The following is a 119,646-nucleotide window of genomic DNA, read 5'->3' on the forward strand; positions in this document are numbered from 1 at the left end:
ATGGACTGTTACTTCCCACTTTGCAGTGGAACAATACTGTGTGTACATCTACATAACGGCACCTGAATAATGTAAATAGTGATAGCTATCATTTAGGCAACAAATAAATTTGTAGGAGATAATCAGTAGCATCAAGTGGCTCAGATCATCTGCAAATATACTGAACTTGCTCATATTGCAACTCTATATCCTGTTAATCCTGTGGTGGTAAAATGGGAATCAGCTAGATGTATGTTAAATCTGTGACAACATCAGTTGATCTGACAACAGGAGAAAGTTTGGCATGGTTTTCAGATATGCCTGTTTCTTTGCCCCTTTCTTTATTAGGTCAACTGTGTGAGACTCCAGCTGTTGTGAGGAGTCAAGATGACTCCTCACAGTTAAGAATACAGACTGGGTAGTCAGTTAAGAATACAGATTGGGATTAACACATAAGTGAAGAATAAAAGAGGCTTTTCAGGCAGCAATGACAGTCACTGGCTAAGTGAGACCTTTAGCTGCTGGTGGGTTTATCTTGCTGTCCGTCCCATCGATGATCCCAGCCACAGTTATAAAATCCGGGTCAGATGACTTGGAATTTCTCACCATTCATATTATAATCAGTTCAGATGCTAAGTCAGTAGCCACAATGTATCTTTTCCCAAAAATACTAATATGGACTCCTGATTATAAATAGAACAATTAATATCTAAAGCTAACACAAAAATGTTTCTGATGACGCTTTTTTTTCTGCTTTAAGATAATAATTTGAGTATATTTCTATAAGACAAAAATTATTCTACAAAAAATTATTAGCATTTCAGAAAGGTATGACCCTTTTGCACACATAGGCAAGTAGTTACTCACCTCAGTAATCCTAGCCTGGTCTCAACAAGTTTGAGGTTTAATTTTTCCTCTTTTGCAAATGTATCTAGAGCATCAGCCCATGGGAACATAATTCAGTCATTTGATTTCAAGTGCTTCTTTCCTGTATGGCGACTTCTTTGCACAGTTTTCTTTCTTCCAATATGCCTGGTGTCATCTCTCATTTGGCCCTGAGGATAAAGAGCTGAATGCAACAAGGATGACTCATACGGAGCACCAATCAAGTTGAAGAAGTATGAATAAATAGAAACCCTTGAAATGGGAAACCTGAAAATAAATCTGGATGTGTATATGCATCCATGTATACACATATAGCAGTGTGTATGTCTGCTGCCTTAGGTGATAGCTGGAAAGGGGATGGGGATCCCTTAAATACACTCATAGCGATAGTCAGGACATGAAGCCTAAGGCAAAGAACTAAATGATTTAGCTCAGACAGCATATAGTCAGGGAAGCCAAGCAACCTACATTGTAGGCCATCTGAATCAAAACGCTGGGCCTCAGATCTCTCCGAAACAGTTGGTGTCTCTGACATAAAACAGCACTCACTGCCCAAGGCATCTAAGTCCTTACAAAATAGCTCTAGGACTTCTCCCTTCTGCTCTCCCCTCTGTCCTTGTTAGCAAAGAGCAAGGACAGGACCTAATCCAAACATGGAGTGCACACCCTGTTGTTGACTGTGGGTCTTCAAGTGTCATTGGAAGAGGGTCCTGTTGCATGGAAACTGATGAGCGGCAAGTGCCAAGTATAATCCTGGCACAGTATTGGGAATTCCAGATAATTTCAGTCCTGAAACCCCAAGGTACCTGCCAGCTATGCCAACTGTAAGGGGCAAGAGAGAAGGAAACAGCGTGTGTCATTTCTTCCTACTGCAACACTTTGGTTTTTATTACCAGACTTTACTGTTAAAATTAATGCAGGAATAAGTAGAAAGGTCTTTCAAACATTTAAAAGCTCTCTTTAAAAATCTTTCCTCCTTTCTTTTTATTTGATTTTTTTTTTCTAAGTAAAACAAGGTGTCCTGTATTTACAGTATTTTTACTGGGGATCTAAATATGTTTTTCTGAAACCTAGCTTATTTAGTCTCAATATATCTTTCTAAAATAAACAAGAATTGTGTTACAAATAATAAAACTGAAGCACATAAAGGTTCAGTGACCTATTCAGACAGAGAAGTGCCTGTCAGGGCCATGAAGAGGATCCTTCCTGATTTCTAGTATTCTGTCCTAATCAGAACAGCGCTCCTTTCTGCATCACACAAAAAAACCGACAGATTTGTTTTAGCTGAAAATGTGCTTCTATCCACAGAGACCAGGCACTATTTTTCACTGTGTTTGACTGATCAAACTATATATTACACATGTGCTGTCTCTTCTTTTTTCTTCTGATAGATTTCACAGGAGAGGCAAAAAACAAATATGTTAAACATAGAAGGCTTTAGAGCAACATTGTCCTGTTTCTTGTGGGAATATTCTGTAACAATCATACATACTGGCAGAATCCTTTGTATATCTTAAAAGCCGGCAATGAAAAATCCTTAGTTCTTGAAAGTTTTTCAGGTTTTTTACTGAAAAAAAAGAAAGGAAAAAGGAAAAAAGAGAAAGAATATTACTGAGGTAAAACCAGCTACACATGTGTGACTCACCCACTCACCGTCACATCTGTATTCACACTCAGTACTGTCCCTGAAAGGCTTCCTGAGCAGAGGTCATACATTTGAGTACCATAGCTGCTAATCAAACTGATCCTACACAGAGAAGCCAGTTTACTAATTTTACTGCGATAACATGAAAAATATGAGTCTTTTGGCTAGAAATATTAGAAATATTAGAACACAGATATAGTTGAAGTACAATTAAAGTGTTTTCAGTAGAATAACACTTCACTGGAACTGCCTGTTTCAGTTGTTCCATTGCTACAGTAAAAACTGGGACAATTCATTCCCTCTATATATAACCGAATTTTCTACTGCCTTGGTATTGCTAAATCAATAAGAGAGAGAATTTATTCCTGGAACTGCTACAGATATTTCTGAATGATAATTTAATTCCATTTGGGAGAAAGCAGAAAGCACCAAATTTCAGGTATTTCCAGTAACTCTGCTGGGACAGGACACCTCAGGAACTGAACAGAGGAGCAAAATGCATTTTTTTTTGACTCCACTCTTTTTTTGTTTGCAACAAAACCCATATGCAGAACAACACCTCTGATTTCATTAGATATTATATTCTTACGTGAGTAACATAGTTCATGAGAATTAATTGCACACTCTGCTGAAGTTCTCAGAGGCTTACCACTGGGGTTCCTATGTGTTGGCAGCACAGCAAGACTAAAGCCATCACACCCCAGCCCAAGCTCACTATTCTCTGAGCCCTACCATCCTCAGGCCCATTTGATTTCCCCATTTCTTCCACTTAAATGGGAGGGAGATGGAATTACAGCTGCTCATAGCTCAAAATGGCAGCTGAAACAAATCCTTCTGGGCGTGTGTGTCGGGCAAGGCATAATGTGTGGCATTAAAAGGTAGCATTTTGGCATTCGCCTTCTTCCAGCACATCTTGGAGCTCAGATTGAGATGCACCAACTTTAAGTTTCTCATTAGATACCACACTGCTGCTGTTGTATTTGGGCTTACAATATGACAGAGAAAACATGTTTGATTTTTTTTTTTCTTAATAAAGTCTGTACCTGCAATATTTAACAGATTCTTTTCACAACAGTCATCCAAAGGGAGCAGCTAGTGGCAGCTAGTGTGTAAAATTTAAAGGTGGCTATAAGCTCAGGAGATCAGAAGTGAGTCAATCTGAGCTGGAGGATTTTTGTGGGGGATTTTGGCTTGCATCAATCTGTGATTTCTAAATAAACTTTGTATCTAATAGCACATCAGTAATAAGTATCATCAGTACTTATTTCTCTGTAAAGCATGCCACAGCCATTCAGCTATATGCTGGCCTCCTACATGTGGCTGTTTCAGAGAACTTTTTCTCAATTACACTGTCAATGCATCAAATTTTGAATGGAGTATATACAATAAGCATTTTATATCAGGCTGATGTAACTTTTTTGTGCTGTGGCATGTTTCAAGGTAAATAACAAAAAGTGGGTGGAAAAGCAGAATCCCACAGTTTTATTAAGCATGAATGACACTAAGTGTTGGCGTAAACTACAGGGTGAGTCAGTGCTGTTAACTGCGATGCATTATGTCCATCTCGTAGTCATATGATAGAGAAGGAATGCTGCTTGCAGCACACAGAGAAATGACTTGTCTTGGCAGCACCAGCAAACGCACAGCCCCAAGACATTACTGTGTAATAATTTCCCTAGCAAAGGAACAAAAAGTATGACTGAAGCTTTCCCTGACCTTAGAAGTCGAGTCAGTTGGTTATGTTGACCTACTTTGGACTTCTATTTTCAACTTCTTTGACAAATAGAGTTTTTGTTCTGTGACACTGTACTTTTGTTTGGTTTGTGGGTTGTATTCCTTTTTCTTTTGATCTAGGAAAGAGCAGTAGATCAAGGATAAGGTTTTCAAGCACAGAGGGATATAAGTGGAGAAGAAATCTCCCTTGCAGATTACATGTTTTCCTATAGCATGCTTATTTGCTAGGGAATTTATCCTAAAGCTGGCAGGCAACACATTTCCTTTATTACCCATTATGTACTTTGGCAAATCATAGTATCTATGAGTGAATCCTTAAGTAAAGAAGAAAACAGAATTGCCACAATGATTTGTGTTATCGTAGAATGACTTAGTCATGGCATAATACAAACTCCAGGAATTATACAAACTCTGAAGTACTAATTTTTATTATTTGCTCCTACAGACTTTAAACTTGCTGGAAAGGAATGGGAATGTTAGTATCTACTCTTTGCAAAAGATAAGACTTAGGGTTGTTTACTCTGTACAGTACAAACTAGTTACCCACATTATTTTCTAACTACCCAAAGCAGCTGCAGGCAGGCAGCTTAGCTACAACAGGGGTTTCAATAGAGCTATTAAACTCCTTCTCTGGCTAGAGACAGAAGACAGAGTTGCATTTCTCAACTGTATGGGTGGAACCTCTCCAATTATTTAATGGAATTTCCACACAACACTACTGTTTGGCCTTTGGAAAAATGAAGCCTTATGCTTTGGGTATAAGACTCACTCACTAGCTTTTGGCTTCCCACATGTCCACCCTGGGACTTCACCTGTCATGCTGTCATGGGCAGGTAGTCAGCAGCCCTCTTACCAGCTGCACATGAAGGTGAAGGGCACTGTGGTGGTGTGTTATATAGTGACCAAGGAGCAACTTTCCTAGTAACTTTGGTGTAGCAAGGAACCTTTCTAAAGGGAATGTCCTTCAGCCACAGTCTCATGTCAATTAAACTCTCTTATTAAAAAAATTACTGGTTTTCCCAACTGACTTAATCAACTGTGATTATTTTTCTTTCCCATCCTTCCTCCCTAGTTTGTGGTAATCAGAAGGCACTCCAGAAATTTAGATGTATTTATGAGCTTAATACATCCTGCTGTATAGCAGCGATCAGATTTTCCCAAACACAGAGGCAGAGCCAGATATAAAACCCAACACCTACTTACTACCATAAATTTGGACAAATACTGTTTGGTCTAGTGGAAGGAGATTATTATATATTTTGTATAATGAGGCTGGCATCTGAGTATGAAAATTGTGTAGATTGCCAAAATATGGGAAGGGCTGTCATCTAGCACAAGAACAGAAACACTATGAAAATGAGCAACACGTCTCCTTCTTATGGTTATCTGAGTTACCTTGAGCAATGCTGGAAGACACTACGTAAATATTTCTATTTGCAGTATACTTCATGTGGGCTAGAAGTCTGAGAAGGATTTGGACCCTGGCCATCCGTTCAGAAACTGTGCCAGAAGTGGAGCAAAAGCAACATTAAGGATGCAGAGAAACTATCATTTGGCTAGTTAAGCTAGTTAAGACCCTTGCAAGTGCTGGCAGGGAGACAAGTACCTTATTGGGTGCTATTAACAGCTCAAGGTAGAACAATCACAAGAACCAAGTGTACCAACTTTCCTCAAGGCTGGGTTTCTACAAAAGATAGTAAATCTACTTCTATTCATAGCAAGCTGGAGTAGGCACAGACCACCTAGGTTAATGCTTCTGGTCCGGAAGACATGTTTATTTTGTCATAACTATACATTATACTACTATTTTGGGTATCTGGGCCAGACACTGACACCTTCAACAGAACTACAAACATCGAGTTTTCAGAGAGGTATGGAAAGAGATCTTATGGGGTTGATTTAGAAACATTTTGTTTCTAATGTTTCCTTTGCAAGGATGGAAAATATTGTAAAGAGAAGGGTGTAATGCTTTTCTTTCCAAAATATGATTTTTGGCTGGTTTCTGCTTTATTTAGGATGGATACCATGTCAAATATCCACCAGAAGACACCAAAGGAGCATTCACCATGCTAGCAGAGACTGGTTTGTTCTGCTGTTTCTGTTCTAGAAAGAACTGAAATCTTTCCAAAGGAAGAGCTGTTCTACAACTGAATTAATTTCTGGATTTAGATAAAAGATGCGTCTTCTTACTTTCTGTATTATCACCAATCTCACTGATTCTGAAGACCTAATCCCTCATCCAATTTCGTAGGGATTTTAGATTTATAAACAAATAATGGTTTCACTGTTCCATCTAAGTTCTTTCTGTCCTATGCAGGCTGCAGCATTTTATGTCCCAAGTTTCCTCAGTCTTCACTCCTATGGCTCATGACATCAGTGATGTTCATCAAATTAATAAGCCTTTGTGTACCCCTGAGTCATCTTTAATCTTTTGTACCCTATATCTAGCAAATGAAATGATAAAAACTAGAAAGTAACAGAATATAGTTTTAGTGTCTGCAAATAATTATTTGAATACATGAAAAAGACCGCTATGGTTTCTCTTCTGGCCTCTTAGGCACACCTCTCCACTGCATATACATAATTTATTTCTTAAGATACAACTTTATTATAACTCTGTCTAGAAATAGACAAATATTGGTACATTCAGAATAACTTCTTTGAATCCATGGAATAAATTATACTCTTGTTTAATTAATTCAGCAATTTACTTCAGTGTTGCAGAGTTCAGAATTTGAGAATTTGATTTTTTGTCACTCTAAGAATTAATATAGGCTAATGTATTAATATAGATTCTAGATTAAGCTAGTAAATAAAAATCTGTATAGAATATAAATTTCATTCAAAGCCTGGTGTTAAGTAATACATTTAAAAAAATGTATCTGTAAGTTACAACATTTTGTATCTCAGCAATTATCAAACCTGTTATTCAGACAAAGCTGGTTTTCTGTGTTTTCGTGTGCAGCCTAGCTTTGAAAGAAAATAAGGGTTGTGTGATTATGATATGTATCATCTCCTTATAACCTTTAATTTCTTTTAGCCAATTTCAACCTGATTCAATTGCATAGAGGAGACACACACTAGTGGTGCAAATACAGACGGGAATGCATCAACGAGACTCCATTGTTTATGCGAAAACATAGTAATTTAGGTTGGGAAAGACCCCTGGAGATCACTCGTGAAACTCCTTTCTCAAAAATGAGCAGTTAGGTTTGCTTAGGATCTTGTCCAGTCAGGAGCTCAACATCTCTATGGACTGACAGACACTTCACAGCTTCTCCGGGCAATCTGTTCCAGGGTTTCACCATTGTCCCTGTGGAAACATTTTTCCAGTAAGGCAAAGGATGTATATGAACTTTTTAAGTATTAAAATATCTACAGTAGAAATGGGAGAGCTTCATTATGAATAACCCTACCACAGAAAAAGCCTAGAGCTTGTTGGATCCCTGAAGCTGCAGTTGCACAACCCTTCACAAATCAAGCTTTGCTAATTTTACTGCTCCCAGATAAACTTGGGGGTTTTAAGGATTCTGGATTTTAGCAGCAGCATTCTCCCACAGCTTATAAAAGTCCTTGAGCAAGAACAACAGGACTTAATAATTTAAAATAAGACATATGAGAGAATCCTGCCTAGAAAAGTATTCCCTAATACCCTGGAAGTGCTGATACACAGTAACTTAATGAGGACAGAGAGGGTACCAGCTATCCCAAAGTTCCTTAGCACTCTTCACAACACAGTACAACAGGAGACTCTGATCCCACTGACTCATTACATATTCTCCTCATGCAGGCAGGCAGGAGCAGGCAGATATAGATTTAGGCTGGAGAAAGCTCTGCCAGAACGCCAGCCAGCATATCTTTGGAGTTTTGCATAGAGGTGCTTACCCTTTTTCTGAACTGCTCAGGAGTTGGAAGGGGTTTTCCGAGTGGAGCACAACAGTATGTTTCTTCTTGCCCTGAACTGCTCTGAGAGTCCTACTGCATATATATTGTGTACTCTCCCCAGCTGGCAGGTCCAAGCTTATGCTGCAGTCATGTCCTAACTGTGTAGGTTGAGACCACATTTCTTATTCTCCTTTCAGGTTTGGGCTGGCGGAAATGAAAGCACAGTATGTGGCCTGCAACTGGGGTAAAGGCACTTACTAGCTTGTTCCCAGTGTAGCAAACTGGGACAAGCATGCCTTCCATTCCACTTAGATGTCACCTGTGTAACCCTAAGCATATACCAGCTCACTCTGACAACAAGCAATTCCTGTGCATTTCACCAATCATTTACACTTCATTTAAACATTCTTTTCCTTTTCCCACGGAAACACATACGTGTATGTATAAAAGGAAATGAAAATGTAAACAGAATCTTCATGCAACATTACAGGGATGCAGGGGTACAAAATAAAGTATGTAAAACTCAGTGCTACATTATAAAACTCAAAAAAGTATTTTTTTAACTCTGAAAAAATAATTCAGCTACTTACTTTAGCTCTATTCAGTACTGTTTACACTTCCTTCCAATGCCAAATATAAATCTTAATGTATTATTGTACAGTAACCTTAAAACAGATATTTGGTGTGGATGATATAACGGGATTGGAAAAAAATTCCCTTTTCAGATCTTCTAACCAGCAAGTGTGTGACCTTACATGTCCTATTTTACACCAACACTAATTTTTTGCCTGCGAGAATCACATTTTCAGATACGCTGTATAGGGACTGACAAGTAATACTTTGTTTTAGGTTTTCAGCAACAAGTACTTTCTTTATTACCAAAGGCCATTTCACAGAGTCACTTCACAGAATGCAAATGAAATCACAGAGTAAACGTCTTTCATCTTACTTCATGTCGGAGGAGAAGTGCAGTCTTTCTAGAAAATATTCTATTTTGGCATCATTTGAAAAGAAAGCTTTAATTAATAGTACGTTCAGTTTTCTGATGTTGAGTACTATTCAGAAATGTGGGCATCTGCAGCCAGCTAGAGGCCATTAAACATGCTTTTGCACTCTGTCGACAGGGTTTTGCTTCAGTACAAAAAAAGCTCCAACAAAAGTCTCTCCAGTAGCTACAGAAAAGTGAAAGAGTAGGAGCAGACTAGGAAAGCATGTTAATATACCAGGTAATGCACACAAGACAGAAAATGAAATTGTGAATCTGTATATACATGGAATTAAAGATTTATGTGAAATGGGAGCTGAGTAACTCATTTCTTGGTTTGCTGAATGAACAACAAGTTTGCTCCAAAATAAATGTTACAGGGTTGTTATATGGGGGATGGAAAGGCAGAAAGCAAAATGGAAACCTAAAAAAATACACCTTGTCTTTTGGGCCAACTGAAATTGCTGATGTACAACAGCATTTTTCTGAAAACACAGTATCTGGAGAAAATTAAAAAAGCGTATACTTCTACATTACAGTTAATTCAATCCCTGCTGACGTTTTGGACTGTCCACCATCAAAATGGGAATACTAAATATACTGTGAGCCTGATCTGTAAGGTCCTATTGTCCCTAAATTTGAAGTGACCCACTTAATCCATTAGAGCAGTGAGAATATTCTGAGCACCTGCTGCAGGCTGTTGTACAGTTGCATAAGCCTCAGGAATGGAATCTTGAACGGAAGGGAAAAATCTCTATGCTACTATCCACAAATGTAATTTCCAGTTTTGTTTTGTTTTTTAAAAATTGCAGTCCTGCAAATAGCTTCACACTCAACCTTGGTTATCCCAATTTGCTCAGTGTTTTGCTGTCTTCCAGTGGAACGCTTTATGCACCAGCTACTGGAAAACTCCCCTGCAGGTTTGATTGATCTGTTAATGCTTATGCATTTGCACGGTGAAGGGCTGGCACACAGTTGCTAGGACGCCTTAGCAGAGATTCAGTAGCAGCCGGGGATGCATTCACAGGACAGCTGACTGCGTTGCTATGCCTGCCAACTAGTGGACAGATGAACAGTGAGCCCCTTAATTAGCAGAATACATGTTAAGAGTACCTTTCCTGAATCTTCTTTCTGCATATGCCTCGGGTTGATACAATACTGGTTAAAAGTTTATTTTCTTTTTATTTTTTATCTTGAAGTTGCTGCCTGTTGCTTGCTAAGTGTCTTCTATTGAAATTGATGGGAGCTTCAAGGGCTTAATGATCTAAAAAAGTGTCCATTTATTTAAGTGTCTAAAGGTAGTTTTAAGAGTCTAATTTGGAATACCAATATATATTTTAATGTTTTTGTTTTAAATTTATATAGCACAGAATTCACATATTGTGCAAGATCTAAGCTTAGAAATAAATCCAAGGCCTTCTGATCTTCAGAGCAATGGTAAAAAATTAAAGTGGATCATATGTAATAACATCAGTCAGGATGACAGAGTGACTTGGGATGTCCTATAGTAGTTCTGCCTGTGCCATCCATTCTTCAGAGAATACTTTTTTGAGAGCACTGAGGCAGGCATGGCTCTTCAGTAACACAGGGGTCAGAACTGAGACCAAATTAGTTCCAGCTGAATCCAGAAATGCTGGTTTATCAGTGTGCCAGCAATGCTGGGGTTGTTGATATATGTGTTGTGGACATCTGGCACAGTGTGCAGAATCACCTGTGCAACTCACGGGGTTTGCTAAATCTGCAAAGACATGCAAACATGGCTGCAATGACCATCCCTGGGAACAGAAGAGGTTGCCTCTCTACTGGAGCCTCAAAGCTTCCTCCTTTTCAAGTCCAATCACAGCTTTTAGTACACATGAAGTAAAAGAAAAAACATAAGGCTGAGTATTTGTCACAGTGAACATTACTGAAGAGGAGTACCTAAGTTTGCCACGCATACCCCATGGAAGTCATCACCTAGATCATCGCTTTTTGAGTGTAGATAATGGCACTGAAAACCATTTAGAAATATTAATTCAAGTAATTCAACCAATACACATAGACATGCATGCGTCCTGAGGAGCAATTTAAAAGCACCAAGCTTGCTAACACTGCATGCCATCCCTTCACGTGGAGCAGAGACAGGTACTAACCTGACTCCCTGCACTTCTGACAGTTCAAAGCAGTTGAGAGCAGAAGGCTATTTTTGCCTTTCTTCTCCACAGAGAGTCACTGCTGGCTGCTGGCATGTAGCACACACCTGTGCCATTCCAGGGGATGGTAAAAAAAACCCCAACTCTAGGAAGTGCAGAGCAAATCCACCATGGCCAACAGTGATGAAATTCTGATCTATCACCACACCTGTTTGGGATAGTTGAAGGATGTGAAAGAGGCGTTTAGGACAGTTTTACGAGTGTTTCTGACTGTGTGAAAACTGAGAAAGTGGCCAGATAAGTACGAACGAGGTGACTTATTTGAAATGTAGAATGAGAAGTGGTCACATCAGACAACAACTGGCTACATTGGAGGCTAGGCTACCTAACAAACACCAGATGATGACTTTTTGAGGATGTTATGCCTTTTATGGTACATATCTACTGTCTAATTGTTCAAGATCCTCACTAAAAGATCAGTGGGTTTCTTTTTCTGTTTGAGAGGATACATGGGATGATCAGAGACCATAATGCCTTGCCAGGGATATTGCATTAGAGTGTGAGTACCAAGTCTCTAGAAATATTAATTACAAGTTAACCATTAAAATTGTTTGAAAAATGATCCAACCCATGTGATGTAAAAAGAAATATTCTTTGAGAAAACCACTAGAATTAGATGTCTATTGCAGATCACTTGTGATTAATTTTGTGACTGCAACAAAATCACTTCAGTTAATGCAGGACCATCCATTTTGTTTGTATCACATCCATCAATATTTGTTTTCTCTCCTGTGGACAAAAGATCATCACCTAAACATATTGGACACTTTTGCTCACAGTAACTGTATTTCATAAACTAATACCTATTTTCTTGGATCCATTCTAGGCAGCACTCCATTCAAATAAGTGATGAATGCCCCTAACCAGGGAAAGTGTCAGAAATCTCTTCTTGTAATCATACCTTCATTTTCTTTGGACAACTAACCCCTGAGGCCCCTATTTGAAGTCTACAGGAATTTTCCTTGAAAAAAAAGAAAAAAAAATTTAGCCCAAAGCAATTTTGCTTTTTAATACAGAAAGTTCCCAAAAATCCAATAAGAAGCCCAGTCTTTATTCAAGCAAAATATTTAGCTACATTACAAGAGAACTTCAAAGCCATGCAAAGAACAACTGTAAAAATAGGAAAACTGACTTACCACAAAGGTAGCTATCTACCACATGAATTAAAGGAAGCTAAACATGCCATACCTGATAACATAGACAACACAGTACTTTCTCATTAAATATTCTTTTCATGGATCTGCTAGTGGGTGCAGGTGAAGACGGATCTCTACAGGTATTTCAAATATTTGCAAAAAAGCTCAAGAGATAAATACAAAGAATTTGGGGAAGGGCATAACTATGAGAATACATATAGCTGTGGGGTTCCACTGCTGATCTGCACTTACAGCGGCTTAAAGTTGTTTCTGTAGCCAGAAAAAACAGTGCCTTCACATGTTTTATTTGAGGAAGTATAAAGCACTCTTGAATGGTCTCATCTCAGTGCACAGAGGACCCTATACTCACACTGAGATGGAGGTACACTACCAAACACACACACATACCATCTTTTTCTAACAGAATTTTGGATAGAATTTCATTGTGATAAGCTGAGATTTACGCCAATGTAAATTACACATGCAAATCTTCCATATGTTAAGATGGGAAAATTTACCACTTATATTTTGTACTTCATATTTCTTTTTTCTGACTAAAGTAATTTTATCAACATAATACAGGCAGCAGGGCAACACTTCATAAGCCAGATGTTTATTGACCTATGTGACCCTCCAAGTGTTTTCCCCCTGATTATTTGTGGTAGGAACATAACAGATAACATCTGAAGTAATGTGGGAAAATGGGTTTATAAACCTAGTCATTTTTTATTTTTGTTTCAGATTATTTTTTATTTCATTGAATTTTGTTTTCTGAAGGTAAGAACCTAAAGCAAAAGACACCAAGAGAACAACTGATCTGGCTCTCAGAAATCTCCTGTGTTCACTGTTGAATGCTCTAAGAAGGCACTGCAAATACGATGAAATGAGAAAAACGTCAGTAAGCAGTAATTTGATTATACAAGAGAACTTACACATCAAAATAGATGCTGTGCATTGTATAACTAACATTTTAGTACTAACTATGAAGGGCAATGTATTGGCATAGTCATTAAAAATATTATATGAAAATAACTGTTCTGAATTAAACAAGCTGGAATGCTACTGCATCTGAAGTGAAAGCTATTATAAAAGAATTTCAGTTACATTGAAGGTTAAAGATATGCAAACAATCAGGATAACTCTTTGGAGTGCATTATGCCAAACAGTAATCAGCAGTGACCAGAAAATTGTGTTTCTTTCTGCATGGCATTTGAAGCCTTGAAGCTGCCTTATATTACACAAACCCAGCAGAAAGCACAATGAAGAGAAAGGAAACAGGAAGATCAGTCTCATGTGCTTTTTCTAAATGAGTGGTATGTAGCCTTTGGCTAGGGGGTTCCCAGTTGTGAAAAAAAGCAATTGTACAAATAACTGCAGCAACCACTCCTCTTCCTCTATCCCTAGATATTTTAATGACCCTCTGATAGGAAACTATTGGCCCTACAGCTGATTCAGTGAAACAATCTGTGTGTGCTCCTCATTCTGTTCAGTGCCATGTCACCTGGGTGCCATGAACTATCATCAGCTAGGATTTAGAACAGTCCAGCTGGTTCTGTCCTAAAATGTTCAAGGTAACGATTTCCCAGACCTGATTCATCTGGCTCAGCTGAGGAGGAAGTAATCAGGAACAGAGAGATGATGAGACACAAACATTTCCAATCATGCTATATTTTTCTGAATTTGGCATGGCACCACTCGTCTTTCTCTCAAGAAGAGAGGAAGAGGCTGTGGAAAATTTAATGTTACTTGAGTGGTGGTTGCAGGACAGAAGTGTCCAATGAAATTACCCCTCTGCTCTTTTCTCCTACTTCTATTTAGAGAAAATGAACTTCTGCATAATTTTTCAATGCACAAATTAGACTCATTAAATAACTAAATAAAGACCACAAAGCTCTGAATTTTGCTACTACTTAGCAAAAGGAGACTACCTAGATATCCCAGAACCAGAATACTTGATCATCATTGCAACCAACTGCCCTCGGACACTACTATTTTTCATCAACAGAGAAGTGAGATTAGGCTGAACTATTTAGTTTGCCCCAGGTCTCATGGAAGTATTGTAAAGTGATGTTGAACAAATTGTTCTGAAGTGAAGATGTAGATGACTTAACTTCAAACTGTATTTGAAAAATACCACATTTACAAAAGTGGATTCCAAGATAGGATTCACTAAATCTAGCACTTTACCTTTCTTTGAATGCCACAGATACTATGGTTGAACTCCAGTCCTTCATTAAAGACAGTGTTAATGATTGTGGTTCCATTAGACATTTTGACTGGTAGTAGGATTTGCTGAGAACTGATTTTTCAGTTCATCATCAGAATAGATTACTGGGCTCATTAAACTGTCAGAGCAGAAACTGCCCACTTTTAGCCAGTAGCTCAGGGCCCACATACAGAATGTGATACTGTGTTTGACACAATGTGGTTCCAACAGCACACAAGAGCCGTTCTGGTGCAAGTGGGCATTTAAATAGGCTACGCAAGATGAAGCAGGGAAAACGAGGTACCAAAGGACGAATCATCCTCAAGCAGCCTGAGTACTGATGCTTTGGAGGACTGTGCAAGAGACAGATGATCCAGACCAAGGAATGTTCAGCGGTTTATACAAAGAAGAGCTGATTACAATGAATGGACAGACATCATTGGCTCCTCCACCCTTGCGCACTGAAAACTTCGGGGTTATGGTATAGTCTGGATAGATCAGACTTGAAATGACGTAAACTCAACCTCATTTTTAATGATTGTTTCTTATTTCCTCTTCAAATGCTTCAGACATATTACCAGTGTTTCAGTCTTTGATACCTAAATTGGATATAAAGAAGCTGTATTAAAAGAGCAACAATTTGTCTCAGTTAATTTTCACAGATCACAGTTACTAATGTTTCTTACATGAAGCATTAGAGAACTTTGCCTGGGGTATGCTATTTATAAACTTCTTTAGGCAATAAAGCTAGAATTGAGAAAGCTTTAAGTGTATAAATAGAAGTAGTAGTTGGAAGTCTTATTTTAGCATTAACATGTTTGAAATTAGATTATAGATAACATGTGGAGGAGGATAAACACAAAGCATTTCTGTGGCTCTGTGTGTATGTAAGAAAGCACGATGGCCTCTCACAGGCTACACCGCACCCCAGCAGTGCAGTGGCAAAGCATAGTTGCAACAGGGGTCTGAAAATGCCAGATGGACTCCAGAAAACTGATCTTAAAGAGGATTTAAGTAGCATGTGGGGGAGGGGTAGTGTGTAGTGGACAATAACATGGTATTGGACAAAGCATTAGCCAGCTCAGGTATCCAAATGTTGGATGCAGTCTGCAAGTAAGAGACAAACAATAATTGTATTCATGTAGAAAATGCAAAACACTACTGTGGTTCTTCATGTAGGGAAAAAACCCTTTTCTACAACCTCTTTCATGTTTCAGCTTGGAGTCAATTGTTTTGAACAACAAAAGGGAAAGGAATCAAAATTTGGACAAAAGCCCATAACATTTGCTGAAATGTATATATAGGAAAGTACCAAGGATGCCATACGGGAAGGTTTTGACTATGCATTAACAAAGCTACAACGACAGAAACTGAAAAGAACAAAGAACTAAAAAGAGCATCTTTTGATTTCCTTCAAAAATTCATTAAAATGTGATGGGATTTAGATGTCCGTATGACATATATATTATTTATCTGAGTGACAAAAAACCCCTTATTTACATTCTGCTTGGATATTTGGTTTGGAAGAAGAATATAAAATATTATTGAATGGTGATATGCAAAGTATATAAACAAGTAATTAAGTATTCATTTGTACAAGCTGGAATGATGGTGACAAATTAAGTATTTGTGGATTCCCATCTGTGTGTGTATTTACTATAAGATTCCTGAAAGGGGGAAATAATATTTTGTCTGTCCCACAAAAAATCTACTAAAATGTTTGTCTTCAAGAAACCTCAGAGGACTGAACTCAGCTCTGATACAATTCTAGTCTTTTCAAGAGACTTACATCTGTTATACGAGGTCTGCATGTGAGATACTCTTCTGAAACTCCTGGCTTTTTTTTCTTTGCCCTGTACTGCTTCCTTTGTTACAGCACTGTGTATGCAGTGTTCAGTTTTATCCTTGATACGGTTTTCCTCATTTGTTTAGGAAAAAAACTTTGAGAAGAATGGTAACAAAATCAGCAAGTTACCTCATTTTTATTTTCTTTTTCAAACTGTAGCAATGAGATGTAATTTAAACAGATGTAAATAAGGTAAAGTTTTAGGGTGCCTGGTTGCCTTAGCTCTTTTCCTACAGTTTCCTTTAATGGGACATTCCTAATGCAGATGAAAGAAAGCAGCTTGCCTCAGGCCACATTTTTTATTTGCCTTTATTTTACTCAGTTTGGCCAGTTTCAGATGTCATGTATATACCTTTGCGGCATCCTAGATTGCACACAGCATTTATGGGCATTATTTTAGTCCACTGCCTATATTCAATCCACATTTGCTTAGTATCTCTATCATCAAGTCTGTCTCACACACCTGAGGTTCACAGGTTGCTTGAAGAAGACCCTTATGTGTTTCATTATGCAGCTTAAATGTATACTTCATACTCTTTCTCTCCTGAATAATGTAAAGAATTCCCAAAATTTCTGTAAGTAAATTTACCTATTTTGCAAATAGCAGAAATGCCACGCTCCCCTTCCACTGATATCTAAACTCGGTCATGGTTTTGACCTCTAAGCTCCTTTGCATGTACAAAAAGAAAATGACAGCTCCATTCTTTTAGATGCAGGGCAGCCTGTAGTACTTCACTCTTCTAGCCCATCAGATCAAGGTGTTCAGAAAGTCTGTTGTAGTGGCCAACTGCTGGGTGGTGATACAAGTAACGCTGAGCAAAGTGCTGTGAAATTCATCTTGAGTCCAGACTCAATTTGCTTGAAATGCTTCTTGTGGGTATGATACGACCATTACTCTTTAAGTAAAATGAACAGATTTCTAAAAGCAATTTGTCTCTTTGTGTATTCAAAAAATGTGCATTCTACTTTAAACAAGGTTCTCTTTTCCCACAACTTTTCAGGCAAGATTTACCCTCCCCCCCATTAAAAGGAACTATATTTAGACTGTCTGCTGCTACAGATTTTTACTTTTATATGTCTATTTTCATACTAATACATTTAACTTCATCTGTGCTCCCTCTCTATGCATTGTATTTTTAATCAAACCATATATTTCATTACTATTAATCATGTTTTCCCCTGTAATTGCATCAAATATGCCAATAGCAATTACATTTGATTCACCTCCAGTTTATAGTTATTTAACAAAATAAGAGTCCTCAACTGTTTCTGTTAAGATCCTTAAAGTGAAGAGCATTTATGAATTGCTTACTCAAGAGGCTGAACATCAACTCGGTGTAAAGATATTATCTCATGTTTTAACATTTTTGGCTAAACATTTACAATTGCGTCAAATTTTCAACAAACACCCCTTTTGTATGTTCCCCATTCATGTTTACTGTGGGCTTCACTTGTCACAGTTATTTATTTCCCTAGGTTTATTTCTTTAATTTACAGTTATTTATTCTCTACAGTTTTCTTGCATTGACCTAAACAGGCATATAAAACCAACATACATAAAATGAGTTGTATCTTACAGAACAGGATGCATGGTGGTCCTTATAGTTATTCAGCATGTGAGAATCTTTTAGTAGGAGAATACAACTAACTCCATGTTCCTTACATCTGTCTTTTTAACAAATTTTTGTCATAAAAACCTTTTTTCAAACTCTTTGGTTAGGGCTAAAAGTTATCTGGTATCTTCACTGGGGCCTCAGAGTCTTTTTAAAGTTTACAGTGTCTTGCAGGCTATTTCTCTCAAGCACATTTTACAGCTTAATCTATGCTGTTACTCATTAGTTCTTTGCTTTAAGCATTTTGGCTTATTTCTCCAGTTTGGATATCAGTTTAGTATTAGGAAAACTGTGCCCATTACATTCATTCACTGATGGAGAACTTATTCAGAAAACTGCATGATGTTGCTGAGTTAGAGAATCCCAGAACAGTTGAGGTGGGAAGAGACCTCACTTCAACCATCCCTTGCCCCCAGAGGAGGGGCAACTAGAACAGGTTATTTAGGACCTTGTCCAGCTGGCTTTTGAGTATGTTGAAATAGAACTCCGCAGCCTCTCTGGAAAATCTCTTCCAAAGTTCAACTACCCTCACAGTAAAAAAGATTTTCTTATGTTCAAGTGAATTTTCCTGTATTTCATCTTGTCCCTTGCCTTCTGTCTTTTCACTAGGCACTACTGAGAAGCACCTAGCTCCATATTCTTTACTCATCAGATATTTACACACATGGATGTAATCCCCCCTGAACCTTGTCTTCTCCAGGCTAAACAGTCCCAGCTCTCTCAGCCTCTCCTTCTTTGTCACATGCTCCAACCCCTTAACCATCATTGTAGCCCTTACCTGCAACTCACTCCTGCATGTCCATGTCTCTCTGTACTGAGGAGCCTGGGACTGGACACAGGACTTCAAATGTGTTCTCACTGCTGCTCAGTAGAAGAAATGATCAGTCCTCTTGACCTGCTGGCAATGCTCTTCTTAATGCATTCCAGGATGCTGCTGGTCTTCTTTGCTGCACAAGCGCTTTGCTGGCTCATGGTTGATTTTTCCACCAGCATCCCCAGGTCCTGCTCTGAAAAGCTGTTTTCCAGGCTGTCAGCTCCCAGCAGGTACTCGTGCATGGGTTATTTTTCCCGAAGGACAGGACTTTGCATTTCCCTTTCCTGAACTTCATAAGGCTCCTGTTGTCCGAGTTCCCCAGCCCCTCCCAAGGTTCCCCTGGTCTATCAGCCCCTACTCTCACTTCTGTCAACTTGCTGAACATGCGCTCTGTTCAGCCATGCAGGTTAATAATGAAGAACATTAATGAACTGGCCCCAGTATTTCAACACCACACACTAATGATTAGTCTTGAGGCAGATCTTGTTCCACAGATCACAACCCTTTTGAGACCAGCAGTTCAGCTGGTTTTCAATCCACCTCACTGTTTCATTTAGCCTAGTCCATACTTCATCAGCTTGCCTACAAGGAAGTTATGCAAGACAACATCAAAAGCCTTACTAAAGTCAAGACAAACTACATCAACTGCTCCTCTCTTCCACCAAGCCAGTCATCTCATCATGAAAGGCTCTCAGGTCAGTTAAGCATGATTTCCCCTCCATAAATCCCTGCAGACTACTCCAAATAACTTCTTGTCCTTCGTGTGTTTGGAAATGCTTTCCAGGATTATTTGTTCCACCACCTTCTCAGGGATCAAAGTAAGACTGATTTGCTTGTAGCTCCCTGGATCTTCCAATTTGTCTTTCTTGTCTTTCTTGAAGACAAGAGTGATATTTGCTTTCTTCCAGTCCTTGGGAACCTCTCCCAAATTGTCATAACCCTTCCAAGATTATTGAGAGTGCCCTTGCAATGACAGGTCAGTAAGTCCTTGTGTTAAGCCTGTTGGACAGTCCTTTTCCTGGCTTACCGCTTGCTGATCCATCCATATAAATTATTTTGTGTTTGCTGTATGTTTTCTCTTGCTGAGGTATCTTTTCAGCATTCAGCTGAGTTTTGGATTATTTTTTTTTCTTCTCTCTTGATTCTTTTATTGGATATTTTGTTAGAAGTATGAACTACAGTAAAAGACAATATCAGGTACTTCACTAAGCAGTAAGTCTTTCTTCCTGACATTAATGAATAAAGATACCCTTAATTAATTTTCTCCATTCCTGTACTTGATAAAAGCATAAAGTAGCATGAAATCATTTGCAAAGACTGCTATTTATCGCAATACTAACTTGACAATATGGTAGGATATGGGTGGTGAGGGTGTGTCAACTCTCTGTTTAATCAGGAACTTCTTACATATGAGTGGTACTTTTATCAGCTATAAAATAATCATTGCTTTGGCATGATAGCATCACTACAGTATCTTCTGCCTGGAAGCTTTTATTACAAGTATCTACACTCAGCAGCATGAAATTTTATTTTAGAAGGTTTCAAATCCTGGACTTACTGTGACCATGACTAATTATAGAATCATAGAATAGTTAGGGTTGGAAAGGACCTTAAGATCATCTAGTTCCAACCCCCCTGCCATGGGCAGGGACACACTAAACCATGTCACTCCATTTTGTGCATCGTATTTGCAGGGTGCTGATAAAAACTAAAAAATGTTTTCAGCAAAAAGCAATGCTGGACAAAAATGGAATGCAGCTAAATACTGAGCTAAAGGTATGCTAGCATTGGCGGACACAAGCTATACAGAACGTATGCCCTGTCAGAACAGATATAGGTCAATCTTGCTCTAACTTTCGCTGTAAACTAAATAATTACAAACAGTAGTCAAAATCTCAAAAGGTCATCATTTTATGTTTGCCTCTGTCAGTGACTTCAAGAAATGATTATATGGTCTGTTCAATGCAGAGAATTAATGAGTGAAATGTAACAAAATACTAATTTGAAGTCATAAGGCTTTGATCTGCCAAGAAAATACCGTGGGGTAATGAATTGCTATGTGTTAGCTCCTGTGAGGTAACTATCCATACACACACATTCTTCCTCTCCTGAAAATGCAATATAATCATAGGTAGTTTTCCTTGCAATCAAAGAAGGACAGGCTACTTCACTTCTACTTGAAGTAAGAGAATGCCTTATGCCAAATCCATCTAGACCAATGACAGAAGGTTAAAATGGTTGCTTAGGGAGACTGCATCAGAAACAAGTCAAGCGTAGAACAATCTTTTGCAGGAATATTCTCCATATTTCCAGGTGGAGCCTGCATCAGAGTCCTATTTGGAGCTACTGTATTGAAAATCTCAATTGACCTATCCTTCTTAAGTTTGTCCAGTACCTTTTATTTAACTCACTCATCCTCGCTGCCAAATACTCAACTATTGTTACAGCTCATGCAAGAAAGCGCAGCAGCTGTAGAGCTGGTATGCTTACCATGTAATCCACTAAGCTAGTTAGATAGCATTCATACAAATGGGGCATGAATGGGTGCTTTACCAGAAGCAGAAGCTTCAGCTTCTGCTTAGCTTTACTTAGGACTAGGCTAAGTTATTCCAATGCAAATATGAGCACAATAAACAACAGATCACAGATCAGCTTTTAAATGCAGAATTTTATTACTTTGGATGCTGAGAATAGATGCTTTCTCCAATTTATAGACAAGCAAAATCAAAAGGGCAATAGAACCTAGCTTTTCAACAGACTAACTGGAAGGAGCAAGTAAGGGCCCCTTTGGGGAGTGGTAACTAAGTAACTAACTAAATAGGTTGCAATTCAAGAAGATGAGAGAGATGGAGAAGGTCCCCAGAGTGCTGGGAGACTGATTACCGATGCATACATATGAGAGTAGTAGAAACCCAGAAGAAAGCTAGAGATGTCAAGGGCATACCTATGTGATCAAGCCATGAAGGATTATTTGGAGCAAATTATTTTGCAGGATTATTTTGAAACAAAGAAGCTGCCTTACTGTGATTATTGCAACTATAGCATAGCAAACAGGATGCTGCATACCTTCTTTAAATTACCAGGATTGTCGCTATTGGGCTACCCTCCATTTCTCTTCCTAATGCATAGAGGCTCTAAATATTGGCTAACCACTCTCACCAAAGGCAATTAATTCCTTTCTTACATGCAAAACAGAGAAATGTACCTTCCAAGCTTTTGCAGAACTACAGTAACAGTAATATTTTGCATATTTGACAGCTCAATAAAACAGATTTTTTGTCATGAGGTGCCAAAGTGTGATGTGACATATGAGATTTATGTAAGATGCTAAATCCTTAAGGTTCGCTGTTTGCGTTTTATTAATAAATGAACCATAGTTCATTTTTTCCAGAGCACTGTTTAAAAATCAATGACACAAGTATATGTGTAAGGTGAGAAAAGGTCATGATAATATGACTATATATTAACAGTTTCAACTGTGATAAATAGCTTCCTTTTGTAATAATTTTAATTCTGTTTTTTAAGAGTGTCATGCTAACTACTTTTAGGAAAAGTTGGCCCCAGCTTTGATACCTTTGGGCATTTCACCCAAATTGGTTAACACTGTCTGAAAAGTGGCTGATAATCTGATTAGCTTTTCCCCCACACAATTTTCTTTGGAAAGTGACAACTACACTGCGACTGAGCCAGACATGGAGAAGTTCTCACCCTCCTTCCAGTGAAAACAAGGATGGCTGTAAGCCCATCTTGCCTACTCCCTTTCAGGACTAAAACTAAACAGAAAATCTTGGTTTGCTCTTTTCTTGTTGTTTTAAGACGAAAACCAACCAGTTTGAAGGAGGCAGTGTCATATTTATGTCTATATTTTACCTCTATCTCTAACATTATTTATATTTCTATCAATAAAATGGATCTGGAAATGCCAAAAAGCTTTATTTCAATTCCCTGTTGTGTTACACTAAGCCCAGAGTTCTATTATCTGAACAGAACAGTATCATTTGAAAAGCAGTTGTCTTTTCCCTCCCCCTCCATTACTTCTGCTGAGATACAGCTCCAAAATAACACCCCTCCAATAGTCAGATCCTGATTCTAAATTCACATCTTAAAAATTTTATTATGGTCAATTCACAGGTATTTGTTATCCTGCCAGCACTGTCCCTTTGCTGAACAGCTCTTTAGTCCCTCTCATGTTTTTCTCCCCCCCCCCTGCCTCCCCCATGTGTGTATGTGACAGTGGCTAGGTAAAACACCAGTACTAGGGTAGAACCCCTCAGTGACTGTATTTCTGATCAATATTTGACATTATTTTTCTTTAACAGCCATGACACAAGCAGCATGAAATGTGCTGATGTCACATATTTGGGAAGCACCAATAATGCAAACCAGGACTGCAATATTGTGTAGACCTATAATTTTAAGCAGTGGAAAATACCCATCAAATGAAATGTAACAGTTTAAAATGCAAGATGCTGTGCTTAAAGACTAAAAGAAGAAACTTTTGCTATGAGAACTTTTGCTGTTTGCACTTGCGGTTGGAATCAAGTTTTTGCACATATTGATCACACATGAAACAATAGGCAAAGGGAAGCCAGAATACACTGGGAAAGGCCCTGCAGAAATACTGAATATCTCTGCCAGCCCATAGCAGCACTCAGATGCTTCAAAACTGAAAGGAGTGCAGAGAAGGACTAGGAGATAAGGTAATGAAGAACCCATTGTCTAAGACATTTATTTGTTTTACCTCAGTCTGTGTTTTGTTTTGCAATTCCCTTTCAATTACAGTATTACAGTAAAGTCTTAAATACTTTAAATCTACTGAAAATTGAATGGAAGGATATTGGATGAAGATGTTGTGGTTTAATTTTAATTCTTCTAACTAATACCGATTTTATTTTAGTCATTTTTTTCTTCCTTGCTACTCTTGCCAAGTGTGGAAATTAACATGAATCTCCATGTCAGTCTTCCCCTGCTGTGCAAGCAATTTCTAAACATCAGGTTGAACTGCATAAGCAAACCAACCCTTGTGCTCCACACTGCTGCAGCCAGGCTGCTTCCAAGATGTAAAGTAATTTACGTATAGCTACACTACATTTTAAACAGCTCTGTAAATATGAGAATAGCTTTAAGCTTGTATTTTAAAACTCTTCTTAGCTGGGCAGAAAACAGCTGTAGTGGAGTCCATTTTCAGAGATTCCTCTTCTCATAAAAAACTCTCAGTGCCTGTGACTGAGCCCTTGTAACCAAAACTTTCCTCCAAAACCAGTCTTTAGTGCCTGTTTGACTGTTGTTGCTTTCACACACCACTGCCTTTTCTCTCAAAAGATCTGAGTGATTTCCCTCTGTCCCTGTAGTGATGAAGGCTAACCACATCTTGTGGTGTATTGGGAAAAGCGTAGCCAGCAAGTTAAATGATGTGGTTTTTCTCCTGTATTTTGTAATTACGAGACCACATCTGATGTACCGTGTGCAGTTTAGGGCTTCCCAGTATAAGAACATGGACATACCGGAACGAATCCACTGGAGGGCCACTAAAATGACTAGTAGGGTGGAATACATCATACATGAGGAGCTGATAGAAGGGCTCTGTTTGTTCATCCTGTACAAGGGAAGTCTAGTGGGGGCTCTTCTGCTATTATAAGATGACATAGACAAATTCTTCTCGGGGCACAGTGAAAAAGTGAAAGGCAATGGTCCTAAATGGCATCAACAGAAATTTTGGTTGAATTGGAGAAAAAATGCTGTCACACAGAGAGTAGTCAAACACTGAAACAGACTGTCCATTAAAGTCGTGGAATCTCCATTCCTGAATTTATTCAAACCTTGACTGGATAAGGCCCTGAGAAACTTGATCTAACTTCCAAGTTAGATCTGACTTCAAAGTTGGCCCTGCTTTGAGCACAGTACAGACCAGATGACCTCCACAGGTCACTTCCAATCCAAACTAGCCTGTGGTTCTGAGACATTATAAGTTTGCACTTCTACCTTGTCTTTGTAACCCTTTGGAAATGTATGAAAGTGAATCCCAGTGTTATTTGTTCTAAAAGAGGATGGAGAGATTCTTCCCTCAGAGTGTCTTGCCTCCTTCCTCTTGCGGAATGGCTGTTTTTCCCCAGGCCTGGTTGTGTGACTCTTGTGTGTTAAAAAGGAAGCTTCGCTCATGTCAACCTGCCTTTCCCTGGTGTTAGCATCAATTTTCATCCCTTTCCTTACAGATTCTAAGTCACTCTCTAATATGCCATCTGTGATGCCAAGTTGCCCACACAGAAGAGACAACAGTAAGCTCTCATCATAAATAAGACAAATAGCATACTGGGCTATATTAGCAGGTGAGTGGCTAGAAGTTAAAAGCAAGTTGTTATTCCCCTTCAGATGGTGATAGTGAGGCCGTACCCGGAATATAGTGTCCTGAATCTCCCATTGCCTAGCTCAGAAACAATGTTGAAAATCTCCAGCAAAGTGGCATGAAGATGGAAATGAGTCATGGTCATAGTTTCTCGCATATGTGGGGAGAAATTTTGTGGTTTGGTGAAGAAGAAAATATGGTGTGAGCTAAGACTGGCCTGCAACTATCTGAAGGGGAAGTATAGAGATGAGAGAATCTTTTTGTGACAGTTGAAGATAGGTTTGCAAGAGGCAACAGCAGTGACATGCAGTGTAAGAACTTCCAAGTGAACATTAGGAAAAACGTTTCAGCTAAGAGTGTGGTGCAGCACTGGAACAAAGAGATTGAATCCATCCTTGGAGGTTTTAAAAACTCAGCTAGACAAAGCCATTGCTGACTTGATCAGCTGTTGAAAAGTCCTCCTGCAATTAGGCAGGTGGACTGGGAGATTTTCTAAGGTCCTTCCAATCACCATGTTCCTACTGTGAGGGTGGTGAGGCACTGGATTGGGTTGCCCACGGAAGCTGCAAATGCTCCATCCCTAGCAGTGTTCAAAGCCAGGTTGGACAGAGCCTTGGGTGACACGGTTTAGTGTGAGGTGTCCCTGCCCATGGCAAGGGGGTTGGAACTAGATGATCTTAAGATCCTTTCCAACCCTAACTATTCCATGATTCTATGATTTCTGTAATTCAGTCTCCTATATCATATCCTGTATCATATCCTATATCAAATCATTATCTCTACTGCTGTGACCTTGGCTACCTCCATTGTCCCTTTCTAGACAAGTAACTCCTGTTCTTTCCAGAAAACAAGTTTTCTGTGTGTTCTTTGCCCATGATTTTCAATAATTTAAACCTGGTTTTCAGCTCTGCTTCTCCACGAGTGATGTCTTTCTCCACTTTGACCTGTTGGCGTACATTTTTTTTTGTGTCATCCAACTAATTCAAGCATCTCTTCTCTATGTCAACTCATTTAATAGGTGAAAATTTCAAAGGCCTGCGCAGTCTCCTCTCTCCCTTCCTTTGCCCTCTATTCTCATATCGCTCTTTCACCAGGCCTCCAGTTGCAGCGCTAATCCTCGAATCTTTTCTGTCTGGCAACACTTCATTATTAGGTTATTTCCATCAGGTACCTAGTCAAGATTAAAAAATATCCTACAGGTTCTGCATCAAGTCCTTTGCATGCCTGTTCCATCTGTAGTCAGATTTTATGCATTAAAGAAACTATTTCTCTGTCCCTTGCCTGTTTTTAATAGACTGTGGAAGTTTTTTTGGATATGTCATACTGAGTGAACAACAACCTGCGCGGACATTAAAATATTCAGTAACTTATGAAGATTATCAAGTCTGTGAAAGATGATTTTGCCTGACCTTTTAAAGACGTGTTGTTTAAATTAGTTCTGTAAGAGATCAATTCAGATCAAATTTCCCTAAAGAGAAAATTGTATTTCCTTCATCTCACCCTACGAAGAAATTTTTTTAATACTCTTTATTTCTTCGATTTTATAGCCCCTGGACTTTCCTCAATGTTGGCTACTTCTATTGTTAAATCTCAGCAGCTAACTGTCCATCAGCTGTGATTACAAGCAGAAAGCTTTGGCTGGCTCAGCTGTATGCTATCTGTGTTACTCAGCTCTCCTGGAGGAGACTGTAAAGTACAAATTGCAGTAAACCACAAATCCCACATACTCTAACCAAGCCAACTACCAGCAACCTTTGCAGCCTTGTCTTTGGTTTGAAATTAAGTGGGAAACTGGGAGAACATGCCACAGAGTTTAGTATTAGCTGAAATTCCCCAAACTGAGGAGATTTAATGCGACCAGGTAGCTAGAACTGATACAGCTGGTTTGAGATGTGACAACAGATGAGTAAGTAAAACAAATTTCCAGTGATGTGAATTTGTTGCTGTGTCATGATTTTCATGGTATGTGGTGATTTGCTTTAATATACCATTTCCCAGAGTCACAAGACTTTAAGAAAGCACCAGACTTCACAGAGTTTACACATTGAGGTCACAGACTGCAGTCTTCTGCTCCTGGTGTAGTTTAAACAAATACACTTTCCTTGAGTCACTCCCAGTCCTGAAGATCTATTAATTGAAGTGCTTTCCTCATGAAAACTGGAAATCATAATATTTGATTTATGCACAATATATTTATCACAATAAAATAAAATAGAAAAGTTCATGCATCACATTGTCCCAACCCATATTTGTGGATTTGTATTTTTCAATAGGTGGTTCAACAATCCTTCAGATCTAGATAAAACATCTAAAAATGGAATCTTCTAACAATCATTCCTAGGATTTTTTCCTACATAATTTTATGTCTCATTTCATTCCCTTTGTATTAATAGTCATGAAAACTTTTAGAATAGCACTGGAATATCATGTCACAACATGGAGACTGTTATTAGTAGAGGCAGAAAGGATTTAGATGAATTAGTGATGCTGAAACAGAGCAGAAGGAAGAGTTTTCATTTCAGCTGGTGAAAGATTCTACATAGCATAACTGAAGAATTATGTGTTTTATTGCTTGGTTATTTAGCTTCACTTTTCTTCAATAATGAATGAATTAATTAATTCATTATATTAATGAATCTAATAACCTAATTAATTAATTAATATTTATTCCATTCTTTTTGTGAGTTAGTAAATGCAACCCTGCACAAAGACACCATCTGATCTAATGGTGCAGATCTGTTCCAACAGTTGGATACCAAAAGGCCTTTTAAGAATATGCTGTAATAAAAGCTCCTGTTTTCTTTCTGTTCTGGCTTCTTCATGTTGCTTTACCACGGTTTAATGTGATAATTTTCTGTAAATCTTAGTCTTTGAAATATGCAAACATAATTTAATCACAAAGAAGTAAGACAATATCCTATAATATATCAACTATGGGATCCTCAGAGTGATCCTCTTAGGGCCTTGCTCTTTTATCCTCATGATTTGAAAAAACTTCCATAAAAATACAAAGTGACTCACGAAGGGCATTAGGGTTGTGACAGAAGCTTTTGTCTGACCTTTTGTGGGCTCAGAAGATTCAAATTAGTTCTCTAAGTAGAGAGCAATTCAGACAGAAATACTTGAATGAATAAATAACTTGGAGAAAAAGGAAGCCATTTTATTCAGGTTAAAGCTGAATTCTTTATGCTGCATTGATTTCCTTTTCCAAGAGAAAAGAATATGAGATGGGGTAGAAACCCCACCTTTTTTCTCTCATACAAGATCTGCAATCAAATGACTGCAAAAATTAAGAAGTTAAATTCAATGTAAAGGCTAATCAGTTATTTTTCATGTGTTAGGTGCTTACAAACAGATTTTTAAATTTATGGGGGATTATCTGTTCCTTTTTAGCTAATTTAACATAGAGCATGACAAATCTATTGAGCAGTATGAAGTAGGAATTATAACATTTAAAACTATGATACTTAGCAAATTAAAATAATTGAAATTGGCAATCTCTGTTCTCACCTAATTATTGCCTCAGTTTTTCTGTATCATGTTATAATCTCACTCAATTCCTATACAAAAAGCACAGTTAATTGCACTAGAAAACTAAGCAATGTTATACAAAACCTGGAAGTCTTTCAAAGTTATTTGTTTTCTGGGATTATCTGCCAGCCTAGAGTCATTACATAACCAAATCATGATTTTTAGCTACAGGTATTAATGACAGATGTAGATAGTATAGCATCCATGGCCAAAATTAAGCCCCTCTAATGGTACTTTAAAATCATAACATCTTCTAATTAAGTAACTGGTATCAAAGACAACAACAGGCTGGAGAAAACTCGGCACAGAAGACTGCTTCTGTATATTTAGAATGATACAAAGAACTTTAAATTCATTCATCTACTCCTAAATTTGTCCAAAAGGTCACAGAATCAATTTTATGTTACTGTAAGTCACTAAAAGGTTGGCTGATAAATACAACAAGATAAATACTACAAGACCAGAAACCCAAACCCAAACTATAAATTTGTATCTCTCAAGAGCAAAAAGTTCACAACAAAACAGGTACTTGAGACAGGATTTAATTTTAAATGCTTCCTCACTAATAATCACCCTTTTTTATCACCTTTGAGTTGTTGAAAAGAGTTAGTGGAATACATCAGTGAACCTAAGGCTATGTCTATGGTAGTGAATTAAACAGTGCCTGTGAGCATTCCCAGACACTGGAATATGACTGCTCTGAAATTATTAGAGCTGTCTCTGGCATGCTTTTGGCCTGTACCAACTAGCAGTCTCCCTAGCAATTTCCAGGCACTGTCTGGGAGTTAGAACATCCAACAGACCGTTACCACCCAAGGATTTGCATCCAGCCACCTTGTTCTGGAGTGTTTGTTTACTGCTGCACTTGTGAGTCAGTCCATGCCAGTTGGCTTCCATGCCTGGAAATAGTCTTAGGAACAGTTTTATTTGCTAGTATAGACATACTCCTATCCCTTTCCCATAAGTGCTGAGGACAAGCAGGAAGCTTCAGGGAAGTAAGGAATGAATCATTAATGTTTCATTCAGTTGGAATCACTTTTGATGGTCAAATCCATAAGGCTGGTTTTTCTTTTTTTTCCATTTTTTTAAGAAGCCACCTTCCCCTGCTATTTTAATTGCCCTGCAATAGGGGCAACACAGCATTCAGCTAAAGTCAGAAACAGTTTGAGGTGCAGCTTGTTTTTTCTGCATCTTCATTAATCCCATGCAGTATTAAGGGAATTAATAAAAAAAAAGGAAAAAAAGGCTGGAGTTACATTTAAAGACAGAATATGTCAACATTCAGAAATGAGTGCTTGCCACCTCAGGTACTGTCATGGAAGCCAAGACGCCAGAGCATTAATTCTTGCACCTACAGAGAGTTGTTCTGGGCAAACTGTTTCCAGCTCAGTCCATAATGTCTAAACTGTTAGGCTACAGGATTACACTTACTCTCTCTGCCTCCAATACAATCCATTTAAGCATGCAATAAGATGACAACACCTCAAAGCAGATCACCAAATACCCTAATAGTTAAGGCAGCCCTAAAGAAAAGCGGATTTTAAATTCTTCCAGCTGAAGAGATACAAAATGGAAGAGACAGTGTCTCCCATTTACAGCCACTTCCCATGGCTGGATGCTGTAGCCATTAGGACAGAAGGTAAAGTACAATCAAAGTTTACTTGCTCCCTTCCCTTCCTACTTGTAAATACTTACTCTCAAACAAAATCTAGATTCTTACTCTGCAGTTGTGTTATAGATACGCAAGTCGCAAACAGAATGAGGTTTCAGGCAAATGTTATTACCAGTACTTTAGGGACAATTTTAAGTGGCTCCTCAGAACACAATGGGTTTGGGTTATCTCAACTTTGTCTAGTCCCCAAATTCTGGGCTTTGTATTCCACTCACAAATCCCAATCTCATAAAATTTAGCTGTGCTGTGCTGAAATGATGGACACCTAATTGCTGCAATAGCTCTGGCTTTCAGATCTCTGCTGTATTTACACTGTCATGTTATTTTGGTTCACAGTCAAAGTCCCCTGGGGACTGTCTGCACATTGACTATTACTTTGACTCTCATCTGGAAAATCAAGGTGCAGGACTGGCTCTTACCTGAGCTCCAGCTCCTCCAGGCCATACAGACATAGCTCAAGCCATTTGGCTCTTTGAATTCAAACACAACTTCAAAATCAGTAGAAAGAAAGCACTGCCTTAATTCCTCATGCATAATATGGGGAGTAGCAGAACTTTTCTGCCTTACAGGGATAGGAAAGGTAATATATTCCCATGTTGGGGTCACTCATACTATATACCATGGGAGCCATACACAGCCAAAAAGATGAAAACATCTTTGGTGGTGCAGAAGGGGGTGAATGATGGAGGCAGTCACAGATTACTCATTCACAGGACAGACTCATACTGTCCTAAATCCTGGTAAAAGCTTCTTTCCACACACCCACCGAGTATAGCTGAAGGCAAGGCACTTGCAACTCTGTGGCACGGAGTGGAGCAGGGCAGGGGCCAGTGAAGCAGGCTGGGTGCCAGCTGAGTCCCCCAGTGCCAGGGGAATTCTCAGCTGGGAGAAGCTGGCTGCCTTGCAGCCTTGCTCCTCTGCAGATATAGATATATATATATATATACACACACATATACATGTATAGCAGAAATTTTCAAGGAATAATCATCCTCCATATGTCTTCTAGTTTAAGATTTTTATCTCATATCTAGTATAGTATAAACCTGCAGCTGCCTTACCTGTGATTACCCCCAGCTTTCAACATAAACCTGATTGCTAAGCACTCACAGTGACCAACAATTTCTATGCTTCTCTTCTCAGAAAAAGAAGAAAACTAAATATCCCAAGAAGTGTACTGGCCAGAATACCTGTACCGGAGAAGAAATACAGGTAGGCACTCCAAACATCTGCAACAACAGAAAATACCTTTTCACACCTAGCACAGAAATACGTGGGTGAAAGTACTGGCTAAAACGAGGAGGGAAGAGGGAATACTTAAATGGATTTCAAGAAAATAGTAAGTCTTCATTTCTTCCACCCTACTTTTAAAAAACCCCTACTTTAGTAGTTACCAGGTGTTTCTAATTTAATTCATTTCATTAACTTCTTACAACTTGTTCAGCCAGCTCTGCAGACAATTGATTTTTATTACCACATGCCTCAGTGACTTTCTACACTAGATCTTTTTCTTTCCACTGGCTGTACGGCTCTTCAAATCTCTTCAAAATCATCTTTTCTTTTCTTTCAGGCTTTTCAGAGTTTAGTCTGTCTTTTCAATCAACCTTATCACTAATTTAGCACATTATTTTATAAAGCAAATATAATAGACATATAACATAAAAAAATTTACATATATGGTCACTGCTTTCTGAGGTGTGATTTCAAAGTTTTCATTATGGGCTGCTGCTAGTGAGCATTGCTGACAAGACAGAAGAATAGCCAGATTATGATATTGTAACTATTTGATATATATTGCAATGTGAAACAACAATATTTGGAAAGTGCTTTTGAATAATAAAGGAGCTTTTAAGAGCCACAACTGAAGACACCATGTGATGGTGCTGAAACTTCTTAATCAGATTATTTTCATTCTTAATTACACAGGAAGAGTTTACACTGACACCTGCTGTTAAGATTGCCTCACTTTTCCCATTATAAGACCATTTTCAATTTCATTGCCCATTTAACAGTGTGGGCTGATCTTTTCTCGGATAAATGTAATTTTCAGATTTAAATCAAAGGCAAAAAGATAAGACTCGGTGCTTCAGATGAAATGTTTTTGTGATTGTCAAGAATTACACGGGGTTAACAGCTCACTTATTTCATTGAGACTCTCAGTTACTGCATTTTAAAAAATCAGTTATCTACATCATTTGAAACAAGAACTTGAAAATCAGCAGACTTCCACTTGCTGAAGTTCCCTAGAAATGCATTCATACTTGGCCAAGCTATGAGCCCCAGAAAAATCAGACAATACACACTGATGTCAGTGGAAGGGTATTACAATTTTGTATCCAACATCTTTGAAGATTCCACTTGCTTTTACCTCTGACAAATTGCCAGGAGTAGTGAAAAAAGACAGCTGGGGAAAGCAAACACTGACAAAATAGGTAGGATGATGCAGACAGAGGTGTAGCAATGGGGTGTATGAAACAGAAGAATAAATAATTCTGGTAAGACATGTAATGCCAGTGAGCACTGGAAACAAGAATAAATATTAACAAGGAAAAAAGAAGGAAATACTAGGGAGGAGGATAGGAAGCACCAGGCATTTAAATTATGAAGTATTTAAATAATGACTCCAAAGTCTTGACACTTCTCTGCTCTTTAGTAAATGATTTTGAAGCAAACTGCTGTAGTTTTCCACGTCTTTCTATTCATGTGTCCACAAAACCAATAACCCACTTTTTTTACTACTTTGGCAATAAAATAATGATGAAGTTCTGTGCCAATGACCTAAACAGCCCAGGCAGATAACTCACATGGAAGATGCAGTTATCCTAACCTCCCCCAAGGAAAATCAGCATCAGGTTTCTGTGCAGTTTTCTGCATATCTAGAAACGGAGTTTAGACATATGCTGTTAAAAAAATCATTTGTTCTCCTCATAAAAGGGATACTATGCGACTCATGTTACATAGGGACTGAGACAACATTTGTAAAAGAAATAAGGTGTGAAATTACTGTCATCTCTAAATTTGTTTTTGGTAAGTGCTCATCTGCTAAGATCTACATCTGAAATTGTCGCTTGTTTTTCAATCAGGATGATTTTACACTTATTCTTCTTCTCATCCCCTCTCAGAAAATTTGGACTCAGGAAGTTTGGGGTTTTAGCTATGAGTTTGACCCTAGCTTTCTGTATGACTTTTGAAAATACAGAAAGCCCACCTGCCTTTGCTGTCTACAATGCCTAGAAAATAGATATATGTGATCTACCAGCAACTTTCAGAGCATTCCACATACACACTGGCAACTGCATTCTGGCCCAGGCCAGCAGATGCTGAATGTAACAAAGACTACACTTAACATCAGTAAAGGGCAATCCTCAGTGTCTTTGATGTAACACAGCTTAGCATTCATGCTTTCCTTCTCCAGTACTGAGGACTGGCAGGACCCCAACCTTTTATGGTCATCTGCCACCTAACTAACACTTTGTTAAGTAGAACACCTGCAGTGATATTAACTACAGCCCACAGTAGTTTAGCCACTAATGGTCTACATCAGACCAGCAGTCATAAACTGGTTGGAAACTATCCAGTTGTCCCAGCCCTTGGGTTTTTAAGACAGAAAATAGATTAACCTTATTTAAATAAGGACGAATACTAAAAGATTTGTTATGATGTTGACTGGTGTATTTTTAGGCTGGTATATTCTTCAAATACTAATAAATACTATAAAGAAAAACTGATTAAACTAGATGTCCTCCTGACATCAACTGGAACTTATTACATATTTTGGTTAGAGTCCCTGAAGGTCATCCAAAAGCTTTACGCAGAATTGGACTATACATTAAAAGATATGTGATTACAATTTGCATTTCAACAAAATAGTTAAAAGATAGAGAAAAAACAGCATACAGCAGCTGAAAAATTGCAAATATAAATGAGTATCAAATTGGATTTGGTTAAAATAAAATATTCAGTCCAGTATTTTGTTGTGATCACGTGTTGAAATGTGTCTGTGCACAGAACTGCTGGGCTGCATTTGCCAAATCACTGGATGCCCTCAGGGACCAAGGGATGTTGTTAAGAGGTATTCTGCTTAGTATCTTTGTATCTCCATTTCCCTATATTTACACCTTTTACCCTTTTGACTTTTCCTTCAACTCTCCTTTTTTAATTATGATTACTATTATTTGTACTTCTTAATGATAATTTAGTTTCTTCCTGATTCTTTTTTCTGTAGCTTGCCCCTTGCCACTAAAAACATCTCCTTTTGGCCTATACAGTTGTAGCTTAACTACTTTCTCATATGGAAGTTGTTACAAATCTTTGATCATCCTTGGTGACCTTGACCAGTTCTTCTTCAGTCCTTTGTATTCTTTTTTGAGGTCGTGGGGAAGGAGAAGGCCAGACTGCACAAAATGTGTGGTGAAACCACAGATTTACATAATGGCAGAGTGACTTTCTCTCTTTTGTTCTTCATTATTCTCCTAATGGCTCCTAATACTTGATTTACTCTTTTGATCACTACTGAACACTGAGTGATGTTTCTCTGTGACTATCTATCATAACTCCCAACTCTCACTGCAGTCAGCTCAGAGCTCATGTAAGTGAAATTAGGATTTTTCCCTGTTATATACATCAGTGTACATTTACCTACAATGAATTTCACCTGTCATTTTATTGCTCAGTCACTAAGTTTTAGTACCCTGAATAATTTCATATTATCAAACTTGATTACCTCACCACTAACGTGCTTTTTAAAGTCATTTATGAGCATGTTGAATAGCAAAGGCCTAGCATAGATCTTATGGAAAGTCATCTGTCATCATGTTCCACTGTGAAAACCATTTATGCCTGCCTTCTAACCACTTAACCATACAAGGATCTTGCCTCTCATGATGTGGTGCTAGGTTTCCCTAAAAGCCTCTAATAAGACACTTCTCAAAAGCCTTTTGGAAAAACCAAGTGAGCCATGTCAACCTCATCACAGTTATCCATGCAACTGTTGGTAAGACTTCAGAAAAGCCAACATGGTGTTTCTCAAAAGGATCATTTTATCAAGATACTGAACAACTCTTTTTCTGCTAGTTAATCTGCCTGGTACAGATGTCATGCTGAAAAGCTTTGTAGTTACCCAGGTCTCTTCTCAAAACTTTTTAAAATAAAAATTGCCCCGATTTTCAACTGTCCTTGGGTACCAAGGCAGCTTAGTGCAAGAAGTTAGCACTGTCATCTTTGAGGAGCCATTCAGTTATCTTAGACTTGAATTCCTTTTGAACTCTCTGGTGTCCACCACCTTGTCCTGGCTTTGAGCTTTCTGTTTGCTTCATGTGTTGGTTCTATAATCACTAATCTCTGTGTAGGTCCTCTGAAGAGTCTCACAAAGAAGACTTTAGATCAGAACCTGCCCTGTTTCTTGAGCAGCAAGCACTGGTACAAGTAACCGATTTAGCTCTTCTGCAATGACCTCAGCCTCTCCTGAGTGCTCTCTTTATACTGTGATTATTATCCTGGCCCTTCACAGTCTGGTTTACTTCCTGCTTTAGATATATACGAAGAAAGATTTGTAACTTGTGAGCCCTTCTATATGCCCCTCTAAATTCTTGTTTTGCCTAAATGTGCTTTTATATGTTACCTGCCAGAATTTATGCTTTCTTTTTTAATATAGACATGTTTTTTTGAGGAGTGACTCCTTGCTTTCATGATGCTTGTCACTTGCTCCTTAGCTATGTGTGCTTTCCTTTGCCTTTTCCTGCTCTCTTCTTCATACACAGGGTGTGTTGGCCCTGTGTTTCTAACGTTTTGGTGACCTAAATAAATCCTAGGTGAACTAAGGGGATTCCATTCTCTTAGCTGACCTTTTCAGACAAAGTGCTTCTTTTATACAGTTGCCCTTTTTGAGAGAACCCAACTGCTGAAGCCGAGTGTGCTACAGCAGCCATGGCAGAGCAAACCTTCAACTCTGCAGCTCTGAGGCAGCCCCTGGGTGCTGCTCTGAACTACCTCAGACACTGAAAACCCTCCAGGGCTCTCCCTAACTAGCCGCCCCATGACACAGCTACTGATGGGGATCTCTGTGTTAGTTTAATGTAGTATTTGCTCCAGCAGCCACCAAATATTTCACAATGTGCAGCTACATCCCCGGAAGCACTCTGCATATAGTAATGCTCCTTCACGTGGATTAACACCACAGAACCACAAAACAAGTTATTGCATGGCATTGTTTGCTATTACACAAGTTTTCAAAATTACTAGACTATGAACATGAATATTCAGATATTTACACTGACCTAGAAAAGGTCAAGCTTAAGTTTAAAACAGAAATATTTTTATCAGATTTTTCCAATAAATGAAATGCATTTCTGGTGGTCAAGGAAGTATAACTGCTTCCTTCCTTACTCTCACCTTCCCTGCAAGCACATATTAACTTCTTTTTGTGCTTTCTCTATGTGGGCTCATTTATATGACTAAATACCTGTGTGTGTGATACAGTATGAAAGACTCCCACCAACGAGAAGGAAAAATACATGCTTGTGAAATTAAAAAAACTGTTTAGCTATTTAAATAAAATATAGACTAGCACAGGTTACAGCAGCTCAGATCCCCACCATTCCTCACTGAAGCTGGAAAACTTTGTATTTTCTACCTCAGGATCAAAGTATTTAGTGTAAATTCCTATCTCAGGGTAACTCCTATGCATAGCCTGGCTCTCAATTCTGTAAGTTTGTTTCCATTGAACATTTTTTGGGAAAAAAAGAATTCCTGTGCACTTGAATTGTCAAGCCTCTATGGTCTATGCAGCATCCAGATATCAAGCTTCAGCAGTGTGTCCACATACAAGCAAATGCAATACATTCAAATACAATAAATACAAGTAGTGATCCAAGTCTAAGGATGTTTTTTTCTTTTTCTACTATAAAAACCCTTCACATGAAAAGACCAATTTTCCAAACATAGTCTTCATAGTGAAAAAAAAAAAAAAAAAGGTAATTTCTATGATCAGAAAACCTTTCTGAACTTCAGGAAAGATCTTTATATGCAGAGGGCAGAATGAAGTCCTGAGCCTGTACTCTTTCTTTCAGTATTTGAAACATGCTCGTCTTCAATATACGTGAAATCACGAACTCACTGTAGGCACAAAGAGGATATATAGTAACTGGGTATTCTTTACAACAAAATGGATGTAGGAATGCATTTGAAATGGCGTATCTTGGTCATTACTTGTAAAGACTACTACATATTCCAACAGCATCTGAATACACCAAGAGAAGACCAGAAAAGTTCATGCTTTGAGGATTTTACATTTTCTCAAGAATTAATGAAAGGGTTTTATTTAAAAAACTGTGATCAAGAATGTGGGGAAGCAACAGACCAGTACATTTCTGAATTACGTATGATAGCTGAATTCTCCAAATGTCAGATAAAATTCTTCATAAATTAAAAACAGAAATGCAGCTTCAGAAGATTGTATGAAAATATAAAAAAGCTCCATGTTAACATTATGAAGAGATACTGAAAAGTGCAATATAGACAGCAACTCCTCAACAGAGTGGTCTCAAATACAATTTGCATGTAATATAGGAAAAGAACAGAAACACAGCAAAAAAAAAGCCTGCCCAAGAACCCAACCCAACATTATAAAACATCAAAAAGCAATACAGAGCAGAGAAGACAAGCAAATTACAGTATCACATAAGACTGCTCATGGTGTACTATGAAGAAAAATAGCATGATGGACAGACCTTCTCTTTGGGGTCATATACTTGTAGCAGAAGAAATTATTATGCCAAAACTTGTAGACAAGAGAAAATGAAAAAGGAGAAGGAAGAGGAGAAGAAGACGGGAATAAAAAGGCAACATAAACCAGAAAACATAAACCTCCGTCTATCATAAGATACCAAGACGAGGCAGCATACAAACAGGAAATTAAGTGCCAAGTACACAGTAAGGCATCAGTGAAAGTAGTAGATTATGAAGACTCCTATATTATTACTTGAGACTAAAGAGCAAAATTTGAACCACAAATAGACAGATTAAAATTATACAATGCATGGTCAGAAACCCACAATGATCATGTAATTACCCCAAAGAAGAGATACACAAAAAAAACATATGGAGAAAGCTTAGAGGCTGCAATTTCAGACAGTACAGACAACACATGAAGTTCAGCTGGTGGAGCACCTGCACCACAGGATATACATTACATAAACAGAATGGGAGAATGAAATGCAATAGAAAAGACACAGCTCTAGTCACAGAGCCTCAGACTGATCAATGTGGTAGCAGTAACTGTACATTTAGGAAAGCTGCACTAGAAAATTGTGATGTCTGTGGTCGTTTTCAATGTGGAATGAGCCTTTAAATCCCAGTGTAAGAGCCAACCTAGATAACACTGTTTTGTAGGAAAACATAGCAATCCAATTAGAACTCCAACACCAATAACAAATGCAATTTCTATCCTTCAGAAGATCAGTCTGAGTTAGTGTCGAGGTGGCAGCAGCTAAAAGTCACACAGATGTAAGATATCTAAATTTAGCACCATGTATTAAAAGAAGCTGTTAAGACTCAGTGTTGTTCTTATTGGATTAGTGGTCCTGGTGTCAAGATACGCTGATTTCACCTTTAACACAGCTGTACTATCTCAATACACTATAGTATCACAATATACTAACTCACTATGTTGAACCTTCTCTTTAAATACTGAACTGTACATGCAGCCTTATGGCTGCCAATGAGAATTTTATGGATATTATTCAAGCGGCTAAAAGTGTATTAATTTACCTTTTCAATCTTCATTAACCATTTTTTTTGTAGTAAGTCTAAATATTATAAAATATTAGTTTTTCATCAAAATAATACTTTCCACTGGTAGAGCACTTATAATAAGTAAGTTAGTTGACTGTGATGGAAACCCAAGTCCTTCAGCCACACAAAAGCAAATGAAGAAAGAGTAGGAAGCACCCTTTCTTTAACATATGAACAAACCAACACAGCAAAACAGAAAATATTTTTATTTCCTTGGAAATTAATATGTTAACATTGGAAATCCTTTAGTGAAATCCTTCAAGCAAAATGTATACTGCAGTTCCTCCAGTGTATAATTTTACCAATTACTTACATGCTAAATATATACCAAATCTATTTTAGCTTTTGCTCTTACAGTAATATGAGACATGACTGCTGCTTTTATTGACATTTCCACATTACCGCAGGTTCTAGTTCACGTTATGTCCTATAAGCATGCAGTTGCTCTTTCTGGTAAAGCTTGTTTCTGTTTGGCAACAGGTGTAAATCAGTCCTAAGTGTATTTACTGGTTTGGGTGTACAATAGGCAAATGTGGTGGTATAGCTATTTGAAACGCCCTTCTACAGAGGCCCAGCTATACTGTGTACTTCAGCTATTGCAATGGCCTTTATTTCTCTCACCTCTGGCTCAACACGTACCTACTTCAGCGTATCAGGATTTCCATCATGCCGAGAAAATTGTGATTTTTTTTCTTAAAATGTCATTGCCTAAAGTCAAACCACGACACAAAATTACGATCATTAGAAGCACACTTCTTTCTACTTCACAAGCATTCAGACATGCAGAAGCTAAAATATGAGAATTCAAAAGGTGCTGTACTTAAGTTAAATGTCATAAATTTAAGCAAATTGCGGTGGGATTTGCTAAACTGAAGTACTACACCCCTACAGCTTTAACTGAGGGAAAGCAACATCCTGCTCCCGTTTGGAAAAAACGGACAAAGAGCTGTTACATGACCCAGTTCCTTAAAATTAAATATATAATAAGATATAAGATATAATATATATAAAGAGGATAAATTTGAACCATTATTGGAGAGAGTAATGGACTCATACTGACTTGTATTTCATGGTAGCATCAAAATTTTCAATCACTAGTTTCACTGGTGAGTACAGCAAATTATTTTATATGCCCCTTTAAAATGAAAAAAACCCACACCCCAGGTTGAAAGAGACGCAATCTGCTCAAATCAAGCAAACCCAAACTGAAGTTAGACAGCTGGCATGGGAACTTTAGTCTGAACAGTTCAAGTGTGGCAAAGCCATAAGTAACTGAAAATAGTATCTTACAATGCTAAGGGTCTGACAACTGTAACAGTAAATAGTACCCTACTTAGTAAGCAGCTCTTCTGAAATGGTTCAATGGATTTCATTAGTTTGCCTTAAAATTTAGTAGCAGATCTAGTACTACTAGTTGGTAGTAAAACCCAGAATTCAATTTGCTCTGGGGCCTTGTGCTAACCTTACTCTCTATGATGCTATATCATTCTTCTGTAGATAAAACCCAACCATAACTTTTAATGTTGCATATTTTATGGGCTGACACCATAGCTGCTTTTCTTCCTAGAAATTACTAATATCAGATAAAATTAATTATAGAAAGAGCTAAAAGCCAATCATCTAGCAGTCTCTGTATTACCTTACAGATTCCATCTCAGGAACAGACCCATGTTTCCTTTGCACGGGCAGAAGAGCATAAGTAATGGCCTGCTAGGCTCCCACCTGAGAAGGCACTGGCTTAAAATGCTAGGTCATACCCCCAAACTGAGAATTTTCCTGCGCAGAACTTCCAGAGTAATGCCAGAGACTTCAGAAAAAGACTGGAAAAGGTTATTTTATTATGTACAAAACACAACATATTTAAAATATATTGAAATATTGGCATCTCTGCAAATGTATACAGTAAATTCACAAGCAAGTAGAGCAACAGCTTTAGCTATGTGTGTGCTGCCTTTCCTCCAGGAGTTGCAAAGTGCAGGTGGAAAATATTGTCAATCACGTAGACAAAGACAGAAAATTATACAGAGATTAAACAGTTTCAACAGACTGAAAATGGCTGTAAAATTAAAGCAAATATTGTAAGCACATGATTTACCACTGGAATTCCTTATTAATAAAAAGTCACTTTCAGATGTTCTTCAACATCTATTCCCTATAATCTTCATAAACTGTTGTCTCCCATGACTAAAGGCTCCTTGAGGATCCGAAGTAAAACCTGGTATCTTTTCTACTTTTATGTAGAGCTAGTGTTGTACAGAAAGAGAGTGATGCAGAAGCATTTGAACACCGATAGGCAAAAACAAACTAAAGTTGGAACAGATGATACATAGACTTCTGCAGTAAAAAATTAACCACGATTGTGCATCCTGCTGCTAAACACTGAAAGACATGCAGGAAACAATCACCTTGAAAAGCTAAAACACAAAGTTGACTTTTGCATTAGACTTGAAAAATGAAGCACAATTTCAGTCAGTACAGACAGAAGTTGCATGCACATACAATCCTACTTACATTGCTGTAAAGTCTACATCAGTTCTTTTTAAAATGAAACAAACCTCAAGATTCAAGGTTCTTAACCCTAAAGCAGAACAAACACCTCAGCAAAAAATACAGATAATCCTGATTACAAAGTTAGAACAAAAATTGGGGTAAGTAGTTGAAATGATGAGCTTGTGCAAAGTTCTTCTAGACACCGATTTGGTTGAGGTTCTTTGAGTCCTTTCCCTAGGGTCTCACTGAAATCACATAAACAGCTGTCACATTCTCTCATGTACTTGGTTGCAGTTCACTGCTGAAAAGTTAATTTTCAGCACAGAACTAGCTCCATAACCACCAGAGGCCACTGCTGTTCTTTGCCTTTTCCCTGCCTGTAGCTGGGCTGGAGCCAGTAGTCAGCACACAGCAGCCCCAAGCAAAGGTCACACCAACTTCAGTTCTTTCTATATTTATGCCCCAGCACTGCACTTCTGCAGAGAAAATTAAATACGGTACACTCTCCACTAGCAGACAGAACAAGAAATTATCTAAATATTGCTTACCCAACCTTAGCCTTCAGGAAGAAATGAAACCTTGAATTCCAAAAAAAATGATTTCATTCTTAGATATATTTGGTAGCTAAAGGCAAGTTTTTAGACTTAATTTAATTAGGTATCTGAAAGGCATTTAGCTTACAACTGAGGACAAAAATAGCTCCACACATTTGCAACAGAATAAATGAATTAACAAAGTAATAATTAACATTCAACGAGAATGAGAAAACTATTAAGTAGTGCTTTGCTATTAGTGTTTACAGGTATCAGTGCCCAGCTGGCCCTATTTTTCAATCACTGATCAGAAGTAACTGATTAATACTATTTCCAGAGACTACAGAAAGGGACATTAAAGTAACACATGTAGTAAATGAGGACAGGGTCATCCAGCTGGCTTAACTACACCCACATCATATTAAATGTGTTTTAATGCAGGATACTGAAACATAATAGCTTGAAATAAACTGGCCAGGTGCTGGCCATATGGGATGGGGGGAGGAAAAAAGGAGTATCCTGGAAAGCAGTGAGAATATGAGCACCAGTAATCTGGTTCAGTGGGGAGTGAGTTTTGAATTAATCTTTGGTGAAAAACTGTGGAAGGCCAAAAAATGAAAAGCAGACTTATCACTCCCTGTAGGCGGCATTCTCATAGCAGTTCCCTTTGCACAGAAATACAGCCTTTTAAAAAAGGTATTTGAAAATTAAATAAAAAAAATAATTAAAGGTACAGAAAGAACATGCAACTCAGAAAGCTTTAGAATCTTAACTAGGTCAAACTATTGAGATAACGAAAAAAATCACACACCAAAACCAAGAATTTCATATGAAAAGGTTTATTTAGCAAGAAAGAGATGTTAACAAAACTCTCATTTATAAACTAAAGCCCTATGAATTTAAAAGTGACATACAGCAGTGTCTTTGGAGGCAACAAAAGCCACGAAGAGCTGGAAAAAAAGCTATGGATAGAACATCCCCCTCTTCACATGCCCACTTTCCAGAGAGCACACCACCACTGCACGCATTACAGGTGACAGAAATAAACATGAGGATTTATGATACTCCAAAATTGCTATAAAATAATCCAGTGAGATTTTTAAGATCCTTCCTCCCCCAGAATCCCCTCATGCAGCACTCAGTTCAGGCAGCAGAGCTCAGGACAAGCTGCAAACCAAACGGTGTTTAAGCAGAAAACCTCACCAGGCCATGGGGGGATGCGTTCTAGCCGATTAACGCATTTCCGGGGCCAGGTCGAGCCCCGTGCCCGCCGTGCCCACGTTACGCACCTCTTAAGCTAACACCAAACTTGAGAGTGCAAAGGAACAGGCAGCGAACCGTCCCCCCGCTGCTGTGCCCGGAAAGGAAAGCCTCACCCCTCTCGCTGAGGCGGCCCCGGAAACCCCACAGCCCACTCCCCAGAGAGCCACACTCCACCAAGACCCAGTGGGCCCTAACGGAGCCCTACACCCCCTCACTGCCGCAGCTCCGCGCATGCACCAACACACCCGAATGCGCCAATCCCCGACCTCAGCTACACGAAACCCCGCTCAGGGCGCATGCGCACCACTCTCCCTACCACCCCTCAGCCTCTTTGGCACCGCCGAGCTCCCCCCCCCCTCCCCCGGCGTGGAGGCGCGGTCAGTGCGCCTGCGCCGCCCGCTCTTGTGTGCCCGTGAGTTCTTCTCCCGCTCGCTCTTCTCCCCCCAACCCCATACACTTCCCCGCCGCCACGGTGAGCCCGTGTGCGCCTGCGCCAGCCCCCCGCCGGGCGCGATCCCACAACGCCGGGCCCCCGGCGGCCCGTGTATGGGGCCGGGTTCGCCCTGTCGTCCCCGCCCCCTTCGTCCCCCTTCACCAACCGCCGCTTCCTCCGTCGTTGCCAAGTGTGTGTGCTGAAAAAGGGGGGGAGGGCCAGGGGGGTGGGGGGAAGGAGGGAGGGGGCAGCCATGCCGAGGGGGCGGCCTCCTAAACCCAGCAGGGAGACTAGCAAGGCCGGCAGCGAGTCAGGTAAAACAGCGCGGCCGGGCTAGAGCGATACGCGCCCGGGGCGGGGGGCGGCGGTGGTAGTGAAAGCGCGGGCGCTGCGAAAAGGAAAGAAGCCTCCGCGGGCTCCGCATATAGTCCCCGGATATGGGGGAGGAAGGCCGGGTCTATTGTGCGAGGGTATAGGCGAGAGGGCGGAGGGAAGGGGAAGCGGCCGGGTCCGGCCCTGCGGAATGATACCGAGCGGGCAGCTCCCGTCGCCCCATACGGTGCGGTCGCACCAGGGTTGCTTGCCCAGCTAAGTATCGCGGCCGGACCGTAGCCTTCTCGGGCAGCGGCGGTATCTGTAATGGCCTCTCACCCGCAGAGGGCGTGGGGGGGAGCTGCTAGCGGCGCGGTCGCTGCCTTCGTTGTCTGACTCGTCGTAGGGCGGCGGCGACGCTGGCGCTGGAGGGTTGCTCGGCCTAGGTCAGCGGCTTTGCCTTCTTCACGGCTGCGGGAGCCGGTCCCGGTGCTGGTTTGGCTGGAGCTGGGGAGGGCCGGAGGAAGAGCCCTGGCTGGCCAGCGACAGGCAGAACAGGACAGAACAGAACAGGAAGGCTCCGAGTCCTTCCGCTGTTGCTTTTCCCTTCCCACTGCTTCCCTTCCCTGCGGGCCAGATTAATGAGAGCTTCGAATAAAGGATGATAAACCAGTGAAAATAAAGTGGAACGCTTCTATCTCTCTTGCTTTAAAGAAGGGGGGCTTTTTTGCTGTTTTAGGCTTTAAAACTCGTCTTTGTAGTCGTGTTCTTTGTATGTATAAAAACTACTTTCTTCCCCAAACGTGTTGGTTTGTATCGCACTCCAGTTTCAAATTTCTGCCTGCATACCAGTGTCGTTGATGAGAATACGTGAGGGCACGATTTGTTTGATGGGCTTGTTTTGGGTGTTTTTTATTTTTTCTTGTCAGCAGTTTGTATCTTCGTGGCTCTTTTATGTAGTTCGTTGCTGCTGATGTTAGCAGAGATCTGTGACTAGTATCTGAGTAAAGCCCATAAACGTCTAACATACTGTGCTTCAGGTAGATTGAATGCTCATCAGTGACTTCCCTTTGGTGGAAGCACATAGCAGTAGATTTTTTTAGTTATTTTTTTCCTACTACACAGAATGGGGAGGGAGTTCATAAACCATTCAAATGCTATGGTTATTTCAGTCATGAAAAGTCAACTAATGAATATTTTTTGTACACGTTTAGAATGTCTGGTTTGCTGAATGCTTACAGATGAGCTCTGACTCTTCGAGAGGAGTGTGTAGGTGATCCTTCTGTGGAATACGTTTTGTAGGCTTGAAATATGCTGGCAGGCAAAAAGAAAAAAAAGGTGCTGTACTGTTACATGAGTATTGGGAAGTTGGGTAAAATATTTTCTCCAGTAGGGAAAGCCAGATGGGCCACACGTTTTTACCACAGGTTTTGATTATGTCCTATTTTTTTGTTGAAGTCACTGATCTCAGCTATGAAACACTAAATACATAAAGAAGGACCCAAAGAGCTTTGACTGTCACCAGTTTTGGAAGCTGAGTGGATTTTTTTTAAGCTTATTTTAACTAAAATGTCTCCTGAATTCTCTGATAGCTTTTGCAAGGGTACATGTGTATCATATGCATGTAAGCTCCTGCAATAAAAGCATGATGTATGGTTTAGAAAAAGATCAAAACTGAGGCAGTCTGTCCAGAAAAACTGCCTAGCAGCTATATTCCTTTGGCTTATAGCTGGACCTTGGTCTTAGATCCTTCCTATGGTAAGAGGCTGACAGGACTTAGTTTGAGTGTGATCATAGATTGTATTTTTCACGTATTGCTTTATTTAGAAATAAACTAGTAATTTATTAATGATTTTTTTTCATAGAGATAGTTTGCTGAAAACAGTTTAGAATTACAGGGTCTAGGCTACCACAGGTATTCAGAGACTACAGCAGTCTGCAACTGCAAGGGCTCTGCCCTGTGTAGGCAAATACTGTGGGTTCTGGAGTCTTCGGTTGGTGAAATTTCAGCAGTTTGAGAAAACAGACAAGTCATTGTTGACAAGCATCTAGTATTTTTCCACGCTTACATGTGGCTAAAGGAAGGTCATGAATGAAGAAGCTCTGGATGAGCAGGACAGCTTGTGTCTGGGAGATCTGTGTTCTCAGGATATTTGGCTGTTCATCCCATTCACATGCAGGCTGACATGCTTTGAAAACTGGTTGTGAATTCCATAAGTTTCATTTTTAAGCAGGAGGAATTTTATTTATCAAATCGCTTCTTACAAAAATAGATTTCATATCTCTTGCTCAGGAAATTGCACATTTTTAGGTTTTGTTGGTTTTAGTGTGGTGCTCAGAATTCCTACAACCCTGGTACACTAACGGGAGAGAAGCGTTGCTCTCTGTAGTTGTACAGTCTGTATATTTATGATAATACAGCTTTGTTTGGAAGAAAATAAAGGTGCGTAAGTAATGTGTTATGCAGCCTCCTCAGACTGCTTTAGCCACCCTACATGTCAAATACTAGAGCATATTGTTTGTTCTAGGAAAATTAACTATGTTAAATAAAAAAAAAATGAACTCTAGGCAGTAATAGTTAAAACATTATCTTGGCCTCAGTGGCTGTTATTCAGAGAGTGTTTTTACTGCATTGGAGTGTTTCCCCAAAACCATCTTGCAATTACCTCTTTCTTAACTGTCAACCTCTCCGTTAGGCACAAACTGAAGCACAGGAGGTTATATCTGAGCATGAGGAAGCACTTTGTACTGTGAGGGTGACCGAGCACTGGTGTTGGTTACACAAAATGTCGAGTCTCCTTCCATAGAGGTATTCAAACACCATCTATGTGCAGTCCTATGAAACTGGCTTTAGGTGCCATCCTTGAGTGCAGGGATTGGACAAAATGACTTCCAGAGGTCTTTTCCAACCTTAACCATTCTGTGGTTCTCTTTGAGGGGGATGAAGTATAGGGTATGATTATCAAGAAGCTTAAAAGAGCTAATGTTCTGTTATTTGGGGTTTTGCTGCTCCTTGGTTCTTGCTCTGGCTGCTTAGCAGTGATTGTATAGCAGATCTTTTTACAGAGATGTGGTGTTCCTTTTCTCTTGCCTTTCTGAAAATTTAAGGATGAGACCTTGAGTATATATGAAGCAAGAATGCATTAGAAAAACTGCTACTCTATGCAGGTGTTTTTGAAGAAGGAAAGGGACAAGCACTTTTTAACATTTAGCAGGTGTTAACATAGCATTAAAATAGCATTTAGGTTCTGGTGACATAGCCTCTAACATGAGAAGGAAGTTAAAAAAGAATTATTCATGTGTGTGGCCTCCAGTTTCCAGTGTGACTGCTGTGATTCTGAGTAACCCACATTGCAGTGTTTGAACTGTCAAGAGTTTTAGGCCATGCAAATTTTCTGTGGTCTGTTCTGCATCTTTGCCAACATTCGAGAACCACTGGCTGAGAGGCAGTTCTGTGTACTCTGTTCCCTTAGGAGTCTCTATTAGGCACTAGAAAGTGATTCCTAATGCTATTGTGCAGCTCAGGTAGCACAAAGAAAACACAAAGGAAAGTTTTATTGTGTTTTACTTGTATTGATATAAGTTCTATCATGCGTCTTTCTAAATATAATTATTTCTCTGATTTAAGCATGGATATCTTAACAACACTTTCTTAGTAATATCCTTCAAACTGTTACCTTTGCTTTTAGTTTTACTAACTGACTTTGCATAAAATATTCTTTCTTTCCTTTTTTTTAAGATACTAGCATAGTGGCAGATGCTAATTTTAATTATTTTTGGAACTTGGGAGAAGTGCCTGAAATTGAAAAGAAAAAGCCTTGAAACACACAAGCATTTTGGAAGGTGCAATATATAATTTTGCTTTGACATAAGTTTTTAAGAATATGGTAGGCCTCATATTGTGAGGATGTTATTTTGGAAAATCTTACTCAGTGCTTTGCTTTAATTAGAATTTAGCAATGAAGAGCTGCTGTTAAGCTGCAATTGAAATAAATACCAGGCTTTTACTGTTCAGTTAGATAGCTAATGAAATTAGTGTTTGAAGACATACTTCTTGTAGATCCAGAGTAATATTTTGGATGCTTACAGTTATTAGCTACTCTACAAGGTTTTTCTGTAGGTCCTGTGAAAGCTTAGGTGAAAACTTGAGACTTCATCACTGCTTCTTTCTGCTAATTTTGTCCCAGTGAATGCGTAGTTGTTACCATGAGTTGGTAGTCAGTCCTTCTTTATTACTGTTGTTATTTCAGATGTGCAAGAAGGATTTTTCCTGCACCCTTGACTGTCTTTTCTTCCCCATAGAGAATGCCCTTTCTGTGTCTACCAGTGCTGCATGTCGCTGAATGGCAGCAACACGAAATAAGCTTTTGACTTTTGACAATAAGTTTTGCCTTTTACAAGTGTCTGATCACTTTCAAATAGCAGACAAGGAATTCTTTGAAAGTAAAGTGAAATGTGAGTGGAGTTTAAACTGAATATTTTGTGCCTTCAGAGGGTGTGAATTTTAATGGAATTTACATATGAAGAGGGGAAAATATTAAATACACAAAGATAAGAAACACAGAGAAGGCGATGTAGCTTTAAGTCTGCCTCTGCAGAGCTGACAGCATTTTGTGTGCTGTCAGCCCTCTAGTATCACTTAGGTTGTGGGCACATTGAACCAGGGGAAGTCAGTTCTGAGGCTTTACATTCGAATTTTGTGTTATTGAGGAAAAGTGCAACTTGAATTCCCTGGATAAGTCTTCCCTGAATTTATATTATGTAGATTATTATTATGTAGTTGTGCACTAGGATTTTAGGTGGTGACTTCTGACTGATCTGAATTAGGTGAGTGATGTACAGGCAAGAATGAAGAGGTTGTGGTACTGCATCTGTGATGTAGGCTAAGTCTTCTAAATATGATGGGTTTGGGTAATTCCTTTTTAAAACGCATCAGAGGAGCAACTACTTAAACTTTTGGCTTAGAAAAGATAATCATTAGGCTTTAACAGTGATAATCTTATTTGGCCATCTCACTGTTCTGCAGTTCATATATAAATCAAGGTTCATATATGAGGGGTATGGTGGGTCTTAGTGAGAAGATAGATTTCAATTACACTGGTGTATTTTAATTCTACATTATTTTCTCACTATACTGGAAATAAGTCTACGCCTTTTCACCGGTAATCTCTGCAGTTAAGTAACTTGGGTTTAAGTGTGATAACTTAAGCCCTTGTTCTGTACCTTCTCCACCGCTTTCTGCCAATTGCAATGGCTGGTCATCATTATTTTATTCCCTGTTGCAGCTGTGCTCATAACTTCATACCTCATTTCTATGCATTAAGTGTTTCCAAATATAACTGAATTTCTGTTTGAGCCCTCTTTTGTCTTTTGAGTTTTTCTGCTGTAGTTGGGATGTGTTCACTCTTGGGGAGAGGCAGGGATACCTTCCACTAGACCAGGTTGCTCAAAAGTCCCATCCAACCTGGCCTTGAACACTTCCAGGAATGGGGCAGCCACAATTTCTCTGGGCAACCTGTTCCAGTGCCTCGCCACCCTTATAGTGAATATTTTTTTTTCCTAAGGTCTAATCTAAATCTACCCTCTGTCAGTTTAAAGCAGTTCCCCCTTATCCCATCACTGGTAAAAAGTGTGAAAAAGTTCTTCTGTAGCTTTCTGGTAGGTAGGCCCACTTTAGGTATTGGAAGGCTGCTATAAGGTTTTCCTGGATAAATGGCAGGGGGGTTGTAACGATGTGATCTTTAAGGTCCCTTCTAGCCCAAACCATTCTGTGATCATCTAGCAATTTGATTAGGTAATTCTGAAGTTTCTGTTAACGGTGTAGTGGCTGGGTGCAGGTAAAGGTCAAGGTCTCAAGCGTGAGACATTCAAATCATGTAGAAACAGCTGGAAAACACTAGCTTGGTGTATTCATAGGTAGCTGTCAAAAAAGTGTAACTGCTGTTTTAGAATATTTACCAATAAGTATAGTAGTATTTACCTGAATGTGAGATGAAGCTGTATCAAGAGTTGGTTAAGGAAATGCCAATTTTCAGTTATCTGTAATAGTTCAGGATGATGTGGATGGTGTATCTATGTAGTAGGTTGACCCTAGGCAGCAGTTAAGCACTCTACAGCTACTTGCTTGCTTCCTCCTGCAGTAGGACAGGAGAGTTGATAAAAAAACCCAACCAGACAAAAAACCAACACAGCCCCAACCAAGTGGTGCAAAGGCAACATACATCACCCCTTGCAAGCAGACTGATGTAAAGTCAGTCTCTGAGCAAAGACTAACCCCAAAGTTTGTATTGCTCAGCATGATGTTCCATGACATGGATTATCCCTGTGGTTATCTTGTCAGCTGTCCCCTCCAACCTCTCTCCCGCCCTCAGTCAACTTACTGTGGTGGCAGACTTCCTGTGGTGGCAGAGTGAGAAACAGAGGTGGCCTTCACACTGTACAAGCACTGTTCAGCAGCAGCTAAAACACTGATGTATCATCATCATTGGTTTAGTCTCAGGTGTAGCAGAGCACCAATATGGGCTGCTATGAAGCAGGTTCACTTCATCTGAGCCAGACCCCGTACATCTGCTTAGCATCTAATTAGGCATTAATTCTGTGTCATGTCAAGGTTCTCTGCTGCCCGCAGTGCATCAGGGTGGCTATGCAGTGTCTGGATTCTTCTGTGATCCTGAAAAGAGTGTAGCTGCTTTGTGTTGGCAAATGCTGAGCAATTGGCACCTGGATGTCCATTTCAGCAGAGTGTTCCTTGAAGTTAAATGTCTGGAGTGGTACTCCTGTAAATTCCGTATTGAGTATTGACCAAAATGTAATAAAACTACCTTGTGTTACATGAGCAAATCTTGATTGTTTTCTGGTTTTGGGTTTGTTGTTTTTTTTTCTGATACACGGACTGAGAGTTGAGTCCCCTGCCCTTCCTGTTAGAAGTCATGAGGAATGACTGTTAGCTGTTTTTAAGTGTGATGACCTAGGTTTAAACTAAGCTGATGCTTTTATGATTGCAGAGCTAAAAAAATGGTTTAATGATTTGTTATCATTTGTGTTCTATGACTTTAAGTGTCGTATGAGGAAACATCAATATTGCTATCCCTGTTTTGTTCTCATAGTGTACAGTTCTGGTGTTCTCAACGTAAAAAGGACATGGAACTGTTGGAACAAGTCCAGAGGAGGGCCACGAGGATGATCAGGGGTCTGGAGCACCTCCCATATGAAGATAGGCTAAGAAAAGCTGAGGCTGTTCAGCCTGGAGAAGAGAAGCCACAGGGAGAACTCAGAGCAGCCTTCTAGTATCTGAAGGGGGCTATAAGGATGCTTGGGAGGGACTCTCCGTTAGGGACTGTAGTGACAGGACAAGGGGTAATGGGTGAAAACTTAAACAGGGGAAGTTTAGATTGAATATAAGGAAGAAGTTCTTTACTGAGAGGGTGGTGAGGCACTGGAATGGGTTGCCCAGGGAGGTTGTGAATGCTCCATCCCTGGCGGTGTTCAAGGCCAGGTTGGACAGAGCCTTGGGTGAGATGGTTTAGTGGGAGATGTCCCTGCCCATGGCAGGGGAGTTGGAACTAGATGATCTTAAGGTCCTTTCCAATCCTAACTATTCTATGGTTCTGTGTCCTACCGCTTACTTTCTGCTCATACATTAGTAAATAGGTTTTGATAGGGTCAGACCCTTTCATCTGTAGAGTTGACAGCTGCCTTTTAACTTCAGTGACAAGTTTTCATCCATGAATTCTGCAAGCTTGACTGTTGTATTTGCAATGCCCTGCAATGTGAGTAGGCTATTAGAGATCTAATAAGGCTGTCCTGCATTTACAGCTGGATGAGTCCATCTGTGCCTTGTAGAGAGTACTGCAGGCTGCTGCGAGGCATAACGCTGCTTATGTAAGGAAGGAATGGTTTGGGAGTGCTCTCATTCTGTCTTCCTCCTTCCACATTGAGTTGTCATCAGTGGCTTATAGCAGAGAGAGCACCTGCTTGCTGGCTGAAGGCCTGAGGTCGAGTTTTCATGGAGGTTCTATCACAGAAATCTGTAGCTGAGTTGACCTGAAGCTTGGCTGCTGCTGCTCTGTGAGGGAGAATTAATTCGAAAAGATGTTGAAGGTTGTAACATTAAGAATATTTAAATAAGTTCAACTTTAAACTGAAAGTTTATTATCATTGATAGTTACTTTGCAAATCTGATTCTGGTGTTTTTAGGCACTTTGCACAAACTCTTAAGAATACAGACAAAATGTATGTTTGATGGTGCATAATGAGCTAAGTGCTCCCTGTTTAGTTTGATTGTATTGATACTGGACCATCTCTCTCAAACTGTGATAGAATAGGGTTGCTTTATGTTGCAATTAGCCACACATGGCTGGTTGCAACATGAACAAAAATAACATTAAAAAAAGGAGACAGTAGCCTTTGCACTGTTTTCATGGGGTTAATATATGGCAGTGTTTTAAACTTTGCAGCTGTTCAGCGAGGTTTATAATTTGTTTTAATGTGCAGACCTGAAAGAATCACTTGTATTTCAGGGCATTTATATCAGTTACTCTGATACTAATTTTGTGTTTTCTGTGTATGTTTGTTTATGGATGTCAGTAAGTAGCTTCTCTTTAATAAGAATATGACAGTTTTTCCAAGTTTTTTTGTTAACATTTTATCAATTAATCATTTAATGTATTCTCTAACTAAAACCTTAAACCTCTAATTTTCTGTTGTTGACTTGAATGGCATTCTGTTAGTTTATTAACAGTAAATGACAGTAAACTTGTGTTTTCATCTGGCCAGCGTATATCTGACAATAGATTGCTTAATCTGTGTACCTAGTATTTATATTTTTGTGAGAGTATAGGCACCATGTTAGCTATTTATGGTAGGGTTGCTAGTCTGATAAATGATGAATTATGACCATTGAAAGCAATGTCACATATGTCAGTATTTTTATTTTGTTTCCTTTAGGTACACAAGGAATGTTTAGAGTTGATTTTTTAATTAACAAATTTTTCAGTGCATTTAAAAGTGCATGATCCATAGCCCACTGCCAACCTCTTGAACTGGCATCACGTGCATGATTTTGGGGATTTAAAAATATTGGCCCTTAAGATAGGTTCAGCATTTTGCAGTGTTTGGCTTGTTTCATGTTCCAAGCCGATACATCTAAAAGCATTTTTTCTCTGATAAATGATTGTGCAACTGCGTTTTATTGCTGATTTCCCTGAAATAGGGTAATGCACGTTATTACCTTGACTTGTTATGATATAGAAGTATCAGTGTAAATAATATCTTCATCCAGTTATTAAGTCTTCTAACAAAAAGCTTTGTCAAACTGATACTTCATTTTTACATTAAAATGAAGATAGACCCAGTGCAAACTTCGTGAGTCTGTGACATCTGTTTGAAGTCACAATACAGCTCACTTTCTACTTTTTAAATTGACAATGTCTTTCCTGTTTTTCTGTCCTCCCAATTCCAAACACAAGGTAACAGTTTAGTGCTTGCTGGTATCCAATTGCTTGATTTCAGTAGGGATATTATTCTGAATACTTTCATTGTTACTAGACGAATAAAATAATAAGTCATTTCCTGCATCTGTCTAATAAAAAGGAGCTGTGCAACTCACAGAAATACCCAGTATTTAGCTGGTAATAGAGGATCGGAGTATTTTAGTGAGAATACAAGTGAAAAAAGATTATAGTCTCATCTTTCACTTAAGCTATTTCAGACACAGCGTTAATGAGTAAATTAATTCATGTTTTATTTTAATCTGCATTAGATCTCAATCCTACTCTCTGAATGAAGCAGCTGAACTTTCAGAATTGTTAAAAATCCAAACTGGATGTGGTTTTCTATTCATACTGGCTGTAACTACTTGGAACAGTCTTCAGCCTGATCTTTCAATACTTGAGTTTTTGAAGATTTCTGAAATTAACCTAAACTGATTTGTTGTGCTTTATCCTTAAGGATTTCTGTAGTAGGAGTCCTCTGCCAGGTCAAGCTGGACCTTAAGAGTCCAGTTGATTCTAGGGTCCAGTTGCAACTCCCACACATCTATCTTTTGCTCTTAAACAGTATGAAAGATAGGAACAAAAAAGTGTAAGTTTTGGCTTTGGAGATAGTTACGAAGACTTTGAAAGAATAATGCTTAAGATGTTACAGATGTAAGCAATGAATTTTATGAGTGTGTGCTTTCTTCAGAGGCCTTCAGGGAGGCGGAAGGTCTTCAGGCAGCTCAGGGATTATGATCACATATGAGCTAGTCTTGAGAAACTCCTGACACTTCAGTATGGGATGTGGTGTGCTCAGCTCCTCATTGCTCAAAGTTTAGGCTAATTTTTATGTTCTTTCCAATGAGATATTTTAAGATTATGCTTTTGTTACCCCTTTCTGTTTATTTTAGTGGTGATCATTTTCTTCTATTTAAAGAAAAACTGAAATACCTTCTTGCTTCATATCTCTGCATCAGGTGGTATGATTTCATACACTTAGTCAACAAATTCTGTTTAATGTCACAAGGATGTTTGTTTTTTTCATTAACATATTGGTAATTTAAACTTTTTGAACTGCAGAAGAAAAATCATAGCCTGTAGATTAATTAGTATTGCAGTTGATGCAGATATGATGCACATTTTAATAAAAATGATATATATAGAAATATTACTGAACTAAAAAGCAACTTGGTAATATTATTCAGACACTAGTGAGCATGTGGCTTTTTCTGTTTCCATATGTAGAAAAGTTAGCACCTTCGATTATTTCAAAGTTACTCTTCTGCTACTTCATTTGCTTAGTTTTTGGTTTTGTTTTTTTTTTTTTTAATATTGTCTTGTGTCTTTGATCTCGAGGGTGAATATTTAAAGATGATAATCGCTTTGGTGCATGGAGAAGGCTTAAAGACCATTCTAAAGTCATGGATTGGATCGTTCTTCAGTTGTCACTTTAAAGTGAGAGGTCAGGCGTTCATGGGGTTGAACAATTACTCCTTTTACTAGGGGATAGGAAAGCTCCTTGCAGTACATTTTCATATAGCCTGAGTACTGGGGTGTATTTTTCTTTTGTTTCTCTTTTTCTTGTCATGGCAGTATTTACAGAAACTGATTTTACACCCTTTATTTGGGTTAATTTGTCATAAAGATGCTTAAAGGGCAGTGTCTTGTAAGTAAAGCTGTGCTTCTCAGCTTTTGAAGAGATGTGACCACTTCAGGGATGTGATGTTAGTGTCTGCATGTATTGTCAATTTACAACTGAGAGTCCTATAATGCATCCTAAAGGATGGAGTAGGTTCAGTTTATACATATTAAAGATCTGTGATGTTTATGCAAAGTATTTTGATCTAACAGAAAGATGTATAACTACACTTTGCAAAGCAGAAGTTGTGGTCAGGACACAACATACTGACTTTATTTTTTTTTTTTTTTCCTTGTAAATTATGTATTGAATGAAACAGGACTTTGAGGTAGGTGCAGTACTGAACAGAAATACTATATGAATCATAATCTTTGGTTTCCCTTGAGGAAATGTAAGCAGGATGCTGTGAACTTCTAGTGTTGTTACTTCCTATGCCTAATTCTTACATACATGCTGAGGAGTACTGACTTTCTTAAAGGGAAACATCAGGCTATCTAGAAACCAGGTTTATAAATATTAAAATCAGCATTCCCTTTTTTTGAATCCTTTCGCATTCTGTTGATGCACTTGTTGAGTTGCGGCAGTGTTTGAATGCTGTGCGTTTTTTCTCTTTAGTGTCTTTAATGTGAAGCACAAGTCAATCATTTTTTGTTTTAATTCTGTTCACACTGCTTTGAATGATCTTACCTATTTTAACCCCTCCTGCCAACTGCTTTTCTTAAGGTTTGTCTTAAATGAACATTAATTCCGTAGTAATACAGTATCTTCTCCAAGTGTAAAATCTGTTTATTTTTATTAATGTTTTCCTAATATCCTAAATATTTATAGGACTGAGTTCAGCCATTTGAGCAAGAGGGTAATACAAGCTTGCAACTTGTATATCAGAAGTTGTGTGATACTGTAGGAATTCAAAGCAAGAAAACTATATGGGCTTAGACTGGGTCTATTAAAAAAACCCTTTTTCTGCACTGAATTCGTGTTTATGCAATTTTGACTTGCAGTTTATTGCATCTCAGTTATTTGAAACAGTGGTGTTGGTTTTACAACTGTAAAGGCAACTTATAAGTTTTTACATTGCCAGAAGTAGAAGAGAGAAAAAATGTGAATATTTTTCTTGAAGAAAAAGAGAGAAAGGAGCAAGAGAGGGCAGAAAACCGCTGGCAGTATCTTACTCATACCTACTGTATTTGGCAGCATTTTATTTTGTTGCGTAAACACTTGATGGGTGTTTATGAAGCACAAGAATTACTTTCAAATTACTAGGAAAAGGTGATTATATATCTTCTTACTGACTGGCAGTTAAAGGGATAGATATATTCTGTTGATTCTGTGTCAGTGGAAGCAGTATTGTTTATGTTTGGGATTTTCAGGGTCCCGTGAAGTTAGAATCTTGTGTAAGTTAGAATCTTACAGGAGTTTGAATAGTTTCTGCTTCAAAGAATTCCTTTTTTTTTCCGCAGTAAATTATAAGTAAATGAAATGTGAGTTAATGCAAATGCTTTGATGCTTGTTTTGTAGATGATGTTCTGACACCGAATACAGAGAACAGTAATTTTCCCTACCAAGTATCTAATTTCCATAAGTGTGAGATTTGTTTGTTGTCTTTTCAAAAAGAGACCCAGTTCCAGCGCCATATGAGGGATCATGAGCAAAATGACAAGGTATGAATTTTAGTAGATGCTAACTTAGAAAATAGTATATATTGGTATTCTCATATACTGACAAGTAAAGCTAACACAAGACATTATTTCCAGATGTTTTTAATCACAATCACTAATAATTATTACTTGGGGACCTCAGAGTTTTACATTTTATGAAGTTTCTTTGTCATGTTTCCTTTGAGGCAGGACCTTACTTTCATACCATTTAGTTATACTGTTGTCTCCTGTTCAGTAATTTTTAATTATAGCAGTTTTCTTTGATTTGTAAAATATTCAGGTAGATGGGAAAATGCATGAGTTTCTTTTATTGAATTTGCAAACTGATTCTACACATTAGCAATAGAAAGAAAATAATGCTTATATTGGTTAGCTGGACCCTGTTAGTCTCTTACAGATGTTCTCAGTTATGTCAAGCAACCTAATCTAGGGTGTATGAATTAGTAGATTAATGTCATCAGTTTAGTTGCTTAAAAATCAAATTTGGGAATGACTAGACTGACTTTGTAAATGAAGCTTTTTGCCACAGGTCTTATCTGTAATCAGAAGCATTTAATTTCTGTTTTTTGCTTTCTATTTCACAAACCTATAACTACATGTGAAGAAAAAACAATTTTATTGCTGTTTGAGGTAGCTGTAGATACAGATTAATTTTTCCTACGCGTACGACTTTTAGATGATAGTTTATGTATACAAAGAACTAGTTACACAAGTTTCAGTGTTGTAAAGTTGATACATGAACAATGGAAGTTGATATTGTTAAAATCATGCTATTGCACACTTGTCTAAGACCCTTCATATCTAAAAGCAAAGGAGCTCTTAAAGAATGGAAACTGCGGATAGCAACTTGAGAGCAGTCAATCCTAGCATAAACTAAGCTCTTTGCTGGTTTGATTATTAGTTTTGCTTAAGAAGAGTTCATGATCTCAGTTAAAATAGGAAAATTTATTTCTGTCTCTTGCTCATTCTTCTCTCCTGCTAACTGCAGTCTCCTCAGACAGTCTCAGTTTTGAGTCTCTGCTTTCTTTAATACCCCTGCCTTCTTTCCCCATATGCTCTTGATATGCTGTGTTTGCATTTCCAGTACAAATGCAAAGAAGATAAACTAATTCTGGTATTATTAGGGATCATAATCATATGTGGATACTTGATTTTGCTCTTCTTTTATTTTAAATATTTTGATTTCTGTGGTTTTATGTGTCATCTAGGGTATATGTAACTGATGGGAATACTAAATTTTTTCTTAATTTTTGTTGTTTTAACAGCCTCACCGATGTGACCAATGTCCAATGTCATTTAATGTTGAATTCAACTTGACACTTCATAAATGTACTCACAATGGTGAAGATCCTACGTGTCCTGTATGCAACAAGAAGTTCTCCAGGGTAGCCAGTCTGAAAGCTCATATAATGCTGCATGAGAAAGAAGAGGTAATTCATTAAAGGTCATAATTTAAATTTTGAAAAGATATGTCATATAGGTAAAGGATAAAGTACAACCATTATGCTTTAGATTGGAGGATTGAATAAATGGTCTTATTTAGAAAAAATAAAAACTTAGTGGGAAGTCTGTTTTAATAATAGAAGCAGAAATTAATATACTGAATGTAAGCAAGTGTTCCCATCCAGTTTTTACTAAGGAAGAGATTCTGTGCACATGTGATAGATGTATCACACATGAACGTTAACTAATTAATTACAGATACTTTTAAAGCAATTTCTGTGACATGATGTACTGCGTGTAATAGTCTGGGTAATTATTTTTAATGGCAGATTTCATGGTGAGGCACTCTCACCATCTATTTCTTGCATCATGAAGCTGGTTCCCTCATCTAGAACTCCCACCCCTTTTTTTGAGTGGTTGTTTTGCTTGAGAAGACTTCTTGTTCCTTTCCCTCTCATGATTCATTTTCAGTTTTTACAAGGCATTGGTTAAATTCTTAGCTGTTAATGCATACTAGTATTTTGCACACTTTGTATTCATTACTGCATTATTGTAGTTGCCAGAGTTGATTGTACCGCCAAAAATACCAAGCTTTCAATCAGGTAATTACCTCTTCCTCCTGTGAAAGCTTTCTTAAAATTGCACTTTGCGTTGGTGAACTGGAGCCAAGTCAAGTATGCGCTTTCATTGCCAGACTTTAATCATAACAATTTTATGTTCCTCCATACCAACTGGAGACAGCTTGCAGCAGTTTTGACCATTAGGTTTGGGATGATAGGCCTGCTTGCATTTTTCCCTGAACCAGGCAGGAAATGCCATTTGTAGAGAATATATTCCTTCTTTAGTCTTGCTACCAGTTTACCTTCTGTCACATAATAACAACCGAGATGAGATGAGGACTTGAGTACAGTTTTGTTGCATTTTAATTTATTTATAATGATGCATAGCTCAATGGGTGTTTATTGAGGAAACTTGATTTATGAGTTGCTAAAAACATGATAATAAGGAAACTGAGCATCAAGAAGGATGCCCAAGAGTGATTTTTTAGTATACATTTCTATGACCGAGTGTTTTTTTTTCACCCACTTCAGCAGGTATGATTTTGATAGTGCCGATGTCAAGGATAGGTTGTATGATGCATTCCAGTGTAAAATTGAGTCTGCAGCTTTAAAATGTAATTTATAAAAATATGAACAATTTCAACTGCTAATGAACCTGTTCTTATAATGCCCTGTATTTCTGTGATAAACCAGAGGTGAATGTAGCAATTCACAGTGAACTGCAGGGATGACTTTCCCCCTACGTAGGCACAGGCAGAACTGAAATTTGAACCTGAAGGAGAGTGTCTTGACAGCAGCAGTTGCTGTCATTCAGGAATGTTTTTTATAATGTGCAGGATAAGTAGTTGGTTATCAATGGAGTACGTTCTGCCTCCTGTTCACTATTCTTACTTTTGCTGTTAGAAGGTTAAAAATTTGAAAATAAAGATACATACTCACCTGGGGAACACACATAGCGGTTGAGGAGATTGCTGCACAAAACTGACGTTTGGATAACTTTAGACTTGTTTTGGGTTGCATCAGCCAGGTTTATGTACAGATGATTGCAGAAGGGCAGTAACAATAAACTAGGTGGATTGGCTTCTTAGAGCTATCCAGTTAGATTTGGAAAAGTATGCCTGTCTGTTGAAATGCAGGTTTTTGTGATTGATTACTTCTGTGAGAGGTTCTAGAAGGAATTTTTCTGGGCTATTGAAATCAAGCTTGCAAGAGACTTCTCCTCATGTTCTGGTAATTTGTGATAAACTGCTGTAACAAAAAAATACCACATTTGAAACTCCTAACTTTAAGCAGTCATGAAAACCGTACCTTGTTTAAATATGCCCAACCTGGTAGATGATTCTTGATTTTGTCCATTTCCTCCATGAAAACAGACAGTGGTATCCGCTGCTGCTTTTTGGCCTAGTGAGGCAGGAATGCTTAATAAAACTGAAAAAAAAAAAAATTAATTGATTGCACTGAAACTGCTAATATGTCTTCTTTCTCCATGAGCATGAGGTTTTCTTGGGCTTTGTGAAAACCTTGACACGTTGAAAAAGGTAAAACTGATGTTTGGTTGATATAAAGTGAAATTTCCATTACTATAAAATCCTGTTGGGAGGGGCTTTTTGTTTTGTTGTTTGCTTTTTTTAAGAATGTTCACTGTGTATGATTTCTGCTGTCTTACAATTCAGGAGCAATGGTATTAAAGTGCAAATAAAAATCTTTCACAGATGGTAGGAGTCATTGATACTAAACAGGTGAAGATGGTGGGTTCCAAAGTGTTCTTTTAGATACTGCATTTAGTAAGATAAAAATAGTTAATACAGGCAGAATTAGTATTTCTGAGTTTGGGAATTTTAAGTATTATACAACAATATATCAGCCCATTTTTTTAATGTTGGAATGTGGGTTTAATTATAGTGAGGTTAACAGTGTGCAGTTACTTGTTCTGTGTGTGGTGGTGGATATTTTATTTGCTTGCTTGAGGCCAAAAAAATCTGATACTGCCTATTCTAGAGAGCAGCTATTGTGCTTGATATATTGCTGTGTTTTGGTACTTTTTTTGTTTTTGTTTTATTATGACCCTGCTTTCCCACAGCAAATTCCACAGTAACAAATAAAAATACATGGACTTCCGTTGTCTGAAATACTTCTTGGGCTATTCTTCCTTTGTGGAAGTAGCTTAGTAGAATGGAATAGCAACTTAATGTCATAGATATGTGTGTCTGAAAAATGCTGAGAAGCGATTGACAAACTCTCAGTTTTGTTGTCCGTGAGCTTGGTGTAGTATGTGTTGATACTTTTTCACCACTTGCACAAAAAGATTGTCATAAACCAGATTTGTTGTACAAGAACAATATTTTTCAATAAGAAGTGTTCTTACTCAGATTTAAATGTAGATCCCTGAAAAGAAAGTAATATTCATTTATAGTCCCGCACTGTAACGAGTCCAGTAATAATGATCTCTAGGTTAGATCAAGCGAGCAATTTTTGGGGTAGTGTTTCATTTCATTGGAGTACCTCAGATGTTTTGTCTGGCGATATTGCAGGATTTTTGTTTCTTTCAGACTTACGGAACAAAATCATTGTCAAAGCATTTCAACAATATTGCCACATATCTTGGGTCCTCTTGATTAAAATATTCTTGTCAGTATCTTTATTCCAATTAACACTTTGGCATTCTTTTTCCTCTCATCAAGGAGGAAAAAAATGGGGGGAGGATAAAAAATTTGCAGTGATAATCACAGTTACTGAAAAATCAACAGAAATGAAAAGCGTCTGAAGTAACTTACACACACCAGTAAGGAACACGTAACAAATGCATTGCCAAAGAGGTGGTGAATATTTTTAGACATTTAATCTTGACTTTTTGTTTAGTTTTTTTAAAAATAAAGATACACTGAGAAGTAAAACTAATGGTTTTGAAAAGCAAAGTGAAGTAAAATAATTGCAGAACTTTGTTTTCATTGGAACGATATCTGACTTTGATTCTTCCTCTGATTTTCAGAGGAATAGAAATGCTTTTGCATCAAACATTTTAAGTGTCGCTTCCATTCTAAATGGCATGGAATACTAATTTAACTGCAAAGTGATACATTTAACGCTGCTGTAAAATTAATGGGTTGAAGAGATATCTGTCAAAAACATTATGTGTCCCTATTTATTTCTGTCATCTTTTCTGTGAAGGTAGTTCAAGAAAACACAGTATTAACTCTGGTGGGATTACTGTTAAAAAGTGACAATCTGTATAATGTAACCAGGAAAGTGTAAAATGTCTGAATCTACAGTTTAGCTAGTTTTGTTTAGAAAGTAGTATTTTTTGCAAATGTTTGTCGACCACAGTGTAATGGCATTGAGATAATTTACTGTGAGTATCTTGAACTAGCCTTCCAAAGAAATAGGGAATAGTGATTATTGTAGTGAACTACTTGTTTCTGAACTTTTTCAGAATTCAGTTTCTGTGGAGCTTCTTAAAATATGAAATGTTACCATCAGCTTGTACTGATTATTGTTCGTGATTTATATTATGGGGCTGGAAAGTTGTTTGTTTTTTTTTTTTTCCTTGTATACTTCTGTTGCTGCTTGCTTCTAGCTGCCAGTGTCCATAGAAGGATACATTCACCTACTTGAGCAAAGCTTGTGTGTGCATACTGCTATTTGAGAATCTTTTGAAAAAATCTGTCTCTCTTACCTTTCAGAACCTTATCTGTTCAGAGTGTGGAGATGAATTTACTTTACAGAGTCAGCTTTCCATACACATGGAAGAACACCGTCAAGAATTGGCAGGCAGTAGGATCCACAGCTGCAAGTCTTGCAAAAAGGAATTTGAAACCTCCTCACAGTTAAAGGAGCATATGAAAACTCACTATAAAATCAGGTGAAAATCATGGGATTGTAACAAAATGAGCAGATGTTTTTTGTTTGGGTTTTATTTATGATGATAGCTGGGAAAGGCTGGAGTAGCATTTCCAGTCAGCCAAGTGCCATGATCTATGCAGATTGCTTCTTTTCTTTGGTGTGCTGTTATGAAATGGCATTTGTTTTTCAAAACCTTGCTAAAAGTAGGTGCTATTTTTTAGAGGCCTTTTTTTTTGTTGTTTTTCTTCCCTTCTGTTTTTGTATTTAGGCACCCATACTAAGCATAATTCCATCTGCTACCTCTCTGTAAACACAGGTTAAGTTTTTCTGATCCAAAGTGATACCTAAGTATGTTTGTGATTTTAAAGGCTCTTGGCAGTATGTTGAAGCAAACGTATATTAATTTTGCATACCACTTATTGTAATTGCAAAAGTCCTTGCTTACCTTCTGCAGAAAAATAAGTCATTCCGTGTAGTTTAATCATCTTTTGCAAGTGGTACTCATCACAATGTGCCATGAGTTTCTTGTAAACCTGGAAAAGCAAAAAACGGAGGGGGAAAAAAAGAGGCCTAATAAATGCTGTTCTTCTTTTTTGTGAATGTTTGTTGTGTCCTTTCAGCTTTCTCGTTTACTTTTAGGAAGGTGAAATTTACTTCAAGTTAAAAAAAACAAAACTTCTATTGCTATTGGTTGAGTTTATACATTAAGAAAGGCTAAAGTTTTGGCAGGTGGTCTCTCTTTTAATCTTTACTCTGTTTCTGTAAAAACAGATGTGAAAAATATGTATTTAAAAAATGAAAAACATTGGCTCTTCCCAATTCCTCCTATTAGCAGATGATACAGGTTGTAAGATCTTAAGAATTGTGTTCCAGAAGGTTTAAAAATACGTTGGTGTAGATTTCCATTTACAAACCAGACACTGAGGGTTTGAAGTACCAAGTTATGTTTGTATTGAGTTATATAAATGTGTAATATTACACACAAAAAACATTCATGTTGTGAACATCTGTGTAAGCTAGAATGAATAGATAAAGAATGGAGGAGTGACTATAATATGGTATGATGGCTGTGATTTTGAGAGAGTATTATCATAGAATGGTTTGATTTGAAAGGAACGTTAAAGCTCATCTAGTTCCAGCCCTCTGCCATGGGCAGGAGCACCTTTCACTAGACCGGCTTGCTCAAAGCTCCATCCAGCCTGGCCTTGCATGCATTCCACATTTTGACATAAATGTGATCTATGTGCTCCGTGATCATTTGTTTATTTTTCTAAACATGGATTATTTCTGTATTCAGAGCTTCCTTATATGAGATTCACCTTATTCATCAGTTCAGATGTAGAAACATGTTGCATTTGTATTCAATAAACTATTGTCCATAATGGTGCTTTGCTGTCCATTTGCCAGCAATACCAGTACAACCCATGTATGTGACCCAAGTTAATGAATTGTGCAAGTGTTCCTGCTCCACTTCATCACGAAGCTGATGTAGATCAGACCTTCAGTGTTTCAGCAGAAATTATTTTGAAAGGAAAAATACGGAAATTCTGATTATTTTTTTTGACACTTTTGTTACTGCTGAATGTGGAAAGATGAATTGATGAATTATGAAAAGTTAATGTTTGCTCTAACTTGTTTGACTGTATATAGTAAAGTTAAGAGACATAAATCAATTTGGTTCCTGCTTTTTGGTGTACAATAAGCTTTAGAAACTTTTTCGTATTTCAAATTATGAAGTGTTGTTCCCTTAGGGTGTTTTTCACAGAGTGGTTGCCCTTCCTAAAAAGGTATTTTTTTCTGCCTCTGAATCATTTGAATGGAAAACTATTATGAAGTTATAATTTAAATTTAATATCTACCTTTTGCTAAAAAGAAAATGGTCATTATAACTCTTAAGTGATGAAATACTTGAGAAGGTGATCTGATCTTCAAGGGCTGTCTCTACAATGGCCTAAACTGGGTATTATTTCCTTTAATAAAGTGCCTCAGCTGTAGTTGAAACATACGTTGTTGCTCATTGAAGAGTGTTCTGACAATCAAGCTGATCTAGATCTGTCCTGAGGTGGCAAGAATAGGTTGTAACATCTGTGCTGTTCTGTATCTCCTTTTCTTCAATCTTCAGTCGACTTTAGTCTTTATACTTCTGTAAATTTTAGTAGTTACAATTAATATGTAAAAGTAAAATACATTAATCGCACTCTGTGCTCATTCTGCTAAAGAAGTTTAAAAATTCATGTATTATTTGAAGTAATTCGAAGGGGAAATGAGCTTTCCTTTAAACATACACTGAATATCGATGTTCTCTTAGTGTAGAAATATGCTTCATTTGAGCAGAAGTTTAATGATTTACTGTTATGCGCAGACTGTTGCTTCCCTGTTATTTTTTATGCTGTTATGCCAACTTGTGTTTCAAGGTGGTGATGTAGTTTGCTCATCTGCTCAACATTAGCTAATTCTTTCAGTTGTTCAGAAAAACACCAAGTATTAAATTTGTGTAATTTCAGTTAGTTTTAAGCAGTACTGACAAGCTGGATTACTGTGTAGGTGTAGATACTTGGACACTGTGGAAAATGTGGAGTGCTCTAGATACCATATTGGCTTGCCCACTGCCTTCTGGTTTCTGCTTGTTTAGCTGAGTTGTGATGATTTGCAGCTTTTTTTAAATCCTTTTTTCAGGCATCAAATCAGTTGTTGTTTTTCCCCATAGCTGTTGATGTTTTTCATCAGACATTTGAACTGATTAGTTTGATCTGTAGAGAAATTAATTTTTAGAATATATGTAATCTGGTTTTATGTGGAGGTTGATTTATATTTGAGGGGCAGTTGTGAATCATAGAATCACGGAATCAGCTATGTTAGAAAAGACCTTTTAAGATAGTCAAGTCCAACCATTATCCCAGGAGTGGCAAGTCCACCATTAAGCCATGTCACTGAGGGCCTCATCTTCATGGTCTTTGAGCACCTCCAGCGACAGTGATTCTACCACTTCCCTGGGAAACTTGTTCCAATGTCTGATCACCCTTTTGGTGAAGATATTTTTCCTAATATCCAGTCTAAGTGTCCCCTAGCCTGAGGCTGTTACCTCTTGTATTTGGGTTGTTAAATTCTTGTCATGAACTAACAAGAACATGTCTTCATATTCTAAGGCCAGGTTGGATGAGACTTTGAGCGGCCTGGCGTAGTGGGAGGTCTCCCTGCTTATGGCAGGGGGGTCAAAACTAGATGATCTTTAAGGTTCCTTCCAACCTAAACCATTGTATGATTCTATGAGAGTCTTGTGATGGTCAGGCAAAAGAAATGGAGTTTCACAGAGTTAAGTTCTCACCAGAATAATAGTTTAAAAGTAGCTATATTCTGTTTAGCAGAATTCACAGTGAAAATGTCTCTAGAGAATCTCTTAAGATATATTGATTTTATTACAGAAATAACAAATTCTTGGTGCTCACAGTTACTTAGAAAAGTTATGTTTCTGTTCTTTATCATTAAAGGGCTTGGTTTTTAACTGTTGCAGCTGATACTGTATGTTGTCATCAAATTTACACTGTATGTTAAAAAATGATGGGGTAAAATAATATTTTCAAAATAGTGTTTAAGATTATTTTGTGTAAATTCCTTTTTCTGTTATTGCTTTAAAATGACAGGGTATCAAATACCAGATCTTATAACAGAAACATTGACAGAAGTGGGTTTACCTATTCCTGTCCTCACTGTGGAAAGACGTTCCAGAAACCGAGCCAATTAACGCGTCATATTAGGATACACACAGGTAAGACTGTGGAAGGAATTATTTTAGTTTGCATTTGTTTTACCAGATTCAGTTAATCTGTGAAATGCTAAGTATTTTTCTCCCTGTCTGGACTTGAAATAGTATTAATACATTTGGCTCATTAGATGCTGGTACCTGTTGGTTAAAAACAACTTTTATGTAATTCCTTTGCTTAGGAAATACACATGCTCTTAAAATTTCCAAATGAATATCATTAGAAGTAGTTGTAAAAAAAAAATTAAGTACTTTTTAGGTTTCAGTTGTTACAGAATACCAGTTTTGAAAGTTTCAATGGGCTCTAAAATTAGGATCTCTAGATAAGGGCTTGTCAGCTATTCTAAATAAGGTCTTACGTACTTTAGAGAACAGGTTCTAAAATTTACAGTTCACAAAAGAGCAGAAGTACATGAGCACAAACAATACTTTTAACAGAGTAGCCTTGGCTTTGTTTCTTGATTGATTTATTTAAAGTTACTGCCATATATATATAATAGTGTATTTTAACTGCCATTTTTGGGATAGCCACAGTGAACTTGGGAGGTGGTAAGCCTAGATTATAATTTTGGTATTTGAAGAAGTTCAGATGACTGTTCAAATTTGTAGAATGAATAGCAAATGGATTTTGCTAAATTACTGTAATAAAAATACACATGTTTAACCCTAAAGCCATTGAAATAACTGAAAAATGCCAGCCATAAAATAATATAAAAGTCTTTGAAGTGTACAGAGGACTGTGAGAATAGTTCTCATGTTGCGACCAGTTATACATAGCGTAGCAGAATTTTGGCTTTAAACAGAACAAAACCTTCTTTGGAGATGCTCCAGTGATGTGCTGTATGTATGTGTTTTCCATCTTGTGAATAAGTTGTTGTCTAGTTTTTAGCTAATTTGAGTAGTCAGTTTTGTAAATGTGCAATATTGTGTTAGCAGTTTGTTGTTCAGTGAATCGTAGAATCATAGAATAGTTAGGGTTCGAAAGAACCTTAAGATCATCTAGTTCCAACCCCCCTGCCATGGGCAGTAGTGTGACGAATTGCCAAGAATGACTTTGTTTACCAAGGAAGAAAAAAAATATTCCATTGCATGACTGTTTCTTAAGAATCTTCTCGTAAGTTTCATAAGTCCAGTTATAGAACAGTAACACAAGAGGTCACCATTGTACCTGCTTTAAAACTTGCCTCAAAGTAATATCTCAAAGAAGTAATTGAAACTGAAGTTTCTTATTTTAGAGTCTTGTTGCTATTTGATACATTGTTTTAGCTTGTTGTAGCCAGAATTAAAGAAACGAGATCATGGTTGCTTGAGGACACTTTTCTAAAGCTCAAAAAGTTCAAGGGCATTTATAATTATTTTGAAGAATAAAAAGATATTTGTCTATTGGAAACAGAAAATGTATTGGAGACAGAAAATGTAGTCTCTATCTACACATGATGGTAGGTCATTTTAAGCTCCAAGTAGCTAGTGAATTCTCATTTAATTTGTGAAGCATGTTATTACTCTGTATCTGCAGACAATATGTCTGGCATCTAATTGCTTGAGGTACTGTAAAATATGTAGGAATGAAGAACTCTGCTTTAAAGAATTTAGAATACTTAAGTCTGTAATTGTTGAAAGAGTGTGTCAGTGCTACACGTACATTACATTAGTGTCTTAATTGCCATACTTTTTGTGCATAGCTATTAATTTCAAGCACTTACACCCTTTGGGGAAAAATTAAGTCTCAGGGATTGCAAATCCTTTATTAATAATTAAGTAATGAACTCCCCTTTCCCCTCCCAAATCTGTATGTTATTAAGTTATACTTGAGAACTAGAGAAATTCCACATTTTCACAGTAGAATTGTAATTTTATGATTTTATAATGACATTTACTGAGGCAAACTTGACCTGAAGCTATTCTTCTATGTGTCCACCAGAAGGTATTAGTGGAAGCTAAGCTTTTTACCTGTGAAAGCCCAGTAGGGTTTTTGACACTCTATTTCAAGAAGATTTGAATCAGTGTTTTGTATTTAAATCTGTAATTAACAATACACTGTTCATGCCTGGAGACCTTAAAGCATTTTCGAAAGCCATAAGCAACAGAACAGAAAATCAGAGTTGATGCTGTATGCTTGTTATGGACTTCAAAAAGCAGCTGCTTTTATTTAAAACAATGTGAATTTAATTAAGAATTAATAATCTTATACTTGATGTAATTACAGCTATGTAATTAGAAGTCATAAAAATATTCAATAAAACTACTTTAAGTGAGCATAATATTTACCACATGCTAGTACTTACTGGTGTAGCAGACATAATGTTCAGAATGCTGATAGTGGTTTTGCTACAGAAATGTGCAAAAGCAAATATTTTCCAGGTCCTGGAGTTAACCACACCTAAACTGTTTTACTAAGGGAAAAAAAAAAAAAAAAAGAGTACTACTGAGTTCACAGTAGTAAATTAACACATTTTTGAGAAACTGAGCTTTGTTCTTTGTGTGTTTAAAATACCTAGTTTTGTAATATGTTTATGCAGTTCTATTATATCACCTAAAATCTGTTAATGTACAGAGAACTCTTAAGTGTGCACAGCCCTGAGAACACCAAATCAGGAAATAGTGACAGCATTCCTGTAACAATATTGCCTAGTTGTTCTTTAATGTTTAGTAGTAGTATGAACATTCAGAATTTTAAAGTTATTTTCTGAGTAGGGCTGTAAAGTGTTTTTTTTTTATAAGAAAAAAATCATCGCATATTTTCCATAGGAGGTTGTAAAGAATGAATGGCTATTTATTGGGTAGTGGGAACCATAGGCCATATTTTCCAGTGTTGCTGTAAGACTTTTTGATTTTAGACTAAATAAAATGTTAATTTTTTGACTGCTAGTTATTTAGTACTGTCCATTCCACCCTCTGGTCCTCCATTTGTTTCCATGCAATTTGATGAGGTTTGATGTGAAAGAATGACGTATGTGGGCTTGGTTTTTCTTCTCTTTTTCCCTTTTCCTCCAGTGGTTTTAGATAGCAACTTCTGAGATCTTCCAAACCACAAGTTGAGTGAAGCAGTTCTAAATAATTGTTCCATACAGATTTAATTTGTATCATCAATTTTAGCAGATAATTGTCAGCTAAGTTATAAAACTGTTTCACAAAGCTTCATCAGACTAGATGCTGACATTGGTGGTTGAGGTACAAAACACCCAATAGCATGTTTCTGAGTTTGTATGTGTGTACTTTGCAGGTAACTGTATGAAATATTCTAGCTGATACATTTTTTCATTTAGATACGGGTGACTGCTGTCACTTACCTAAAGCACCTTACCGTACATTCTTTTTCCTCTCAGGTGAAAGACCTTTCAAATGCAGTGAATGTGGAAAAGCCTTTAACCAGAAGGGGGCATTGCAGACCCATATGATCAAGCACACTGGTGAAAAACCCCATGCTTGTGCCTTTTGTCCTGCAGCCTTTTCTCAGAAAGGCAATCTTCAGTCACACATACAGAGAGTTCATTCAGAGGTAAATACAATTACTGATAAAGTGGTTGGTTCTAATATACTTCTCATTTTCAGTATTTAAATTGTGCTATTTTCTGTTCCTATTGCTCTCTGGTGCTTTCTGTAGCCAGTATGGATTTACTGCTATAGTATAGATTCTAGTTTGTTGGTTTTACCTGCAAGCTTTCCTAAAATAGCTCAATCTGAATAAACGTATATTTAGGGTAGCTAGAAAAAAGCTTCATTTGCCATTGTCTTTTCAGTACATTGATAGATTAAGAAATGATTAGTGGGTGTAGGTATATAAAAACGTATGTGTCAGTCTTGGGAGAATGAGGGCTAGAATAAGATGAAAGTAAGGCAAAAGCAGCAAAGCAGAAAATGGTGAAAAATTTCAAGGCCAAACAGCAAACCACTAACTCCATCATAGAGCACCCTTGCAATTTGTCTTTGAAGTACATATCTTGCAGCCTTTTTCAGAGGTTTTTCAGTTACAGGAACAAAATTACAAAATAAGATAAAAAACATTGTTGTCTCAGACCTCTTTATGCTGATTTTTTTTCTTGTTTGTGAGAGACAATTTTTAAGATTCAAAAGGTGCTGCTGTGATAATGTAATATAATCTTGTGAGCAACATCGGCTATGTAACTTTGTTCGTTAATTTCCTTGATGACTTTAGTGATCTGTGCTTGGAGATACCCATAGAAGGAGACCTAGTTTTGATTTGGAAGGTTTGAAGTGGTAGAGGCAGCTTTTTTTTTTTTTATCTGCATGCAGAATATCATCTCTGCTCTCACTTTTTCCCCTAAGTCTGAGATTTGCTTTCTTGTTTTCCATTTTTGTGTTATGCCAATAAGTCTTATTTATTGGATTTTTTTATGAAGGATCCTTCTAGTGTGTTAGTTCCTTAAATTTTGGACATGTCTTGTTAGTATGTCTTAGTGGTTTGCATTATGCTCAGTTCTATTAAGTCATATGTTTGCATTTCATATAGCTTTGTGCGACTAGTCTTCCACCACAGTGTATGGTAGCTATTGCTACATAAATTAACCAACATTAATAATTTGCATTGACTTTTTTCAGTATTATAAGATTGTTGAAGAACAAGCAAAAAATATTTTCACTTTTTTCTCTGTTACTGTTATTAAAAAAAAAAAAAAGCCATGGGCTAGGGGACTTTAAATTACATCCTGTGCTGTGTTTCATGTGCCTAAGCCTGCGTTTTAGTTTCTGCTTTGGGTCATTTGTTGATTTTTGATGAAGTAGGTTGATTCTCATTTTGTGTATTAGTGTTTAGTTGTACCAGTTTTTTATTAGCTGATACCTTTTTCTGAAAGTCTTGTTACCAGTTTAAACTCCTGGCAGAAAATAAAAAATTCTGTACCATACTGCAAGCAATGCAGCATGTTTTCCTTAGCTTTTCGTTCTCTGTGTATTGAAAGTACTGCAATGGATCTTACTGCTATGTGATAGACTGAGAATGAGAGGAAAGGTGAGGATGGTTGGAATCTGCAAATTTAGCTGCTTTAGCTGTCTCAACAGGTTGTCTCAGAAGTCCAAACCAGGTTGCTGCCAATTGCTGTGTGTTCAAATTCAGTTCTCTGTGTTGGTTTTTTGACCCAAGAAATTGATTTTATTTTTTTATTGGAAATTTGTAAAAAAAACACTTTTGCAAAAGCAAACAAGAGAAAGCCAAACTTTGAAGAGTAACTCTCTGCACTTTTCATCTTACTATTTCCAGACTTCCATTTTTATTATGTATGATGCTTTGCTTTCAGTCAAATCTTAACTGATAAAGTTGCATTTCAGTTTTGTTTCTAAGTGTGTAACAACAGGAAATTATAAGGAGGGAAAAGTCTGAGGCCTCATTTGCCAGATGACTTGTTTTGTTCTCTGGTGCTTCCTAATGTTGAGAAGTGGTAATAGAAAATGATGGTCACGCACGTAGATTACAGTTGACTTGATACATGAGAGATAGCAAACTAATTCCATAACTGGATATCAGAAACTGTTTTAGCTCTTATAATCCGATAGTATATTTATTATATGGGTAAATAATGAAAACCATAATATTTGGTAGGTGTAGGGAAAATTTACTTGATATTTTTGTTTGTTTTATTGAAGGTGAAGAATGGGCCTACGTACAACTGTACAGAATGCAGCTGTGTGTTCAAAAGCTTGGGTAGTTTAAATACACATATCAGCAAGATGCACATGGGTGGTCCACAGAATTCTGTGAGTGCTTCGACAGATGTATCTCACATTACAGCGGTAAGCATTGCTTGTGTGAAAGTGCCTTGAAGAGTTGAATTAGATCTATATCTCAATTCCAGTAATTCTTATGATAGGTTAGAACTGAAAGACCTGTCCCTGTCTTTCATCTTTTTGAAGTTTTGTGTAATTTCTGGAATTGATGGGTGTTATTAAATATTGGCAGAATGTAAATTGGCCAAGCATATACAAGAAAGGATTTGCTGTTTTAGAGTTTGGTAAAAAAAAAAAATAATAATTCTACAACTAAGTGAAATATAATTCTGGTGCTTACAGACTGTGTAGGGTGGAAGGGTTTCTTCCTCAGATAATAGAAATAGTTGGGAAGTTTTACTGAACAATTAAATTTAGAACTTATTCAAATCTTTCAGATTTAGAACTATTTAAATCATTCAGATTTAGAACTATTCAAATGAACTAATTTTCAAAAATCAGTTGTTTATACAATTCTAGTCAATGGAAACACATAATGGTTTCTTCTTCTGACTATTTCTGATAACTTGTTTTAAATGTTAGCTTCTTACTTGACAGATCATAAAGGAAAAAGCTTTCTTGGAAGCACTGAATGTTTTTCTTTCTTTACCAAGGTAACAGAAGGAGCTAAAATTCAGAAAACACTTCCGGTTTAATAAGACTGATTTATTTTTTGAGCCAGTGCATAATTAATATATCATACTACTTCTTTTTCATTGAATAGAACTAACTTTTCTATCTTTAGTCCCCTCTATTTTGCAAAATTTCCAGTTTCTATGCTTTAATAATGTTCAGTGGATTACAAGTAATATCAGACTTTGAAGAGGAGGGTTAAAATCTAAAGTTTCACTTCATTTTTCCCAGCTGTATTATGGTAAAAACAAGCGTCTGTTTTTTTTATAAGGCAGATGCTGTTTGTTTCTTAAGGTTAATTAAAAAAAACCAAAACACTAAAGTGTCCTGTGTGCTTGCAAGAGCATGCAGTCTGCATCTTTTTGTACATTTCTACATTCCCAAGCCTAATCTTAAAAGCAGGATGGAAAAGAATTCCTTCATACTACTTCATGTTTGCTTACTCCAGCCAGCTCTGTTTTTCTTGGGATTGTTTTGTTTAAATATTTGGCATTTGCATTGTTTATTGGCATTACAGCAGTGACTTGTTCTGAACTTTGCTGCATGCATACTTCCGTGCTTGCATCAGAGGGGAAAAGTAAAGAATACCTCCCTATACTAATATAAGCAAAATGGAAGGAAAAAATAATCTTTCTAAAAACATAGGCTAAGGAGTATAACAAGGAAGAACAAAGATAATAACTGGCATGCCGATTGCTTATTAGAATCATAGGATAGTTAGGGTCAGAAAGGACCTTAAGATCATCTAGTTCCAACTCCCCTGCCATGGGCAGGGACACCTCACACTAAACCATCTCACCCAAGGCTTCGTCCAGCCTGGCCTTGAACACTGCCAGGGATGGAGCATTCACAACCTCCCTGGGCAACCCATTCCAGTGCCTCACCACCCTAACAGGAAAGAATTTCCTCCTTATATCCAATCTAAGCTTCCCCTCTTTAAGTTTTAACCTGTTACCCCTTGTCCTGTCACTACAGTCCCTAATGAAGAGTCCATCCCCACCATCCTTATAGCCCCCCCTTCACATACTAGAAGGCTGCTATGAGGTCTCCACGCAGCCTTCTCTTCTGCAGGCTGAACAGCCCCAACTTTCTCAGCCTATCTTCATATGGGAGGTGCTCCAGTCCCCTGATGATCCTCATGGCCCTCCTCTGGACTTGTTGCAACAGTTCCATGTCCTTTTTATGTGGAGGACACCAGAACTGTACACAATACTCCAAGTGAGGTCTCACGAGAGCAGAGTAGAGGGGCAGGATCACCTCCTTTGACCTGCTGGTCACGCTCCTTTTGATGCAGCCCAGGATACGGTTGGCTTTCTGGGCCGTGAGTGCACACTGAAGCCGGCTGGTGTTCATTTTCTCGTCGACCAGCACCCCCAAGTCCTTCTCTGCAGGGCTGCTCTGAATCTCTTCTTTGCCCAACCTGTAGCTGTGCCTGGGATTGCTCCGACCCAGGTGTAGGACTATTAAGAGTATTATGCTTTTCATTTTTAATTTTATATCTGAAACTGCAGGTATTTAGTGATTTTTATTGCTGTAGAAAGATGGTGCATTTTTAGATTAGCACTGACGTTCTTAAATGAGAACTGACTTCTTCATTCTGCTCAAAACTTCCAGATCTGCTTTAACAACAAATCTCAGTATGATCATTCTCTTCTGAAGTTTAAGGTCAGACTCTGTTGTTCCTTGCTATGTACCTGGGGATAAACAATGAATATGCCCTTAATAAATATACTTTCCAAAAGCTGAAGTCTCCCGAAGTGCTGTGCTACCGAAGAATGTATTCTTTGTTATACATGAGTACATCTTTCTCTCCCTAGTCTCCATACTGTGGGAAAATGAACTGTGCTACTTTTCTGTGTGATATTAGCCATGTTTGGGTTTTTTTTTTTTATTTTTTTTGTGTGTGTGGAAAAAAGAAAACTTTCTTCTCATTTCTTTGTAGGACTCTGTCACCCAATCTTTAGCAACACCCCCCGCTAATCTTTTGCAACCTGTTGATAACAAATGGAAGAATGTAAGTGTAGAGTTTTTGTCATATTTTGTCAAGCCTAAAAGTGGGAGAAACTTTGTAAACTTTGATTTAACATGATGAAAAAGCGTATGCAACAGTCCTCTGTGATAAGTTGATCAGCTGATACATGGAAGGCAAGCTTCTTGGTGAATGCAGCTGGTTATTTAGCAGTGGAACAGATCTTGAACAGATTGTATTCCCCCCTTTGTTACGCGCTCATGCTTTTGCATATAATTCTGTTCATTAGCTCTTGAAAGTGGAGTCAAATGCCCTCCTCCATAAAAAGACCACAGGAGAGTAGGACTCTTAAAAATACTGGATTATTCCACTCTGACTTCAATTCACATTGATAGCATAGTTTGGGTGGAGAGGGAAAGAGCTGTGTTCATGCTGCTTGAGTTGCTTGGAATTGAGGCAGCACTGGAATCGGGGGGCTCAGGAAGAGTCCCTGGAGCCAGGGAAGTATGATGCAGGGGTCACTTTCTGGGACCCGGTAGCAGGCAGTCTTGATGTACAGGCAGGTCTTTTATGTACTAGTCACAGTGAGAGCAATAGCATGTTTTGTTGCAGCTATGTAGCATGTTGTTTGTCAACTGCAGGTTGGAGCATGGTATATTAGTGACAGACTAAATTCACCTGCATTTCCGCCTTTCACAGCATCAGTCACTGATACTCTTCTTTTGTACTAGAATTCACAAAACCAAGGACACAGAAATCTGGCAGTGTTGCTTTCAAGTCACCATAACCAGTCTATCCACTTTCTTTATATCTTGACTCTGAATTCATTGTTCAAGGACCAGTTAACTTAGAGATAGACAGAACTGATATGACCTAATTAATTGCTAATATTTTCTGTATTATATAAATAAATAGTTATACCTTGTTGCTTCTTAGATTTTTAAAAAAATTAAAAACAGCCGTTTTTCAGAAGCAGTTTATTTTAAGCAGGTTTTCATTTTTTCATTTTTTTAACAAGTTGAAATAGTTTTCCATTGCTAAAGACTGCTATGAGAAGTGATGCCTGTTTCTTTTGGGGGGGAGCTGTGTGTGTCTGTGAAAGCACAGGTCTGAAAAGAAGTTAATCATTAACTTAGGATATACTTTATTGAAAGTATACTGGAGTAAATGTAACATATATTCCTAAATAATGAAGCTTTAGAAAATTACGATCTTCATATAGTTGTGGCAAGTTCATGTTCTAGAAGGAGAGGAGCTTGCCTAGAATTCAGTCTGTCAATTCATATTGATCTCTTAGAAATCACTCTTTTAAAAGAAGTATGATTTAATACCTAAATATATTGAATATTATTTAAGTTCAAGTTTTGCCTTTCTCATTTGACTTAGTTTTGTGTGTGGTAGTTTGTATTCAGAAACTGTCCAGTAATTTGAGTTTCATAGAGGAACTGATGACCTACTTATTTCTCAGGAGTCAAGAGGATGGGGTTTTTTGTTTGTTTGGATTTGTTGGTTGGTTGGTGGTGGGTGGTTGGTTGGTTTGTTTGTTTGTTTGGGTTTTTGTTGTTGGTTTTTTGTTTGTTTGTTTCATTGACTCTGCATGTTGAAATGAGTCTCTTGTGTCAGTGTGTCATATTATGTGGTTCCAGTTTGGAGCACAGATCCTATTACCCACTGTTCCCGGATTCTTGCTCACCAATTGAGAGAAATGCTTTAGTCCCATCCGTAGTAGTAGTGTCTTCAAAAATGTTTCTTCTCCAGAGCATGACTTAGTAACTGCTAAGCCACTAAGCAGTTTAAGTCTGACCCTTTACAGAGTCAGTGTCAGCTTAGGTGTGGTGGATTTAGGAAACCAAGCATGGTTTGCTAGTCTAACAGTTAAGAGCAGAAACCTGAACTCTCCTACCACTTGCTAGGGTACCTTCTATTTTTACAGTAGTAACTATATACTGTAACCCATATGGGAATCTAGTGGAAAAGGAAAGTATGGCATCACATCAAAACTAATGTAGGCAGACCTCCATGCTAAGGTGAATCAGCAGCGATTTTGTTATGTGTTTTCAGGTATTCCTCCTTTGATGTACTATCTGCTTGTTTCCATGCTTTCGGATGCACAGGCTGCTGGTTGATGTGCAGTTGCTGTTCATTTGTTGAGCAGTTCCTTCATTAACAGTTTTTTTTCCTCCTCCTAAATGCTGGAAGAATCTTGCAGATTTCTAGTGTAGGCTTCTCACTCTACTGAAGAGCTTCCCTCAGTCCTGTTTCAGGAAAATGAATGATCTCTATCAAGAGCTGTTACTTTCTTTAGCAAAACACTTTGCTGCATTTCCTGTTTACTGCAATGAAAATGGCATATAGTGTATTTTGTTTTGTAAACCACATATTGAAATGTTTATGGCACTTTTGCAAAACTGGAATCTGAAAAAGTAGAGTCTTTCCATCTGTCCTGCTGGTGAGGTGAAGAAAGATGAAGTAATGGTTAAATTGGCAAAATAGCAAGTGCTATTCTCACTTGTGTGCAAGAGAAATAAGTGTTTGTTTTCTATCATCTCGGGAGAAGGCATTAACAATAGTTCATCAAATTTGCATGACCTAACTAAGTTAAGCTAATTTTTCTTAACCATTCTCAAATACGGTGACAGTGTCATTTTAACTGTCCAGTGTAATTTATCAGTATAGGACAATCTCAGGGGAATTTTCAGATTGGAAGAAATACCACGTACATGAAGTCTAAGATTATTCCTTGTTAAAAACCAGCTGAAAGAAGGTAGTGTTATATATATATATATGTGCATGCCTGGAAGTGATTATTTTTAGAAGAGAGAAGTGAATATTAGAAGCAAATATCCAGTGTGCTCTAAGGAAAAGAATTATGGGGCTAGCCATTACATATTTCTGTTTTCTGCAGTAAAATAAATTATTGAAAGCATTTGTTTCAGTAATGGCATACTTATGCAGTGTATTTGTTATAAGAAAAAGAAATTTATGAATGAAGAACAGAAAGAGTCTGTATGTTTGCTTTTAAAAAGAAGTACCAAGGCTTTTTGTCACTTTTTCGTTTCTTTGTAAGTGTTACTAAGGTAGCCTCAGATAAAATTATCAAATCAAAGATTACGAAATTTGACTGTTAGACTTAAAGGTGGTTTTAGTATTTTGACACAGCTCCATGTGTATTTAAAATTTTAGAGTATGAAGAGATTTTTTCAAAGCTAAGAGATTTAGAGGGTTGAAAGTTGAAGGGAAAAAGTTAATGGTTTGTTCTGAAAATTTTGATGTAACAAGACAAATAATTTCATACAAAAAATCTCAACTAATAGAAGGTTATTTTCCTAAATGACTTGCTTTAGTCAAATGCAAACTTTAAAAGGACAGCTATGTCAGTGCCATTTATTTGTTTTGGAATTACTTTTCATGTGACCTCTACATGTGGAATTCAGTAATGGATCCCTCTATTTTTGTAAACTGGTTGAAGGTTCACTAGTTATGATAAATGTAATTCAAGGTGTAAGTTTACAGTTTTGCAGCTTGGGAAGAACTCTAGGGATATACAGAAGCAGTTCTTTAGTGGAGTGAGTAAACTGCTCTGTATAATTCTTACTTCTTAGTCAAGTGGACATCCTTGTAGTAGCCAGTTGACAAACGTTTGAGATAAGGAAGCTGAACTGTTCTTACATCCTTTTCATCTTCCTTTACAAGTGTACCACTGTATATTACAGGCCACACATTTTCGGTCTCCACTTCTTCAACAGCCAGAAAACCAGGTTGCTTCAGCTGCTGCTCACCAGGGTCAGCAGGCTGTAACTGATGTCATCCAGCAACTCCTTGAGTTATCAGAACCAGGTCCTGTAGAAAATAACCAACCTCAACAACCTGGTCAGCAGCTCAACATTGCAGTGGGAATCAATAGAGATATTTTGCAGGTAAGAGCTCTGTGTGAGAACAGCTTTCCATTTCAGTGGATTCCTTCTTGTTTTTATTTTAGTCAAATTTGTTCTCAGTATTTTCAATTACAGCATTCTTTCTACATTTTTAAATGGTTTATCAGTCAAGAATGACTTGTAAAGATCTACTGAAAGGGTATGGAGCACACCAAGATATCTTTGTACAGTATTACAAAAGCAAGGTTATAAATACTGATCATATGATCCAGAAGAAAGCTTTAAGTCTACACACCCATACATGGACATTTCATTGATTCTTTTGGCTTTCTTTTTCTGTTGCCTAGAAGCATCTTCTGGCTTGTCCTTAGATTAGGCCATGCTTAAAACTTGATGACGTTTAAGAGGGGAAAAATAAATATTTTAATCTGGTTTAAAAAAATGAGAATGTGTACGAGGCCTTTATCCTGTTCTAATCAATAAGGGTTATTTAAATATTTCCTATTTGTGCAAGAAAATTCCTTCCCGGCTCAACCAGTGTTTCTTGTAACCATTATGCTTTCCTAGATACTGTCAGTAGGAGATGCTTTGTAACAGAAGAGGTGCAACTGCCTGTGCTTGTAGTGCAGCCTCCATAGAGGCGTAAGATAGAATAAAAACTTCTTTAGTATTGGTGGTAGCCAGCTAACCTTTAAGCTATTTCTTCATCTCTGGTCTTCTAAGTACCATTTAAATTTCTTTTTGGAAGACCTGAAAGTTACATGTAACTATGTGTATGGGTTCTCTAATGTCTGGAAAGTGATGTGTGGTTGCAGCGAATTACAACATGAAATGTGACTGTTATATTGATAGATTATTCTTTTTCTTTTTATATTGGCCTTTGAGGTTGGTTCTTGAAGTTTTTGTATAAGCATTTAATCACTGATTGTATGGATGGGCTTAAAATTTGACATTTATGCAGAACTGTTGTGTCATGTAGTAGGCATACGAGATGGTTGTATGTTCCTGGGAAATGCTTGATTCCATAGAAATAATTGGCATTTTTCTGAAAGGCAGCTGTTGGAACGTGTACTAGTGCAGGAAATCCAACTTAAAATCGCACAATCGGAAGTCAGTGTTGTGTAAGAATGTTTTTTGCAATTTTGAAATCCAGCTGATATTTTGAGAGGTAGAGGCATTTAATTCTTCATTTGTAAGAATTAATTAATTCTTCATCTTGTAAGTATTTGCTTGAGAAAAGTTGTGACAATAGTGAAATGTTTCTTTCTTAACCTAGAGGTATTTTGTTCTTTTAGCAAGCTTTAGAAAACAGTGGGTTGTCTTCAATTCCCGTCTCTGCACATTCTGCTGACTGCAGCCAAACTAAGAGTCCTGGGGCAGAGGATCAGAAACCAGATGTCCAGACGCTTTCAAATCATCAGGCTGACTCTAATAATGGAGAACAAGATAAGGAGCAAGAGAGTACAGATAAATTGGATAAAAAAGAAAAAAAGTTTATTAAGAAGAAGTCATCATTTTTACCTGGTAATGTTGCCACTGCCTGCTGCTCTTTGTGCTGTAAGGTCTGTGTGTGGGTGCTGTGTGTGTGGGTGTGTTGATGGCTTTATAAAGGAGTTTCCCAAAACGTGTTGTGGATGAGTTATAAATTTCATTTACTCTTGTCTAAACCACAGTATATGTGGAAGTTGTGATCAATAGTATTTATAAGTTTCACTATACTGGTGCAAAACTATGTCAGAATGGCATTAAGTGAAGTTATGCTGTCAAATCTTCTAGACTTAACCCAGTGGAATTTATGGAAAAGGACAAAAAAGAATATTAATATTTTTGCTTTTTTTCCCCATCATCTTTCTCTGAGAAGGATTACTTTTTTATGGTGTGTCCCATAGCAGAGTTCTTGGAAGCACTACTCTTCCTCTTTGGAAATGAGGCTTCACAGAGGCAGAAGTGCAGTACTGCTGCAATCATGCAGATTGTCACTGAACTAGGCCATGTCGGGAAGGATGAAGGTTGGCATTATAGATAATACTTCATGTCACCTATGCTGGGAATCGCAAGGCTGATCTATTACATATTAATGTTGCACCTCCATACTCTGTTGTGGGTATGCAAGCCTGGATTTTGTCTCCCTGTGCTTAAATGCAACTTCAGTTAGCAGTAAAATTGCTAGAAGTGGTTTGTTCCAAACATAGCCATCATACCTTAATGGCTGGCCTGGTGGAGACAGTGCTAAAATAAGGAGTCATTGAGCTCTGTCTGTAGTATCTTCATAGCTACACTGTTGTTACTTTTTTTTCCGTACAAGGGAAGCAGAAATTGATCCAAAGTTGAAAACTCATCCAGGATAACTGTGCTAAAACGCAACGTTAACTTTTTCCTCTGGTAATAGTAACTACTTTGTTCCATGTGTGTAACAATAACAACTGTTTAATTCTGACTGCAAATAAAAATAGGAAATTTCTACAGTACAGTGAAACACAACCACCTTTATTTTTTTATAAAATAATTTAATCATATTGATATAGTTTACAGAAAAAAACACTATATGAACCGATCTAAATGAATGAATATATGATATTGAACAACATATATGACTAAAAATCCCTGATAGGATTTAGAAGATTCTTCTGTCATTTTTGCCCAGAAGAAGGTATCATAAAACCTTTGGATCATAACTTCTGTGAGAAAGTAGCCTTAAATCGTAAATCTTTCTGAAAGACTTTTTTTCTCCTGTAAAAATTTATAAAAAGTAATTTAAGTCTGAATTTGCATGAGAAAGGCCCATATAAATTACCTGCCTAATTTAGATAACTGTTTAGTACTTAAAGTAATTCAGTGTGGTTACGATTAGGGATTTAGATTCATTGTTGCGTAATTGTGTGATAATACTGTATTTATAAGATATCTGGTATATTAGATTACAGTTACATTCTGTATTTCTGAGTGGCATAAAAATTACGTTCTGTGAAGCCAGACATCTCTTAGCTTTTTTTCCTTTTTTTTTTTTTTCCCTTCTTTCTCTTCAGTAGTATAAAAATGTTTGAATTTCAACAGGATTCTCTTGGGTTTTATTGTTGTCATTCCAGTCCATCACTATTTTTGTGAAGTATCTGATAGAGAAGTTAATTTTTGACAAAATGTGTTGTAATGGCATCTATTTCACAAAATGTTTTTGCAATTTGATTGGTTTGCATAATATCATTGTGGTGGGATTTCTGGAGAACTCTTGAAATGCTTAAAACACATTTATTTTTATGTTCCTTATTTTAGGTTCTATACGTGAAGAAAATGGAATAAGGTGGCATGTTTGTCCATATTGCTCTAAAGAATTTAAAAAACCAAGCGATCTAGTGCGCCACATTCGCATTCATACCCATGAGAAGCCTTTCAAGTGTCCCCAGTGTTTCCGCGCCTTTGCCGTTAAGAGTACTCTCACAGCACATATAAAAACACATACTGGCATTAAGGCTTTCAAGTGCCAATTTTGTATGAAATGCTTTTCCACCTCAGGGAGTTTAAAAGTTCACATTCGTCTACACACAGGTAAGGCCTCAAAATTGCATTTATATTTTCTGTAATGTGGGTGAAACCTTGAATGGAAAAAGATAATTGAAGTGCTTAAATTCTAGAGATGTCTACCCTGCCATTTATATCTGTCAGAGAATTAACCCGTTTTAATGTCTTGCATGATGAACTTATTTTTTGTCATATCTTTCTAGTTTTTCATGGCGTTGGAACTTTGGGCTCTTAAAAAGTCCAGGGACATTTAGTTTTCTGATTATGAGCCAGCTGTTGCTCCTTTTGAATATCACTATTCTGAGTGTTTTTAATTGTTCTTTCTAAAGAGTCGTACTCTCAGAATTTGAATTCTGATTTTACTGACCCCCAGTCATCTTCTGTATTTACTCTGCATCATTTCTTCCCTCCCCTCTCCCACACTTTTTGATAATTTCACTGTAGCGCTCGGGACTGTTTGTTTACCTCCTGTTTTGCCTTCAACAATAAGCTATTGCTTCATGGCTTTGCCAACTTGCCTGTTTTCAGTATCTTACGCTGCATTTTGTCAAACGCTTTTGTTCATTTTGTCCTTTATTGCATCATATATGATATCTTCCATATCTTATCTTTCTGTGGCTGAACTTCTGTCCTCTACATAGAGAAAAATGAATTTTCTACTCTTGTTGGACTATCCGGTTGTTTTCCACTTTTCTTTCTTTGTTCTTGGAGGTCAGTCAGCTTTCAGCAAGATAAGCTCGTAAATGTGCTTCTCTTTCCTTTCATTCCTGTTTATGTATTTATACATTCTGCGAAAGTGTCATTCATTGGCTGTGTGCCTTTATGATGTACAGGCAAATGCCTTTAGTCTATGAAATATATCAGTGTTGGATTCATGTGCAGAAAGTTTTTCACCATATTTTTTGTAAAACAGTATTTTTTTTCAGTTACTTCAAAGTCACCCTTACTCTATTTAAAAAGTCGGACTCGCACAAAGTAGCAAAAGCACTAGGTGCCTTGAAAAATACATAGAGTGTTTACAGAACTCTAGCATGTAGTTAGGCATTGTTCAGCACAGTTGTTCTGGCTGTCAGAGATGTTTGGTTCTTCCTCTGTCTAGAAGATTAGACTTACTGGGTCAGATTAGAAATTCATCTAGCCCACTGTGCTCTCTCTGATGGCAGCATGTGGAAAAGGGGAAGCCTACAGTAATGCTTCTTAGCGGTGTATGCTAACCTTTGGGTTGAGGGCTTTGTGAAGCAGGTTGTACCTCTGCAGTAGGCAGCACGTTGTAGATTTTTGTTCCAAAGACCATGGCTAATTGGATTTGAACCCATGTGAACCTGACATAATGAATGTAAATGTTTAGCTACGTGTTGAGTAAAGTATGGTATGATGTTTTAGTTACTGTACTCCGAAGACTGGTTAATTTTTATTTCTTGTGCATTTTTTCCACCTATGATTTTATAGCACTTTCTTCATAACACTCAGTCATGTTTCCTAGCCTTCTAAGTCCAAGATTTCCCCTTCAGCAGAAGCTTAAAGTTTGTCATCTTTGCCTGTCTCTCAAACAAGTTCTCCAGTATCCTTGCCAAGGAAAAATTTCTACTGGATTTTGCATTGAAAAGTATTTCATAAATAATTCCTGTTGGCATGTTTTCTATTATGTATCTTTGGCTATGTGTTTGATGCTTTTTTTCTCACAGTTTTTTTAACGGTCTGTTTTGGAAGGACATTTGTTCTGCTATCTGCAATTCTTAGGATAGCTTCTGGATCCCTTTGAAAATTGCTGTCACTTTTGCATTCATCTGCTTTCCTGATAACAGGCTTGCTTAAAGTGATGTGTTACAACCAGTTAGTACTTCAGCATTTCCATACTTAATTTTGATTGAATTTTATAGATCTATTTTAAAAATCTATTTAACAATAAACACCCTGACAGAAAACAAAGAAGAAAATGTGGGCTAGATAATACGTATTCCAAAATGACATTTCTGTGACAGAGGAAATAAAGTCACAAACTAATTTGTTTTTTAATCTTTTGCAGGTGTTAGGCCTTTTGCTTGTCCTCACTGTGACAAAAAGTTTAGAACATCAGGCCACCGGAAAACTCACGTTGCTTCACATTTTAAACATACTGAACTAAGAAAGCTGCGACATCAGCGTAAACCGGCAAGAGTTCGAGTAGGAAAGATGAATGCTCCAGTACCAGACATACCTTTACAAGAGCCCATACTCATAACTGATTTAGGTAAAGAGCAAGTAAATCCATGCTCTCTTGAAATTTAGATTTCACTGAAAAATACAGGGTTAATTATCAGTTTAATCAGAGCTTACTCAGAAAGATGCACTTTGAAATAAGTCATTGGAAAAAAAATCAGGCTTTGTAAAACTGCCATATTTTATAGTTTGCTTGCACTAGTATTATTGAGAAGAGTCTTTTTTTTTTTATTTACAGAGAAATTGTATAATCCTTACCAGAAAAAAAGTGTGTGCATTTTTACATTCCATTAGGAGAGGAGTTGAATTAGACTGTTGTTACAGAAGAGATGCCAGTTCATGACCTAGATTGTTTTTAAGATTGTTTATTCAGATTACACATATTAATGAGTCAGTGCGTTATATGATTTTAGTGTATTTGTTATAATTGACTTCGACTGGATTAGTGGTAATATTTCAAAAGAGAGCGGGATAATTCTGGAATATGCTATAGAAAAGTCATGCAGTTATTTTAATTCTGTTGTAGAGTAATTGTTACAACATTACATAAAATCATGTCTTGGAAGAAGGTGAACTGTGCAGCCTAATCAAGACAATATGCATTCTTGTCCAGTAGAGGTCAGCATAGTGGGCAAGGCATTTACTCTTCGTTGTGGTTTGACCCTGCCTTCTGTGTTGTGTAGTTACTTCAGTATAGTAGAATATTATATTGGTAATATCTTTACATTATATTGATGAAATCTTTCACTCCTTAAAGATCCTTTTGCTTTTACTGCTTCCAGGAATTACTATATGCAAGAGAAGTGGTTATTTTGGTATCAGGTATATGAAACTTGCATTTTCAGAACAGCAACAAAACTTAGCCAAAAGCTTCAGATATTTGGATCACACAATGTTTCTTTCTTGAGTAAACCCTGGAAACAGGTACAGACCTGTTTCTTGATTTTAAGGAAAAGGCGTTCCAATACAATTGAAACCTCTGCAGTGAATTTTTGGGTTTTGGAAAAAAAAAACCCACCAAAACCAATTTAAAAATAAATACTGTAAAAGCTGTTTCCTACAGGTACTTATAGCGCATGAACTCTGCTGATACTGGAATGTTCAATGTGAAAATAAGAAGCTCCACCATTTGCCTAGGTGTCATGTTTTTCCAACCCACAGACAATATTTCCATAGTTCCCAGGAAAAAAAAATCTTGTTTATCTTAGCTAGTGCTAGAAACTAGCATTGTTGCTCTATTATAGTATTAAACTTTGAATGGCAGTTTTGAGGAAAACAAGTTGATACATATTTGGCTTTTTTAAAAAGTTGAAGTTATTCTAAAAGTCTATTAAAAAGTCTGCAGAAAGGTACAATGTTTGTTTCATTTTATTGCATCAGTTGATGGTATTCATTGACTAGAAAATGCAAAAATTTATTGTAATTTTTCTAGCATGTCCTGTGGTTCTAAAGATGGAACTGATAGGAGGAAGACTACCTTTTTGTTGAATGGTCCACTTGGAACTGTTTTACTGATTTGCTATATTGAGTGTAGAGCCACCTTTAACTATTCTAACAGTTTGGAGAAATGTTTCATTTATCTGAGTTGAGCAGGTTGAGTAAATAAATTGGCAGTGTTTTATTAGGAATTTTTTATTTCTGTTCCATTATGTATGTTGTTAGGGATTTCTGCAGTGCTTCTGCAGACCAGAGCCGCTGTAACCTGGGATATGCTCACAAGTTTGCTGTCATTTATTCTGAAAGTTAACTGAATTACTCTGCTTTTATATGATCAAAAATAACTTGATAGCAAATATTTGTCATATGGAGTATCTTGTCTGCTGCTTTGGAGGATTTGTGTCATCTCCTGTATGCCTCTAGTAGTTATCACAGAAGAGTGCCAGAAGGAATTCAGAAAGCAGGGTTGTGGGTTTGGTGGTGATTTGTTTTGTTTGTTTGTTTGTTTGTTTGTTGTTTTGGGGTTGTTTTTTTTTTGTGGGGTGTTGGGGTTTTTTTGTGCTTTTTTTTTGTTTTTTGTTTAAGAGCAAATATTTTTACTAGACCAACAGAAGCTGGTGAAGATGAAGGACGTTTTGGCATATATATTTTTATATATATGTGAAAAGTACATATATACACACAAACTTTTTAAAGTCTGGGACAGATAAACTTGTTCTTTTTACGTTGTTGCCATCTCTTCTCAAAAATTGAGAGAATTTTCTCTTCTTCTGCTTTTTTTCAGTTACAGTTGGAAGTCAGTAGAAATCTTTTGGGCATTCCTTTTTGGATATGAAACATAGCATGCTAGGTGAAGTGGCCTGAAAAAGGAAGAGAGAGCATAAAAGGAAAAACTTAGGGCCATAAGAGATCTTTTGTATATTTGTTGAGATTTGCATTATTCCTTTAGTGTTCTGTATTAGTACTGAGATGAGTACTTTTCAGTTCACAGATGTATGAATGATGAGTTTGTTTACTTGAGAAATCTGTTCCTGTTCCCATGCTATCATGGTGCTTGAGATGATGCCCTTGTGCTGGCTGCTTCTGAGACAGCATACTCTTGCATTAGCAGTTGAATGTTTAGTAGCAGGAACTTTTAACTGATTTTTCCACATCTACACTTGAATGACTTCAGGCAGAAGTGTGAAGAGTATTTAATAATAGTAAGTTTTCGGAGGTGCCCAGAGAATTAGCAAGGCTGACTGATTAGCCAAAGTTGATTTATGTACAAATACAGTAAATTTTCATCGTTTTGGGGTTTTGTTATTTTTTTTTTTCTTTAGGTTCTAAGTAAAGACAGATGTATGTATCATGGTATTTTGAACTTATCACAAAATGTATATTAAATATTTGTGAAATTATGATGTATATCTGGGGTACATTGACCAAATGTTGTTTGGTTCAGGTGGTAGTTGATAGAATGAAAAACTGGTTAGCAATGAATTTGTAACTGTCAACGTTAAAAAAAAGTTAATGCCTGTTTTGAACATATGTGAGACTTAATGTAATGAAGTGGACCTATGGAAGAAAGAGCTATCACTAGATACCATGTACAATACAGTGTATAGAATGCTAAACAGGTCCATGCATAATTTTGCTGAAAACATGCTCATTTTCTTTATGTTCTTGCATATGAAAAGTTCAGTCACTTTTTTCAAATCCAGCTCTTCAGACTCCTGAAAACTTTGGAATAAATTTATGAATTGTTCCTTTTTGTGTGTGTTTGCGTGCAGGTCTTATCCAGCCAATCCCAAGGAATAGCCAGTTCTTCCAAAATTATTTTAACAATAATTTTGTGAATGATGGAGACAGACCATACAAATGTTTTTATTGCCAACGAGCCTATAAAAAATCTTGCCATCTTAAACAACACATCAGGTAAAATAAATACAAAGAACAAAGGACATGTATGTAATCAATTTATGGAAATGTATGAAATTTGTATAGTTTCCACTGAAAATAATTTATTTTTTTTTAACCATTGTTTAAATAGTGAATCAGTGATAATTGATTTTCTGGTGAAATTGGAGGAGACTTTGAACTAGTTCATACCTATGTGCAGTCCTAGCAGTACAAGTGCTTACTTCCATAGATGCATATCGATAGCAAAACAGACATCTGTCAAACTTCTTTATTAGGGCATTGCCTTCTAAGGCCACTGTAATCGTAAGCCACCCCTAATTTTTCCCAATTTTATTAAAACTTGCTTCCTTTATCTTCCATTTCACATTGAGTTCCTCTGAGCTCTCATGTCTGGGATGCTAGTCATAAATAACCCTTAAAATTCTCACTGCATAGTGCAAAATTTTCTAACCTGTCCTTAAATCTGTTTTATATCTCTCTATAATCTGAAAGGGAAATTACTCTAGCACTTCTGGAAGGAAGGGTCTAATGAGTGGGACATGTTGATAAAGTTTACCCACTTTAATATTGCTTTTGCGGTCTGAAAGACTGCTTGTACTGTGCCTTGTTCAAGGGGTGTTCAGGATGGGCACAGTTCTTTTCCCAAAAGCTTTGCTACTAAATGTAGTAGTAGTAGTATATAATAGGAGGAGGACTGTATTTTTATTTTTTTTTTTCTCAAAACTTTTGTGGACATTGTTTTATATAAACTGAAGAAAATACATGTGAATAATAATATACTAGTCTGAAGACATAGTATATTACCTGGCGTGGAAAAAATCACCCCAAATGTTTCAATTAGGGCAGAGTAGGATCAGAAAAGGAGATTGGACTGTAGAACGTAATTAAAACTGTCAGACAGCATTGCTTCAGATATGATTCTGACTAGCATCACAGCCCTGCTAGTGCTGATATGGAGGTTGTTTATAGTTTATTAAAGGTTTAATTTCTGGATTTTCTTAACTGAGGATTTTTCCATCCATACAGCAGTTGTCTTAATTTGGTTTATTTTGCTCATTTTAAAGTTATTAAAATAGTATTTTAATAACTTTATAATTCAGACTGTTAAATCTACTTTAACTTCTGCTTTCTCTTAATAAGGTCACATACTGGTGAAAAGCCATTTAAGTGCTCTCAGTGTGGAAGAGGTTTTGTATCAGCTGGAGTTCTGAAAGCACATATTAGAACACACACTGGACTGAAAGCTTTCAAGTGTCTTATATGCAACGGGGCCTTCACTACTGGTGGTAGTCTCAGGCGACATATGGGGATCCATAATGACCTGCGACCATACATGTGTCCATATTGTCAAAAAACATTCAAAACATCACTAAACTGTAAAAAACACATGAAGACTCACAGGTATGTTTGCAATTTTTATGTGAATCCTTCAGTGTATTTCAGTACTTATTCCTTAAAAAAGACTTGGAATTGCTCTGTAGCAAGTGCGGGTAACTGAATAAGGATGTTTATGAGTACCAAACACTTAGGTAGCTCTGAATGTAGAGTAAATTGTGGTGTAAAATAGAAATTTGTTCATGTAAATAGGATAACTGTCTTAACTGAAGCCATTAAAAGACCTTATATTTTTTTTGCAGATATGAACTTGCGCAGCAACTTCAGCAACAGGAGCAGTCTGCCTCTGTAGATGATTCTACAGTAGATCAGCAGAGCATTCATGTTCCTGCACAGATGCAAGTGGAGATTGAAAGTGATGAGCTACAGCAGTCAGAAGCTGTTGCAACGGATCAGCAGGCTATTTTAGAGTTAGACCAACAGCCAGTAGTAGGTACTGAAGAAACAGCACTAGAGCAGCAATTGGCTGATCAGCCTTTAGGACAAGATGAGGGTGAGTATTTGAAATGCTAAACGTTTATAATGAGGTGGTTTACAAGTTCTCAAAAAACAAGTTCTCAGATTAACCTCACTTTATAAGTTTCAATACAGTACAAGGAAATAATTGGGAAAACACAGAGTAAAAACTACCTACATAAACTATATTGTACAATTTCTTTCTTTCATTGGTGTTTAAGTTTACTCTTAAGAATTGTGAAGTCTGTTGAAGGTTTGCACCATTTAGTGTGTAATGGATTAATAATTACTACAGAAGAATATAAATAAAGCTTACAATAAGCAAAGATTTAAATACCTATTCAGCTAACTTTTTAAGATTATTTTTTAATGCAGTAAAAATTCAAATTACTATAAAATGTAGGGGTTTTTTTGAGAACTGAATTGTGCAGTTAATGTGGTTAATGACATAATTTTTTTGTGATATTTTCTCCTTTTTTTTTTTTTCTTTCCTCCTCTTCGTTTCCCCCTTTCAGATAGATTTGTGACATCCCAGCATGCTTTACAGGAAAACATCACTCAGTTTGAACAGCAAGCTATAACACAGCAGCCATTTGATCAACAGGGCTTATCACAAGGTTAGTAATAAATAAAGGTTTTTAAAGTGATTTTTATAAATCTGGCTTTACAGCATAGCTATCAAAACATTTGGAAAGTGAGCATCCACAGTCAGACTAACTGCAATGCAGACAACTTGCAAAAACTGTTTCTTAAATTAGTTTTGAAACTATATTTTGTAGAATATCTTGAATACTTAAACATAAATAGATTTTGCTCTTATGAGATTGTTTAGTCATTACAAAATAGGATTTACAGTTATTTGATGTAGGCATTTCATATTCTTTCCTTAACTGTGTTTGAAATTGCTGTGGCAGTAGGCAGTTTGCACAGCTTTCCACCTAAGCATACATGCTTATAATCTGAGATGATCAGAAACAGTCTCAAGATTTGATTGGGTAGCTGTTGGGATTCATTATGGAAAAAGAAGTATAATTGCGTAGAGTTACATAAAAACCCCATACTTTTCCCTAAGTGCAGCAGTTTCCTTTTGTATTTTGTAATGCTACATGAGTAACAAATTAAGATGTAAACATTTGGAAATTTGTGTCCCCTACAAAATACTGAAAAAAGTGTAAGGCTTATGTAGCTTGCAGAGAATGAAGAAATGACTGTTTCTTTTGCTTTTCAGAGATGGCTTTCTTGAGTTGTTTGATATGAAGCTGCTAGTTTGTTGTGTGTGGTTTGTTGTTGGGTTTTTGGGGGATTGGGGATGACGACAAGGCAAGGAAAGGGGGCTTTGTTAAGGGCGTTTCTGTTTCTCACTGTCTGACCAGTTGAATCTCTTTCTCCTTGTTTCTAACTCGAGCAAATAGGTCCATGTTTGTCTAACTGATTAACCAGTAACTGGTATTCCATCTACTTAAGCTTCTCTGTTCTTAATTTCATTCCCTTTTTATATGTGTTGGGTTTTTTGTAAAAACATAATTGACTGTGGTAAGTTGCAGGACACTGAAGAAGCAGTATAATTTGCTGCTGATTCTAATTCTCTAAGTTGTGCTGCTTTTTATGTAACTGAGTTAGAAAAAATAAAAGTCTGTGCCTATATTAAAGAAGACTGAACCTGATCCTGTTAAATCCCTATGGATTGCTTTAATTGGTTAGCTTTTACAGTTTTCCAAATGAATTAGAAGAGAGTACAGGAAAAAAAAAGTGAAGTTTTTCACTCTCTCTCAAGGGTGGGTCATGGGTTTTGTTGAATTTTTATGGCTCCTTTGAATTTGAAAATCTGGTATGTAAACCTTGTTTTGTTATCTTATTTAGACTTCAGTTTCTATGTACGTATATTTCTCCATTAAGTAACTATTGAATACTGCTTGATTTCTTGGGAAGGGAGGAGACTCTTCTAGATCTCACTAAACAATTCTTTCATCATCAGAATCTAGGCTGATCGTCGATACATTCTAAAATCGGTACAGAGAATCAGAACGTTTGCAGTGTGTGGTTTTGTTTTTTAAAGTCTCATTTGTGTAAGATGTCTCCTATTCTACTTGGAATCTCATCCACAGATTCCCAACTCTTTGAAGTTTCCTTGAAGATCCTGGAGCCCTTCAAAATTTTTGAATTTCAGGTAGGTAAGCATTTGCGCGGATGCATGCGTTAAATTGGTCGACCCTCTCCCTATGTCTGCATCTGTGCTTCATGCTCCTAATTTCTTTTTCCTATCAGCTAGGCAGAACATTGAAGCTTAAAACACTGTCTTTTTTATCCTTGATATTTTTAGGCTGTACTCTTGTTAAAATATTTTGACTCAGTGTTTATTAATAAAACAATGTAGGAGTTTTAAAAAATCTTCAGTAGGTTTTTTTATTTTTCTTCTTTTTTTAAGAAAAAAAAAAGTCCTTTGATTTCTGACAGGTGAGGCTGATCTCTAGATCTGCACAGACCTGTCAGAATTTTGTTTATTCTTTCAGGTTTGTTTGTAATACTTCTACAGGATTTCTGGTTTGTTAAGATAGATTTTCTTCTTGATATGTCCAGACTTGTAAAGGACAGATACTGTGGAGGTGCTGATGTATCATAATCTATTACTCATTTGAGCTAGATTTGAAAACTGGAAAAGAGAACTTGTGTTCTTTGTAGTTTACATATTCAGGCATCTTTATTTGAAGACCTTTTAGTGAAGTCAGAACGAAAAAATGGACCTTTTATCAGAAAATGTCTTTGGATTATTGAATATCATCTGTCAACAAATACGTTGTCATGTAGATTGCCTTTCTTTTCAAGTCTCCCTGTGTGGTTGAATGTTAATAATTAGTGTTGATAGGAAAATGATCTTGAAAAACTGTAAGAAATCCAAATACTGTTATTCTCTAGCCCATACAAATATACCCTTGCCATCAGACTGATGGGTTGTTTGGGGTTCTTTTTTTTCTCCTAAGAAGTTGATCTGCAATCTGAGGACTTGGAATTCCAATTCTTTCAGTTTCTATTGACACATTGATTCAGCTGTGTCTAAAAGTTGCCTAGGAAGCAAACCTTCAGAAGATTGAACTGCTAGTGACTGACCTTCACTGGGATGCATGTAGATACGTTTCTAATGTTAGAATTCAGTGATGCGTCAGTAGAGACTTCCAGGTTTGTCAAAACTAAGATACTGCATTTGCTATGAGCTGCCATACTGTTTTCTCATTCTCATGTTCCAAGACATATCTTTCCACTAGTAAACTGATCTGCAGGGTAATCTATTTTTTTTATTATGCTTTGTTAATGTAGAAGAGAATAGGTTGGGTGTTATCCTAAAGGCAAGGAAAACAAGCAATGCAATGATTGTACTGAAATAACACAAAATTCAGTTCCAAGTTTATGGGACTTTGTAGTAAAAGACTCCCCTACAGAGTTTAAGATACTCTCTGTTCTTTGAAAGTTAACCAAAAGCTTCTGAGAAACAGTATATAATGTGGTCAAGGCCAGGTTGGACAGAGGCGTGGGTGATACGGTTTAGTGTGAGGTGTCCCTGCCCATGGCAGGGGGGTGGAACTACGTGATCTAAAGGTCCTTTCCAACCCCAACTATTCTATGATTCTATGAAAACAAGCAGAAAATAAAGGTACTGAAATTTATTTTTATTTCTCTCAGACTAAATGTCTGGTTTTTTGGTGTTTGGTTTGTGTTTTTTCAGTGCTGTACCGCAGAAATAGTATGCTGGTACTAAATGTTTTTAGCATACTCAAAATTGCCAGAGTATTTTAAAATTTGAGTGGAAATTGACCTTCATACTAGGTATTGAGCAAAATGGGGGAGCATCGTATACATGTTTCTTACGGTGTTGGTTTATATTTATTCCAGAACTTCTTTTAGAAGTAGTATTTCTTTCTTCGGTTTGTCTCAAATACCTCTAAATTCAGAATTTTTCTTCCAAGCCTTTTGTTTCATGAGCCTGGGAAATTTTTCAGGATGTCAATAATTGCTTTTATTGAAACAGTGAAGTGAAACAGGTCATGGTACAGTAACTTCGTTTTTCCTCCTTAGCTAGTAAAACTTACTTATGAGTTGAAAAATGTCTGTTTTTTAGGTAGCTGTTTCTTTGTGCATTTAATGGTTATGTCCCTTTTTTTATGTAGGGCATAGAAGCAGTATCACTTCCTGCTTTAGTTTCTTGAGGCTTGTTTTTTTGTATTCTCATCAAGTGTAGTGGGAATACCATTATTCCATAAAGATGTTTTTAAAATAAATTTGAAAACAGAAATCAGCAGCCCTCTTACACAGTAAAGCTTTGCATTGTTATTCTTCAGGCTACTTTTTTGATTTTGTCATTTTGCTAAGAGTAATTGAGGTGCAAGGTTTAATTTGTTGAAACTTCTTGTAATCTTGGTAGTTCTAGGAGACAAAATGATACATAAGTTGCAGCATTAGGATAAATTACAACCTGACTAATAGTGCTTTCAAAATTTATTTACGTTTGTTGGTTTTCATTCTGTAGTGTAAGCAAGAGCATACAATTGGGTTTTTTCCTATATCAGTAACAGTATTTTTCTGCTGTGGAAAGTGTCTTTTCGGAAAATTTGTGCTTAAGCTTAACACATCCCAGTTTTTTATATACTGTAATTCAGAATATTCTTTAAGCATTGTTTTTTGGCCTTTGATGCTGTGATCATCTGATGTGGGTTTGTTTCTACCCTGATTTCATAATCTTCACCCTTTTTGTCCACTAAAGGCAAACTGCACAGAAATAGTATAATTGCTGCCCTTACCTTGATTACTCATACTTATTGATTCATTTTTTTTCACATAATATTGGTTTATTTATTTTTTTTTAATAAAAGTATTAGGGCTTAGAGGGGTTGATAAAAGGGCATCTCTGATAGCATTAAAAACCCCTGCAATTTGAGCTATACTTTCCTGGCCCTGAATCATTGATACTATCATTTCATTCATTTATTCATTTAGAAAAGGAGGTGATTAAGATCTGGTATTTCAGAGGAACAAAACTGAATAAACATTTCAGGTCTTACTACTGGAAATGTGAATAAAAATATGATTATTTTTTACTTTGCAGTTTGCCTTTGAGAGGATTTACTTTACTATTATCTAAAGAGTGGGAATATGTGGAGGAGATCCAAAGTAGGAGAAAATGGGGTTACTTTATCAGAAACTGGAGTTCTCCTATTGGGTCATCTCCTCCACTCACCCGCCATCCTCCCCACTGAGCTTTGCATCCTTGGGATCGGCTTTCAGTGTAGTTAAGGGAGCGTGGTACCAACGTGGATAAAGGGAGATGGGTCAACCTGTTTGACACATGCATGCTTACATACAAGAAATTCAAAATTTCAATGGCTCTAAGGTAATTGTGGCACCCCGAAGAAACTTCAAACAGTGTTTTTCTGTGGAGGAGGTTTTCCAATAGAATTCCAGCTAATGGTAAGTAACCCTATTATGCATATTATGTAGATGCCAGAAACATTTGCGTATTTTGACACTCAACAGTGAAGAGTATAAAATAAGTATTACTGTATGGTAATACTACAAAATCTGTTCTGAAGGTAGTCTTCAAAAATATGTGGTGTTATTCAAACTCCAATTCAGTATGTTTTCCAGTTTTATAACTGTTTGATTTCTGGCAGGTTTTACAGTGAATGATAGCTACAATCAACAGACTCAGTTTCCAGCTGTACAGCAGCTGCAGGATTCAAGCACACTTGAATCTCAGGCTCTTTCAACGAGTTATCATCCACCAGCCCTTCTTCAGGTTCCAAGTACAGACACTATTAACGTAGTAAGTACTGCTAGAAGGCAGAATTCTGTGTTCAGAGACGAGTTTCTTTGAACTAGTTCATTAGCAATTAGGCAAACTTAAAAGTCAGAAAAGTTTTGTGATTTCTTTTCTAGATTGCTTATGTTTAACAACTGGAAAATCAAAGGGTGGGTGGAGGAAAAGTGACCTTGCTACACGTTTCTGAAAAATGAGCTGTACGTTTTGATGCTCTAGCCTCAAAAAAGGATATAGTGCTATAAAGTTGGATTGGAAGTCTAAAACTAAGAGAAGGACCTAATGTTATAAAAGAATTTTACGTTATTGCACTATATTCTGTCCTAATTATTGAATTCCTATGGATATAGATATGATCACACAATAAACGTCAACATATGTAGGGATCAATCATGGAGCTTGCATATTGCAGTTTATGCTATTCTGTTGTCATTCTCACCTGGTTAAATTTGTAGAAGAGCTTAATTGCTAAAAATACAGGTTAAATACAACTTTTCATGATGGTAGCAGTACCTAGCATGATGAACATCTGTAGTAATTTGCTTACCGTGATCTGAATGAATTACTCTCCCTTCATGCTCGCTTGTAAAGGGCAAATGTCAGTGAGAGAACTGAGGTGAATTTTAGGATCTGGAAGAGCCTACAGGCTTTGGGGTTTTCTTCAAATCTTAAAACATGCTGTCATTTTGGAGGATTGTTCTGTCATGGTTTTTGCTTAAAAGAAGAATCTGTTAAAAAAATAGTGAAGTCTGTCAGCAACACTGTGCATTTTTATATGTAGTGAGGGGCTCTGTACCATTTAAAATGACTGCTTTGGTGTTAAAATTAACCCCTCAACCACTAGAAAATCTGCACGACTTGAGACATGATTTTGTCTAGATTCACAGTGAGGTGTAAGTGCGACATTTTGTCTGCGTCTTCCAATTCAGCAGATGCACATTTTGCTGCTTTCCTTCTCACTGTGAAGGAGTGAGATACCATATCACAGTCTTAGTCTTTTTACAGGAAAGTATGAAAGCATAAATTTGATTACTGGTGTTGACTGTAAATGCTACAATTTTTATTTGTCTGTTTATGTGACCTCTAGTATTGTTTTACTCCAATTTACTTAAGGCTTTGCTTTCTAGACTACTCGCTTGATACAAGATCAGGCGTCACAAGAAGAACTCGATTTGCACACCCAAAGGCCCCATTTTCTTGAGGATAATGAAGATCAAAGCAAGCGTTCGTATAGGTTTGTTATACTTTTAGGTTCTTTCACAGAATTTCTTGAATATTTTACGGGTAGTAATTATATGCAATTAATGAAAACAATTTTCTTCTAATAGATGTGAGTATTGCAACAAGGGTTTTAAGAAATCCAGCCATTTGAAGCAACATGTACGATCACATACTGGTGAGAAACCTTATAAATGCCAACTCTGTGGCCGTGGCTTTGTTTCCTCAGGAGTTCTTAAGTCACATGAGAAGACCCATACAGGTAACAGAGTATACCAGCTCAATATTAGCCTTAGTCACGTTCGGGTTTTGTGTATGTCGTGTATAAGTAAACTTAAATGGCATGCTACTTATTTGTTTCTGTTACTTCAAGGAGTTAAAGCATTCAGCTGTAGCATTTGCAATACCTCCTTCACAACTAATGGCAGCCTTACCAGGCACATGGCAACTCACATGAGCATGAAGCCTTACAAGTGCCCATTCTGTGATGAAAGCTTTCGAACAACTGTTCACTGCAAAAAACATATGAAAAAACATCAGGCAGTCTCCTCAGCTGTAGCAGCAGCTACAGAAACAGGAGGGGGAGGTAAATTATTTCATTTTTACTTTTACAGTCCTTACTACATAACAAGTACAGATGTTTCAGTGGATTATGTGAATGCTGTAATGGTAATGTTAAAAAGTAGCCTTCCAGCACGGGTAGTGTCTAATATCCAGAGCCACTGAAATTGCTCAGTTACTTCAATTGTTTAAAGAAACCAGTTTTCCAGGAGTCTGTCCAGTGTATTCAAGGTATTGTACGTTAAATTGTTATTTTAGTGTGTCACGAAAGTAGAGCATTTTTTTGTCCTCAATTACTTAACACCTGTGTTTAATTACTGTAATTAATAAGAATGATAAATCCAGCTTTTTTTAAATGAAGTGCAGACATGAGGAGTTAGACCTCTGAAGAGATTTGAGCCCAAGCATGTAATGTAGTATCTGCGTGTTTATTATTAAACCTTTCTATTTTTGTCATTTCAACTGACAGATTAAAGTAAATGGACATGTGCTGTTTTGTTTTAGATTTGATTTTTTTTTTTTCCAGTAGTTGCATGTGAAGATGATGATGAAAACTCTGAAAGAGCATCCAGAAAATCTCGTCCTGGTGTCATAACTTTTACAGAAGAAGAAACAGCAGAACTGGCGAAGATTAGGCCTCGGGAAACTGCCACTGTCTCAGAAAAAGTTCTTGTCCAGTCTGCTGCAGAGAAAGACAGAATTAGTGAGATCAAAGATAAGCAAGCAGAACTGGAAGCCGAGCCCAAATATGCCAACTGTTGCAGTTATTGCCCCAAGAGCTTTAAAAAACCCAGTGATTTAGTCAGGTAAGCAATGGAGAAGTTTGGTGTGTTTTCAGTTTTCTAAATTGTTTACTAGTAACTTGGCAGTAACAGTTCCATGTAACATTTTTATGCTTAAGCTTAAGTTTGGCCTTTATCTAAAGACACTTTTTCAGAATGTGTCATACCATTGTCAAAGTATTACATATTCTGGATATGACTAAACCAGCCTTTTCATATTTCTTTTCCTGCAGTATTAAAATGATTATTATGAAGTGTTGGGATCAATTATTTTTTCTTGCTATAGGACTTGCATGCAAAAACATGTAAGAATGAGTCTGAAAAAAGGCAAATGCCTGAGCCATCTTTATTAATTCTGCTGAATGTAATGTTAATATAAGTATTCAATTCTAAAATTAGTAAGATACAAAATTAATTTTCTACAAGCTGACATAAAAGTAGAAATTCACATATACATGTATTCTGGAATTATTAGGCATGTTCGTATCCATACTGGAGAGAAGCCATATAAGTGTGAAGAATGTGGGAAAAGTTTCACTGTAAAATCCACTCTGGATTGTCATGTTAAGACACACACAGGTCAGTAAGATTTTGTATGTCTTTGTTTAGGAACTGGTTACTTTCTTGACTGGCTGTTTTAACTAAAGTTTTTGCAAGGAATGCTATGTTTCAATGTTATCTGGGAAATGGCACTATGAAGGGCAGTGCTAGGTGAAATTCAGTACTTCCATTGTCATCAAATGAATTGTTTTACAATTTTGAATAAATCATATTATTACAGCTTTCTGCATTGATAGGGTTACAAAGCAGTCATAGTCTTAGCTCATGGAAAAATTATGTGTGTATCTATATAATATTTTAATTTCAGATCTGCTGTAGCACTTCAGTAGTGATTTTCATGAACAAGAGGGTGGAGTTTGGGGAATTTAAAAAATTTAAAATGTTACTGTTTGTGCTGCTAAGTAAATTGAAAAATGAGAGTACAAAAATGAAAGTATCTGGCTATTTGAATCATGCAAGTTGAATATAAACTAAATTTCTGTAATATTTAAGTTTTTACAGTAGTTTCGTTGTATTCTTGAGAGAGGTCCAATTATAGTAGTAGTATTTTTCAAGCCCAATTTTCTGTAAATTAAAAACAAACTCTCTAAATCTTTAATACTCGTTTTCTTCTTCCATATTGAACTTACGTTATAAATTTCAGTAAACCAATCCTGAACTAATTAGTTTCTATAACAGCCTACAGTTTTGCTGTGGTGCATTACAAGGTTTTTAAATAAATGCAAAAATGTTAGTTTTTAATGCTGTAATTTCTAATTATTTTGCATATGGAAGCTTCCTCTCCAATTCAGTGGTTTTGTGTTTTTTACTGTTGCTTAGTAAGAAATGCTGCTGTTGTGATTTATACCAATTGTCTGTAATTTAATATTTTGTCTTAGACAGTAGTAGATGGTAAGGATAATGAAAAGAACAAAGCAGGGATTTGATCATGTTCCTCCAGGTTCAAGCAGTTTGCAAGTTGCGGGACTCAACTAGAAATTGTACATTTTTGCTTACTACCTTTAATGGAATATTTTGTATTACTTATGCCCAGTCATTTTCTGAACCTAGAAAAACAAAGTAAAACCAAGTGGCTTCCAGCAGATCCAGCAGTAACAAATTCCTTGCTTCAAATTTACTTTTCAGTGTGCCATTTGATGAATTTGTTCCTAAGTTTGTTTGAGAAATAATGCGAAATTGTACCCAGGTTTTCAAGCTTTTCACAATTTTGCAAACTTTTTAATAATGTAAAACAGCTTTGTAAATTAATATTTCAATGTCTTTAACAGTTTTTTTCCAACCTGTTGTAAATTCTCTCTTCCACATTGTGATTTACAATTTTGACTAGGTTGGGTCTTCACTCAAGTGCTTAAAGAACTCCCTTGCTGACTTCCAGCCTTGTGAAAATTGTCCATATAATCCTACTTTTTGTTTTCAGTCTTGTAACTATTTTGCTTTAATTAATTAAAGGACTCATTCGTTTCATCCTGTAAGAGCAGTTTTTCACATAAAACCAGTATAAAGCTCCAAAAAGTCTTGTCAGTGAAAATCTGCTCTCCTTGAAAGAGCTGTCATGCATTTCTGAAGTGCAATTTTCACTACAAAGCTGCATGTGATCATGTGGGGGTTTGGGGGGTTTTGGGGGTTGTTTTTTTTCCATTTTCTTTCATAATTGGGCCATCTTATGTTGGATTAACATGAAGTTTAACTGGTTGCAATTTCTCCATTTGAGCCTGTCTTGCTTTCCAGAAGGGTGATTTAATCTGTGGGCAACACCTATAGGTAATTATCTCAGTTATAAATTTTACTCATTTTCTACCTGTAATCCATTAATACTAGTCAGTATTGAGGTAGAGGTTGAAGCAGAAGTATATTGCTGCTACAATTAAAAAGGAAAAGCTAAGGAGAAACCAAATGCTGAAGAGGTCAAGATCAAAATTTAATTCTCCAGTTTCCTGAGCTGTGTGCTTGGAACAACTTGGTTAGTCAGGAAGCTGAGGTGATGAGCAAGGCAGGTGACCAAATAAGATTCTGCATGAAAGTTTTTTAACAGCATTTTGATTTTTAGAAATAGGAAGAAATTAAGATACACTTGAGATCCTTAATTTGAAAAGTAATCTAAATTATTAAGGAAAAGGCAAGTTACTTCAAATTTCTTCTGTTCAAATTAGTTCAGAATCTGTATTTTTTGAAACTGTTGGTACAATGCTATTGAGTTTTAGAGATTTTATCACTTACCTTTCTGTTTTTGAAACTTTTCCAGGCCAGAAGCTCTTCAGTTGTCATGTATGCAGTAATTCTTTTTCTACGAAAGGGAGTCTAAAAGTACACATGCGTTTGCATACAGGAGCAAAGCCCTTTAAATGTCCACACTGTGATTTACGGTTTCGTACTTCAGGGCGCAGAAAAACCCACATACAGTGCCATTATAAACCAGAGGCAAAGAAAGTTAGGAAGCCTGTTGCATGTACTTCAGCTGAGGGACTACAACCAGTCAATCTTCTTAATTCATCCTCAACAGACCCTAACGTTTTCATCATGAATAACTCTGTTTTGACCAATCAGTTTGATCAAAATTTACTTCAACAAGGACTTGTGGGCCAGGCTATCTTGCCTGCTTCAGTGTCAGGTAAAAATGGGTTATTTTTTGTTGGTGGTGTTGAGATCAAGTACTGAACATTGCTTTTAATTAGAGTTCATAAAATTATGCCAAACGCTGCTTGTCAAACAGGTAAGATATAAACTGAATTCATGATTTGATGCATGGTGGTGACACAAACAGAAATGTATTTAAGAATGAAGGAAAAATGTGTGCAGTTCACTTGAAAAGATCTCTTCAGTTCTGCAGTGATGTTAACACTGCGGAAGGGAAGAAAATACAGTAAGTAGCTGGAGTACTGGCATTGCACTACTCTGGAATTCAGCTACTCTGGAGTGGTACTTGTTTTGTAAGTGCTTAAATAATAACAATTCTTAAATTACTTAGAATTTATGAAGCTTTAAAGTAGGCAATCATCTACTTCAGAGTATTTTTCTTGGGATAAATAAATATGTGTGTGTATAGCTTTCATATTGATTTAACTTGTAAAAATAAACAAGCTAAAAGAGGCGGTTAGTAATGGGATAGGAAAACATTATAATAAAACTGTTTTCTTTGGTAGCTGGAGGTGACTTAACTGTGTCCTTGACAGATGGTAGCTTGGCCACTCTTGAAGGAATACATTTACAGCTTGCTGCTAATCTGGTTGGACAAAATGTACAAATTTCTGGAATAGATGCCACCAGTATTAACAACATAACATTACAGGTAGGTTGCTCACAATTTCTTGCTTTTAATTTTATAGAATCACTTTGAGGGTTGAAGGAAGTCTTAAAGAGCATACATAATTCTGGAAGAGTCCCTTTGAGTGAGGCGTGCAGGGAGTACTGTGCTGTATCAGTTGTACCATGTTAGCAGACCTAAAGAGTAGCTGCACAAGTGGGGTTTGTTTGTTTTTTTTCTCAGTTTGGTTTCTTTCTTTTTCATTTTTTCAGGTTCTTTTTTTTTTTTTCATACCCCTCTGGGATTTTGGCAGATTGCTTTAAAAATCTCCATTTTTTTCTTCTAATTGCATTTTGTCTTTTCACTTCAAAAGCAGTTTAGGCTCCCCACCAAGCCCCCAAAAGAAACCTCCCCTGGAAACAATCAAACCCAAATTACCGCACAAAGTGTTCTTTCCCTTAGCATGAGACACCTGCTTTATTTGGCAAGCTTTTATAAGCTTATAATATTTGGATTTACAATTGAAATTCCCATTGAGCTTGTAAAATGAATGACAGAAAAAGGTGAGATAATTACACCTAAAATCTCATATTTGAAATCATATGAAAGAATGATTTTCATTAAGTTGGTTGTGCTCCATGCCTTTTCACTTCCAAAGACCTGAAGACAGTGATAATAAGCATTACATGCAGAAATAAAAAAGTACAGAATGCCATCAGTGTACCTGCTGCCAGGCATGCTCACATGTAACTGGGATTATGATTTTCCATACATTTTGCTGAGGGAAGGGAGGGAAGAATCTAGGCTGCTTACATAGTGACTTTGGAGAGTGGCTGTATATGGACTCTTTTTTAAGTTTAAAATAGTTACATAAAAAGTCTAAATGTTACATGTACTCTATATGCAATAAATATGAGTTCTGGATTTATGTTAAGGATACTCACTTAACCTGTAGTATCTCTTATTAATCTCAGATTAAAAACTTGCTTTCCAGATCGATCCAACTATTCTACAGCAGACGTTACAGCAGAGTAATTTACTTGCTCAACAGCTAACTGGAGATCCCAATATGGCTCTGCAGAATTCCTCCCTCCAGGCAGCAGAGAATGCAGTGCCGGCTAATGTGGTTATTCAACCTTTATCAGGCCTGTCTTTGCAGCCCACAGTAACATCATCTGCTAACATGACAATAGGATCCCTATCTGAGCAAGAGTCTGTGCTGACAACCAGTGCTAGTGGTAAGCAGTGTCACTAACTATTGGGCTTTGGATTTCTTAGTTTTACTTATGGTATTACCCACAGTGAGAAATTCAACACAGTCTTTTTTCTGAAAATCTTAAATTGTTTTCATATCCAAATTGTTCCTTTGCAGGTTATTCTTTAAGAGTACAAGTTCTAGCATCTTTCCTTGGCTTCTTTTGTGTTTCATTGTCGTTTAGAAAAGAATGCATGAATTGCTTAAAAAAACTATGTTTACTGTGATGAAAGAATCTTCATGGTCTGTTTTTGTTTTGTTTTGGTTTTGTTCTACCCACTTACATTTAGGTGCACAAGACATCTCTCAAGTCATGACTTCACAGGGTATGGTATCATCTTCAAATGGACAACATGAGATAATGCTGACCATAAATAATTCCAGTTTGAGTCAAGTTCTAGCTCATGCTTCAGGTTCTACTACTACAAGCTCATCAGGAAGTCCTCAAGAAATCACTCTTACAATATCTGGTTGGTATTTTAAAGTATCTTTAGTGGTACTAGATCTGTATTTTTAAGGTAGCTATACAGTAGTATTTGATCATATTTTCACAGTCCACAGCTTTCTCGTGGTGTGGAGTTTTTTTTTTTAAATATTCATCAGCTTTAAAAGGTACTCCTTAAATTTATTCTTGAAAACCAAATATATTTGCTTTGAGGATATGTTTGATTGGTTACCTATTTATTCATGGCCTAGAGCCAACAGATACTAATCTTAATGGCAATGCGCCCATATAACCAGTTCTTACCTCACTGCTGTGCTCATCTGGGGTAGTGCAACTCCGGGGTGGTGCTAGGGCACGAACAAGCAGGCAGGCACTGGGGATGAGTTTAATCAGTTGCCTTTAAATGCTGTCTTTCAGGTGTTCTGATCACAGATGTTCTGATCTTTCTTTGAAGTGTAGTTCACACCTTATAATATGTAGCTAATATTTCAGGTGTCACTGAATGAATTCTGACTTTCTTACTGCCGCCAAGACACTGAGCCTCTATATACTATAAATACCTATTTCTCCCAAAGACAGTTTGTATTTTGTATCGTAACACTTTTTTAATAGGTCTAGTATAATATTTAATGATTTTATCTGTGTTTTACTTTTTAAAATTTCTTTTCCTTTTTTTTCTTCTCTTTTTTTCTGTTTTCTGTAATGCATTTAGTGTTTTTAAGTGTAATTACGATAATGTCAGTGTTAAGGTGCAGGGTCTCCCACTTAGGTTTTGTTCTTGCTAATAAATGTTCACTATTCTAAGAAAAATGGAGTATAGGTTTCAGTTTCTGTATGTTCTGTGCTTGTTGACTGTCCCACAAAATTAACACCATATGTAAAGTGAAGTTTTTACGAAAGAGGACGTATTCAATGCAATTAATTATCCATATATTAGTTAAAAAGCCCTCCCATATTTTAGCCATTAACTTTTATTTTGCTAGAGTTTTATGGTTTCATGAAGTTGAAGTCTTGAAACTAGATAAGTAAGATCAGTATTTGTTTAAATATTAATAATTTCAGGTATTACTCTACATGCTGGCATCTAGATATGCATAATTACATCTGTATTAAAAATTTGAACCTCTGCGTAAAAATCTGCATGTTTTGTACTTTTATTATTTTATCATCACTTGTTTTATAGTTCTCAATACAGTAGCAGGATAACATTGAGACATTTCCGGTTATAATAGGACTAATTTGTATTCAGGCCAAGGTCTTATTCAGCATAATTCTGGAAGCAGTGATCTGAATAGTGGCTTAAGGCTGACAGCGCCAACCATCAACAGCCAGACAACAGGTGCTACATTAACTATAAGCAACGACCAGCTTCTTTCTCAGGGCACTTCACTAAATACTCCAGGTATGCATACAGTGATTTTTCTAATTAAAAATAATATTAATTAACAAATAATACTAGACCAGGTAAGTAAATGGTACAATCTTGCATGTTACAGTTCAGGAACTTTATGGCTTTGTGTATTTTCTTACTAGTTTTAACTTGTTATGCCAATTTAAATGAACTTTACTCCACATAAGAAGAAGATGAAAATAAGAAGGCCTATCTAAAAATTAGTATTTTGAGGCAGTTACAGAAATATTGAAGGACTATTTCTGTAAATCGGAGGATGAAGACATCATACAGTTGTTGCAGACAGATGATAAAATGACCTTTATAGCAAATTTCCTCTGGTAATCAAATTTTAAGATTTTAAATACGTATATGAATTTCTAACTATATCTGCTTAGTATACACACAAACACATGTGTACATATATAATTGTTCATACTTCCACACAGTGCAGCAGATTGCATTGGTTACACTGATTGGTTGCAGCAGGTTGCACTCATACAATCTTATTACTGATATGGAAATATATTTTCCCTGTCTTCCTTTTCCTTAGTCTGTCTCCTTTCATAGCTTACTTTAGTGCTCGTGTACATCTATAAAACAAATCTGCTTTAATGTCGTACTGGGGGAAGCCTACCCCAGAGTATCCTGTAAGATCTGAAGGTTAAAGCATGCTCTTGTGTAATGAATTAGTAAAAACAGACAGTGGTATTGTGCCTTATTTTCTTATCAGGCTTATTTTAGACTTGAGAGCCGTGAGGCCTCTAGTCATGTGTTGGAGAATCTGTAATAAACTGTTATACACTTGTTATAATCAAACTGTTATGAAATACCTATTGATAATAAACTGGCCTTTTTTGCTATGTTGCAAGGATAGGGTGTGACTGTTCAGTTACAGTTACCAAATTTTGGTTTTACTGCCATGAGTAAAAGTGTGTTTCATTGAGAATTCTGCAAGTGTTCAGACTACAGAAATTTGTAACCTCAAACTTCTTTGGGTGTCCTTTCAGCGATGAATCATTTTCCATGTGCCATGTTACAAAGTTATTGTTTTGCAGTATGATGTCCATCAAGCTACATTTAGATGTAATTTTTCTGATTTTATCATCTGACATTTTTTTTAACTCATTATTAGCTATTTAACTGATTTATTTGCTTCTAAATAAAGAAAGGCCTAGCAAACGAGAAATAGAAATTAACTTCAATTAAAGTAAGCTTGCAGCTAAGAGTTTAGGTTTGTAATAGATCCTATTTTTTTTCTTATTTTACTACTTTGCATATATTCCAGAGCTTAATACAACAGGTGGAGCAAACCTTCCTTCAGCAACACCCATATCTCAGTCTACAGTTTCTACTCAGAATTTGGTAATGTCTTCATCAGGAGTTGGAGGAGATGGTAGTGTTACCTTAACTCTTGCTGACACTCAGGGAATGTTGTCAGGTGGTCTTGATGCAGTTACACTTAATATCACTTCACAGGTAAGAAAAGTTTTTCTGAACTGACAGATAAACTAGTGTCACTGGCTTACAGGGCAGGAATCAGAGACTTTGCTTAGAAAATAATTTTGTCCTGTAAACACATAGTGTTTGAAAATTCAGTTAACTTTCCTTCTTTCTGCCAACAGTGTGTGCACACTGGCATATAGAAACATAAACTATTTAAACAGAAATACAGGTAAATTTAGCAGGTTTCTTTTTTTACAGTGATCAGGTAGGTTCTACTGTTTCAAATGTTGTTTGAGATCGGTTTTAGTGATAAACTAAACTGTGTTGTACTTCATCATTGCTATTCAGAAATACAACTAGATATTCCTAATCTTTCTATTGTTTAATATGGTAAATGTTTGTTTTCCTTCTTGTGAACATGATAGTTGAAGAGCAGATGCAACAGTTCCTTTCACCACAAATAACAGGACAGATTCTAAAATAAATTGACTTTCTTTAAAAACAAGTAGTGTTATAAGAAATTTTATAAGAATAGTGCTGTATGGACTGTCATCTCCCCACTAGCTTTAGCATTAGTTTTATTTTTACCGTAATTAAAGATTTTTTTTTGGTGTCATCAAGAGCCAAAGACATGTTGGTAAATAGAACGTATAGAATGGGGAGGAAAAAAACCCAAACACATCCAAACAGTAAATAATATTTAAAGACTTGTCGTGGTTTAACCCCATCCAAGACAGCTTGTGCACTTACTCCCAGTGAGTGGTGCCAGGCTGGAAGCAATCGAGGCCCACGTTAGTCCGTCCCCCCTCCTTCCCCCAGGGGCTGCCCCCCCCCCCCCCACTTCCCTGCTCCCAGAGGGATGGGGAGGAGAATTGCATTACATGCAATCTGACATGAGCCAACTTTACCCCATGAGTATGACAACCTAAGTGAGCCTTCTTTGAGCTTGCCCTGCTAGGCAGCACGGCTGCATGGTGGTGATCTCCCCCTGAGATGAGATGCCTCTCAGGCTTTCCGATTCCTTATCTGAGACTGAAAAATTCTTTCTTTCCCAAGGGAAAGACCCCTTATTTGCAACAGATCACCACCAAGTTGCTGATAGCATGCTAAATCAATACTAATGAAGACCATGTAGTTAGTTCGTGTAGACATAAACTATTGGACAAATCTGAGATTAGGATTGGACCTATCTGCACCCTAAGCACCACTGGGAGTTTAGAAAGCAAGGGGTTCTACTCTGAATCTTGTGACTCAGTGTGAGGGTCTCTGTGTAAACCTTCTAGCTCAATCCTGATTCAATTTTCTTTTGTATGTTTCATCCATGTAGTAAGTAATGGACTGAACCTTGCCATTTAACTTTGTCAAGTCACACTTTTCACAAATTTGTATGTTACTTTCATGTGGTTTTGAAGTAGGTATAGCTAAGAGATTTTTAAAAAGGAAAATATTGTGGGAAGATCACTCAGGAAGGAGGATGTCAGCTGAAGAGTCAAAGACAAGGGAATGCTGAAACATTTATGCACGTTTATGCATGGCTGAATCTCTGCTCTTACAGACTTCAAGCAGTTGTTGCGCTCTAAATTGCTAGACTTAAAATGGAAGGAGAAAAGGAGAGAAAACAGTAGCATTTATTCAGATAGGATTCTGGAATGATCTTTTTCAAAAAAATAAAGTACTTTTGAGGTATAAAAGTAATTTACATGACTACAGTTAGCTGTTTAAGCATAGTTATTCTACTTCTTTGTTTTTTTTCCTGCCCTCTTTGACAGGGTCAACAGTTCCCTGCTATACTCACAGATTCCAGTCTTGCTAGCCAAAGTGGGTCAGGCTCACAGCAAGTCATACTGGTGAGCCATACATCCCATTCAACATCTGCGAACTCTGATGAAATAATGTATCAGGTAGATAAAACATATTTCTGTACATTTTGTGGGTAAAGGACATTATTTAATCAAAATATTGTAATGATTCCTCTGTATTCTGAAGCAGGAAGGTTGATGTCATTCCCCAGAAGAACTATTAGGAAGAGGTTCATTGTGACTTCCTAGTCACCCAGTTTCTAAGTTTTGAGTTGAAAACATGTTTTCACATACCAAAAAGAAATGCAATTAATAATGTGTTTCTTCCTACAAATTATATGACCATGCTCTCAACACAGACTGCTCCAGAAATTTCCAGGTAACTTTGTAATTGGGTAACATAAAACTGACAAAGTTGAGAGCTGTGGGAAAAATAGCACCTATTGCCACACCTTTTCCATTCTGTTTTTTTGTAACCAATTTGTTTTAATAGTGGTGCAGTATTGTCATGGTTTAACCCATCCAGACAGCTTGTCCACTCACCCCCCCCTCCCCCCACCCCCTTCTTGCCCGCCCGTATTCTCGGAGGGACAGAGAGGAGAATCAAAAAGAATGCAACTCCCACGGGTTGAGATAAGAACAGTTTAGTAACTAAGGTGTAACACAAATCACTACTGCTACCACCAATAATAGTAATGATAAAGTAAACAACAACGGAAGAGAATACAACACCTCATCACCAGGCGACCGATAGCTCGCCCCCCCAGCCCGACCAAGCACCGACCGATACCTCCTCCAACCCCGCAGTCCTCTAGCCCTTCCGGGTAACTCCCAGTTCCCTCCTGGGCATGACGTGCTGTGGTATGGAATACTTCTTTGGTCAGTTTGGGTCAGGTGTCCTGTCTCTGCTTCCTCCCGGCTTCCCTCCTCCCTAGCAGAGCATGAGGCTCACAAAGTCCTTGGCCAAACCAAAACATCATTATTAGCAGCTCTGTTCCCAGCCCGAAAGTCAAAACACAGCACTGCACCAGCTACCAAGAAAGAGAAAAATGACTGCTACTGCTGAACCCAGGACAAGTATAAAGTCTTTTCAACTTCTTACATATTTGAATTTCAATAGGAACTTTGACACGTGTAATATGGTATTAATATTAGAAAAAGTAGTTCAGACATCTTGAAGGCAAAATGAGTGTTTTCAACCAACCTGGTAATGCAAGCTCAAATCGAAAAAATTCGAGAGGCAAATGGTGAGCCATGACTAACTGAAGAGGTGGTGGACTGGACTGGCAAGCAGAGGGCAAAATATGGGCAAGTTGTGCTGATATGGGCACTAGGAACCTCAAAAATGATAAGGACTGAAGGAAGGCGGCCTGCTTTGGGTGTATGTGTGTAAATAAAGCTGCTGAGACAGCATGCTAGAAGAAACACTCTTGGAAAAATTGTTACAACTGTGTGTGTCTTTGAAGTGCTAATCTGCTGCTGCATGCAGCATGGAGAACAGACTGGAGGAATTAGATATCTGCATGCAGCTGCAGGGCTGTAATGTCGTTGGAATCAGAGAGAGAAGGTGCTACAGCTCATACAACTGAAGTACTGCTATGGCTAGATTCAAGATCTTTAGGAAGAACAGTGTGGCAACATGGCAGTGGGAATGCCAGGAGTTCTGCCCGGATCGTGAATCAACTGAGACCTTATGGGTAAGGATTGGCAAGCAGACCAGCGTGGGTGACACTGCCTTGAACACTAACTGCTACAGATTGCTTCATCAGGAGGAAGTAAAAGATGAGGCTTTCATCTTGGTCTTGGGCAACCTGCCCTGGCTGACTCTTTTTGAGTAGAAGAGTTGAACTAGATGATCTCAGGAGATCCTTCCAACCTAAACAAACCTGTGATTTCTAGTCCCTGGTCCAAATGGGTTACTTCAACCTGCCTAAGATCTGCTGGAAGGGCAACAAGCAAAGCACAAGGGATCTAGATTTCTAGACTGTATAGATGATAACTTCCTGATACAGATGACTGAGAAGCCAAGAAGTAGAAGTAGTATTCTGGACTTGATAATTGCAAACAAGAAAGAACTGATTAGAAATGTGAATATCAGGGATGTCCTTTCACTCTGGAGTTCAGGATCCTGAGGGAAGGAAATAAGCCAAATGGCAGGATGACAGCCCTGGGCATCAGGAGAGCAAACTGCAGTGTGTTCAGGGATCTGCTGGTGTGGGTTGACTTTGGCTGGACACCAGGTGGTCACCCAAAATGCTCTGTCACTCCCCTCCTCAGCTGGACAGGGGAGAGAAAATGTAACAAGTTGTTTCTGGGTTGAGGTAAGGACAAGGGAGAGGCCATGGGAAGGCAATAGAACAAATAATCCTGGAAAGCATTTCCAAACCTGAGGAACAAGAAGGTAATTAGGAGTATTCAGCAGAGATCTCTGGAGGGAAATCGGGTTTAACTGACCTGAGAGCCTTCCATGATAAGATGACTGGCTTGGTGAAGAAGGAGAGCAGTTGGTGTGGTTTGTCTTGACTTCAAAAAGGCTTTTGATTTTGTCTCCCATAATCTTCTTGTAGGCAAGCTGGGATTCTTTTGTATCTACAAAATTCGAGGAATTTAGTGGTATTTTAATTGAAGAAGTGAAATTTTTCCAGATGCTCCTCATTGATAAAAATACAGCACAACCCCATCCAAATTATATCAACTTTTTGTTGTGTTTCAGTACTTCTGGAGCTTTAGGTTGGTAACTCAAGAGTTTTACTTTCTTAAGTCCCTAATGAAGAAAATAAATTAATAGAAAATACTCTTCTTTCTAAAATCAGAGATACTTTCTTTTTTTTTTTTTTTTTGCCTGAAATGTTTTTTGTCTTAGGCTTTTTTTTTGTGAGAGATGTGAGAATTATCTGAGATAATCCAGAATATGAAACAATATAGGGAAATACTGATACAAGCATATTGTATTTATAATGCGTAAATTAATTTGACCGTAGTTGGTATAATCTTTGTTTTCTTAAAATATATCTATATACATATGTCATTCTTTAGAGCAATGAAATACAAGTTCGTATTTACATAGACATTATTTAATTTCTGTTGCTAAGTTGCTTTAAGTACTTTACAAAAACAGGTCTTGTTGAGGTAGATTTTGAAAAATAAACCACTGTTGTGGATATGCCTATGAAATTATTTGATAGTGTGTTTGTAAATTGTTATAGGTGACAGAGGTTTCTCCTAATGTGACTAAAAGCAGCCAAACGGAAAAAGAAGGTCGTGTGCACCAGTGTTTTGAGTGTAGCCAAACTTTTTCTTCAGCCACCATGTGGATGCAGCATAGTAAAGAGGTTCATGGCAAGGAAAGGATACATGTTTGCCATGTCTGCAATAAAGCCTTTAAGCGGGCAACACATCTCAAGGTATTTGGCAATAACAGTTAATTGTTCTGTTAAATCCTTTGTTTTGGACTTTTTGTGATATTAATGAAAGGGACCTCTTACCCCTTTAACCTTTCCTTTTACAGTGTGAGAGGTGTGCGTCTGAGAGAGGAAGTCCTAAGTAGTGATGTATACACAGACGGAGAACTCTCTCTTGGAGTGTGGAGAGGATTTGAATGTGTATATTGATTACAGAATGAAAAATGTGAATGCCTGTTGTGGAAGTAATAGTGCCTGAAAAATTTCCGCTTACTTTTTTGCTTATGTATCTCATCAATGCTAATCCTGATTTCCAGATAAGCTGTTGGAATCATAGGAAGCTATACACTTTGCACTATATCGTTTGATTTTTAGATGCTCTCTTGGATGTCTGCAGAGGGAGCATTTGTTTTAAAGGATCCTTATGTTATTGCTGTTGCCTGCTGATATTTTATATTTAGTTTTCTTTAGATTCTGAACAACCTGATACTTCCAAGTCTCAAAACAAAATAAAAAATAGTGGTGTCTTTAAATTTTTAATTAGGTTATGGAATGCTCCTGTTAGGAATATTTAGCTCTACTAGACAAGTGCTATGTCCAGGCCAGAATCCTATCTCTGAGAGATTCTAAAAGGCAGTGATTTGAAGAAGTGCTTTATGAAAAGAGGAAACATATAGCTTCCCTAAAATTTTGCCAGCTTCCCAGAATTTATAGCAGGAAATTTCTGGAGACAGAGGTAATGTCTTAGTATTAAGTAGCTCTTAGGAGAGTTTTTTAATAGATTTCCTTTCACTTTACTGTCATATTTTAAGGAAATATACTCTGTGAAGTTCACCCCCTTGGAGTGATTATGTATGTCAACCAGACTTTGGTCCTTGGAGGAAACTCAAAATGTGGTGCTGTGAAACTGTTAGCCTATGGTTTAGGCTAATTTTCCAGAAAAAAAACACAAACCAACACAACAACAAAAAATAATAAAAAAAATTTCCAGTATTGATACTTGTTTTCCTTAAGTAATGAAAACAAAACCAAAATCAATCTCTCTTCCATTTGTTTCCTTAGAACTTGCTGGTGTTATATTTTTTTCATATTTAAACCTTCTGTTACATACTGGTCCCAGGTTAAAGATATGACAAGGTAAATTCCTACTCTGGTATTGCCCTTGGGTTATTGTTGTTTCGTTCTGTAGACAGTGGTGAAGTTGCAATAAGAAGTCCATGGGCAATCAAAAGAAACCTTGGGATGACTTGTCAAAGGTTAATAGGGAGAGTTTTGACTCTCCAGAGCTTGATGGTGGTAATGAAAGGGTTGAATGTTTATTGGTAAGAATCAGGGGTAAGGCCAACAATGCAGATTCTGTTATAGACCACCCAACCAGAATGAAGAGGCAGACAAAATACACTGTAAGAGGCTGAGAGTAGTCTTACAGTCACTAGCCCTTGTTCTCATGGGGGCTTCAACTCACCGGATGTGTGCTGTTTACAGTACAGCAGAGAGAAGGCTCCTGGAGTGGGTAAAAGATAACTTCCTGACATGGCTGGTGAGTGAGCCAGCTAAGGAAGGTGCCTGTTGGACCTGTTCTTTGGAAACAGAGAAAGACTTGTGGGTGATGTGATCATTTGGGGGTGTCTTGGGCATAGTGAGCATTAAATGATAGAGGTTTTGATTCTTGGGAGCCAAGAGCTTTGGCTAGAACTCAGGAGAAAAGAAAAAAGAGCATATGACCTTTTGAAGAAGGGGCAGGCAACTCAGGAGGACTGCAGGGCTATTGTGAAGACAGGATTGGGGAACAAAATGATGCTTTTGACAGTTCCCACAACATTCCCCTGGAGAAACTGGATGCTTGTGGCTTGGACGGGGGTACTGTTCATTGGGTAAAAAACTGGTTGGATGGTTGTGTCCAAAATGTTGTGGTGAATGGATCTAAGTCCAGTTGGTGGCCAGTCACAAGTGGTGTTCCCCATGGCTCTGTATTGGAGCCAGTTCTATTTAATATCTTTGTCAATGATCAGAGTGAGGGGATCAAGTCCACCCTCAGCAAGTTTGCAGATGACACCAAGTTGGGTCAGAGTTTGCTTATAGGAAGGACTCTGCTTATAGGAAGACTCTAAGTGGGATCTGAACAGGCTAAATCCATGGGCTGAGGCCAATTGTATGAGGTACAGCAAGGCTTAGTGCTGGGTTCTGCACTTGAGCCACAGCAACCCCTGCAATGCTACAGTTTGGGGAAGAGAGGCTGGAAAGCTGCCTACAGAAAAGAACCTGTTGGTTGATAGCAGCTGAACATGAGCAGCAGTATGCCAGGTGGCCAAGAAGGCCAACAGCATCCTGGCCTGTATCAGAAATAGTGTGGCCAGCAGGACTAGGGGAGTGGTCACCCCACTGGACTCAGCACTGGTGAGGCCACACCTTGAATCCTGTGTTCAGTTCTGGGCCCCTTGCTACAGGAAGGACATTGAAGTGCTAGAGCAGGTCCAGAGAAGGACAACGAAGCTGGTGAAGGGTCTAGAGCACAAGTCTCGTGAGGAATGGCCGAGGAAACTGGGGTTGTTTACCTGGAGAGGAGGCTAAGGGAAGACCTTATGGCTCTCTAGAGCTAGCTGAAAAGAGGTAGTGAGGTGGGTGTTGGTCTCTTCTCCTAGGTAGCAAGCAATAGGACAAGAGGAAATGGCCTCAAGCAGCACCAGAGGAGGTTTAGTTTGGCTATTAGGAAAAAATTCTTTATGGAAAGGGTTATCAACAAAGTATTTCAAGAGCTCTGGGTTGGTTGTGCTGTTTTTTTTTTGCTTCAGATAACTAGTGAAAGGGACTAATGTATGCAAAACAAGCAATGCATACAGTTATTGACAGGGATTTTCAGATATGAAAAGATACTGACACTTCAGCATTGCGAAGAGTTGATACACAAAAACCAATCTCTTACTTAAAAGAAAATTAAAAAAACAGTAGGGTTCCATCTTCTTCCAGCTTTTTAAAATGGTCTGAAATGTATTTTTTTCTATACTGGCTTAGGAACACATGCAAACCCATCAGGCTGGACCTTCACTGAGTTCCCAGAAGCCTAGAGTGTTTAAGTGTGATACTTGTGAAAAAGCTTTTGCTAAGCCAAGTCAGCTGGAGAGACATAGTCGCATTCACACAGGTAATGCCAACAGTTATTTTTATCTCACAAGATTTTGTCATGGACATATGGGTGTTATGGTTGGAGTCCTTGCTCTTGATTTCAGGTAACTGCATTTGGATACCAATATTTAGATAAAGCTTAAAAAAAAAGGTGAATTTCTAATCCAAATTGTTTAGAAACTAAAATAAGGAACAGCAGATTTGAAAGCTCAGAAACTGATGTTTTGTTCAGAGCCAGAACTTTATGCATCACTAAGCTTCTTCATATTCTGGGACTAGCAGTACTGCAACAGTGATGTGAATGCATAAGCTTGTATCTAAAAGTTTGTCAGTCTTTGAAACAGATAAATAAAAGCATATTTTAATGTATTATTTAAAGTGGTGTAAAGACTCTGGATATGATCAACTTCAAGCATCGTAAAATGTGCAAATGAGTGGGTATGCTCAATGATGTTAAATAAGTGACAGTCTTGACTACTGATGCTGACTGCTGTAGGCAGTGCTTCATTGTCATGGAACTACTTAGTTCATCTGTTTCTAATTGACAGTGCTTTTAATTTGTTGTGTTCTTTTCTGCTTAATTATTTTAAACTGTTACTCTATAAAAAAAACAGACAGATGTCTAGGGAGCAACATTTTTGATAGAAGTGCTTTTCAGGTTGCAGCTTCTGCCCTGCTACAAGCTGAAAGCTGTACATAGGATGGTCCAACCGTGTTCACCTTCTGTATCTTAAGTACAGATGCCCACAAACTATTACTATCCTCGCTAAATCCATTTTTATATTACTGTTGCCTGATGTTGTTGAAACAGCAAGTCAATCCACGTGATAGCTATTCTTCCAGAAGAGAATGTTCTTCTGAAAGTCTCTTAAGACCAAAAGATTGAAAATGTGCTGTACAGATGTTTTTGGAGGGGTGTTCTTACATAAACTATGATTGGAAAGGCTAATGTAAACCTAAGATGATGTGCTTTCCTGAAGGTATGATCCCTGTCTAGGAGAAAGTACTTGTGATTTCTTTCTTGATTAAACATATTGAATGACTTCTAATGGGCAGTACCTACTGAATCAGCGGCCAGAAGGAAAACACATTATTTTTCTGAATAGCTCTAAATTTCTTGTACATTTGGATCAGTGAAGAGCAGTTTGGAGAAGTATTGCCAAAATTAGATGGAAGTAGGTGCTTCCCATTCTACCAGAAAGACACGTGGTAATCCATTACACAACACCAGAAAGGCTGTTCATCTTGACAGGAAAATTTGGAGGCAGAAGTATCTGAGGAAAATTAGATTTCACTTCAAACTTGTGAAATCATTGTTAACAAAAATAGAAAGAACACTTTTGTGCATCTAAGGACCTTTGAGAAGTTGGATTTAGCATGGAAACTACAGTGTATTTGTAAGTCTGAAAGTGCTTTTAGAAGTCCTTAATGACATACAGCAATGTGTCTTCTGTTGATGTCAGAGGTTATGGTGTTGAGTGTTGAAGCAGAGGTCTGGTTTTGCCAAGTAGGTCTTTTAAATATTTTTATAATTAATATGTTCTTGAATTTCTACTTTAAAACAGTGTGCTGACAGGTTTAGAGTAATATGCCTGCTGTGGTAAGGTGTGGGAATCACTAGTAGCTATTGGCATAGGAGGTCCCATGTAGGAATACGGGAACTTTTTTTAACACATTTGACTTTCTAGTTTCTTACAAGCATCAGCTTTGTTAATTCTATAATATGGCTTTATTTTCACTATTCTAAATTATGTAAAAAGGTGATGGTTCCATTGAGTACAGAAAAGTCAAACTGGTAAACTGATTTTTTTTTTGCTCGTCTATTAAATAATTGACTTAGATGATAAATTGGATAGGAAAGATAACAATATCAGTGGTTTAGGATTTACGTAAATAGTCTGACGCTTAATTTGGGTTGTCTTGCTGACAGTATGAAGCCATAGTACTTTGAAAAAGTATCAAGGAGAAAGATCATGTCTACTTCTAGGTCATCTTGATAGTTTTTACTAAATTCTGAACTGTATTTTCCTGTTGAAATGAGAAATTATTAAAGAAGTTTTTCTTTCTTATCAGGGGAGCGGCCATTTCAGTGTACGCTATGTGAAAAGGCTTTTAACCAGAAGAGTGCTCTTCAGGTCCACATGAAAAAGCACACAGGAGAGAGGCCTTATAAATGTGATTACTGTGCAATGGGATTTACACAGAAAAGCAATATGAAACTACATATGAAACGGGCTCATGGTTACACTGGTATGTAGCACAATGATAGTAACGGTGAGTGCAGGAAGCCATGTGCTTTCCTAGGAAAGCACAAAACACTTCCTGTAAGCTACTGAGGAACTGGGCATTAATAGCCAGAGACCAGAATTGATAAGCTAATAGTGGCACATGCAACCCAAAAGCAGGTCGAAATAGAGATTGGTTACTGCTTATGGTTTGTTGTTTTATATGTGGAGTTCTGTAGTACAGAAATACAAAGCTCAGTCACCTCTTATAGAAAAACAGCCAATTATATTAAGGGGTTTTAAATTATTTTTCAGAGAGCCTCTAATGAATTTACAGAATCTGAAGTAGTTCTGGAACACCTTTCCCAGCATGATTCCTTTATTCCCAGGTGCTGTATTTGTAATATTCTTATACTATACATCGAATCAAACTGACTTGTCTTTTCATCTTGTACTTCGGTAGGTCCTGTACAAGAGCCTGCTAGTCATCCAGAACAAGAAGGAGAAGATATTAGTCGTGCTCTGAATTTAGAAGAAGTGGTACCAGAATCTTCAAATGAATGGCAGAATATAGGCAATGTTTTTCGATGACACCTTAAAATTTGACAGCTAAAAGTGTTTCTGGGACTCGAATTTCTCTGAACAAGTTTTCAGAAAAGTCAAAGGCGGATTTTGCAGTTAAAGCTTCAAACACTGAAAATGTTAACAATAGAATAATATATTAGGGTTTTGTAATTATTTACAAAAAAAATACCTTAAAGAATCACTCTTTTTTTTTCTAAGCTTGTAGATGAATACCGGGAAAACATCATTTAATCTGTGCTAAGTTGTCTGTGAATCAGTGAACTCAGGTAATACTGTATACAATTTCATCTTCTAATTCACAGCCAGTATATCTATTTGAAAAATAAACTGGAACTTTGTATTCAGAATAGAATTACTCCCTTTTTTAAAGGAGGTGAAGAACAACTTTGTGGGAAAACCGTGAAACTGTTGGTCAGCTTTCTTATTTTTTTATGTGCTTGAAGAAATAATTGAGGTTGGAGACAAAGTGTTACAGAGAAAATGCATGCAGTATAAGATAGGGTGGTTTGTGTTTTGGGATTTATTTTTTTTAGGCACAGGAAAATGCTGTAGTTCTGGTTTAAGTTATTTATTATTTTTTTTAGTACGTTTTGAGAATTTGTTGAAGAAAATAAAATGCCATGAACTTACGGCTTTTCTTGAGTTCAGCTCTTGAGAAGGGAGCACGTTCATTTCCATTCCAACCACAAAGGCAGTTAGTTGTTAGTATTCATGTGAAAAGTCTGAGGCTTAAAACTCAGCAATACTTATTTAAAGAGAATCCAAACTAGAAGAGAAAGCCTCTTCTGTTTTTGTTTGCTGTAATGCATCAGCAGGTACATATCTCAGTATCTGTGGAAAACACAGCCATATACTAAATCGGGGAAGTAAACATACAGTTTAGTGTTAGCAGTGAGCAAGTTAGATGCACACTAGGTCACCTATGTTATACAATATTCCCTGGTGCAGTAAACAGTTATAATTTCAAATCTGTAAATTCCTCATGAATTTCTTTGTGAAATTTAGAAATACGTTACTTTGTTGTTGTTGAAGTCATTGTTTCAGCAAACCTACCTAGCTGACTTAAAGTCATGCTTTGAAAGGTGCCACTTGTTACGTATATTCATAACAAAGAAACACTGGAGTAAAAAACAGTCATCTTTTAGACATTCCAAAGACAGAAGCTCTTATTTTTACCTTGTTCTTTTGAATTTTATTTATATGTTACATATATATAGATATATATATATGTGTGCTTGTATATGTATATATATATTTAAAGTTATATGAGCCTCTGTGTGGCTGATCAGTGTATTTTGTAAATACTAATCCCAGTTGCAGGAAGTTCATGTTTTCAGTTTGCCACAAGTACTTCTAGATCAGTGATGGATTTGTTGTACTATAATACAGAGCTGGATTTAAATTTACCTTAAGAAAGATAATTGTTCTCAGATCCAAAAAGCCCTTTGCTGTAAATATTGTCTATACTTTGTCTATGATATAAACCAGTTATTTCAGATTGCTGAAGCAAGAAATCACTGTTGGTTTTGATAAGGTGTCTCTTAATTCTTTTGTTAACTTTTTGGCATATGTATATAAGTAATATAGTTGGTGACATGAAAATAACACTTTTGTTATGTGTAATATTTAATTCAAAACCATGATAAATAATATTACTTTTTTCCAAATTCTGTTTTGTGTATTTATTTTTCTTTAGCATTTGATTCTGGATTCTACAAAAGTCTAAAAACTCCATTCACCAGAAGTGCATTTCTCAACTTCCAGCAGTGCCTTTCCTTCCAGACAGCCTATTAGTGTTTTAACTGTTTAAGAATTGAATGTTTTAAATTTTGCAGTATTTTACAGTTGTCTGAATGCATACTGGCCCCATAGCATAGCACCCTGTTTAGCTGTAATAATACAGTAAACGCGTTGTGTCGCATGGACCACGTATAAAAGCTTTTCCCTGTTCTTTTAGAAAATACTGTATAAATGCACAGCAAAGTTTGTTGGAGTTGATTTGCTGCATAGGGGGTGACACTTTCAAGAGGTTGACAGAAAATGAT

At 37.3% G+C, this 119,646-nt stretch overlaps 1 protein-coding gene and 2 long non-coding RNA genes across 11 annotated transcripts; 1 reads left to right on the forward strand and 2 right to left on the reverse strand.

Moving 5' to 3' along the window:
• Positions 1 to 24,913: 24,913 nt before the first annotated feature.
• LOC133218369 (uncharacterized) lies at positions 24,914 to 31,326 on the reverse strand. The gene is made up of 3 exons (XR_009727117.1): positions 31,257 to 31,326; positions 30,886 to 30,934; positions 24,914 to 25,159 (listed from the first exon to the last, which is right to left on the reverse strand). It is a non-coding gene; the product is annotated as an uncharacterized LOC133218369 (long non-coding RNA).
• Positions 31,327 to 41,966: 10,640 nt separating this feature from the next.
• LOC133218380 (uncharacterized) lies at positions 41,967 to 43,846 on the reverse strand. The gene is made up of 2 exons (XR_009727126.1): positions 43,788 to 43,846; positions 41,967 to 42,222 (listed from the first exon to the last, which is right to left on the reverse strand). It is a non-coding gene; the product is annotated as an uncharacterized LOC133218380 (long non-coding RNA).
• Positions 43,847 to 43,904: 58 nt separating this feature from the next.
• ZNF236 (zinc finger protein 236) lies at positions 43,905 to 119,268 on the forward strand. Of its 9 annotated transcripts, none has more exons than XM_061364711.1 (33): positions 43,905 to 43,954; positions 56,918 to 57,060; positions 58,323 to 58,487; positions 62,741 to 62,919; positions 66,542 to 66,666; positions 69,987 to 70,159; positions 72,262 to 72,408; positions 74,957 to 75,028; positions 78,697 to 78,900; positions 80,154 to 80,382; positions 82,129 to 82,401; positions 84,401 to 84,604; positions 87,783 to 87,927; positions 89,053 to 89,313; positions 89,550 to 89,800; positions 90,279 to 90,380; positions 95,424 to 95,575; positions 96,697 to 96,803; positions 96,898 to 97,049; positions 97,161 to 97,373; positions 97,875 to 98,154; positions 98,606 to 98,709; positions 100,934 to 101,299; positions 101,832 to 101,977; positions 102,927 to 103,170; positions 103,478 to 103,657; positions 104,882 to 105,034; positions 106,311 to 106,501; positions 108,238 to 108,369; positions 111,474 to 111,671; positions 114,681 to 114,810; positions 116,865 to 117,041; positions 117,480 to 119,268. In XM_061364711.1, exons 2-33 carry the CDS (start codon positions 57,034 to 57,036, stop codon positions 117,605 to 117,607), a joined length of 5,610 nt encoding a protein of 1,869 aa, XP_061220695.1. In that variant the 5' UTR covers positions 43,905 to 43,954; positions 56,918 to 57,033; the 3' UTR covers positions 117,608 to 119,268. The 9 variants fall into 9 exon arrangements, with proteins under 9 accessions (XP_061220695.1, XP_061220694.1, XP_061220689.1 ...); XM_061364710.1 differs by lacking the exon at positions 43,905 to 43,954 and adding an exon at positions 43,972 to 44,165; XM_061364705.1 differs by lacking the exon at positions 43,905 to 43,954 and adding an exon at positions 43,988 to 44,167 and having other exon boundaries at positions 101,862 to 101,977.
• Positions 119,269 to 119,646: the final 378 nt, after the last annotated feature.

Source organism: Neopsephotus bourkii, unplaced genomic scaffold (genome assembly GCF_033783945.1).
Source record: "Neopsephotus bourkii isolate Nb327-2 ecotype Australia unplaced genomic scaffold, CSIRO-AGI_Nbou_v1 NB_1248, whole genome shotgun sequence".
Classification (NCBI taxonomy): Eukaryota; Metazoa; Chordata; class Aves; order Psittaciformes; family Psittacidae; genus Neopsephotus; species Neopsephotus bourkii.

What these genes read in the sequence shown, in the direction of transcription:
- ZNF236 (XM_061364703.1), top strand. Translation starts at nt 44,089, where the DNA reads ATGGGGCCGGGTTCGCCCTGTCGTCCCCGCCCCCTTCGTCCCCCTTCA. An exon ending in TTAACAACATAACATTACAG is followed by an intron (nt 101,978 to 102,926) that starts GTAGGTTGCTCA and finishes CTTGCTTTCCAG; the next exon opens with ATCGATCCAACTATTCTACA. An exon ending in CACTTAATATCACTTCACAG is followed by an intron (nt 106,502 to 108,237) that starts GTAAGAAAAGTT and finishes CCTCTTTGACAG; the next exon opens with GGTCAACAGTTCCCTGCTAT.